This window comes from Juglans regia, chromosome 3, assembly GCF_001411555.2.
Source record: "Juglans regia cultivar Chandler chromosome 3, Walnut 2.0, whole genome shotgun sequence".
NCBI lineage: Eukaryota > Viridiplantae > Streptophyta > Magnoliopsida > Fagales > Juglandaceae > Juglans > Juglans regia.
The window spans coordinates 31,280,971-31,424,110 of record NC_049903.1 but is presented as its reverse complement, the minus strand read 5'-3'; the positions used below and the strand labels follow the sequence as shown (position 1 = coordinate 31,424,110).

Below are 143,140 nucleotides of genomic sequence, written 5' to 3'. Positions count from 1 at the left end.
TATCATTCTTCTATATATATTACATGTGATAATTATATTTCTTAATATGTTTTGTGATATTATCTGCCTCTATAGAAGATTTATATATTTTAGTAGAATTTGTTTTTCTTGTGCATTCTTTGCACGTTGAACTAGCGCTCGCGGACGCGCATGTGGTCTTTAAAGCCCTTGGATATTTTGTTATAAATCGACCCACGCCCCCACCCACTTTTACCGCACTAATTTTTTTTTTTTAAAGGAAGTTATAACTTTATTCAATCAAACTCTATATTAGCAATACAATTAGGAATTTCCTCTAGCTCAATAAGAACATCATCAATCTTAAAAACTTTCTTAGCAAGACAATGTGCTATCATATTAGTTGCCCTCTTAGTGTGTTGTACATACCAATACTCAAACCTGCTCAGAATCTTCTTCACGTTTGTGATGATCAAACCAGTTTGGCCCTAATTATCTCCTTTCCCCTTAAAATCATTCACAACCTTAAGAGCATCATCTTCAAGAACTAGCTTTTTCAAGCCAATATTTGATGCTAGTATTGCAGACTGAAGAGCAGCATATGCTTCTACCAAGTAAGGGTCAAGAAAGAGTGATCTTTCCATTCTCATTATGGCAATTAACTTACCCTCCCAGTCTCGGATGACAGTACCTATGCCAATTTTGCACTGTTGTTTGTCTACTACAGCATCCCAATTGATCTTATAATAACTGTTGGGGGGAGCTTCCGACTGGACCAAAGTTGCAGAGTCTGTCGATAGGATATCAGGGCTCTTATGGTGCAGCAGCCTTAATTCCTCCAATTTTTGTGTGGTCTGTTTCAATAGAGAGTTAGGACTAATGAATTCTTGCTGAAAGACAACCTCATTTCTTATCTTCCGAATTCTCCAAGCCACCACAGCCATCTCTGCCAATACCTCCTCATCTAATTCATCAAGCATTTTGGTCATAAGCTCTTTAAAAGTCTGTTGCCTAATGCTCCTCTTCTGCAACTAGATATAACATTAGTTCCATACATCTCTCATATATTCACATTCCCATAAAACGTGTTCAACACTATCTTCATGCTGAAAACAAATAGGACAGCCAGAGTATGCTACAACCTTATTTTTAAGCAAATTAGCATTTGTAGGCCCCATTATTACAAGCTTTCCACAAGAAAAGCTTCTTAGCATAGGAATTGGCAAATTCCACAATCTATTCCATCTTTCATTTTGTCCAGCAGGGTTAGAAGGTTGGCCCTAAGCCCTCTGTCTGATCTTGAGTTGTAAGTGGTCGTAAGCACTTCTCACAGAGAAGATGCCATTTGTTGTACACCTCCAAGAAATCCTGTCAGAACTGTTGCAAAGACTAATAGGAGTTTGAATAATAGTGGCAGCTTCTTTTTCAAGGAAAGTTTCATTGATTAGCTCCATCCTCCATGAACTTGTAACTGGATCAATAAGAGCATCCACAGTTGCCTCTGGTTCAAGATTTTTCACTGGACTTTGAACTTTAAAGCATGTTGGGCATGGCAGCCACTTGTCATGCCATATTTTAGTACTGCAATCATTCCCAATATGCCAAAATAAACCCTCCTCAATTAAAGGCCTAGCAACCATAATACTTCTCCAAATGAGAGAAGGGCTTCTGTTAAGACCAGCCTTTAAGAAATTGCCATTAGGAAAGTACTTTGTTGAGAAGACCTTTGCAGCTAGAGAAGGAGAGTTCTGAATCGACCTCCTTTCTTGCTTGGCTAGCATAGCCAAATTAAACTGCTCAAGATCTCTTAACCCAAGCCCACCACTTACTTTAACTTGTCTGAGCTTTCCCCAAGAATACCAATGAATCCTTTTTTTTTTTTCAGCTTTCTGACCCCACCAATATTGCTGCATTAATCTATTGAGCTCCATTAAAATATTTTTGGGAATCTTGAATATTCTCATGCTATATGTTGGGATGGCTTGGATAACGGCCTTGATGAGAACCTCTATTCCAGCTTGGGACAGGTATTGCATTTTTCAATTGCTAATTCTGCCTTGCACCCTATCAAGTATATTCTTGAATCCTTTTGATCTAGACCTACCAACCAAACCTAGCAAGCCTAAATACTTTTCATAAGGCTGTGTCGATTTGACCCCAGCAACTTGTATGATAAGATCATTTACTTCTGCCCTTATATTCTTGCTAAAGAAAATTGAGGTTTTGTCTTTGTTAAGCCTCTAACTAGATGCTTGCTCATATATTTCCAGCAAGTGCAATAATCTACTCCATTCCAAAGGGTTGGCCTTACAAAATAGTAGGTTGTCATCTGCAAAGAAAATGTGGCTAATGTGCATGCAATTGGATCCTAGCTAATGGCACCCCTGTGATGGCACCTGAAGCTTCAACATTTTGTATGAGATTGCTTAGTGATTCAGCACACAATATAAAGAGATAGGGAGAGAGGGGATCACCTTGTTTGATATCTCGAGAGGGAGTAAAAGAATTTTGAGGGATACCATTGATAATAATAGAGTATGAAACTGAAGACACACACCTCATGATAACCTTGATCCAACTGTGTGCAAACCCCATTTTTACCATGACAGCTTGCAAAAAGTCTCATTCAATCCTGTCATAGGCCTTGCTCATATCCAGCTTCAAAGTCATGTATCCTTCTTTACCTTTCAAATGACTATGCATAGTGTGCATTGCCTCAAAAGCCACAATAATGTTATCAGTGATTAATATGTCGGGTACAAATGCACTTTGTGTAGAGGATATAATCGTGGGAAGGAAAGTCTTCAATCTAGTGGCCAATACCTTAGTAAGGATCTTATATATGACATTGCAAAGACTTATGAGTCTGAATTCTGTGACTTTAGTAGGATATTTGACCTTAGGAATTAATGCAATGTGAGTGGCATTAAATTCATTTGGCTAAGAACTAGACTTAAATGCTTCTTGGACAGAAACGCAGACATCAGGTCCTACCACATTCCAATGATATTGGTAGAATGCAGCAGGAAAATCATCAGGACCTGAAGAACCTAGAGCATTCATTTGAAAAATAGCACTTTCCACTTCAGAGGCAAAAATGTTTTGTGTCAATGAGGAATTCATCTCATCAGTTACTATAGCCTTTAAATTCTAGATGTAATCCTCAATCTTATCAAGGTTAGAGGATGTAAAGAGAAGCTGAAAAAACTTTTGAAACGTGAAACTAACCTCATCTGGTGCATCAGTAACCTTCCCATCCTCATATGAAGTTTTCTTGATTGAGTTAGTTTTCCTCCTCTGATTAGCACACATATGGTAAAATCTAGTATTTTTGTTGCCATCCTTAAGCCATTGTTGTTGGCTCGTTGCTTCCATTTCATATCTTCCTCTTCAAGCAAACTGTCCACCTCCTTCTTGAGTTGATGGATGTGCTCACTACAACCCCCCTTATTAATCTCTTGCAACTATTTAATCTGAGCTAACTTTGTGTTAATAAGTCGTCTTTAGTTTTTAAAAGCAGCTTTGCTCTATATCAAGAGGTTCTCCCTGCACCTTTCCAAGCCTTTGGTAGTTTCTTGTATCCTAGGAAATTGGTTCAGTGTGTTGCCCCAGGCTTTCCTAATCATTTCACCACTCTTCTCGAGTACTCTAGCATGCTTCATATCTGAATGACCTTGTTTGCTTCCTTCTTATATCCTCCACACAGCCTGCAGTAAGTAGAATAGGAAAGTGATCTGAGCTCGGAGTTGCTAGTGAAGTAACACAGCTACCTGAAAACAAACTGAACCAAGCTAGGCTGCTTTTTCCTTAGTAAAATAACTCCCTTATCTTCTATTGCTCCAGGTGAAAAAGTCCACATGAAAAGAGATCGCACTGAGGCCACACTCCTTAGAGGCTTCCTTGAAATTCTCCATCAATCTATAAGGTCTCTCTATCACCCCCCTTGTTTTTCATATTGGTGTAATATCTCATTAAAATCACCAATGCATATCCAAGCAATGTCATCATGAGGCTTTAATCCTTTAAGGAGATCTTAGATGTTTGCTCTTTTTGAAGCTTCAGAGTATCCATAGAAACCAGTTAGAAGCAAATCCTGGCCAGATTCAGGTAGAGTCACATTTATAGAAATATGGTATCTCGTGTAAGTCTGCAATTCAACCTCTTGATTATCTTCCAAAAAAAAAGTAATGCCACCACTTAGCCCCTTACTGTCAACAATAAAACTGTGCTGAAAACCTATCTTGTTCCTTATAAACTCCACCCTATTTCTGTTACACTTTGTTTCAATAAGAAAAACAAAGTCTAGACTCTTAACACACCAAATGGTGTAGTTCACGAACTGTTCGAGGGTTCCCAAACCCTCGACAGTTTCAACTTAAACAAATCATTGTTGTTGGTGGGGCTGCAAAGCAGCCTCCACCTTAGAAATGTTTGTATTGCATTCATCAAAGCTAATTTGAATCTTTGGTTTTTTAGCATAGTAGGGTAGTAAAGGTCCTCTCAAAGATGTGCTAGAGTCCCTCTTTTTAGTCCCTTCACTTTCAACAAGGTGTTCAATAGGCCTTTTGTGAGACACCTCTCAGGCCTTCCTTTTCCAACTAGACTTCTTCTTAGGGAATACTTTTTTTGAATTAAACAAAAAGATGTTAGAGACAACACCACTAATATCAAAGTTCTCTTTTGATCCTACCAGGTGGTCCCCTCCACTATCCACGGTAGCAGTATCATCCTCATAATCCATGTCAACGCCTACTAGTTCACCTCCAAGAGTGGAGATTTCCTTTGGAGATATCAGCTAAGCTGGCACCTGACTTACCTTTTGAGTCGAGAGGCTTTCTTTGGAAACTACTTCTATATTGTACTCGTTTCCATTCATGGGGATAAGTTGATTACTAGCCTTGCATTTGGTAATCTCAGAGATACCAAAATTAATAGCATGATCTTCTACTTCCAAATCCACTATTTTTTTCCTATGATTGTGCCTCAAAAATCTCCTCAATATCTGACTTTCCTTTTCCATTCTCACCAACCTCCCCCACCATGGCATGGTGCTGATGTCTGAACTCTGGCTACTCTGATTCCGATCTATTACTATACTTCCTAGACTCATTCAAGCTGATTCTAGTTGGAGCTGCTTGCAACCAAGGCCCAAACTGAGCCAAGGAATCATCACCTTGTTTCTATAAAGGACATCCTCTCCCTTTGTGCTTCAGGACACCACACTTAGAGCAAAAATTTTGTAGCCTCTCGTATTTGAAAGCAATCCATGTCTGTTTACTCCCCACTTTGATCCATCTACCTCGAGCCAGAGGCTTAGTAACATCAACTTCAACCTTCACTCTAAGGCACCTGCCCCATCCCATCCCTTGTTGATCTACTTCGACATTTAGAAGTTTCCCTATAACAGAAGCAATCAATTCTCCATACTTTTTGTTCATGCCTACCAAAGGAACATTATGGTGCACCCAAAATGGTTCATGGGATAAAATGACAACGCTTGGGGGGAGGCTAGCATCAATCTCTTAAAGGGCCATCAAGGATCTGTCCAAGGTCCAAGGTCTAATTCCTTGTAGAACCCTTTCTTTGTCTGCAACTTTTTGAAACTCCATAATAAACTTATTGTCACCAGCGTTAGTAAAGTGAATCCACCCTTTCAATTTCTAGACTTGTGGCATCATTGATCTGAACGCCTCTTGTTAAAGTTTTTTTCTGTGATAATCATAGCCATGAGACAATTCTTCCCTCTTGTATCAACCTCTTTAATGGATCGGTTCATTAACAGAACAACATCTTCTTCATCCTCAGTCAGTTTCAGCCCTTCCCACAACGTAGAAAGGTCTTCCTCAGTCATGCATGCACTCCATAGACAAAGTCTGAGAGACGATATTCTTTGTCAAAACAGTGAAACCAGCCTTCAAAAGTCAAAACAGAGAAACCATCCTTCTTTTACCACACTACATTAACAGTACACATCCTTTTTAGCTTGATATATATCATGCACCACACAACCAACAAGCGAAACCCCAACATCCAGTACTTAATTCTTTCCTTCAATTGTCAAATGTCGCTTCGATCTTAATTCGCTTCTTAATTTCTCTTGACTTGAATGCCAAATCTTGCAATCTCATCCAAAATAACCACAAGATTATTATGACTACCAAGCTGCCAGATCAAACGCCACACAAATGTTGATCAATCCATAGTTTGCAAAAATAACTAGCTAGCTAGCTAGTAGCTAAGTTATAATATTGTTCTCTTGAGTTAACTATTCATTCAATTACTTTGATTATTTGTTTTGATAAGTCCACGTTTGTTAATGATTTGAATTTTTTTTAATAATTAAGATTTGAAGTTCAAGATTTTTGAGTGATTAAAAATAATGTTTGGATTTGATATTCCAAATCCAAGTCTAATCTTAATGTCCCAAACAAGAGATTTGGATTGTAAAGGATCAAATACAGATATTCTCTTCTAAATCCATCGACTAACTAGTGATTTTGAAGTGTTTTTGTCATTGAATTCTAAGATTCTTAGTTAATTCTCAGGATTTTGTTATTGTAGGATTTTACTGTAGTTGATTTCTTTTCTGCCTTAGAAAATGGAACGTATATAAACATTTGGGATAGAGAAAATTCACTTCATCCACAAATGGATCTCACTACAATAAATTCACAAATTTAAATCATTGATGTGGTGTGTGTGTGTATATATATATATATATATATCAAATATAAAGTACCTTTTATTATAAAGTAAATGATCTGACAACTTATACAATTTATAAATTTACTTTTATGAGATCTTCTAGGTGGCCGGATATATACACTTTCAAACAAATAAAATTAATTACTCGATTATAGAGAAACATGAGACATTTACTGCACAATTTAAGGCTAATTTGTTATTAACATGAAAAATGCAAAAACAAATCTTACAGTACACGTTAGATGAATCCACAAAGGTATAATGCACGATAAACGCCTCTAGGAAAAAAAATTAAAAATAGAAATAAAAAACTGGTCACTCGGTTACTTTTCTAATGATCTGTTCCTTTCATCTGCAACCATTTTTCCTCGAGATCATTCGCTTCACAATGGAATGACTTCTGCGGCTCGATATACTCCAAATAACGGCAAGCGAAGACACGGAAATAGATCAGGTTTAAAGTTGAGAGAGCGGCAACGGTGAAATAAAAGTACTCGAGCCTGTTCTTATTAAGATCATTACCACCTAACCATGGTAACTTTCCATTTATCCAAGCGACTTTGAGGAAGATATCAATGAGAATGGAATTCAGACAGCCTGCAATAGTGAAACTGAGATAAAAGATTGCCCCCCCAAGAGTCTTCATGTTATTTGGCCAATGTGCAGTAAGCAACTCCATCATGGCAATGGCACCAAAAGCTTCAATCAAACCAGACAAAACAAATTGAGGTAGAAGCAATGCAACTGTTATAGGTGACTCAAAGGACCCACGTTTCAAAGCTGAGTCACGACGCTCCATCTCGGTAAACCCAGCTACCAACATGCACAAAATTGACATCACAACTCCGATCACGATTCTTTGTTCCAATGTCAATCTTTTATCATTTTGGGTCATTTTCCGCATTAGAGGAAGGTAAACTTGCTCGTAAGTATAGATCCATATTGAGAGTGCAATCATGGATGTGAGGCTCATCCAGGCTGGTGGGATTTTGAGATGGGTTAAATATCCAATCGATCTGTTCATTTGAATTGCTTGAAGGACGCCAAATGATTTCATTTGTGTTGTAGCTACAGCGCAACCAATTCCTGTTAACCAAACTGGCAAGACACCAATCACACGTTTTAGTTGTTCTACTTCTTGCAAGCTACATAGTCTCCAACCGTTCTTGGGCTTGCCTAGGCTGTCCAATTCTCCTGGATCAGTAATTATGGCAGCCTTATCGAGAAACTTAAACATATTAGAATGGGCAAGCTTCATTCTTTGTGGCTCTAATCCAATCATTGGAGGATCATAGTAGGATTGCTTAGAGGCCGGCTGTCCTATGATAAGACCAGACTTTCTACATGCAGCTGTTATGACTTTGGCCATATCAACAAAGATGCTTCCTTGCGGCTCCATGCGTATGTAAGTATGGCAACCAAGCAGGAGACTGCATATAGAAAGGGCAAGGCAACAAGTTGGAATGGCAAATCCCAGAATCCAGTCCACATTAGTCTGAACGTAGACAACTCCGGTCAGAGCTACCATGAGGGCGACTGTACATAATAAGTACCACCAATTGCAGAAGCTCTCTAGTTGTGCTCTCCCTTTCTCTGTTGTGGGGTCGAATTGATCGGCACCAAAGGCAATGTTGCAGGGTCTAACGCCTCCAGATCCTAGGGCTATCAGTGCAAGACCCCCATAAAGGACGGCTAGCTGCCAACCCTGAGGCTGTGCGCAATTGGATTCCTCATTAATGCAGGAAGAGGGTCTTAACATAGGTATCCCTGCAGTTAAGGTCATGGTCCCCATGCCCTGTGAAAATGAAACGTATATTGTTCATATAATCTTTTAAGAAAACAAATTACTAATAAAAATAGTAAATAAATAAACTGAGCTTTCTTTGGTTTTGGGGACCTCGGAAATGGGAGTAAGAAAATAGATTTCGAACCTTGATCTGATTATAATTCCTTCCCATGAATAAGATTAATGGACCTAACCAGATAACAGATTTTGATGAACCTTATAGATGTATCATTAATTCAAAGTTGATATCACTTTACATGCATCCAAACAAATTATACCAAGTATTTCAAGTTCTTTCTAATGCAATGCATGGTTCCCTTCAATTAATCGATCTATCAACCCTATAATTTTCAGGATTTGGAAGATCATGAGAACTGATTTTTACCAGAAGCAATGCTGTCGTGCCAAAGAGAAGAGTGCCGAACCTTCCCAAAAAAGCATCGGAAACAAAAGCGCCTGCTAAGGGTAGAAAATTGGTGAGACCAGACCAAATGTTGAACACATAAGCCGACGTTGCATTGTCCATGTTGTATCTTGTGTTCAGATAAACCACTAAATTGGCTATCAAACCCATTGTAGCCAATTTTTCGAAGGTCTCAGTCCCTTCAAAATGGCAAAACACGAAATCATGACACGCAAATTAAACTCCCTAATTTCTAAGTCATATATATAAAAACTAAGAAATATATATATATATATATATATATATATATATCAATGAGAAAAAACAATATATTAAAATCATGAGCTCTGCATTCATGCATGCAGCGCGTTACCGAGAATATATCGAATAGCTTTCCATCCTCCAGGTGAACTTTTGTGGGGTCGAGGAAGAGATGGGAAATGGTTTTTCTCTGCAATGTAGGAATTGATCATCACAGTGCCCATCTCTCTGTCTCTCTACTCCAACTCCAACTCTCATGCACCTCTCTCTCTCTTTCTCTCTCTCTCTCTCTGTGTCTTGGTAATTTCTGCATGCGCTGCAAAGCTAATTTTCTCATAGCTTTTGGTTTAGACAAAAAAAAATGCAATTAGCAACAGCTCAGAGTTGAGCTGGATAACCTCTGGCTCTATGTCGACTCTTTACATGAATTGTGGAATGAAACGTTATTCTATTTCTAGATGAGAGATCAGTAATTATTTCCTTGAGTGCCGTTGGCATATATAGTAATTATTTCCCTAACACTAAGGATACGGTTTGGTTCGTGTAATATTATAGAACCTTAAAATGGGAATAATTATGAATATAGATTAACTTTTACATGGTTTAGTTGGACTACTTTTAAATAGTTTTTTTTTTTTTTTCGAGAACCTCCAAGGATGGTCGGACCACTGCTAGGACCATAACATATATGGCATTGGCTTTATTTTAGGTTTTTTGATAGATTTATGATCTTTCAGTTTTAAAAAAATATATATATAGGTGGCTTTTTGTTGTGGGAAAAAAACTAGATCAGCTTGGATATTTTAAGAATACCCATCCATGCACCTTGTTCTTTAAGGAATATGAATGATGGGCATGCATTCTCATTCCCTCAAGAATAAGTAGTACTACTCGTGGGAATGAAATCATGGTTTACATCTAAAAACCATGATCATGATCTGATCTGAATATGAATGGGCATTCTCTCATTCCCTTTCCAATTGATCAAGAAGTTTGTAGTACTACTTCAGAATTTGATCATAAATTTCATGGATAAAAAGATTATTAAGCATCAAATAATTTGAAGTACCCCCAACATATTAAGTGGGGTAGAATATCAAAACATCCAACATAAAATAAGAAACGCATACATGATGACTTATTGCACTCCACTCCATTTAGCCCAGTCCACAAATTGCATCCCCCCATATACATTGTTGGCAAATCGCACGCCAACTGTGAAAGCCATTGCTGCGGTTGGAACCTGCTTTGCAAAAGCTGATGCTTCTACCAAACGTTCCAGTCCATTGATGGTCTGATACCGGGTGTTCGAAGAAACTGCAAGAAATGCACCTGCAAGTTTGGGGAGAAAACTCGAACCAATTAGCATAACAGTGTGGATAGATGACAGCTAAACGTCAATTAGCTAAAAGGAAAAACTACAATAAAGTTATAAAGTTAGCAAAACATCAAAGAAGCATACTAAACAAAAGCATCGTATCGTATTATATTCCCAAAACTAACAAGGAACTAGTAAGAATGGTAAAATATGTACACCAGCTCATAGACACTAAAAATAACTTGTTTCACGATCATATTAAGGCAATGAGCTTGAAAGTTTATAGAAAATCTAAACAGTGAAGGCATACCCCAAAGAGCTGCAGTCTTCAGAAGTGGTGGCACAGGAATGTCCTCTTCTGAATTCTTCATACTCCTGACATATAGATCAAAATATTGTGAGCAATGACCCACTAGAAGAAAATGCAAACATATTTTGAATAAATTGACCTTCATTCATTAAATAAAATTTCTAATGCAGCTAATTCCTGTAAATATATTGCTCTTTAAGCACAATTTCAGCAAGGATCAACCCAAAACATTCTGCCAACAATTTGCAGGCAGCAAAATGCTGTAAGATATTCTTTATATTTTATTGATGACGAGAAATCTTGGAGACCATGCAGACGCAGCATATCTTTTTCCCGTAGGACTCTGGACCCGTGTAATAATTTTCATAGTACAGGACATTTTTTTAAATTTTCTATATATATATATATATGTATACTCTTTAATGCAAAAAGAAAAAATAGCTAAAAAGTGACTAAGAAAATGACATTCATTCAGACATGATTAATTACAGTAGAGTTATTCCTTCAAATTCATTTTAATTTACCCCAAAAATTCTCTATACAAAATTACCAACAGGTCTATACCACGGTCATAGAGTCACTTAACGTGATAAAACAAGATGAGCTTTTCAAATTCCCATTGTAGTTTTTCAAAGATTCCATTCACAATACACTCATAACAGTTTCCACTTCCTTCTAACTGGAAGACGGGATGATATGGCCTATCATGGATTACGTGCAGCCAAAGCATTGCATCAAACCATAATTTCCTGACTCCCAAAAGCCACATGGATGATATCAAAAGTAATGTACCATATGAAAAATCTGGAAAATGGCCAAAAGAACCTAAGGATTACAGAGATCGTCCTAACTAGGTGTAATCACATGTATACTTCCTATACTTGGTGCCTATTTTAATATCAATAAAGTATAAAATATCTTCTTACTTGTAAAAAAAAAAAGAATACAGAGATCGTCACCCTCCCCCCCAAAAAAACCCAAAAAAAAAGCAGAAATGACTAGTACTACAGATGCAATTAAAATGACTACATAAGACTCACTATTTACAGATGCTGAAAGAACAAAATAAAAAATTAGCATATAACAAGTATACTGTGTAGAGGCATACCGCTTGGCAGTCATGATTAAATTTCCAATGCCTTGGCCAACAATGCCACAAGCAAACCCAACTGATCCGTACATGAGACCCTGGAAAAAGTACTTGTAAACTGACAGTATGTGGATGAAATTCCACTATGATTCGAAACAGATAAATATAACTAACCTTATAAAAGTAGGTACCAATTCTCTGCTTCAAGGAAAATCTACGTCCTGGCCTTCCAGCTTCAAACACACTGCATAAAAACATTTCTTAAGAGGCTTATTGAAATCTTCCAATTGTATAGCCAAATGTGCAATTAAGTCAATAATATAAATACAATATCCTTTTTTGATCCGTTACAAGTATAAATACAATATCAAAGTGAAATATAAAGGATACGTCCAGATCAAGTAAGATAAACCCTTTCTTCATGAGGAAACCAATTGAGTACCATTCCTTGTATGAGCTATTCATCAAGAGAAAAAAAAAAAAAAAAAGTTACTGACATGGGCTAATAACCTGCTAGGAAGAGCTCCATAGGCATGCTGCATTCGTCCAAGAAACCCCTTAGGCAGAGCTGGTTTTCCAATACGAACATAAGGTGCCAACATACCAACCAAAGCAACAGTAACAACCAATCCAACCAAGAGATCTGCAACATACAACTCAAATTCTGACCAAAAGTCTTTGCCCCTCTTTTGAACTTCCGCAAACGTTACACAAACAGTATCAATGACCATCTGCATCACACTAAATTAATGATGATACATATATGAATATCTGGAAATGATAAAACCGCATCAACAATCTAAGCCATTACACAAATGGAGGCACTCACAAATGACCAATTGGGGCACTACAGAAAGTTGGTCATGACTTTGGGATGGGCCTTTGACCTGTAAAGAATGGAATGTTCGATGGATACTTGGCCACCTAACTTGCATACTAACTTCCTTACTGCATAAATGCCTTATTAACTGCTTTCCCAAATCTCTCTTTCAAACTTTGTATACCTATGCTTTTATACAATGCAAACACATGCTGTGTGTAGTTTATAGCATGACATCGACCACGTTAATGCAAGAGTTATCTATTTATATATCCCTGAAAAAAGTTGATAACTGACATATATTGTGCAATGATCCAAGGAAAAACTCAAAACACATACTTATACTCCAAAAGGTATGGTACGGTTGCAATTGGAGTCCCGGAATCACTATAACCCCACAAGAACTTCTCCTTACTGAGATATGTAGAATCTCCGGCCATTCACCACCCTTCTATGAGTTGGGATTACAATCTCCTCCACTCTAATCCCTGATGCCTCATCAGGTTATTTCATTTATTCTGATGTGACACAGCTCAAATCCCACATTTGTGACTGTAATTAGCTCTATTATCATGTTGTAACCATAGAATGAAAAGTTTCACACATCCGCACTTATATTCCAAAAGATTAATCAAGATTACAATTATAACACTTGAAATCAATATAAGCCATAGGAGATTCTCCAAGTCAGGTAATATGGGACCCCATTCTTCACCCTTCATGGGGTACTACAAACGGCTTAGTTTTTATCTTAACCATTCAGCTACACAAAGACTTGCATAAAATATATGTGCTTGGGTGTGTCAAAACGAGAACAAACCTCTGTTCCAACTTTAAAAAGAAAGGATGGATCAGCCAACATCCGATTCCGAAGTAAAGAGAAGGACTTCATTAGAAAGCCCAGAGGCCAGAATGACCCCTACAGTTCAAGTATCAAAATATCAGAAGCAAAAGAGGAAGACAAACTACAATGATGTACAAAAACTCAACAGCAAGATTAAACAGACACTTAATATAGAGTTGGTTGAACCTGCAAATCCAAATATCTAAGGAGAAGCAATTTGCGAATGCCAACGCTCTTCGCGGCCTCTAACATATCCGAAGGTAGAGTAGCCCTCCGTGCCTCCGTCTCCTTCATCACCTCCTCAAACTTCAGTAGAGGCCCAAACTCCTCCTCTTCTTTGTCATCTTCATTGCCATCACCACCGCCGCCATTACCTCCACCTCCTCCGCCATTGGAAGACCTCCCACTTCCACCACTTCCACCAAGCACATCCCCATCATTCACACCGCTAGAAGCTGTCGCTTCACACCCACTCTCTAAAACCACATCACCACCTTCTTTCGAGACGAATACACCGGATTGCGGTCTGCCACGTGGCTCTGAGATTTTCACCACCACTACAAACCTCTGGTTCCTCTGTCTACTCATATTGTTTCGAAGCAACACTGGCAAAGCCACCTCCTTTACGTTCCTGAATTCCAAACTCTGACCCCACGTCTTCCGTAGAACGACCTCATTTCGGGAACTCACGAACCTTGACACTCCGAAGCTCGGTGAATAACCCGCCATATCTCAGTCGGAACTAAAGTCAGAGAAAATTCGACAAATAATCCCGAAACAAGAAACTCTCAAATCGCAACTCAAGTACGCAGCACCAAACTGATTAAAATAAACAAGCTACAGGAATGGAAAATAAGCAGAAGTGAGGTACTGAAAAGGGCATGTGTGCCTTGTTTGGTTACAGAGAAAGCTGAGAGGAAAGAGGAGGCCTATGGTTGGTTGGGTAAGAAAAGAATGACGTCTCAGATTTTTGGCGTATCTTTAGAGACTCAGGCGGAGCCGCAGAGGGAAAATTATTACTCAGGTGCGTTTGGGTTGTGAGAAGCGTTGAGAATATTTGTGAATAGTAGTGAAAAAATAATAATAAAATATTAAATAATAGTAAAAAATAAATAAAAAGTAATGAATAGTAAAAAAGTAAGTAAAGAGTAATAATAAAATAAAAAATAATAGTGAGAGTACTTAGTCTATGCGAGAAGTGATGCATTAAGTATTATGTTATTGAAATAATTTCATATCATATGTTTTTAATGGTCGTTATATCCTATAAGATTTTGTAATAATTATTCCAAATGAAAAGGCGATTAAATGAGACCTTCAGTTCTTTTTTCTTTATATTTGATTAAAAATAATTGTTTGATCTAGTTTTATATATATATATATATATATATATATTTGCATAATTTAATTTATAAGATTTAAAATTTTAAAATTTATCTTTTAAATTAAATTATGTGATATAAATACTTTTGTTTACCTATCGATTTGATAATAAAATAACTCTTAATTTTAAAATTTTTAAAATAATTACTATTTTTAATTACTATTTTTGGACTTTAAATTCTAGTGAGTTGATAAAATATAAATTATTAAATAAAAAACTCATGTCCCATAGATTTATGCCCCATTTGTATGTTAAGTTGAAATGATCAGATAAATTTTTATGAATAATAATGAATTAAAATGATAGAATGAATTTTATGAGATTTTATAAATTTAGATATGTTTAAATGTTAATATAAATTTAGATATATTTATAAAAAATTAAAAAAAGATTATATATCTCGTATATAAAAAAATATTAAATTGAAAAAATTAAGAATCTTTTATGAAAAAATAAATAAATTAAAATAAATTTAATAATTTTTGAGTTAATATTAGATTGGCGTTTCAAATTTCAAACGGGTGAATTCTAAGATTGTGTTTGAATCATAAAATACTTTCAATTCATCTCAATTTATCATTATAATTTTTTCAAATTTTAACACAAAATATAATAAACAATTTAATTTTTTAAAATTTTAAAATAATAATAATATTAAAAAATAATATTTTAATAATATTTTATCATCTCAACTTAATTTACTTCAACATTTAAATTCATCCGTTTCGAACATTATTCTAAGATTATTCCTGACAATCATTTCGAACATCGTTGTCAGTCATTTCCCAAAGAACTAATTGTTTTGCTGACAAATTCAGCTTTTGTACTCTTTGGAACACAACTTTTCAGATGAGTACAAACTACAAAGGCATATGGAAAACAATGGTTGGTCCTGATGATATGTTTCAATAATGGGTTTGGATATTTTTTTTATTTAATGATGAGTACAAACAAACGCATTAAAAAAAGTGTTTTTAATAATATTATAAATTTATTTTTTATAAAAAAATATTTAAAAATATAAAAAAATATAAAGACCAAATGGCCCTTTGTCGGTAACTGTAGCTCCATCCAAGGTAATATATATATATACTAGCAGTAGGTAACGTCTAAGAGACGTTTCCCTAATTTTCTTTTTTATTATTTTTTTATCTAGCAATTGAAGAAGTATTTTTTAAAAAATATTTATGATGATTAAAAAAATATATGAAAAAAATGAAAAGAAAAATAAAAAAAATGAAATACACATTTAAGACATATTTTCGAGCTACTTTTTTGTTAATTGTAACAGTTCTCTTTAGTTAATTAAGAATATTATCATATTTTAATTATGTTAAAACTCTAATTATTTATATAATTATAATTTTTAAAAAATATTAAACAAAATTTCATCATTTATTTAATGATGAAATATTAATATTTTATAAATTAAATTTGATAATTTATTTATGATATGATATTTATATGTTAATTATCTATTTTAAATTAATTTAAATCAGCATTTAAATTTTTACCATTTGATCAAATTTATAGAGTTATGATGAAGGGTTAGATTTAAATCCTAAAAAATTTCATTTTCATCTCGCTTTCTCTTTCTCCCTCTCTCACCTTTTTTTTTTTTTTTACCTAGTGATTAAGGAATTGTTTTTTAATGATGTTGTAAATTTTTTATTTTTTTTAAATGTTTATGATGATTAAAAAAATACATGAAAAAAAATAAAAATAAAAAAATGAAATACACATTCAGAACATATTTTCATATTACTTTTTCGGTAGCAGTTCTTTTGTAATAATTTTTGTGATATTTTGTGGTGATTTTGTAAAGAGGATTGCTGTGAGGATGTAGAGATGGACGAAGAAGGGAATCATAAAATAAGAATACTGTTTATCATTGTTCATTACTGTTCATCTTACTATTCATCAGACGATATACACTTTGAAATATAAGGAGATATATATACGCACACATATATAAAAGGTTAATTGGAATCCTAGTATAGTAAGGTCGGCAATGAAAGAAGCGTCAGATCGGTCAGACGACAGTAATTAATTAGTTCATATTTTTTTATTTTTTTTATTTTTTTTCTGTTTTTGCTATTTATTTGATTCAGTGATTGCACTTATCTCTAGAATGGGCTTAGTTATTTTGAAATTAGTGGTACTTGTGTAAAATCCTGTATGGCGTAAGATTTTCTAATTAATAAAAAAAAACACGTTTGCCACATCTGTCAAATTGAAGAAAAAAATAAAGTGTAATTTCGAATATTAAAATAGTCTAATGTATAAGAATAAAATTATTATTTATTTATGTTCATCATTTATTATGAAATTTAAATTATATTAAAAATTCAAATTAATTAGATAGTTTTTTCTCTTAAAAATGTACAGTAAAATTTCATTATTTATTTAATGATGAAAATTTAGTATTTTATAAATTAAAGTTGATTTTTAGTGTATGATATAATAAACAGTAATAGGATATGCGAAAAAAACATGCGAAGAAAAAAAAAACTTCTTTATTGTTCATTTAAAACTCAAAAATCAATATTTTTTCTCACTTTTTCTTTCTTCCTCTCTCTCATTCTCTACGCTCGATTGCGGTATTACGTCGCACATTGACATTCACACGGACAAACCCAAAAAAAAAAAAAACTCTTTACTGTTCATTATTGTTCATCATACTGTTGATGAACATTAATAGGATATGCGAAAAAACATACGAAGAAAAAAAAAACTATTTTACTGTTTATTACTGTTTATAAACAGTACACATATAGACTTTTTAAATAATAGACAGATATTCAGCAATTACTACAGTATTAGACATTTTTTTTTCTTTCTTATTTTGAAGGGTGTGTGCAAGGTCTCGTTTCAAAGAGTTCTAATGTATTGAAATAGAGAATATCTTCAATTATGCAAATTAGGGCTAGCTTGATGGTGGAATACTCTATTATTATTTATTATTTTATTATTATTTATTATTATTTAATATTTTATTATTACTTTTTTATTACTATTAACAGAATATCTGATAACATCTTCCTACCCAAATGCAACATAAAGTAACATAAGATTACACATTTTCAGTCAGGGTCCCTCGATTTGATTCAAAATTGTACTACCCAACTCCACTTGCCGCCCCGCCCCACCGCACCATAGACACAACGAACTAGTTAGCTTTTATAGTTAGATTGATTAAAATATTTCAACCTTAAGTACAATTAATGTGAATCAATGTCATGGTTAAAAAAAGTTATCCGTGCTTGGCCACCAGGTTTGAATAGTGAGATGATAATTTTTAATTTTAGATGAAAATTTAAAATATTATTTTTTAATATTATTATTATTATTTTGAAATTTGAAAAAATTGAATTGAGATTTGAAAAAATTGAATTGTTTATTATATTTTGTGTGAGAATTTGAAAAAATTATAATGATGAGATGAGATGAAATGAGAATTTGACAAGTGGTCTCTAGTTATTTGTGGTTGAGACAAACGAAGCTTTGTGTCTGTTGTTAAATTAAACAAGTTTTAAATGTATTCTTATCAGTCATTATTTATTACCACACACTCCACATCCTATAAAGAAAAAAACTATTAGTATGAGGTGTGTGAGTGAATAGTAACTAATGCATATCATTCTTCTTTTCATATATAAGTGTCACTTTATCATATGGAGGTTCCTCCCACGAATATAGCAATTTAGCTATATCATATCAAGTTCAAAAATCTTTTTTTGTGTGTACTAAAATAAAGATTAATGAGAATCAACGTTGTTGTATCTTAAAAATAGACTAATCAAGAAGTCTAGTGTATATTTAAAATTGAAATCAATAGAATTCTATTATAAAGAAAGTGTCAATCATGATTATGTGTACCAGTACCGAAATTCTCGTTTTATAATAGGTTATTGTTATTTTCTTTATTTTGTAATTTACAATACAAAAGCATATATTCTATATATTCCCAAACATCATCAATTTTCAAAATATATACACAATCTAACCAACTCGTTCATATTTGATCACTTTAATAAAATAATGATATATCTAAAATAAACCATTCTATACAAAAATAAGAAGATTTCACAATTTTCATTTCTAAAGTTCTTATATGTAGTAATTAATCATATCTTCGTAACCATCATAGTTTTTTGACCATTACCCATATTCTCAATAATTGATGTTAGACTTGAAATGAGTAAACCAGAATCTAGAACTAGAGTCATTCCCAAATGAGGTCTTACTGTAAAATTGACATGCTCATATTTATCTAAACTACATACATTTTGTACAGGAAACCTTGTAATGATATTCATTGCAAGAAAAGCATTTTGATCACATTAATGCTTTGAGTTTGACACTCATAAACAATAACATAATTTAAATCATTATGGATGGATTTAAACCACTATGGATAAATTAATAGTGTCATTGAGACTCCTCATTTGGCAGTGAATCCCAACACACAAAATGTTCCCTTCAATTTTAAATTATGTAGATAAACTAATTGTATCATCAGAATTCTCTTTTAGGAGTAAATTCTGACATACAAATTGTTCCTTCCAACTTTATTTTGATGAATGAACTAGTAGTATCATCAAAACCCTCAATTGGGAGTAGGTCTTGACACAAATTGTTCATTCCATCATACCCATATTTGCTATGAAGTTTAATGGTTTTTCCATCTAAATTAAGAAAACTCTTGTACTTTTAGACAACCAATATTTTCTTTAATTTTGGTGCAAACCATTCACTCCATATGGGATAAACAATTATATATGTATGGCCAACCATACAATAAAAATCATAAAACCAATAATTGAGAATTTTATAACTAATAGCCATAATTCAAGTCCAAATAATTCATACATTTATATGGCTTAACATACAATAAAATTATAGAAAACAATAATTAAAAATTTTATAACATATAGTCATAATTCAAGTGCAAATAATTCATATATTTATATGGCCTACCATATAATAAAATTCATAAGAAACAATAATTAAGAATTTTATAACTAATAGCCATAATTCAACTTTAAATAAATCATACATTTATTAAATAATAAAGTACATGTTTTGAAATAGAAGAGAAAGAAAGAATTATTTTTTAGATTTGTTTTGAATAAATAATATTAATATAATAATCTGGCCGGTCCGAGTCTAGACCGAACTCGTCCAAGAACCCGAGCCGAAACCCGGTTCAATGTAATGGACAGACATGGGTTGGTCCCCTACCCTACTTCTTATTTCTTCTTCATCCCCAAGCAGCACCGCCCCATGTTTCTCTTTTTATCTTCCTTCGGTCTGGAGCAGCAATGGGCGTCGCCGTCAAGGAGAAGCCCTGGCCTTCTCCCACCGCCAACATCCACCTCCTTTTCTTAATTCTCTCCCTTTTTTTTTTCTCACAGATTGGGCCACCACCCAAAAGGCGTTCTACATGGCATCGACAACGGCTTTCCATCCCAGGGTACTAGCGACAGTACTCCAACCACCTTGCATTGTACCTTTCAAACCCCACTTACTACCACCTTCTCAATACTCTCTATAAAGACCATACGAAAAAGAAAGTGTCCATCATAATGTGTATCAACACCGAACTCTTGTTTTATAAAAGGTTCTTGTTTCTTTATTTTCTAATTTACAATGCAAAAGCATATATTACTTATATATATATATATTTATATATTTTTTTTTTTTCCCGAACATCATCAATTTTCAAAATATATACACAAACTCATGATCTAATGAAGCCAATCCCAAAAAGACGTATAGTCGTTTCATGCTGCTCACCAACCGGATGCTTTTTGCTGATTTTGCCTGGTAGGGTTTTGATGTCTACTTATTTCTTCTTGCAATCTAATCAACTGTTATAAGAATTTCCCCAAACTGCAAACTCCATTGCTATGAGTTATATGTTCTCAAGTCCCATTATTACAGACTCTAATTCTCCATGAAGAATGCATCTCTAAATTATATGCTAACATTAATTTTCTAAAGAAGTTCACAAACTGACCTTTTCTTTTTTATAACCATAATATAAGAGAATTGTGGATAGTTCAATATAGAGGTAATATCAAATCGATATAAAAGATAATTATATGATTATAATAAAATCCTTCTAGATAGAAGGAATAAAAGCAAAACATAAGATTAAAAATATTCAAATTTCTTGCAAGATACAGAGAGAGGGAGAGAGAGAGAGAGATACATACACCTTTATTTTATTAGAATGAGTTCAACATCACATATTACTCGTAAGAGAAATGAGGATAATTCAAAGAAGGTGATAATATCAATGTCAATATAAGAAATACTGACGTTATCAAATTATTCCTAAATAGAAAGGATAATAACAAATCTTAAGATTTGAACATGTTCAAATCTATTTTACTCTTGACAAGGGAAGCACTTAAACAAATCTCTAATCTCATAAAAAAAAAACAGGCCCTTGTCTAGAGAGATTTGGGAAATTTGAACTTGATGAGCATGCAAAGACCATATAGGAAATCGCCTTCTAAAATTATTTTGGGAGTGAAATGCGATCACAAAACAACACAACATGACAAAGTAAATAGATTAGATAAGAGAATTGCAGCTACTGTAATTACTGTTTTTCTGAAGACTTCACTCTTCATCTTCACATTCTAGTAGAACTTGGGCTACCGAATCCATTGTTGGTCTTTTGCTTCTATCTTCCTCCACACAGGAAATGCCAATTTGAACAATTGCTTCTGCCTGTTTCCTGCTAAACTGACCTTGCAATCTTGGATCCACTATATCATCTATCCAAGAGTCTTCTCCGCATCGAATTTTCCCTTTCACTGTGCTAATAAGCGTCGACAACTTCTCACCATCCTCCAACACCCAAGTTGAGAGCCGAATTCCCTTCACTATCTCTAAAATCACAACCCCATAACTATAAACATCAACTTTTGCTGTTATAGGAAGATTCGAAGCCCATTCCGGAGCCATGTATCCTTTTGTACCTCGGACTTGAGAGAGTTCTGAGCTGGGGCTTCCCCTTTGAGACAGTTTTGCTAGCCCAAAATCTGCAATCTTTGGTTCAAAGTCACTGCCTAGGAGTATATTTTCAGGCTTCACATCACAATGGATAACCCATTCTAGACATTCATGATGAAGATAGGCCAAACCCTTAGCTGTTCCTAATGCAACTTTAAACCTCTCTTTCCATCCAAGAAAATTAGAGGAGAATAAGTGCTTGTCCAATGACCCATTCTCTATGTACTCAAACACTATGAGTCTGTGCCTATGTTCTGAACAAAATCCCCACATTCTAACAAGGTTCATGTGATGGATTTTCCCAATAGTACTCAATTCTGCCCAAAACACGTCTTCCCCTTGAGACATATCTTTCAATCTCTTCACAGCCATAACCCTTTCATCCGCCAAAACACCCTTATATACAGCACCCGAGACTCCTCTCCCCTGCACTTCCTTGAACTTCTTGGTTGCTTTTTCGAGTTCAGCATAACTAAACTTCCTGAACTGACTTGCTATCACACGGTAACCATCTTCCAACGAAGCAGGCACACCATGTCCCCTAGAAAGGAAATACCAACCTAATACTATGAGGAGAACTTCAACTGCAGCAATTGTAGAAACAAACCAGTAAAGATAAACCCATCTCATCCTCTTTGAACTGTTGTTATACATTGAAACAGACCCTATCAAAATTTTAGATTCACGGCTCTTGCATATTGGACTGGCAACAGGAAGAATGTTGGGTTCTGCTGTTTCCAAATTTGCTGGCAATTTCAGATATATACTGCCCGGAAAGTCTGGGGACCTGTAGCCATTAAAAAGTGCACTTTTTGTGTAACAAAGCCCTTGCCCCGTTAACCTATAGTTAAATGCTTCACAACGGCAGTCCTCTAAGCAGAGTTTTCTGTAAGAGTTGATTGAAATTTGTTCACTATAATTGAGATCAAATCCATAGAAATCTACATGTGAAAGCTCCACAAATTTCACATTCTCAGCTTGGCTGCAGGCCTGATTGAACTTAGGCTTGCAACCTTTGTTCCTATTACTTTCATCAATGATATCATAGCCAGGAGCACAGGAGCACTTGGGTTGTGGGGTATAAACACAAATCCCATTTCTCCCACATATCCCATGCACGTTGCACTGCTCAGCGAGAGCTTCCCATGTAATCACCAACAATCCAGACAAATTGTCTAAGCTATATAGTCGAAGGTTTCCATCATAATCAATTGTCAGCCTCCTTTTAACCCCAAAACCCATGTCAGTAGCACTGAACTGCAACCGGTCACTGGATAAGAAACTACCCATTTCATCTAAAACAGCGGTTCTGCTACTATTATAATTTGTTCTTCCATTTTGAAACAGTGTGTAATCAGGATTAGGCCAATACAAGCTTGAAATATCAGGCCCATCATAAATCAACCTCAACACGTTATCGCTATCAAAATAGAAACTAAAATATCCAGAATAATAAGATCGTCTTCCTATAGTAGAAACCAATTTCTTGCTCTTTGTGAAGGGTTGGTTAGGAAGAAGAGTATCAGTAGGAAAATCAAAGCTTTGCCATAGGATTTTACCATTTGGATCTTTTACAGCAAGGTTCCCAGTATCCAAAAGCTCAGCTCTCCCAACACCAGCGGAGCTGGTGTTGATCTCCCACACCTTCGAGCCGTCGACATCGATAAGGACGAATGCACCGTCTCGCTGCAATGAAATTCTGGATCCTCTGCCATTGACGGGTCTTTCTCTGTTGGCCATCCAAACAACGGTTCTCTCCTTGGAATTGGTAAACCAAATAGAGAAGCAGTAAGCATTTTCTCCCACCTCATAGAAGCCACAGGTAAATGACTTGTCTGGGGAGGTCAGGAGGTCTGTTGCAGCCTCAACTGAGTAAGAAGACCCTCTTTGCAAAAATTCATGGGTTGCTACAGTTGCAAAAGAGAGGAAGAAAATGGAAATAAAAAAACTGAGGAAACTAGTAGAAGATGGAGAGGTCCGGTATCTCATTCTGCACAACTCAGTTCGAAGTGATATCATTTTGCTAGATAAAAAAGTTCAGTTCTTCTGGGGTAGCTGAAGAGGAAAAGTCAGCTGCGTGCGTGCGTACGATGATCGATGTTTTTCTTCCCCGAGCAACCAACGAGAGGACCATTGTGCCGTAAGATATTTATAATTTTAGAGTCGGTTGCGTATTCTATTTTAAAAAAATCTATGCAACCTCTTACTATTCAGAGAAGCTTCACACACTATATTTTTCTTTAATTTTTATTATCTTTTTCTTTCATCAAATATTTAATATCTTACAGCACAATGGTCCTCGTTGTTTTTAGAATTGATTGAGCTTGCAGTGTGTTTCTCAAGTAGTGAAAGAATGGTTAAATGCACCTAAAGTTATTGTATTGCCAGGCTTTGGTAGATTTGGTAGGTTGAACCTGAAAATGTGATCGGGCTATTTTTGAGGATAGTGTTTTTCATATTACTTTTGGTAATTTGGCAAAACTAACAGGGGTCTGAGATGAGCTTTGAAGCATCAGTTTGCTGTTGGTTTTTATCAATAAAAAGGTTAAGAAATTGGTTTTTATCAGCCCTGAATTTGGACTTGAGAAAAAGTTTTTTTTTTTAATAATAAATATATATTTTAAAAAAAGTGTGTGCGGAACTTGCACGTTTATCTTGCATTACCCTGTATGAAATCTTTGCCATCTTGTCGTTTTCAGCCTCATGTTGTTTTCATATACATATATGCATACGAGTAATGATACTCACACAATATATTTTACAATACTTTACACAACACATTTTAAAATAAGAGTATTTTTGTAAAATAATGTTACTTTTACAATATCTATAAAAGTAATATTATTTTACAAGATATTTTACAAAATGAGGGTATGTTACAAGCTTCCACAGCACGAAATACGATTGGGCTTCAAACTACTGGCTTTCATGAATGAGTTTTTCCCTATTTATACTTGAGTGCACCAATATGTATATGTAGTATATGAGCCACCCATGTAGAATCTTTAATTCATAAAGTGCAAAAGAAATTAGCCTCGTGGAAAGGTGCTTTACTCTCGAAGGGTGGTAAACTTGTGTTATTAAAACACGTGTTGTCTAATATTCTTCTACATCTTTTAACAATGCTAAATATACCTTGAAGTGTCATACACAAGTTAAATCAGATTTTTGTAGATTTCTTATGGGACAGTATGGATGGTAAGAAGAAAAATAAATGGGTGGCATGGGATAATGTTTGTAGACCTACGGAAGAAGGTGATCTCGGTATACAGAAATTGGAAGACATAAAGAAAGCTCTTCATATGAAATTTGTTTGGCAAGTTCTGTATGGTAACTCTCTTTGGGTTACTTTTTTCCGAGCCAAATATAAAGCTCAACATCACCCATTCCTCCTAAATCACGTTTCTTACGAATCACATTTTTTTAAGGCTCTAAAAGCATTGATGAAATCAGTGATTAGAGGCTTTGGACAGATCATTAACGAAGGCAAGATATCATTTTGGTTTGAAAATTGGCCATCTTTAGGATTCTTGCCAAACTCTCGGATTATACAAAACCCTCTCTAATAATAGCTGAGGTCTTTTTTAACATGGGAGGTAATTGGGAGAAAGTGCAGGAGCTAATGGAGAATTCCATCTACGAAGATCTAAAGTTATAACACATTCAACTCTCCTCAAATTCAGATATACCTATATTGAGAGCAGAGTATAATTGCAATTTTTCTACTTTTTCAATTTGGTAATATAATCATGAACCTAAGGAAAAAGCATCGTGGGCTAAATGGATTTGGCATAGGTTATTTCCAAGTAAAATTTCTACGTTTATGTGGAAAGATATGTATAATGGTTTGCCTTTTGACCAAAATATTATGAAGTTGTATATATCTATGGCCTCTAAATTTGAATGTTGTAAAGTGGCTGGTTGTGATTCATTAAGTCATTCGTTACTTTTGGGAGAGATTCAAGCTTTTGTTTGGAATTCTTTTGAGGCAGTGCTAGGTCTGAAACTTGGACCAAATCATACATGGGATGGTAAAATATAACAATAACTATCCAAGAATTAGGTGGTATCGCAAATCAATTTTGTGATTGGTATTCTTCTTTCCTTAATAAGTTGGTTCCTGTGGTTATGCAAATGTAAAATTCGCATGGAAGGGGTTGTTGAAATAGGGGAGCAAGTGTGCTATAAAGTCAAGAATTTTTTAGCACAACGTATCCACACAAAAACAAATAAGCCCTTCATGAAATGCTCAGATGGAGTGATCTTACAACAACTCAGATTAATGAATATGTCTATCTAGAAAAATATTATTCAGATTTTGAAGTGGATGCGCCCAACATAGGGTTTTGCTAAACTTAACGTAGATGAAAGTAGTCTAGGTAATCCAGGTAGACGCAGAGATGGAGGTATTCTTCGAGATGCGGATGGTCAAACGATATTTGCTTTTTGTCAGGTTCTATGGTATAAGCTCCAACAATATTGTTGAGATCATAGCTCTCTCAGATGGACTTAATTTATGTGCTCAGATGAATATAACTCACATAAAGGTTGAATCTGATTCTAAGCTTGTGGTTAATAGGTGAGAGAAAGGTGACAAGTTCCTTGGCAGAGTCAGAGATACTGGAACGAGGCAAGATTGATAGCTCTTTTGATGGTGGTGAAGGTATATCATTCTTTTAGGGAAACGAACCACGTTAGATTAACTAGACTAGGCACTAGAGGTAAGGAGTTTTTCTTTAATAATAAAAACAGCATTCCAAAAGAAATTATGGAAGTTATTCGAATGGATTACGCAGGTTTACAAGTAATTCCATGTCCATAACAAGACTTCTACATATTTGTTTATTTTGGTTTTTTCTTTCAGGTATGTACTTTGGTGTTGGTTTTGGTTTTATTAGTTTTTTTACTTAATATATTGTATAAGGCTTAGTGATTTTTCTTTATTTCTTACATTTCATTTTGATGTCTAGTTTTGGATTTTATGATTATATGTAACAACTAGGTGTCCGGTTGTAATCAGTGACCACAATATTTCTCCATTATAAGTGAGGATTATCAATATAATTGGGGTATCTTCCTCTTTTTTTTTAAAAAAAAACATTTTACAAAAATATCTCTCATTTTAAAACATAATTATGTAAAATGTTATGAAAATTATGAAATGTTATGAAAATTATCGTGTGTTTATCATTTTTCATTACATAATATACATATAAATAAAACAGTTAGTTTTTTAATGCAAAAGCGTGTATTGAGCTTCTAGCTTTAACCGTACGTATGATCTTCTAAATAAAGACTTCAACTTGTAAAAATGTAGAGAAAAATGTTATATATTCATAGATTTTAGTCATGTTTAAGATTTTGGGAGAGGATTGAGATGCTATTTGGATTGAATCAGTTTCATTAATTTGAGCTAATTTATAATAAAATATTAAGAATTCAAGTTAAAGTGAAACGTATCAGAATTGTTGAGTATTTTAATTAATTGAAGATAGATGATATACTTATAATTTTGTTTTTATAAAAATTTATTTGAATGTATGGGGAATATCATTATCAATGACTTCTTGGGGAATATTGCTCGATGTATAATATTTTCTGGTGTGAATTGGACATGTTTTTCTCTGAAAGAAGACGTTTCAAGGACTTACATGCGACCAATATGTATCTCAGAGCCTTTTTTATTATTTGAAAAAAAAAAAAACCAAAATTTGCCGCTATAAACCTGGATATATAAAAGAAAAATACTTTAATTACAAAAAAATTACACAAAAATAAACTCACAAACTACTGTAGCTTGATGCGGTACATATATTATAAAATTACTTTTATTATAAAGTAGATCTAACGAATATCATGAAACCACATCAGTTTGTTGATTTACTTTGTATAATTTCTTTATATTTCTAGCAGTTCTCGATATATATTAATGAATTTAGAAAATAAAAATAAAAATCATTTGGCCCAACCGAAGCTTATTCATTGTATACATATTCCCTTTCAACTAACTCTTAAGATGGCATGCTTCAGTTCTGACGACTAATGCACCAAAAAACAAATTGAACAGAATGCATATCCAATTTTAAAGGAATGCATATTTTATAAATTTTTTTTTTCTTTTTTTAAATAGCAAAAATGTAAATATTACAACAGCCTACACTAATACAGGTCAACCACTCCTGTCAACCTCCCAATTCCCCCGTCACACAAAGAATAACTGTACAAAGTACAAACAAATAATTTTACAGCGTATAACAACGTGAGAATCGTCAAGAAATGGTACTTAAAATCTTGCCTTGTTTCTAAGGGGGGCAGTGTTGATCGTCGCACTTGAGGAGAGCCATTCGCTGGGACCTTGAGTAACCATGCCTGTTATTAATGATATCAATATAAGTTTGGAGCCTATACCGGTCTGAGTTTGTGAGGGAGAATGGAGGATTGAGAATGAGGGACGGTGCTTCCACTAGAAGAAAGACTAACAAACGCACAGCTTTTGAGTACAATCCTGCTGCATTTTCCATATTGCCCATGAGCTCTTCAACCTGCCAAACATAAGAGAACAATCCTCAGTGGGTAGTTCCAGATTACTTCAACGCACTATCACTCCCCAAATTTCAAAATTTTCAAGGGAAGGGATCATTTTATGGTGTTTTCTTAAACAGTATTCAATATCCATACCATCTGCTATTCATAGTATATAGAGAGATAGAAGCTTCCCCAAGAAATTAGCTGAGATCGTTGTTTTGTAAAGCTTGATTATTTAGGTAAGAGCATATTTCTCAATGGATTTGAATCACCATGTCGATTCATACATTTCCTTTTGCATATAGGTCTCTGATTTTCTTCACAGCACCATACAAGGTCAGGGATAATTACGCTTTGCTTATTATATGTCATATTTGGTCGAGAAAGAAAGCATGAATCTCAAATGATAATCAGACAAGCGAATGTGGACACAATCGTAGTGATTGGTCATTTTTTCAGTAAAATCTGCCATCCTAAGACATGTCAACAGAGCATTCATTTCAAATTGCAAACATGATAGAGAATTTCATTTAAATTATTTTTGAACTACTCACTTAAGACACAGATGGCAAGTGTAGGGACTTTAGCTTGACAAACAACTGGTCATCCTACTCTGGAATTTAACCTTGCCTTGCCAACTAATTCGGTGAGTTGCTAAGGACTAAATGCAGAAAGAATAATTCTTCTCATCAGCCACTATTCACTACCCCACACCCTATGAAAAAAAAAAAAAAAAAAAAACTGTCAGGTGTGGGGGTGAATAGTGGCTGATGTATAACAAAACCCATGCAAGAATGTCAGCCATGGTCCAATTAGCTAGAGAGAGAAAATAAAATACTCACGCCTCCACTCCTCCCAAAAGCGAGAGCAGATTCAAATATTGTTTCCATTGCATCTGGCATCTCTGTATTACCTGAAATCATGATGAAAAAATTTAGTCTTCAGACCCTTACACACCATAGAACGAAACCACAAGCATAGCTCCCTATATTTGCAACATAGACAAACTAGAGATATAGAAGCACCCAGAGTCCCTCACATGGAAATAGACTCCGATAGCCAAAAAACCTACCCATGCCAAAGATGTGTATTTTTACTGCAATTACAGCCACTAACCCATAGAACCCTGATCCTAATTTATGAAGAAAATTTTGTTGGTACTATTTAATGTTAGCATGACATATACACATATAACACAATCTGTGTATGTATATATGACTTGCGAGTTTGCCTTCACAACACTCGGATCTAACAATTTCAAATTTGAAATTCAGAGTCGTCGAATACAATAGGTTTGAAAAACAAGCATTATAATTCAGTCATCAATTAAATGAAATTTATAAAAGGGTAAGAACAGAAGTGAAACGTATGATCTTATTACAAACATATGCACTAGTGTTGGCGGTAAAAGGAGAAAACAGAAGAGCACCATACACCAGTATCAAGTCATACCAGGTTCAATGACCTTAGCAAGTCCTTCAGCATGTTCAACTTCCAGGAGAAAGTCTCTCTCAATCTGAGAGGAGATATCCTCCAGCAATTGAGTGCTGCAAACATCAAGACGTACTTCTGTATCAGGACTACCATACTTCTTACTGGTGCTCCTATATCTCGGAGTTTCTTGACTTGGACTTCCTTCCATAGCTGAGGCAGCTTGTGTATGGCATATATGCAAGGCTTGCTTCCAAATTGCAAGAATTACAAGCTGAATGGAGAATGCCTCTAAATGCCTATCTGCCTCAATCTTTTGAAAAAACAAATCTTGTTATAATTTGATGTCACAGACAATTGTTTTTGTTTTTCTTTTTTTTTTTTCTTTTTTGGTCCTGAGCAGGACAGACAAGTTATAATTTGATGTTAATTGTGAGGCACGTCAGGAGTGTCAGACTAGCAGCATAAGGTACAAGCACAATGAGGGACCAGGATTAAATTTGTCCCATAACCAAATTATAATATTATGAGAATATAAACTATGCATTGACCATCAAATAATACTAAGCATGAAATATCTTCTGTTTCTTTTTTCTTTTTTTTTTATAGATATTCTGTTACAATCATGCAGCACAGTAAATTTGCAGCCAAGAATTTAAGATCCCCCATCATACATGTTGACTCACCCAGTGTCAGCTATCAAATCAATTTACCATCATGTATCTACTTGAAGCCTATTTTTTTTAATATTCCCATGGAGACTACATAAACACCACATGAATCAAGTGCTTGGCTGACCTAGTGAAACAATAAAAAAGAATCAACATCTACCAAAGAAATTGATTGAAAAAACCACTCAACCTTTCTTAGCAAACTTTCTAGTCTCCATATTTTTTTTTTGTTTTCCCCTTTCAGGCGTACACATCCTATGTACTTGGGCAACACTGCCCTAGATCATAAATCAAATTTTAACTTTTAAAAAAAAAAATGGACCACACAAGTTCCTGTTCCACCAAGAGACCATATATCTTTAACTCGGCGGCTGTGTAGACTGTAGAGAGTGAGAGAAAAAACCATTTATGGTTTATTACTTCATTTATCTACTAAATGCACTTTTGAGCTTCCCTACAGATTTGTAGAGACAATAATAAAGAAACTGGCCAGATTGCACAAATAGGCACACTATCACTTACCTTTTCATTCAATAATTCTTTAATGGCAGATGCACAATGCTGTAATGACTTAATCCTTGTTGTGCAGTGAGTTGATGGCTGCCCTAAAGCATCTCCTATTTCCATTGATCCTTGTGAGATCCCTGGAGCAGAGCTCTGACTTTCCAAGCTTCCAATTTGACCAATGTCACTAGTCTCTGCGCCAATGATTGGCATTGGGGCACTTACCATGGTGTTCGTTCTAACAGATGCTTGGGGAGAACTCCCTGACCTGTATATAGAATGGCCTGGCTTGGAAGCACAAGCTGAGGAAGATGACACATCCATTGGAGATCCAGATACAATAACATAATCTTGATCACTTAACTCTAGCGAATCCACGACTGCTGAAACCATGAAAATATGGGGAAAAAGGAAAAAAATCATGTCTTGCTAGACATGCTGAATCTAGAGAAACCATATACATTTTGGTAACTAAAAAAGATGAGAGGAAAAAAAAAAGGAACATTAGGATTCTTGGTACCTTTTGATTGAGTGTTCGGAGATCTTAGGTCTGTGGATGTCAGAGGATCAGTTATTCTGTTCAAGGGTCTACGGCTATCCAACCTAGAACTAGTAGATTCCAAATTATCTGTCACACTACCAAATCCGGAAGCCAGATTCACATTATTAGAATTGGCAGATGCTGCTTCCCTTCTACCACCTTTTGTATCAAGAGAAAATCCGTAAGTAGACTTCACTGAAGACCTTGTCCTTAAGAAGGATGGGCTCCCTTCAGGACCACTAGAATCATCATCTAGAAAGAAGGGCAGAGGATTGGTTATTCTGTTTGAGGGTCTACGGCTTTCCAAATTATCTGTGGCACTACCATATCCGGAAGTCAGATTCACATTTTTAGGGGGAGATGCTACTTCCCTTCTACCAAATGTTGTACCAAGAGAAAATCCATGAGTAGACTTCGGTGAAGACCTCCTCCTTAAGAAGGATGGGCTCCCTTCAGGACCACCAGAATCATCATCTAGAAAGAAAGGCAGACAATCCTCTTGACTATTTTCCTCCCTATTTCTCACAGGATCACAGTCAGACACAGGAAATTCGTCCACTACTCTTGAAGACCTCCTACTCCTGCATGCCAGAGGATTTATTATTTAGAAAACTGAAAATACAAATAGACAAAACCATGAAGACTAAAACTGCTTCGTTTACCCCAGTGATGCAGCTGGTTGTTTCTGAGAAAGATATGGGTGGTTAAAAAACTCTTCAAATGTTAATCTTTCAACTGTAAATACAACAGAATAAAATTAGAAAATTCAAAATAAAAGGCAAAATCTCTCATATTAGAATGCATAATACGTTGTGAGATAAGACCAAATTTTAGTATAGCTCTCATATACCATTCCTTGCCAGATACCCCAAAAACAACAACAGTTCTATATACTGTTCCCCAGCTCAATAGTCTCAAGCAACCAATGCTATGCATTAGGAACTTTTAGAGTGGAGTACATTTATGAATCTAAATGTAAAAAAACCACCAAAAATTAGCATTCCCATGCACCATGTGGTCTGCGATTGCAGGAATACGGTGAACATCTATTCCTCAACTTTTTCTAACCAATTAAATCAAAGTAATTTAAACTATATGAGTCTCAAATATCAAGGCAGATCTGTGGGCCCAAGTACATTGATATAAAGGAGGAGATATATTTGTTGGTAAATCATGAAAAGCTTGTTGAAATCAAAGTAAAGGAATCATGGCATGACTACGTTTCTTATAATATTTGGTTCATCAAAATTGGCAATTGCTAGAACTTGATTGACATTTTGAGGATTTTGAAGCAAACAATTTTAATTCGACAATAAGTTCTGAGAATAAATAAAAACCACACAAGTGAGTTGGTAATTCACTCACACACATCAATGCCATTTGACAATATATAAATATTGAAAAACATATACTGAGACTTTAGTAACTGATTATAGCCCGTTTCCTGTTTGGTACAATTGGGTATCTCATACATATGCATCATGAGATATACCTGGATTACGGCGCAGCAATTTCTGGCACAAATCTTTGCAGTCAGAACTCAAATCTATATCTGGAGGGAATTGTAATTCATTTGATTTCATAATGTTCTGGAGCAACTGCACAAAACAAGGTATTACAATAACTTTGGTTAAGATAGATTTTAAATAGTGAAGACTAGTTTGACAACTTGCGGTTACTGCCAAAAAAAATAAAACAAACACACACACACACACAACTATAACGACCTAAGGAAGGCCCAAGCTACTTTTGGGTTCATATTCCAAAAGGACTAGTCAATGTTCCAACTGAGATCACTTGGAATCATTGTAAAGGGCTTGAACTTCTCCCACCTAAGTAATGTGGGATCCCATTCACTACCTTCCTATATACAATCCGAAATATTTTTTTTATCAGTAAATAAGAATTTTATTAAAATAGGCAAAGCCAAGTACACAGAACATATACAAAAGCAACACCTATGCATGAGTGTCTAGATACAAGGAAATCATGTATGCTCATTCCATTAAAGTCTATACAATCAACCAATGGAATAATGTATTAAGAAAAAAAGTTCTAATCTCATCCATTGTTCGTTCACGGTCCTCAAAACTCTGATCATTCCTCTCCATCCATATGCACCACCATAAACAGATCGGTATCCTCTTCCACATAGCTGCAATTTGAGAGTTACCCCGGATGCCTTGGCAACTAGCAAAAAAGTCAACGACCCTTCGTGGCATCACCCAATGGAGCCTCACTCTAGCAAAGATATCATTCCACAAGCTTATGGCTACACCACAATGCAATAATAGATGATCCACCGACTCCCCAATACAATCCAATCTTTTCCCCTTTTTTATCGTGAAACAAAATTTTATTGATCATAAGAATCTCCTCCCTTTAAATTCCAGAGGTCTTTGTCAGACCATTCCATCATAGGTGACACAACTCAAATCTCACACTTTAGTTGGGAATCTTCAGATTGACGCTAATACCATTTATAACAACCTAAGAAAGGCCCAAACCATATCTAGAGTTATGCTCCAAACAAATAATCAAGGTTCTAATTGGAGTCCTTTGGAATCATTATAAAGGGCTAAAACTCCCCCCCCCCAAACCCAAAAAACAATAATAGGGAAGCTCATTCACCACGTTCCTTTTTTATATTGGCACCAGGTGTCTGGGAATAATGTCCCGACTAATCACGAGGGTGATGCCACCTAGTGGGATTCAAACCTTCCCATACGCAATCTAGGATATTACAACAATTTTAGGAAAGGTAAACACCATGCAAAACCAGATTAGGTAGAAGGTGCTCAAACCTGTATTTGATTGTTTCCAGTAAATGGAGTTTTTCCAGTAACAAGTTGAAATAAGATCGCACCAACACTCCAGAGATCTGCCTGCTTAGTCAGTTCAAATTTAAAAGGAAGAAACCTGAAATAATTCACAAATACCTGACCAATGAAAAAGAGCAAAAGTCACCTTTGCATCATACTTTTGAAGTTGCATTATCTCTGGTGCCATGTAAAGTGGAGAACCACACAATGTTTCTGCAAGGCCTCTAGGTTGCAAAGATCTGCAAAAGGAAATCAGAAATGCCTGAACATTGAAAAGTCTAAGAGAGAGGATCTAGGATGAACCGCCCCGGAAAAATTCCAAGGGTCAAATTTCCAAAGACTTTATACATTATGAAACGTTTGACAACCAAGTGTCGGTGAAAGTGTCAGGCACACTTAAGCACAAGCGCCACCTATAGCCTAGGTACAAAGTGCAAGCATGCACCGAATTGAAAGTAAAGAACACGTTTTAAGAAAATAATGTATAATAACAAAATATTCATAAAATACAATAAAAAATGTTTAAATAAGATAGTAATATGTTTAGCCTATTGACTCAATTGTTATTTTGCAACTAATTAAATAAAACTTAGGCATAACATCTTATATAATTCTTTTGTGCTTTAAAAAATATACACAAGCATGATATTTGATAGCAATCAAATTAAAAGACAAGATTAAATCAAGGTATACCCAGAAGGCAACGATCAAAAACAACAAAAGAATTGTAGGCATTGACTTTTATGCTAACATACGTAATAAAATTAATCCTATAAGCATAGGACTACCATTTTTTTTTTTCTATTGGCACCAGGTGTCTAGGACAAAGTCCTGACTAATCTTGAGGGTGCACAAGCCCTCAGCAAGGAGTTTTCCACAAGTGCACCTTAGGTAATTCAAGGGAAAACTCTCTCATTCCAAGGACCACAAGAATGTGAATGCGGAGTTTTGAACCTAGGACATCTAGTTTATATGGCTCACTCCACTACGCCGCCCATTGGGGTTGCATACGGCTATCATTGTTATCACAAGATGTGTAATCCTCATCATCTTCCTCATCTAAAATAATGATCCATACAAATAATACTAGTTAAAACTGACATTTTCTATAATTCATTCAAAAAACTACCAAAGTGCATTTTAGGCTCAATAAAAAGCACACTTAATGCACGCTTTTGGTAAGCTAAGTGCTTCGGCCTTCTGTGCTTAAGCACACTTTTACCAATACTATGACAGTCACAACTTCCCCATGTCATTTCTTGTCAACATGCATACCCCAAGATGAAGCAAAGGGTATAAAGGTATCAATAGTGCACTTAGCCTTTTAAGGAAAACAAAACAACACAATTTGGATCCCCTATAAACAAGGGGTGGAGAGGGAAGATCACAAGTTCAATCCCAAACAGGTGCGTGGGTTCTAGTTATCTAAAAAAATGTTTAAAATCACATCTAATTAGACTCACCATAAACAAGAGAGCCCATGAAAGCACTAAAAAGCAAAGGCACAAAAAGATAGGGGATTTTAAGCGCATTATCAAAGACATGATTTGATTTTACCTTGCAAATCCAAAATCTGCAATCTTCAAAACTGAATTGTTGTCACTAGTGGAGAGGAGGAGATTCTGTTCAAAAAATGATACATGTTACAAATGGATTAAAACGTTGAGAAAACCTTTCAGCAGCGACAATATTACAACATATCAAACAATTCCTTTCAGTTATGTTGCTCAGGAATTTAATTACAACAAAAAGCCAAAAACACAAACTATGTCATGGGCTTGCTTCCTGCCTTATAGAAATGACTACAATATAGATCGCCACATGTGCATCAGAATCGTAACTTAAACAGAAAATCAACCAGACCTGTGGCTTTAAATCCCGATGTATAAGACTATTTTCACGTAGAATTTGTAGACCAGCCACTGTAAAATACAAAACCTTCCAACATCAATACATTGCTGACTTTTCTTTTAGGTAATACACTGCTAATTAATTGAGAATACCTGAAAAAAATGAAGAGTTGGCCAGGCAAAGCTCAATACGTACCTAGTTGCAGCATGAATTGCTTTGCAGTGGCTTCTGGGACTCTTCCCTGGCGTTGTATGTAAATGGAAAGGTCACCCCCTCTGCAGTACTCAAGTACAAGGTGTATCTTCCCAGGAACCTATTGAAGCAACATCAGGTAAAAATTTAGTTAAAAAGGAAAACTCGCACTTTCCTCACAAATTAGTTTTGGGAAAATTCACTCCTAGGTTCTAGATAGAAACACACCCTCAAATAGAATATCTTTGACTTGCTGAAATTGCAAAAAAAAAAAAAAGTCCAAATCGCACTAAGTGAATACTCTATAATCTATAGATGGACTCAATTAAAGGCAAGAGGCATTATTGTAACTAAGTGGACTATTACTCAGTTCAACCCAGTAAGGCCAAGTGATTTGAACTTCAAATGGTGATTGCAACTTCCTAAATAATCCTTTGTTTTCCCAGCGGTCCTGAATTTTTTTCCTTGAAGTTCTACCCTCAGTTTGATTGATGAAAAAAGCAAATACTGAAAGAAACAAGTTCAAATAAGAGCCCTTGTTTTGCTTTCCCATAATTAATTCGCAAGTTGAATAAGCTCAAAGGTTGCATTACCCTCTGATCAAGTAAAATCAGCCTTCTCATTCTCAAGTATAAACATCGAAAATCTATTTTCAAGATTTTGACGTTTTGGCCTCGTATTTCCTAAATTTCTCAGCAACTACGCAAAACCTCAGGCTATAGTGCTGTCTAATTCATTCATTTTAGCTTTCTACCCATTGCCGTGATAACCTAGACACACAAGGAGAAAATATAGAACAAAACAAACTTGAAAGTTAGACCAGGAACTCTTTTCCTGGAAAACCCCAGTGGCAATTTCACCAAAGGTCCAACGACTATCTTCTCACACCAACTATAAAAAAAAAAAAAAATCCTACATACATTCTTCACAGAAATTTAAAGAAACAAAGGTTCAAGTAAACAATACGACTCAGTTTACTGTTTCGTATGAATGAGGAAAATTGAAGAGCAAGAAACTTTAAGAAAAAAAGGTTCTTCAACTTTCCTCCATTTTCTCCGCTACCAAACACGCAGTTTTAAAGCAACTAAGAAAAATAAAATCAAGCTATAAAATAAATAAAGTTTTACACAAACCTCAATAATATCGTGGAGGCGAATAATATTAGGGTGGTTAATCCGCTTGAGGATGAAAATCTCGGACATGAGACTCTCTTGTAATTTCTTGTTGAGCCGGCCCGTAGCTATCTCCTTGATCGCCACCTCGGTTCCATGTACTCGGTGCCTCGCGTGCCAAACCACGGAGAAGGACCCAGACCCGATTTGCCGGCCCACCAGGTACTCCCCGACGACCCTAACCCTACTAGCCTGAGCCATTCTCGAAGCTGAAAAACCCTAGACTCCGAACCCGAGACCAGCTCCGCAAGTCGACGTCTCAGACGGATTCACCGAACTCTGGAAACGGATCTTCCGCGATTCGACCCGAATATTTAGGCTTTGCTTTTTCTGGACGAATCGATGAATGAGGAGAGGCGTACAGCAGAGGAGAAGAGAGGATGAGAGAGACAGATTAATGCAATGCGTGTGTCCGTTAGATATTAATTATTTGGATTAAATTAATTAGGTTTTAATTTTTCTGGTTAGGATTTCAATTAGGAAGCCTAATTGAGATCAGTGTTGATGATTAGATCAGAGTCTTTTGAGTACGGAAATACAATAAGGAGTTTTGAAACTCGAATTTAGCGGAGCTACAAGGTAACAGGCCGAAGGGAAATAATGTTAGCCTGTGGTTGATTCTATGGTAGTAGCCAGACTTCTGCTTCTGATTTGTTTGCTTTCTATCTTCTTGGTTAGGTAATCATCGGGTCGGGTGGGGGCCATGTTCAATAATGTTGTCATTGGCCTGAATGACGAAGATACTCTTTTACCGAGATACAAAGTATATCTTTGGGTTAATTACGTTTTGTTTTGTCGAATTTTTATTTAATTTATAATATACGTTCAAAATTAATAATTATATCAAAATAGACTTGTTTATTGTCAAAACTTCTCAATTCCCTCCTTCCATCTACCAGCATCATCAAATTTAACAAAAATTTACTGCACATACTACTCATATACATAAAATTCACTGTAAAAATATAATTTTTATTTAATTTATTATCATTGACTATATAAAATATAAAATAATATATGATATCAATTAATAATAAATTATAAATCATTAATCATATATAAAATGTATGATATTATTAATAAGAGAAAAGATATTTACAACTATAAATTGTACAATTATCGAGTAATCGCTTTGAAAAAAGAGACACAAATTCTTTGGAAACAAAGACGATCTTCACATCTTCCAACCCACGGTATAAATAGCAAGCTCCAGGTACGAGAAAGTTCTCTAATCCCTAGACTCTTTCATTTATTTACAAACTTCTAAGAATACTTACTAACTTTGACATCGGAGACCCCCCCGACTTCAAGGCTGCCCTCTCCTAGTTATCATCTCTCATATCTTTTGCATACCCATTTCAGGAGACCTAAGTTGTCGGAACCTGGTCTAAAGGTATGCGAAACACGACGTTAACAATTAGAATATATTTTTTAATATTATTATTGTTTTGAAATTTGAAAAAGTTGAATTGTTTATTATATTTTGTGTGAAAATTTGAGAAAATTATAATGATGAGATGATATGAGATGATTTTTGTATCAAAACTAGCCCTATTGTCTGTGCATGCATCTTTTTGGGTTTAGAATTTTCCATTTTAAGAAAAAGGAGTTGAAGTGTATAGCTAGTTGTTAAATTTCCTCATTTTACCCTTGGTCATTATTTTCAAAATCTTGTTCTCTTCTTAGAACAATCTACTCATGAGTCTTGATGTGCACATGAATGCTAATCGGGAATAGAACTAATGGGCGATGCTTGGCTACAATTTCGAATTCGGTATTATATGTTTGCTTTAGTTTTTGTTATTTTTTATGTTAAAACGGGTTTTCTTTACCCATGGACAATAAGTTTTGATGTATTGGGTATATCTATATTTATAGAAGTTTTAATTTTCATACTTATCCTAATTGTTGGTTCAGTTTATGCATGGCGAAAAAGAGCATTGGAATGGTCTTAGCTCTTGAATATTCAGACAATAAAAATAAATAAAGTAAAAAAAAACATTGTAACAATTATGAATTACATTGAGTTTCCCTTACTTGATCAAACAGCCCAAAATTCAGTTATTTCAACTACATCAAATGATCTTTCATGCTCGTGCATCTAGCATTTTACATCTACTCATTTCCTCTTTTCTATTCTATTATTTACTATCTTGATTATCGTAACAATAGTCATTGGTCTTATCTCGTTACCTATGAAAATTTGAAGCACCTCCCTCTCCCTATGTATGCTAACATGTCATGAAAACACAAAAAAAAAAAAAAAAAGTTGGAACGACTATGAAATAGCACATCTCTCTACAGGAAACTTTAAAGAATTTACATACCACATTTTTTTATAAAAATATATTATATATGTTATATTATTTAAAAGAATTTTTATTAATATTAAACTCTTGGTAATTAAAAATAAATATATCTATTCATTGGAAAATAAATATTACATTCCTTAATGGAATGAAATAACGCTTAGACACTTGTGGATAAAAGTCTTGGTTATCTATATAAAAGTCTGTAATTCTCCATTAGTCAAACATGAAAAATTAGATAGATTGAAAACTTATATCCAACATTCTATGTATAGAAAAACTATGAAGATTCACGATCAATAAATAATTGGTTTTATGAATACTTGATCAACAATGGCTAAAAGTAAGCATTCTAACGAACTTGAGAAATTGAAACATGAAATTATTGAAAGTGTTTATTTTGTTACTCAAAGGAATGGGCAATGGAAAAAAAGGGCAAAAATGTCAATATTAAAAAATAAAAGAATGAAGGAAAAATGTTATTCAAACATATAATGATACATGCTTATTCTACAAGAAAAATGGGCACAAGAAGATGGATTGCATAAAATCTAAATCATGATTTGAGAAGAAAGGTAATCTCAATTCTTCTGTGTGCTATGAGTCTAACTTTGTAGACTCTCATCACAATACATGGTGGATAGATTCTGGTATCTCAATTCATATTTTCAATATCATATAAATGTTTCTCAACCTAAGGAAACCGATGGAAGTGAACAAGGCAGGCTTGTACTCAAGAAATGAGATGCTTTCGCACTTCGAGACTGTATGAACTTTTAGATTCATTTTAAATAATGGTTATATTTTGGACCTTGAAAACACATTTTATGTAGCTTCATTTTATAGAAACCTAGCTCTGATGTCACTAATGTAAGATTTGGGAGAAAATAAGAAAAATGAAAGAATCATTAAAACACTTACCTCTGACCATCATAGGTCAAGTATTCGTAGAACTAATTATTTATTGATTGTGAACCCTCATAGTTTTTTAATATTGAGTGTTGGATAGAGATTTTCAGCCTATCTAAAATTTTACATTGATATTGTGATTGATGGAGAATCACATGTTTTTATATAGCTAGGTCAATATCCTTATTCACAAGTTTCTAATGCTGCATTTGGGTGTTGAAATGAGTTAAGTTGAGTTGTGAATAGTAGTATTTTGTGAATCTCATTGAGATGTGTTTAACTTTTTAAGGTTAAGATGGGTTTAACTTTTTAGGTTGAAATGTATGAAGTAAGTTGAAATGAGTTTAATTTTTTATGATAAATTGAAAAAGTAATGGATCCTATCAATGATTGGTTTGAGATGAGTTGAAATGAATTAAGTTTGATTCAACAACCAAACATAGCCATAGTGTTATTTCCTTCCTTCAAGTAACATAATCGTTCATTAATTCTAACGTTTCTCAATGAGCAGTTATCTTTCTTTTTAATTACCCATAATTTAATACTAAAAAAAACTCTTTTAAGATAACATAATATATATAATATATTTACAAAAAGTGTGGCACGTAAGCCAAGTCTCCTATAAGGAGGCGTGCTCTTCATTATCTCACTTGATTTATGTAACAATTATTTAAAATCATTTGGGTAACTAAAACCAAATATGACCACAATTAAAACAACTTAAACCATAACCTTTAAAGGAAGATATAATATATGAATCATGCGAGTTATATTATTATACTAACATTTTCTTTTATGTATTACAATGTATTAGTCTCTGTAAATAAATTTCATATGTGATATATCTCTTTATGAATGACTTACTATAAGTCATTATGTGTCCATGCGTCATAGATTATGAGCAAATACTTTATGTGCATAAATAAAAAATGTTGTTCTTGACAACAAGTACTATGTACAATAACCAAATCAAATATAAAAAGAATTTATTAATCTCATGCTCTCTACATGTTTCAAAAATATTTTACTAAGAGCCATTTTGTCATGGGATCTGTAATCATAAAAGATGCACTTGTATGCTCAATGGAGACTTATTGTTCCTTAAATCTCCCTCTATGTTTCAGAATGAATGAACGTACACCCAATGCGATACATATATTAAAAAGTGATAAATTCAGTTGAAGTTAACGTCCGAAAAATGCTTTGAAAAAGAAAGAAGTAGAAAACATTTTATATGTATATGTTGTTGGTAGTTTAATGCATGCACAAGTTTCTATAAGATGTGATATTGCATAAACTGTGGGAATCCAATGCTGGGAAGATAACAAAGTAACCCTGGAATAAAACATTGGATGGCTAATAAAAAGTTATGGGATATTTACAAGGAATCAAGAATCATATGCTTACTTATAAATATGTTGATTGTCTAGAAATAGTTGGATATTCACATTCAAATTTTGTGGGTTGTCAAGACTCTACAAAGTCCACTTCAAGATATGTCTTCATGTTAGCATGAGGTGTCATATCGTCGAAACGCAATAAACATACAATTATTGTGTTATCTAATATGGAGACAGAAGTTATGGTATGCTTTGAAGCAACTTCACACAAGATATGGTTGAATAGTTTTATCACAATGCTTCAAGTTGTGGATTCAATATCTAAGCCTTTAAGAATTTATTGTGATAATTTAACAACAATTTCTTTTTTAAAAATAAAAAAAGTGAGAGAAAAAAATAAGCATATTGACATAAAGTATATTGTGGTTAGAGAAAGAATTAAAGATCAAGAAGTCTCCATAGAGCATACAACTACATCATTTATGATTGCGAATTTCATGACAAAAGAGCTCTCAATAAAAATGTTTTTGAAACATGTAGAGGGCATGGATTAATGAACTCATTTTACGTTTGACTTGATTATTGTATATAGTAATTGTTGTTGTCAAGAACAACATTTCTTATCTGTGCACATAAAGTTTTTATTCCTAATCTATGACGTATGAACTGGCTTATAGGAAATCATTCATAAAGAGATATATCAAATATAAAATTTATTTAGAAAGACTAGTACATTTGAATACAAAAAAGGAAATGTTAATATAATAACATAACTACCATGATTCATGTATTCTATATTTCTTATAATGGTTATGGTTTGAATAGTTTTAATTGTGGCCATATACGATTTTAGTTATCCAGATGATTTTAAATGATTATCATGTAAGCTAAATGAGAGAATGTTGCTTTTTGTAAATATATTATATATTATATTATTTTAAAAGAGTTTTTATTAGTATTAAAATCTAGGTAATTAAAAATAAAAATAGGTGCCCATTGAATAACGTTAGAATTAATGAATAGTTACATTCCTTGATGGAAGGAAATAACGCTTAGAAACTTGTGGATAAAGGGTTTTGGCCTATCTATATAAAAACCTGTAATTCTTCATCAGTCACAACATCAACATAAAAAATTAGGTAGGCTGAAAACCTCTATCCAACACTTTCAATATAGAAAAACTATGAGGGTTCACAGTCAATAAATAACTGGTTCTACGAATACTTGATCAACAATGGCTAAATGTAAGTGTTCTAATGATTATTCTATTATTTGATTTTTCTCCAAAATCTTATCGACTAAACAAACACACCGAAGCGACCTTGACTCTATGTACAAAATAGATTACATTCAATGTTATTCATTATACGTATGCTCTCTTTTCTCTTGATCAGAATAGCGAACACCTCACATTTTTATGTTCAAAGACTATAACTCAAGCAACAAACGCTAATAACCTAAAAGAAGACTTTTGTATAGTGTTGGAACCTTTGCTTTTTATATCTATATGAGGTAATCTTGACCAAAGAAAATGTGTTTTTCGTATTGAGAGAGACAAAGAATAAGCAGAGAGTGGGAATACAAATAATAACTCTTTCTTATTTCTCTGCTTCATGAATAGATGGAAGAGCTCCACATGGCCTATATCCAAATTCCAGGCCTCACCTCCCTTCTTCTCTCATTCTTCCCCTACAAGGTTTATGTGCAATTTTCTTTAAATTTTTCGTAATTTTTGGCTTTTTTAGAGGGTTGATAAATGAAATAGTGCCTTTGAGCCTTTACAAAACTACACATGTCTCATCACAATCATCATCGGTTGTCAATATATCTACACCTATTGCCTGCACTCCATTTTTAATTGATGCGTAAAGTTCACATGATATCGTCGATCCTCTCTTCACCACACCATGCCAATATCTATATGCGTCCACCTTCGCGTTCCTCAATTGCTCCCTATTCCAACAGGCCATCATCCTCCTACTTGCTTTGGAGCATGAGCCTCATGCATTAGTAAAACCTTGCAATCTCTCTTAAAGCCTCCAAAAGTTTTGTCATTACATTATTTAACATCTCACTACTATGTAATTGAATTCCATAAAATTAGGAGGATTAGGAAAATGAGCTCTTCAATATTTTTTCAATATAACCTATAACAAGGCATCATTTCTTACAAAATAATCATCTTTTTAACAAACAAAACAATGAACTCCATAACTTTCTAAATTGTTGAGTCAACAATCTTAGTGCAACCGTTCTTTTTTATACTCGATCTACTGACATTGCAAGAGATCAAATATTTTCCAGCAATTTTAAGATCGTTGTAAAAAAAAAAAAAAAATACCGCAAATAGGGACATTTTGCGGCGATTTCCAAGTCGCCGCCGAATTATACGTCGAAGATGGAAAATGCTGATGAATAATTTAATGTTTATTTTTTTGGGCGATTTTTGTCATCGCAACAAAAGTTTTTTACTGTATTTCCGTCGAATTTTAAAATCTTCTTTGAAGGTACTTTTTGCAGCGAATATTGTTGCTATAAAAGTCATATTTGGCCATTAACGCATATTAGCGGCGAATCAAAAGCACCGGAAAAAAATGTGAAATTTAAAAGCACGCGTTTTCCCTCGTTCCTTTAATTCTCTCAAGCCGTCTCCTCCCCCCCTCTCATCTCTCCTAATCCCTCTTCTCCCCCAATCCCCACTCTTCATGCTTCCAAGCAGCAGCCATTGCACGCCGCCATTAACCCACAGTCACCGTCTACCTCCACTGTCGCCGGCCAACCCAACCAAGCCCCTCCCTCGCTGCTTCTCTCTCTCCCACAGATCTCCCCCTCTCTTCTCTCTCGAATTCCTTTCTCCCTTCAATTGCAGTGCCGCCGCACCACCTCCAGATTCTGGCATGGCTACTCCCCCAACGGTCCCCAGTCCCTCCACCGAAGACAGCACTGGTTGGAGCTGGGGCTCGGATCCTGTTTTATCTAACCCTTTTGTATAATGTGCTTCGTAACAAGATGGAGACCGAGTTCAGATGGTGGGACGAAGTTGATCAGGTGTTTTTTTTAATTGAACTATTTTTTTAGTATTAAATAATTACTATTTTAATGGTTAGGGTTGCATTTCTTCTGTGTTTTGTCGATGAAAAGCTTAGGAAATGCAAAGAAATTAGGGCTATTGAGTTGCTTATAAAGCTTAGGAAAAGTAAGGAAGTTGATCAAGTATTATTTTTTTTTTTATTACTTTTTGGATTTATGATGCTGTTTCTTTTTCTTTCTATACTATGATTGATTGCTTGTTGGGATAGTCTGGCAAAAGAAACGTAGAATTGAAAAATTATATTGTTCTGGCCTTGGCCTCCAAATGCCTCACCCTGCTTTTTCTGCAATCTCAAACAAGAGTTATACCTTGTTTTGAAGAAGGTTTTGAAAAGTTATTTTTTGAACATTCTGGTCTGAGAAAATAAACTTTACTTTTGAATGGAGTCCAAGAAACTCATGGTTTAGCATATGCCAAATTCTGAAATTGTAAATTAAATGATATCCAGCTAATGATTTTAGTATTAAGTACTTATTTCTAGTTTCCTCAATAACTAAAAGGTTGGTTCTTCTGAAGTTGGTGACTGAGAGATGGCGTTAGGATAAAAGAAATTGAAGTTTCAGAGTTTTGATGGCTCTTGCTTAGGGCCTCTAGAAAATTAAGAATATAAGAGGAGGGAAACCCCATTACAAAATAACCCATGGCATAAAATAAACTGCTTTGAAACCTATGTTATGCGTGTAAGTATACAGATTCTTTTTCTTCTTTTGTACTCTTTTTTTACCCCAACCAACTTTAATGTATTGGTATATAACTTTGCTATGACTGACACTCATGCTTTCTTTTCACTTCCTTGGGACTTGAGTTCTGGTTATTTTGTATTGTGCAAGTGGCCAAAGTTGATTCATTCTTACGTGGAATGGAACTTCTAGTTCTAGTGATTGCTGCTAGCTGTTGTTGAGACTTGATCATAATCTGATCAATTACTCCTATTGTTTCAATATATGAGGATCAACTTTATTGATATCTTAGTAGGAATGTAGTTCATCTTTTAGAATTGAGCAGGCTGCATCTATATGTTTAATTATTTTAAGAATTGAGCATGGCACAAAAATTCAATGTACTTTTGAATATATGGTTATAAAACCCCTTCTTCTCAAATTGATTGGAAGCACATATGTCAAAGTTTAGTTGCAGTTGAAAATGCATGATATGAAATTTATTTTATTTTTAGTTATTAGCGCTTACAAGTCCATATTTTCATTGATTAAAGCTATCTTTTTGTGAACCTAGTCAACCTAGCCTGATGACTTTTGAAGCAAGTTAACTCATGCAACTTTACTAGAGGAAACAACATCATGATTATTCTTTACTGATTAATCATCTAGAAATGTAGAAATAAATTGCTTGCCAGATGTCACTGCGCAATTGCAATCAAAATCTTGTTTTTTTGTTTTGCATGCTTGTACAGTATTTAAATTATGTTTGTATCAAAGTGAAAATCAATAGGACAGAAGGAAGAAAGGGTAAAAGATGTGTCAGTAACATGATAATATATGTTGCACATAACTTACTATGCTAGCTTCATATTGGGAGAATGACTTATAGATATATTTTAGTTTTTTTAAAATGATAACTGATGTCTTACAGTTTGGACAAGAAACAGACTTTGTCCTAGTTTCATGCACATGATTAGGAATAAAACCTAAGTTCTTAAAGCTAAGAGGGTTAGTTCATTCTTTTCTTTTGCTACTTTAATTTTTATCTTTGTTCACATGATTTCTTCAGGTTGGAGAATAGTCATTGATTTTTAGATTATTTGTAAGTCTTGTTTTGTGCTTCCCACTTGTGCAATTATTTTTTTGAGCAAAAACATATAATTTGGATGCGTATTATGCACAAGTGTTTTTTTGAGCAAGAACATATAATTTGGATGTGTATTATATTTTTTCTGTATTCTAGTTTGTGTAGTTTTTCTAATTTTTTAAAACACATTTTTTGATGAGTAAAATTCGCCTGAAATAATTTTTTTTGTCGCATAAACATATTTGCTGCGATATTAGATTGCTACAAAAAGTCTTTTTCGGCGAAACTTACCCACTAGGAATATGTAATGGCGACGATAATTCAAAATCGGTGGAAAAAATATTGGCTATTTGCTGCATTTTTTTAACCTTTTGTCATGAACTATATCGTCGCAATTGATTTTTCTCAACAATTTTAATGGTAAACGGAAAGGACATTTTCGTTATTTTTTAGACAGTTGTAACGGAAAAAAATCACTGAAAATAGTAGTTTTTACAACAATTTTTTCTAATCGCTGAAATTGATAAAAAAAAAGGCTCTTTTATTACATCAAACATGCAGCGATTTAAAAATCGCAGCTAATGATCAGATGCAACGATTATTAAAGGTATTTGCGACGATTTTGAATGCTAAAAAATGCATGATTTCTTGTAGAGAAAACTTGAGGCTGAACTATTAGTTTGGCTCTACTTTCAAATTTCTCACCTTTTTTTATGTACCCTCTAATCTTTTAATCGTAATAGAATGTTATAAAAAAAAATAAAGAAAATATTTTTTGATCAGTAAGATAAGCTTTTTTTTTTTTATATATAGTCTATTAAAAAATAAAATAAAATAAAATAAACATCTTTTGTAATTATTTATGGCGGGTTTTCTAACTTGGTTTGGCATTTATTTTAAACTGAAACTTAAGGTTAAAAACCCTAGTTGTACTTGTGTTTAAAGCTATACTAAAGCACCGTCAATCTGTTTCCACCTGATCAAATGCATTAAAAGTAAAAAATGATGATGTGAAATAATTTATAAAAATTCATTTAAATTAAAGAGTAGATTATAAATTCATATATTCTAAGATATTTCCTAAGAATTATACAAGATCAAGTGTCCTCATATACACAATTCATTGGTGGCAAATCCACCGTCCCCTCGCCCATTTATAGTTTTCAAAATTGAGATCTCTGTAAATATATAGTTTGGTTCATTTCTTTGAGTTATTGAGTAATATGAGAATTACTACCAATTGGGAGTCTTTATAAGTTGGACAAGAGAGAGGCTATCCAAGGGATTGGAATTTGAAGCTAGGGACCGAGAGAGGAGAGACATAATACTAATAACACAACTTTTTATAAAAAACTATTAATAAAATGGGATTGTGAAATAGTGATGCATTTAATAACTTTACTCTTTATTATTATTTTCTTAATATTATAAAACTTTTTCCACTAAAGTAGTGGGTGAATTAAGTTACTTGAAGCATGGTCCATTTCTATAAAATATTAAAAATATGGAGTCCACTATTAAAAAATAAATTTTTTTATGTGAATTTTAGAGTTATGCAATTCTTTTAAAGGACTAGAAGAGATTTATAGACTTTAAGACCTTGTTTGTTTTTGTAGATGAAATCATTGCGATGAGATGATTTGAGATAAAAGTTAAAAATTAAATAAAATATTGTTAGAATATATTTTTTTAATATTATTATTGTTTTGATATTTGAAAAAATTGAATTGTTTATTTTATTTTTTTGTATAAATTTGAGAAAAGTTATAATAATTAGATGAGATGAGATGAGATGTGTTGTGAAAACAAACGAGACCTAAAACTGTAAAAATTAGGAGTGTAAATTTAAACTGGAAAATCGGTCCAGATCGGACTGGTTGGTTTGGTTTTGAACCGGTCCAGTCCAGAACTGGTTCCTATATTATGAAAACCGGCCGGATCCGGTTCGGTTTCGGTTCCGTAGTTTCCGGGACTGAACGGGACCGGTTGGAAAATATATATATAAATTAATTTTATATATTATACAAAATATTTATATATATAAGTTTTATACATAATATATATTTATATATTATACAAAATATTTATATATATAAGTTTTATATATAATATATATTTATATATTAAATTTTTATATATAATATATATAATTATATATCATATATGAAATAATTTCATATTATAATTTACAAATTATAACACAAAATATTAATCTTAAATATGAATATTTGTAATTTGTTTGATCATATGTTATTAATATAATTATATATAAGATAATGTTATTATAATTTATAAAATAAAAGTTTAATTTTAAAGATGAAAATTTAATTGATCATATGCTTTAGACATAATATATATATATTAAATTATTAATAATATTTTATCATAAGAAATAACATTTTAATATATATTTTTTACATTTAAAAAAAATCGAAAAAGGGGACCGAATCGAACCGAAAGTACCGGTTTAGGTGGGTAACTGGAACGTAATTAGTTTTAAAAAATACAAAACTGATACATATCGATTTCTAAATTTTCTCTAAAATCGGACCAGACCGGATCAGACCGAACCGGTTACACCCCTAATAAAAAATCATGAATACAAATCGTGTAGGGAGAAAAGTTAGGTGTATTAGAAATATAGTTTGAATTTCATAAAACTAAATAAACAAAGCATAATCGTCTGGGTGGTGTAGTTGGTTATCACGCTAGTCTCACACACTAGAGGTCCCCGGTTCGAACCCGGGCTCAGACATTTTCCGAGCGTTTTGTTACTGATTCCTTTTTCTTGAAAAAAATATAGGTTGGCTAAAAACCTCTCAAAGTCATTTCCTTGTTTCCTTCCTTCGAAGCTTCCTCGCTTTCCGTCTCGTCTCCAAATTATTGCCATCATACTACATACGACCATCCTCCAACTACGGTTCCCTCTCTCAGTCTAGTGTCTACCATTTTTGCGTAGTTCTCTCTTCTCTTGTCCCCTGTATTCAGTAAGGTTTTCTTTCTAGGGCTCCGCTGCAGAATTCTGAGACACCCATGGATTGGGGAAACGTAACAGCGGAGGATCTCATCGACGCCCTCCGCGAGGTCGACTGGTCCTCGCCACCGCGCCCTCTCTCCGAATTCTTCTCCAGATTCACCGTCCCCAGATCTTACGCCAAATGGAATAGCCGCCTCAAATGCAATCTCTACTAGTACGATACGATTCCTTTTGACTCTTATCAAATTTTTAGCGCAATTATACCCTTGGTTTATTATCTTATTCTTTCTTGCCTGAGCTACCGCGTTGTACTGCTTTATTTTGCGAGTTTTCGTTGTGAATTTTATGGGTTTGCATCGTAACCTTCGATTTCTATGGTTCCTGAGGAATCGATGAGAAGGATATTGGTAAACGTATAAATATTCCTGCTTGTGCCCCAAGTGTTGGTTTCCGAAAATGAGCATCTAACTGAATTTGGGGGAACAGTCGTATAACGCTCTGTAAAGGTTGTTATTTCCATTTCTAGTTACAGTGCAAATGACATACATCATGAAGGAAGTTTGAGCTGGAGATTGCTTCATTTTTGTAAATCTTATGATTATACAAGTGTGTGATTTTACATGAGCTATACAATTCAAACCCCTATATTTTTGTGTCATTTGGTATGTGGAAAGTGAACAAGGAACTCAACCATGCTTTGTAGGTAATCAGTCTCAGTTTGGGGTGGAGGGTTTCAGCTTTGTTAGATTGCAAGTGATGTAATCGTGCATATTTATTTTACTAAATTTCTATCTTCAAATGAAATGTGTTTGCAGCTATCGAACCAACTACTTCATTTTGATCATAGTCATCCTTGGTGAGTAAACATAAGGACTTCAATATCTCCGTTCTTTTGTTATAAATATGTGAAACGTGTTTTTATATCTGCCTAATGAATTGTAGGATTGGGTTTTCTTCGGAGGCCTGTTGCTCTTGTAGCTGCTTTTATGACGGCACTTAGCATTGCTTTTCTGAATGACAGGTAAGCCATTGTATACAAGCTTGTGTGTCTGTGTTGTGCTTCTGCTATGTATTTATCAATGAGGTTTGCATAGGTGATATTTTTTTAATTTTTTTTATCGTTAAGAATGCCTTGGAGAGTCCTTTTTTCCCTCTCTTGAGGTGTTATAAAGTTTTTTTTTTTTTTTTTGTACTATCTTAGTTTGGTATTTTATCTTATGATTACCCTAGTTTATTGGAGGTGATAATTGTCAGGCACACATGCTCACCCACTTTTGAATAGGAGCTTAAAATTCTACTTGAGTTTTTGCACATATATAATTGGAACGTTGTGCATGGTTCAATAGTGGTGTAGTGCTAGTGGTGATCTTGGGAGGAACCCAGACAGTTGGTGCATGGCCTTATTGACCTCTGTTCATATTAGGAACACATTTTTGCCACTCTGATTTCTCAAAAGAAGACGTGTGTATAAAGAAAAAATGGGCTGGGATTTTCACAAAGCAATTAGCAAATATTGATTTTGGTAGACTTACTAGTTATTTACTCCTTTGTTTTATAAGAAGTTCTGATTTATTTATGAAACCAAGTAAGAAATCATCCTGACGTATTTTCTGTGCTACGAATCCAGTGGGAGTTTTCTGATGTATATACTATTGGAGAAAGGGGTCTTGACAAAGATTTGAAAATATCTTAATAAGAAGTAATTGATGTCCATTAGTTCAAGCTTTTTATCCATGTATGCCAAAAAAATGTGATCAAATCTAATCTATATTTCCTACTGTTGTTTTCTGCAGTCCTACCCCCTACTCTCTCTCTCTCTTGTTAATTCTAAATCTGTGACCTGTGAAAATGAAGGGATGAGGAAGGGCATGCTGTTTTTTCTTCTTTAAATTGGTGTCAATGAGAGTAAAAACAAAAGGGCCATTTTATGAAGCAAAAATATTGATGCTAGGATTTTTTTTCTCTCTTTATACAGCAGTACTGATATGTGATTGTGTAATACTTTATCAGTTACAATTACGTTATTTTCCCATTTATGTTCACTAAGGATTATTTCTACAGCTTTGCAGGTACTTTTAGTGAGAAGGTAACAAGATCAGTAAGGCAGTTCTCCCCACACTTGGCTGCAAAGATGAGGCCTCCTCTTACGTACGTGTGTATGCTTATTATGTGCCTGCAAGTTGTTTGGTAACATTGCTTTAATAATTCTTTTGTTCTTGCCAGGCCTGTTCTTCGTGGACGTCCATCAGCTAAAAGAGCAGTATATATTTGTGGTCGGCCTCGTTGGGTGCTTCTTTCAATATTCTCTACTGGTATTTGAATTATGAGCATCATTATTTTTTCCTGCATGTGTTGAGAGCAGTATTAATGTTTAATCAAATACTAATAAAATTAAATGTCTACTCAAATTGGCTTTTCTCTATGACTTGTATTAGTTCTTTAAACATTTACTCATTGTTTTTTTCCTTTTTTGACAGTGAGTTTCATCCTTTGGTTTGTTTCTTGTGGTCTCTTAACCGTCTTATGGGCTATTGCCATTGGACTGCTTGGTATGTTGCATGCTATAATAGATCTCACTTCTTTTGTCCTTAGTGTTTTCTATATGTTGTAGTTAACTCTCTCTCTCTCTCTCTCTCTCAGCCGCCATCTCACATGCAAGTTTTCGAACACCTAATTTGAAAGCTCGTTTGAACACATTCCGTGAGGAATTTCGGGCAGTTTGGCGCAATTATAGTGATCTGTAACTTGGATAGAGTTTGCAGGATGTGAGTAAACTTTCCCTAAGCTTTATTAATTGTTCGATTCTTAACAGTTACTGAGTTTATCCTGTTTAACATTCAATATCTGGATTTAATTGGAATTCATTGTCTACAAGTTATTGAGGAATTGATGTGTGGCTTAAAAGGTGCTGGGGCCTATATTTTCTGAGATAAATCTGCACGTGAAAAAGTGAAACCTGGGTTTAATTGTTGCATTACTATTTTTTTTATATCTATGATATTGAAAATTTTGATCTTGCTATCATGCTAATTTAAGGCATTCATTTGCCTCTCTTGTGGAGAGTAAGGCTTACAATTTAGGTACTATCAGATGCATTCTTTGATTAATTTTTTGCTGCTTACAGTTTAGAAAATATTCGGTGTTTGGCGCTTATATGAACAGGCATGTCACCTATTATGGAATTAATATCAGATTAGGAAAAGTTAAAAAAGACAGTATTTGCCGATTGAATTAATTTGATTAAACAAACAATTTCTGCTCTGTTTCAGTTCCTCGCTATGCTTAAAAACATGTAGGATACCTCTGAGGTGTGAAATTGAATGGAATTATTCCCTTTTAGATACGTTTTTGCAGCTGATTTTATGTGATGTTAACTATCTGGGTCTTATGATATTGCGTTTATTTTGCAATTACCAAGTCGGAGCATTGAGTTTTATATTTATCATTTATCCTTGTCATTAGTTTGACACAATATTGGTGGTGTGGTGGAGCGAATACAATCCCAATGTAATTTTATGCTTGTGATTCCTTTTTCCCTTACTCTATACTATTCTTCATTACATTCCAATCTTGTACTAATTAAATTGGTCATTATGGCTTTTTGGCATGGATCTATACAATTATTTATCGCGTTCCAATCTTGTACTGATTAAATTAATCATGAGTAAACTTTCTTTTTGGCATTAGTGTTTTTGTTGGGCATCTATATTTAGAATCCCGAGTTTTCACCCTTTGCTTTTCTTTTCAGTGAATTGTTCCTGATGCTCATACCGGTCGTCATTTTCAATTTGGGATCAGCTTATGCTACTTCTGGTATAAATAATTTCTCTTGGCTGCTACTGGAATCTTAGGTGAAAGCTGCTAATCTATGCAGATCACCCGCTTGTAAATTGTCAGGAATTCGTATTTCTGTAAAGCAAACTGTTTTCATTTGTTACTCGTATGTAGAATAAACCATGGAGCATTTATATGCGGTAAGCACAAATGTTGCTGGGATATCGGGGCACACCTTAAATGCCAACCCCAGTTTGTGACAGGATTCGATATTGCTTAGTAGAAATTTGTCATCCAGTTGCCTGTATGGATGGTAGTATCTTTTTTCCCCTTTTAAGTTTTCCTTGTTCATTTTGTTAACTGATCAGGTGTGGTTGAATGAGGTGGTTTTATGTTTCGGTTATATGCATGTTTTCCGAAGTGTTAAAAAATTCCAGAAAATGCATGGATGGTATAATTGGAGCTTGTGCATGGTAAGAACAAAGTCAGGTGGGATTGAGATAGACATATTTCCTGGTCAAATGCATGTAGGGAGGTCTGTTTTACACAACCATGGCACGGCATGAGGAGTACTGGGGGCAGAAGGGTTTGTGAGGGAAGAAGAGGCAACTTGGGAACGGCTTACGGTTGGGAATCTAAGGAACCCTAGAGGTAAACTAATAGTGGGCTTTCGTGGGCCAACACGGTAGGAAAGGCAATGAGCATTGCAGTAGAAGCAGTCATGGCCTTAGTCTCGGAATCATGGGCCCGTTTATTTCATGTTTGCTTTTTACCTGATGTAATAAAATAGAACAGAGGGCATTTTAGTATTTTTTCTTTACTAGTATTTGTAGTCTGTCTCTGTCTAGTTATCGAAGAAGGCTTTGTTTTTACAGAAATTACAGTGAAATCATACAATTTATCATCATGTACATTCCTTTCATTTTCCATTTACATTCAACCTGTTACAAAAGTCGAAGCCTTTCGTCGATGTGCAAGACAGAAGGGATTATCCTTGGCGCTGCCAGCTCTCAGATGATGAAAAAGCAAAGCAAAGAATGTTGAAAAGAAATGGCTTCCGTGTCGCCTTTAAACTCACTTGGTGACTCTTTAAGGTGGGGTTTTCTTTTACTTCCAGAGCGGGAACCCCCGCATTCCTTCTATAGAGAATTCGACACAACTTGGAGGTGAAGCCATTAATTTCCTTGTCAGGTCAGAATCAAAGTTTCCTTTTTCCTTTTGCATTGTGTACTGGCTCATGACATCGATGATGCAACCCTTGTTTCTTTTAATTATTATGCTTTTCATGATGACTTGTCTCTTACACCATTACACGCCAACGTCATTTGGATCGCCAGCTGCACTGCGTTAGCTTTAAGTTCCAACCCAACCACTCAATTTCTTTCGTGGTTGACGATACTCTGACCTCAATTAAATCCTGTCCACGTCCTCGTATTTTTTCACCTCAAGCATTTGGCTATAATAGCAAGGCTACCTTAAATATGCTTTGTTTAAAATATCAGTTTAAAACTAGTAAGCAACGAGGAACAGAGGGTTACAAGGGGTCAAAGGTAAGCTCGATTTCCGGCATTGGACTTGAAAAAGTCAATCCCATGTCTGTCTGCCGAAAGGGGCGGGGACTAGAGCAAGCAATCCTTTGATCGTGCTATCACACGGTATTATTAATTTTTCTCTTTGCATAACAGTGATGAATGGATTGGTGGGTTCCAATATGACATGGAATAAAATCAAATGTCAGCTTTTGCATGCGAATGCATCTTTATTTCCTATGATGTACATCTTTGATAAAGAGCGTCCCTTTCTTTTTCTCTCTCTTTCTGAGCATAAACAGGGGGGGGGGGTTTGGGATGCGGGTCACGTTGCGCATAAAAGAGTAGCATTCCCTATAACAAAAAATAAAGCATTGCTTTAGAGTTGCTTTCTCAAGTGAGGTTCTTTTTATTTCTTTTAGTTTTCTGGTAAAGGAAATGATGATAAAATCTTGAAAAGATGAACAGTTGGGACATTTCCGTATACTGTTACTGTTGAATTCACAGGCTGGCCCATGTTATTTCGGCCTCGTTCAAGCTCAGCCCATGTGCATCACTAATTATATCTCAAATCCTTCTCTCCAGGATCAGCATCATTCTGTGTGTCTCTAAACAGAAGATACCACGATTTATTCGACGGGCAGTCAGCATCAGCCCTGTAATGAGCAGAAGAAGCAAGAAAGCAAGCTTGTTGCTTCCTTGAGATGATCGTTCGATGAGAAATCAAACAGATCTAGAAAGGTTCACAAATTGGAGCAAAAGAGCTTTGAATTAAACATGGGTCATCATTACCTGAACTGGGCGCAAGCTTTGGCGTCGGCATGGGGGTTCATGTTGCTGGTGGGTCTCATGTGTTGTTGCCTCAGCACCACACCTCGCCAACACGGCAGTATAAGCAGCAGCAATGACAGTTGCAGTTGTGATGGTGGCCATGTGTGTGTTTGATATATATTTGATTAATTAATCTTCTTTCAGTCCCTTCCTTCTAGGTAAATTTTTGGTTTTCAACTCTTTTTTTTATTATTATTTGTCCATTCATTTTTACTTTCTGGTTAGGAGGTTGGTGAATGATATTGAAGGCTGTTTGCTGTATAGAAAAAATAGGTTTGATACTAATTTATCTGTCTTTCCTTGAACTTTACTGCGTATTTTCTCTTCGTTTTCTATGATCAATGCATTACAAATAGGAACAGAAGAAAAGAAAACCCGCACGTCTACCTTTCTCAGCTGGGGTGGTTTTGATCAGAGAATATTCTTTTTTCTTTGTTGGCAAAAATGAATAGAAAAAGAAGGGATTAAAGTTGGGTATTTTTCAGTATCAATCCAACATACCGATAAGGAAAGAAGAATTACCGATAAAGTTAGCCCATTTGCCAAGATTATGCACGTAACAACTTGTTCTGGGGTGTACTTTTTCGATCCAATATTGATATATATATATATATATATATATATTTATATATGCTTCAGACGACAGATGAAATTAAAGTACTCAGGCCTGCAGAGAGTTAGTTCCTATTTTGAATTTACATGGTTCTTGCACTAATTCATGTCACCGCGTGTAATTTGAAACATAAGCAAATCATGAACGTGAAAACGATCGACATTCTTGCTTGAACAGTAAGGATGATTGATAAGGAAGATTAGTTCATGTTCGGATTCTAACTTGATGATTTGATAGATATCAAGTAAAATGGAAGATTAGTATTAATATTTGTAACATGACCACTAGCAAAGACCCTACTGCATGTGCAGTAACATAAAGATCAGGCATAATAAGCAGCACTATTAGGCCCCATGATTCGGAAATTGTTTCATCTCATCTTATCATTATAAATAATTTTTTAAATTTTTACGTAAAATATAATAAACAATTCAATTTTTTTTAAATTCCAAAATAATAATAATATTAAAAAATAATATTTTAATGATATTTTTTTAACTTTTAATTTTCATCTAAAACCATATTATCTTATCTCTGAATCTAAACCAATTATTATGAAAAGTCTGAAGCAGGCTTGATATTGGTCAAATTTCATTCCATTCTTTTATTCTAAGAAGAAGACAATATTAATTCCTTTGTTTCCCAGAAGTTAAAATAACTAGAAACGCATGCTGCATGCATACGGAACATGATCTACGTGCATATATATTCATTCGGCTCTTTTTTCCTATATATAGTCTAAGTTAATGTCCACTAAGTTCCCGGACTGGCCACCTTGTAACAATGACAGCTTGAGACGGCCGCCGGTAAACCCACACGCGTTCCACTGATCTGTATTGTTCATAAGCAAACCGTGAAATCCGGTCATCACCTTGATTAAGGGCCGGGGTTGCTAATTAAGTGGGCCGCCGGGAGAATTATCAGATTTTAAAAGTACGTTAATGTAAGCAAAGATGAACGTAAGCAATAATTTCTTGATCCACAATCTTCATCCATCAAATAAAAGATTATGAGTGCAAAAACAGTTACCATATAAAGGGCTTAGGAACGAACAATTTAAAAATATAAAACCTCGCCGTTGCCGGGGATCGAACCCGGGTCACCCGCGTGACAGGCGGGAATACTTAAGGTACATTTTCTTTAGAGTTTTAAGTAACCCTTAAACTTATAATTTGCTATGAGCATGGTTTTGGACTAGAATAAAATCAGACTCATTTTAATAAAAAAATAATTATTTAAAAAAAAAATAGCTGGTCATAAATAAACAGTTTTCTTGTAGTAGTGATTCTAAATAAACAGATCGATGCTTCTAAATATTGATCTCTCATGTACGATTTCCGGCTGCCATGCATCGATCTCTGGTTAGTATGACCGATCATTTCCGATCGAGATGCATCCTGGCAGTTTCAGTTTGCAGACATAAAAAACTGGAAAATGGAAAGATATATAACCCCGGCCCAAGATATAACAGATCATTATATATGGAATTAATCGATCGATCGATGAAATATTCGCATGAGTATCTGATCTCAGTATCTGAAAAGATGAAGTTCATGCAGATTAAGTAGATGGAGCCTGATCATTTCACGTGCGGATTAAGCTTCTTCTGGCTCAATTATTATATCCATATTAATTAATTGTTCAAGATTTACGGCCTTAAATATTAACGGCAGTACCACTCAATTTCATATATATCTATTTCTGATCGAAAACTTAAAAGAAGGTAATTGAACATGATCAGGATCTGGGAATCGGCGATCATTAATATTGACGGCAACCTTTAATTAGGAGGACTTCGATATATATTTGGATTTTCAGTACTTGCGGCCGTAGTTTAACAAGCAATAAAGGAAATATCTAGGAAAAATATAAAGAGAGAATTAATTAAGGAACAAAGAACCAAAAAAAAAAAAAATTTGTTACTCTTTAATAATATTGTTTATATGTTCGTACGTATATAGGATATGTAGATTAGGGGGTAAAAATTCATATAAACTCAGAAAAGAAAAACGCTCAAAAAGTGTTCCTTTTCCCTTGGATTTACTAATTAGAACTAGGGTTATCATCACGTTTATTTTGCATAATTCTATAAAACATACTTATCTATGATTCATAATTCAAATTGTACATGATGTTTTCAGATCATGAAATGCATTAATAGGCCTGAAAGACGTGAATTAAGATCATATTTATATGCTTTAAGGTACTTAATTCAATCATATATAAAGCATGCATGGTTTAAGATCATGAACTGGATAAGATGAACTTTTCCCATTTTGTACTCAAAGGTCGCATGAACTTATCATATTGTATAGTTGAAGTTACGTACTAGTTAAAATTGAAATATATAGGTACCAGCTTAGTTTATTGAATTCTTGATTTCTTGCGACTCAAATGATCATCTCTGCAAGTAATCGTCAGTACCCGAAATTGACCTTGCTATTCGTCGTTGATTTCTTCGATTGCCGCCTTTTGAGAAACAAGATTTTACGCGTTTAAATGTAATTGGAGTTCCCTTTAGTTCTTGAATTGTAATTTCTATACACATGATATATAGGGAATTTATAATTATTGACTTTAGTTGGGGATCATATGTAGCTGATCCGATCCCCGTACCCCATGCTAGCAGACCTAACTAGCCCCACGTTGGCTTTATTGCATTCACCTATCATTCTTACCAAATTCTCTCAAGTCACACCTACTATTCTCACATACGTTAAGTACTGTATAATGCATGATGTCTCATTGTCCATGACCAGTAAATATTGGACCATTTTTATGCCAAGGCATACAAGTTAGAATTGACTGAGTTTTTCAATTGTTGACAATTAACTTGGTCTAATATGAACAAGTACGCGCGACATATCCAAGAAAGCACAAACGAGATCAAGTTGAAGAATGTTTATGATCTGGTGATGACTTTTTCAAGGTCGTGAATCGTGATCCCTTACACGTACTACGCATTATATTGTTGGAATTTGGAATCATGAGCCTATAAATACCTTACAATTCTTGTTAAAATGATATCAAGATCGCAAAATCCTAATTTCAAAGGCTCTTAAGATCTCTCTCTCTCTCTCTCTCTCTCTCTCTCTGTGACTCTCTCTCGCTCGAGCTCACTGATATCTGTACCTTATTCTCCATGGCAACAACAAATGTAGCCTTGCAGCCTTCAACTTTTGGAAAACTGATCACCGTTCTCAGCATTGATGGTGGTGGAATTAGAGGAGTTATCCCAGGAACTATCCTTAGCTTTTTAGAATCTGAGCTGCAGGTCGAATATATTACTCTAGCAAAATGCATGCATGCATGTTAATATGAGTTAGAGCATATTCCACGTTCAGAATATCACGCATTCCATTTTTATTTTTAGTCGACTCAATGATGCTGATCCATTCCATACACCATATATTAATTATATATGCATGCACAGTACGCAAGCGGAAACACCCATACATTAATTAGTATAGAAACACAAAAACATATGTACATTATTTAGATTTATATCTTAATTTGTTTGGTTATGGTGCAGAAACTGGACGGTGAAGATGCAAGAATCGCAGATTACTTTGATGTGATTGCAGGAACAAGCACAGGCGGTCTTGTGACTGCCATGCTGACAAGCCCAAATGAAAAGAACCGACCCTTGTTTGCCGCCAAGGATATTAAGGACTTCTACCTAAACCAATGCCCTAAAATATTCCCACAAAACAGGTGAACTCTATTTATTTATTTTTATTGTATTCAATTGATCCACAACTCGTTTTACAGTCATTAACATGAACTCGATCATGATATATTTGAATTCCAGTTGTCCATGGTTCCCTCATATTACAAAGATTATGAAAGCTTTATCCGGACCAAAATACGATGGCAAGTATCTACACAGCCTTGTCAAGGAAAAACTTGGAAGCACAAGGTTGCACCAGACATTGACCAATATTGTCATCCCAACATTTGACATCAAGCGGCTCCAGCCAACTGTCTTCTCCAGCTACGAGGTACGTAGAACTACTATATATTTAAAATCACGTACGTTTCCATATTGTCCATTCACGAGCGAAATGAGGATTACGATGTTCTTGATGGCCATTAATGAGTTAGCTCTAGAAAGTTGTAACCTTCAATTTAATGGAGCTCAGTTCTAATTATAACTTCCAATTTTAATCTGATTAATTTTCCATGCACCAGGTGAAGAGAAACCCAAGCTCAGATGCCTTACTCTCGGACATATGCATCGCAACCTCAGCAGCACCAACTTATCTTCCCGCTCATTACTTTCAAACCAAAGACCCCGCAGGAAAAGTTCGAGACTTTAACCTAGTAGACGGTGGCGTTGCTGCAAATAATCCGGTACGTACGTATACATATATATCATATGATATCATATATCGGCCTACACATGCAAAGAAATCTAAATTCCCATTTCCTTTTTCTTTAGAAGATTAACTTACTATTTGTGCATTAAATAATATTCTAGGCTTTGCTTGCCATCGGTGAAGTAATAAAGGAGGTCACTAAAGGAAATACAGACTTCCTTCCCATGCAACCGATGGACTACGGAAAGTTTCTGGTAATATCATTAGGAACTGGATCTTCAAAAGTTGAAAATAAATTTAATGCGCATGAGGCAGCTAAGTGGGGCATTTTGAGCTGGCTAACCAATGGTGGTTCCACACCTATTGTCGATATATTTACACAAGCAAGTGCGGATATGGTCGACTTGCACCTTTCTGTTGTTTTCAAAGCCCTTCAGTCAGAGCAAAGCTATCTACGGATTCAGGTATATATTTTTATTATTATTATTCATGGCCGCCAATATTTCTCCATAAACGTACGGATACATGCATGCATGCCAATATATATAATGAATATATGAATTAATTCAAAAGCCTTTTTATCAATTCAACCTTTCTAATTCATGCATTTACAGGACGACAAGTTGACTGGGGATATCTCTTCTGTGGACATAGCCACAAAGAAGAATTTGGATGATCTTGTGAAAGTTGGTGAAGAATTGCTAAAAGAGCCAGTTTCTAGGGTGAATTTGGAAACTGGACTTTTCGAGCGTTCTGGCCATGAAACTAATGAAGAAGCTCTCAGAAGGTACGTATCTAGCTATATATAACTCTATATAATTAATTAATTAAACTTTGACAATTGCTTAATTATTTTGATGAATTCTATTAATTATAAGTTAATTATCAAGTTTATAATTAAATCGATGCAGTTAGTCAAATGGAATATTTATCAAACTCGTTTATTTCTTGCAGGTTTGCGAAAATACTATCCCAAGAGAGGCAGCTTCGCCATGCTAAGTCCCCCAATGGACACGCCGCAAATTCCAAATGATGTTACACTAATTTAAGCGATCAAAGAAATTGTTTGTGTCATGAATATATAGATATTTGTTTAATTCTTTTGTAATTGGAAGTTGTGAAAAAATTATTGTAAGGTTGAGGTGGAAGCACATAATAATCCACCATTTGACCCAGTCATTCCAAATTATATGTAATTTAATTTTCTGTAATTTTTTCTTCGATTTTTTATGGTGTGATCAATAAAAATAAGGCAATTACCTGCCAACTATAATTTTTACATGAGCATTTTCTCTCAATCAAATTGCAACTAATTTCTTGGAACTATTCTTCTTGCATGAAACTATATATATATATATATATATATATATATAAAATATATTGTATCATGAGTTCGATTTCCTTAATTCCTTAGTTTCACTGCCCATCAGTATTTCTGCATCTTTGCCTCAGATATTTCACCCACACAAATGCCATGCAGATATCTTATATGCAGATTCACTGTCCTCTAGCTAGGGATCGGATGGCCAGTATATATAGATAGATAGATAGATAGATAGTACTTTTTACAGAAAATTAATATAATTTAATTTTTCTGATTGGTCTTTTCCAGGAAAATTAAATAAATAATGAAGTATGAGTTTTTATTTTATTTTTTTCTGATTTATTTTGTTTGGATTTTCTAATGATAGCTTGACTTGTCTTTTCAGGAAAATAAATAAATAAATAAAGAAGTGTGAGTTATTATCTTTTTTTTACATGTAACCAGTTGATGATCATGATTCTCATAATATAAAAAATGTTATAATTCATTCCATCAGTTTATAAATATAAAATTAAGAATTTTGATAAAATAAGTTTTGAGTGTTAAATTAGACGTACAGAATATCAATATTCATTCAATTTGATAAAGAAAGCAGTTGAATATGAAAATATTTTCTTAATTATTAAATACAACAAAATATTTACTAAGTGGTCTTAATTAATATATAAGATAATGCACGTCGACCCATTCCTATATAAGTTTTATTTATTCAAGTATTAATTATTAAATACAACAAAATCTTGTTCCTCACATTGCTTGTATGCATGCATATCAAAATATGGTGTACAACCTTTTTTTTTTCCATGCACCTGTCAACTTAAAATAAATCATTTAATTTAGTTTTTATATTATTTAGTGAAAATACATGTAATACGTCACCATCCCAAGTTGTTTCAAGAAAAAGCAACAATATGGCCTCATTTGATTACACAGATCATGAAATAAGATGATATGAGAAATATGTGAATAATAGTGAGATAATTTATGAATAATAGTAAAATAATATGTGAATAGTAATAAAATAGTTTGAGTTAAGTTGTTTTATGGGATTTTGGAGAATGTGAGAGAAAAATTTGAATAAAAATATTATAAAATTAAAATATTGTTATAATATATTTTTAATATTAATTTTGTTTTGAAATTTGAGAAAGTTGAATTATTTTTTGTATTTTGTTTAGAAGTTTGGAAAAGTTCATGCAATGATTAGATAAAAAGTTAAAAATTTCAAAATTTGAAATTAAAAAGTATTTATATTTACATTATATTTAGATATTGAGATAAGTTGAAACTATTTGTAAAACCAAACTAAGCAATATATGCAATTTCATATATTTCTTGCTGATATTTTGATGTCCAAGTTTATGAATATACGAAAGTGCGCGCCGAGTAGATCGCTGATCACCTTATATATATAAGGGAAAAGCTTCTATGCCCTGCACGTTTAATCGTTTTAATTGATCGTTGGTCAAAATTTTATTATTATTTTTTTATTTTTATCTAATGGTTAAGTAAGTAATTTTAAATGTATTGATATTTTTTGTTTTTAAAAATATTAAAAAATGTGAAAAGAATAAAAAAAAAAAAATAGAAGTCTTACCCTATATAGGATGGGCGGCATATATATAATTAGAAGTCTCGTTGCAAGTACGTGATGCTTGGATTCGACGTAAGTTGAACGCTCGATCGCTTTCATCAACTGCATGCAATTAAAGACTTATATAATATTATATAATATATATAGCTCTGACTAAGCCAATGTTTGACTGTATTGATTCTGATTGTGTGACTGAGGACCCGGCGCCACATCCAGGTCAGATTTCTACACTTCGGTCGATATTGCGTATGTAACTAAGACAGGTACTGATCTTTTATTAATATTTAATTTTCGAGAGGCCCACAAACTTTAATTAGGTTTGGACAAAGGAAAATATTATGCCGAACATATCGAAATTCTTTACCCATTTTTTTATTTAATTATTAAGTAAGTATTTTTAAATAAATATATGATTTTTTTAATTTTAAAAAAAATATTTAAATAGTTTAAAAAAATAGTAAAAAAAAAGATAAAAAATAAAAAAAAGATTTTAAGTGCTCGGTAAAGAATTTCGGTTAAAATCTTTTGTGAACGTAGCAACGTCCTTGGAGAAAATAGAGAAGATGCAAGGTTAAAAGAGTATTGTACGTACGTGTTTAATAGTATTTTATTGGACTTCAAGGGTGGGCGGTGGGCTACCACATTCGGTCCATCCGGCCCCTCACTTGGGCCGATCTAAGGCACCCATCTGCACAAGGCCAGTGTGCAGGTGAAGCTAGCTCCGCTCATCTTTGGAAGCCGAGGGTTGGGGCTAGGCTAAGTCCAAACCCGGCTCAAATATAACTCTCCAAAACGACGTCGTTTTACCACGTATTTTATTTTCAAAACAGCCTTTTCCAACCCCCTCGTGTACCTCTTTTCTCTTTCCTCTCTCAGTCTCCATTCCTCAGGTCCTCTGTTATACCCCGTGGTCACCATTGCTGTCACCCCTAGCTCCATCTAGTCGCCATTTCTCACATTCTCTCTCTACCTCTTGTCGTCGCCCAAAGTATCTCTATTAGCTCGCCCTGACATTTGAATGGGGACACCCACCCTTGGTGGCGACACACACCCCCCCCCCCCTCGGGGGGGCTGGTGGCCAACCTTTTGGATAGCACCCCTATTCATGATGACGTACGTATGAATATAGCTACGAACTAGCTGAATAATTAATTAATTGATCAAGTTAGTTCTCCCCTCAATTGCTATAGGTGCTAGGATTTTAGTGTGTATAATAGATTAGTAGACTTTGGTTGAAAATTCAGATCACCGAAAGACTAAAACCACACGGGAAATTAATTTTAAGCTGTCTAATTCTGATGTACGGAAATTACAAAGTCGCATGCCTATATATGTATGTGGAAAGCCAAATTAACATTGAAATGGCAACAATATTCTAGCTAGACAGTTAATTAATTAAAGATTAATAATGAAATGTACATGAAATATCAAATGTACCAGCCTCGTTATATAAAAATAAAATATTTAATTATACAAATATTGTACTATGAGATGGTTATAAATCCATAAGTTACCTAAACTTTTTTGAATTAAAGAGGAGTAGTACCTCTAAACTCTAAAGTATACCGTACCTCTTCTTCAATTCACGGCCTTGCTTTATATATAAAACATATATATATATATATATATATATATTTATATAATAGAATGGAAAATTTCATGACTAAAATGCTATTTTAACGATGAGAATTTCAACTAGTTGCTAATTATGGTGAAAAAGTCATGCACCTACATTTTTAATTATTAGAAAATCATATAAAATTTATTTATTTATTTATTAATTTATTGCGATATTTGTGATCTTCAAAACATGACATGTTTTTGTTCAATATTAGATCAGACGTACGAAAATGAAATGTGTTGACATTTTTTTTAAGAAAAAGTATCTTACTGAGCAACGTCATGTCATCACTAGCTAATAGCTTAATTAAAACCAGTAAGAAAATTATCGTTCGTATTAAGCGATGGCACCTACACAAGAAGTTTCGTCACAAATTATGAGTTTTTATTTCTTACAAGTCTAAGTCATGATGTGGCATTAATTATATTAGAAGGAAAAAGTCCATTCTAATGCCCTTCAAATGAAGCAATCTGATTTTAGTTGGCTTGAATTAAATGAACCTTAATTGACACATAAATTCAGCCAGATTTAGCTTAATTATATATAAATAGCTAGGCTCGTAATTTACTACAAGAAATATAGTCTTTTGTCATGATTTTTTTCTCCCAAGATATAAACTCGTGGCAAATAATTACCTAATCACACAAAACCTGTTTGTGGGAAAAAAAAGACCTTTTACTATGTCGTATCATCGACAACTACATTAACTTTGTGGGATAAAACTTTTTGCGGCAAGAAAATGGTACTTTGGATAAAACTTTTTGCGGCAAGAAAATGGTACTTTGAGGCGACTTTTTCCCGTCGCAAATAGTATTGCCAAAAATAATAGATTGGTCGTGGGTAATTAGTATTTGTAACGGGTATTTATCTTTTTGCGCGCGATTTTATCTCATTGCAAATAAACTTACCTGAATTTTTCCATTATTCGAGATGATTTGTTGTTGCTGCGATAAAAACCTACCGCAAAAACTCATATATGCTTATTTCCCACAAGTTCTTTTTCCAAGACATAAGTTGGTGAAAAATACTTACATGATGATACAAATAGCGTCCGTGGAAAAAAAATAACATTTTACCACAAAATCACGTTCGACAATTGAAAAATTGTGAAGAAAAGTCACTTTTTGCGGCGACTTGGTGTCGCCGCAAAAATTATGCTTTATCAATACTTGAAATCAAAGCCTGGGAAAATAAACTACTTTTTGCGGCAACTTAATGTCGCCACAAATAAGTTTTTTTTTTTGAAATTCTCTAGGCTATAGTTAGTTTTAATCTCCACCATTGGATTACTTAGATCCCTATCCCCTCCCAGCTTATTTGCTCTCTTCTCTCTCCCCCCTCCCTCCGAACACCGTATCCCCCCGCCCCCGCCCCCCCAAAAAAAAATCGAGAACTCTCTCTCACTCTCACAATCCCCACTGCAGATGCAGCGCCACCACCACGTGATGCCACTCGTCCCTCTCTCAGATCTCTCTCCCTTCCATTATCTTCCTTATCTCTCTCTCTAGACTAGGGCTCCGTCGCAGCCACCTCCATGGCACGACACCATGATCGCCCACAGCTCCTTCGCATCCCTCTCTCACTTTTTCCTACGCCGATCAACCCATTATCAGCCCTAAAATGTGTGGATGAAAAGGATACTTGGTAGTCATCTGGGTAGATCAAAAGTAGTTGAAGTACCAAACAGGTCAATGAAGCTATGTGTTTAATTTGGAGCCAAGTTGTATCTACATAATGGCATACTTAGTCGCATATGGAGCCAAGTTGTATCTGCATATGCATACTGATGACCCTCTAGTCATTCACACTCAACAAACATTAATCATGTATTTCCATGACCTTAATTGAACACTGGTTCATGTTGGAATGTTGTAACATTTTGATATGAAATTCTGTTATATGGTTGTGAGTGTTTATTGCAGTATGTTATATAACAGATTTAATTTGATACCTAGGTAAGTACATAATTTGAGTGTTTGCATAGATTATTGTTGTCTTCAATGAAAATGCAAAACTTGATTGCATTGTATAAGAATGCCTACAAAAGTATTCATTGGCTAACAATTTGTGAGAAATGCCACAAATCAAGACTAATGTTTATGTACGATATTAGTAGGAAAAAAATAACTTTTCCCTACAAGCTAGTGTTTGTAGGTAAAACATGGTTACTAAACTTTTCCCACAAACTATTTCCTACAAGATCCCATCATAGGGAAAAGTATGATCAATACTTGTGTTGACGATACAAGCTAGTGGAAAGTGTTTTTCCCACTACCTAATCTAGTGCGTAATACTAATACCCACGAGAAGCTCATGTCGTAATAGAACATATTCCCCGAGCATAAACGAAAATAGATGTCTTTTTGCGGCAAATTTTATCGGCTCTTGCCACAAGAAGTGTCTTGGAAAAAGATAGGTATTGGCCATGATTTAAACCTTTCGTGGACTACAATACATTTTCCGGTGAGTTTTATCCCATGAACTTCCCACAACAAAATTTTGTGGGAATATAATTTTTTTCACAAAAAGTCAGCTTTTTGCCACAAAACTCATTCATGGAAAATTGCCACAAAACTCATTAACCAAATTAACGTGATAAGTTTGATTTGACGCATCTCAAGTACTCATTCAAGCTCTTTGCATGAGTTGTATGCTACATATAATATTCAAAGTCAAAGGTACTACTTCTCTTGATCAATTGATAGATCATGTCATGATTGATTGATCAGTATGTGCATATATATATATATATATATTTATATTTATATACACACATAGCTTGCATGTAATGGTGAATCTAGGAATATTTTTTTAAGGGTAAGTACTACTATATATAATAAATAATTATTTTCGTATATCTTAATTTTCATAATGTATAAAAATTTAAAACAAAGAATGAAAGTTTAAAAATGTGTATACTATTTAATTAAATGAGTTATATATAATAACATCATGTATAGATCATTAGATGGATGTTGAATAGTCTAAATCGTTGACTTTAAGTTCCCTCCTTATATGTAGGGTGAGTTTGAATTTTTTTCTCTTGGCTTAAGAGCATTGGCAATGTCCTAGCCATTGCCAAGTCTAAAGTTTGGCTACAATTTCAAATTTTGGCTATAGCATTAACCTTTGGCTAGATGAATTCACATTAGATTAGTCATCTTAAAGTCAAAATAATAATATAATATTATATATTTTAATGATATTTTAAAATTTTTATTTTTATTTTACAAATACACGTCAAGGGGCTGGGTAATGAGTTGGTCTTTGGAGTCATTGGGCTTAGTGGCTTCATTTGATTCATTGGGCTGATCCTCAAACACTCCTGTGTCATGCTTCCCTGGTTGAAAAAGACTTGCCCTCAAGTCTTACTTTCCCCTTCTTCATCATAATAGGGCAAAACATCAGAAATATTGAAAGTTGTTGAAACACCATAGTCACCTAGGAGCTCAATCTTGTTGCATTATCTTCAATGCATTGAAGCACCTTGAAAGGCCATCAGCTCTAGGCCTAAGCTTAGCATGACGTCCACCTAGAAAACGTTCCTTCTGAAGATGAATCCACACCAAATCACTTCTTTAAAAGCTGCTAGTTTTTTATGCTTGTTGCCTTGCTTGTTGTACTCTTCAGTTTGCTTGAGAATACGATCTCGAACCTGTTCATGCAACTTCTTAATGAACTTCACCCTCTCTTTTGCATCTCCACTAAACTGCTAGGTAGTAGGGAGTGGTGCCAAATGTAGAGGACTAATGGGATTTTGTCCATAGACAACGTAAAATGGACTATGACCAATAGTTTGACTTCTGGATCGATTGTATGCAAACTCGGCTTGTGCTAACAAGAGATCCCATTGTCTAATATTTTTTCCCACAAAACTTCTCAACAAAATTTTCAAGCTTCGATTGACAACTTCTGTTTGACCATTTGTTTGGGGATGACAAGTAGAACTAAATTGAAAATTAGTTCTAAGTTTTCGCTAAAGAGTACGCCAGAAATGACTCATGAACTTAGTATCTCGATCTGAAGTGATTGTCTTAGGAATACCATGAAGCTTGACAATCTCTCAAAAGTAAAGATCAGCCACATGAGAAGCATCAAGTGTCTTATTACAAGGAACAAAATGTGCCATTTTGGAGTGTAGTGATCAACAACCACCATAATAGAATCTTTGTTCCTTTGAGTCTTTGGCAAACCCACAATAAAATTCATACTCACGTCTTCCCATAGAGACTTAGGGCAGGTTTGGAGAATGGGATGAGACACAAAATTCTCATCTCATAAATCTCATCATTACATGTTTTTCAAATCTCCATACAAAATATAATAAACAATTTAATTTTTTCAAATCTCAATTCAACTTTTTCAAATCTCAATACAATAATAATACTAAAACATAATATTTTAAACACTAAAACAAAATATAAAATTCTTATTTCACCCCCCAAACCTACCCTTAAGAATTGGAAATGGAGTGTGCAACCCTGTATTTTGCCAACGTCAGGTATGGGGTTCCGTAGCTCTTTGGGCCTGGGCCGTAACCCCCCCCCCCCCGGTTCACAAGATTTATTGAGAATTATAAGTAACATTAGATACTCGATAACGATTGTGAGGATCTGGTGCAGCACTTTATGTACATCTTTCTCTCCCAACTCCAAATCCTATGATTCTGATAACAACTTTAAAAGATTTGAATATTTTAAGGTAACTCCATGCATGCAGTTTGAATATTCAATAAAAATTTTAAGAAATCCAAATATTTTATGGTAAATATATCTTAAAATTTTTATACTTTTAAGAAAAAATCTATTTATTATCCATTTTCTCATCATCATTTCATCATCCCATGACATGAGATTAGATGATAGGTTCACAAGTAAAATATAACAAATAATCTCTAATCATCTAATGCTACATCATGAACGATTATAAGAATTGAGATGATGACTTGATGAGTAGCATTAAAGCCAGTAAGTTATTTGGATTTTAATCCGGCCCTTATCACGATTTATCATATATGTGTAACACGCACAAATACTAATAAAACATTGAAATTACAAACTCAGAAGTACCGTACTTTAATTCAAAGTTAATAATGGTTAAAACTTAATTAAGGAACCGATATGTTTTTTTTCCTTTTCAATGAAAAGTCCAAAGCTTTTCATGATCCGGATTAAACATATATATAAATATAAATATATATATATATATATATATATATATATATATATATAAGACAAGTCAACGCACTGCATATATAATTGCAAGACCAACATTTTTTGTTTGGAAGATCACAAGCATAGATGTTTTAATTTATACACATTGCTTTCCTCATAGTTATTTAAATGGTGGTCATGATCACTAGTGAAGTTAATTTAATGGAGATCAATTAAGTAGATGATCATCTTCTTAATTAATTCATGAACATGTCCATTAATTGCATTACACGTATCTTACTAATTTATAATCAATCATCATATTGAAAAAATATATATTCTCGATCTACGCGGCCAGCATCTTCTAATATTTGACCAAGAAAATTAATTATTTCTTCGTATAATCTATGCGGATGATCTTACCCTGTATCACGGAAACTACGTACACCAGATCATTAATGCAGCACAAACTTGACATTATCCTAAAGCAGATATCTAAGCTATATATAGCAAGCTGACATAGAGCATGCAATTTGTGCCTGTATATATAATAGTCGTTGTTTTCATTTTTATCTGCCATTGCCTGTAAATTAGTCGCTGTAAAGGAGTAAGAAGAAAGAAAACAAATATCCAGCAGCGCCCGCTATCCCCAGATCAAGAGGTGACTACTATTCAAGCACCCAAGATTATCAAGGTGGGGCTGCCAAAGGCAGTCATGTTGGAGGCTCAAGAGATGGTGGCCTGGTTTTTATATATGACCGATAATGGTGCTACTGTCGCAGCTGCAGCAACTTTTTCCGCCACGGCTGCGGTTTCAGTTGATGGTGGTGGTGGAGGTTGTGGCGGTGGCGGTTGAGTTGGTGCTGTGTCGCAGGCAACATTGGTGGTGGTTGACGGGCATGATCATGATCAACTCATTGATATTCATATTCATATTCTCTGTTGCAAGTTTGCAACAAGAACGACTGCTGCCACTGGTTAAATAAACAGTGATTCTAAATAAACAGATCGATGCTTCTAAATATTGATCTCTCATGTACGATTTCCGGCTGCCATGCATCGATCTCTGGTTAGTATGACCATTTCCGATCGAGAGATGCATCCTGCGCAGTTTCAGTTTGCAGACATAAAAAACTGGAAAATGGAAAGATATATAACCCCGGCCCAAGATATAACAGATCATTATATATGGAATTAATCGATCGATCGATGAAATATTCGCATGAGTATCTGATCTCAGTATCTGAAAAGATGAAGTTCATGCAGATTAAGTAGATGGAGCCTGATCATTTCACGTGCGGATTAAGCTTCTTCTGGCTCAATTATTATATCCATATTAATTAATTGTTCAAGATTTACGGCCTTAAATATTAACGGCAGTACCACTCAATTTCATATATATCTATTTCTGATCGAAAACTTAAAAGAAGGTAATTGAACATGATCAGGATCTGGGAATCGGCGATCATTAATATTGACGGCAACCTTTAATTAGGAGGACTTCGATATATATTTGGATTTTCAGTACTTGCGGCCGTAGTTTAACAAGCAATAAAGGAAATATCTAGGAAAAATATAAAGAGAGAATTAATTAAGGAACAAAGAACCAAAAAAAAAAAAAAATTGTTACTCTTTAATAATATTGTTTATATGTTCGTACGTATATAGGATATGTAGATTAGAAAAGAAAAACGCTCAAAAAGTGTTCCTTTTCCCTTGGATTTATTAATTAGAACTAGGGTTATCATCACGTTTATTTTGCATAATTAATCTATAAAACATACTTATCTATGATTCATAATTCAAATTGTACATGATGTTTTCAGATCATGAAATGCATTAATAGGCCTGAAAGACGTGAATTAAGATCATATTTATATGCTTTAAGGTGCCTAATTCAATCATATTTAAAGCATGCATGTTTTAAGATCATGAACTGGATAAGATGAACTTTTCCCTTGTTGTACTCAAAGGTCGCATGAACTTATCATATTGTATAGTTGAAGTTACGTACTAGTTAAAATTGAAATATATAGGTACCAGCTTAGTTTATTGAATTCTTGATTTCTTGCGACTCAAATGATCATCTCTGCAAGTAATCGTCAGTACCCGAAATTGACCTTGCTATTCGTCGTTGATTTCTTCGATCGCCGCCTTTTGAGAAACAAGATTTTACGCGTTTAAATGTAATTGGAGTTCCCTTTAGTTCTTGAATTGTAATTTCTATACACATGATATATAGGGAATTTATAATTATTGACTTTAGTTGGGGATCATATGTAGCTGATCCGATCCCCGTACCCCATGCTAGCAGACCTAACTAGCCCCACGTTGGCTTTATTGCATTCACCTATCATTCTTACCAAATTCTCTCAAGTCACACCTACTATTCTCACATACGTTAAGTACTGTATAATGCATGATGTCTCATTGTCCATGACCAGTAAATATTGGACCATTTTTATGCCAAGGCATACAAGTTAGAATTGTCTGAGTTTTTCAATTGTTGACAATTAACTTGGTCCATGCAGACTCATGAATTGTGACTTTTTCAAAGTCGTGAATCGTGATCCCTTACACGTACTACGCATTATATTGTTGGAATTTGGAATCATGAGCCTATAAATACCTTACAATTCTTGTTAAAATGATATCAAGATCGCAAAATCCTAATTTCAAAGGCTCTTAAGATCTCTCTCTCTCTCTCTGTGACTCTCTCTCGCTCGAGCTCACTGATATCTGTACCTTATTCTCCATGGCAACAACAAATGTAGCCTTGCAGCCTTCAACTTTTGGAAAACTGATCACCGTTCTCAGCATTGATGGTGGTGGAATTAGAGGAGTTATCCCAGGAACTATCCTTAGCTTTTTAGAATCTGAGCTGCAGGTCGAATATATTACTCTAGCAAAATGCATGCATGCATGTTAATATGAGTTAGAGCATATTCCACGTTCAGAATATCACGCATTCCATTTTTATTTTTAGTCGACTCAATGATGCTGATCCATTCCATACACCATATATTAATTATATATGCATGCACAGTACGCAAGCGGAAACACCCATACATTAATTAGTATAGAAACACAAAAACATATGTACATTATTTAGATTTATATCTTAATTTGTTTGGTTATGGTGCAGAAACTGGACGGTGAAGATGCAAGAATCGCAGATTACTTTGATGTGATTGCAGGAACAAGCACAGGCGGTCTTGTGACTGCCATGCTGACAAGCCCAAATGAAAAGAACCGACCCTTGTTTGCCGCCAAGGATGTTAAGGATTTCTACCTAAATCAATGCCCTAAAATATTCCCACAAAACAGGTGAACTCTATTTATTTATTTTTATTGTATTCAATTGATCCACAACTCGTTTTACAGTCATTAACATGAACTCGATCATGATATATTTGAATTTCAGTTGTCCATGGTTTCCTCATATTACAAAGATAATGAAAGCTTTATCCGGACCAAAATACGATGGCAAGTATCTACACAGCCTTGTCAAGGAAAAACTTGGAAGCACAAGGTTGCACCAGACATTGACCAATATTGTCATCCCAACATTTGACATCAAGAGGCTCCAGCCAACTGTCTTCTCCAGCTACGAGGTACGTAGAACTACTATATATTTAAAATCACGTACGTTTCCATTCACGAGCGAAATGTGGGATTACGATGTTCTTGATGACCATTAATGAGTTAGCTCTAGAAAGTTATAACCTTCAATTTAATGGAGCTCAGTTCTAATTACAACTTCCAATTTTAATCTGATTAATTTTCCATGCACCAGGTGAAGAGAAACCCAAGCTCAGATGCCTTACTCTCGGACATATGCATCGCAACCTCAGCAGCACCAACTTATCTTCCCGCTCATTACTTTCAAACCAAAGACCCCGCAGGAAAAGTTCGAGACTTTAACCTAGTAGACGGTGGCGTTGCTGCAAATAATCCGGTACGTACGTACGTATATATATCATATGATATCATATATCGGCCTACACATGCAAACAAATCTAAATTCCCATTTCCTTTTTCTTTAGAAGATTAACTTACTATTTGTGCATTAAATAATATTCTAGGCTTTGCTTGCCATCGGTGAAGTAATAAAGGAGGTCACTAAAGGAAATACAGACTTCCTTCCCATGCAACCGATGGACTACGGAAAGTTTCTGGTAATATCATTAGGAACTGGATCTTCAAAAGTTGAAAATAAATTTAATGCGCATGAGGCAGCTAAGTGGGGCATTTTGAGCTGGCTAACCAATGGTGGTTCCACACCTATTGTCGATATATTTACACAAGCAAGTGCGGATATGGTCGACTTGCACCTTTCTGTTGTTTTCAAAGCCCTTCAGTCAGAGCAAAGCTATCTACGGATTCAGGTATATATTTTTATTATTATTATTCATGGCCGCCAATATTTCTCCATAAACGTACGGATACATGCATGCATGCCAATATATATAATGAATATATGAATTAATTCAAAAGCCTTTTTATCAATTCAACCTTTCTAATTCATGCATTTACAGGACGACAAGTTGACTGGGGATATCTCTTCTGTGGACATAGCCACAAAGAAGAATTTGGATGATCTTGTGAAAGTTGGTGAAGAATTGCTAAAAGAGCCAGTTTCTAGGGTGAATTTGGAAACTGGACTTTTCGAGCGTTCTGGCCATGAAACTAATGAAGAAGCTCTCAGAAGGTACGTATCTAGCTATATATAACTCTATATAATTAATTAATTAAACTTTGACAATTGCTTAATTATTTTGATGAATTCTATTAATTATAAGTTAATTATCAAGTTTATAATTAAATCGATGCAGTTAGTCAAATGGAATATTTATCAAACTCGTTTATTTCTTGCAGGTTTGCGAAAATACTATCCCAAGAGAGGCAGCTTCGCCATGCTAAGTCCCCCAATGGACACGCCGCAAATTCCAAATGATGTTACACTAATTTAAGCGATCAAAGAAATTGTTTGTGTCATGAATATATAGATATTTGTTTAATTCTTTTGTAATTGGAAGTTGTGAAAAAATTATTGTAAGGTTGAGGTGGAAGCACATAATAATCCACCATTTGACCCAGTCATTCCAAATTATATGTAATTTAATTTTCTGTAATTTTTTCTTCGATTTTTTATGGTGTGATCAATAAAAATAAGGCAATTACCTGCCAACTATAATTTTTACATGAGCATTTTCTCTCAATCAAATTGCAACTAATTTCTTGGAACTATTCTTCTTGCATGAAACTATATATATATATATATATATATATATATAAATATATTGTATCATGAGTTCGATTTCCTTAATTCCTTAGTTTCACTGCCCATCAGTATTTCTGCATCTTTGCCTCAGATATTTCACCCACACAAATGCCATGCAGATATCTTATATGCAGATTCACTGTCCTCTAGCTAGGGATCGGATGGCCAGTATATATAGATAGATAGATAGATAGATAGTACTTTTTACAGAAAATTAATATAATTTAATTTTTCTGATTGGTCTTTTCCAGGAAAATTAAATAAATAATGAAGTATGAGTTTTTATTTTATTTTTTTCTGATTTATTTTTTTTGGATTTTCTAATGATAGCTTGACTTGTCTTTTCAGGAAAATAAATAAATAAATAAAGAAGTGTGAGTTATTATCTTTTTTTTACATGTAACCAGTTGATGATCATGATTCTCATAATATAAAAAATGTTATAATTCATTCCATCAGTTTATAAATATAAAATTAAGAATTTTGATAAAATAAGTTTTGAGTGTTAAATTAGACGTACAGAATATCAATATTCATTCAATTTGATAAAGAAAGCAGTTGAATATGAAAATATTTTCTTAATTATTAAATACAACAAAATATTTACTAAGTGGTCTTAATTAATATATAAGATAAAGCACGTCGACCCATTCCTATATAAGTTTTATTTATTCAAGTATTAATTATTAAATACAACAAAATCTTGTTCCTCACATTGCTTGTATGCATGCATATCAAAATATGGTGTACAACCTTTTTTTTTTCCATGCACCTGTCAACTTAAAATAAATCATTTAATTTAGTTTTTATATTATTTAGTGAAAATACATGTAATACGTCACCATCCCAAGTTGTTTCAAGAAAAAGCAACGATATGGCCTCATTTGATTACACAGATCATGAAATAAGATGATATAAAAATTTGATTACATAGAATATCATGAAATAAGATGATATGAGAGATATGTGAATAGTAGTGAGATAATTTATGAATAACAGTAAAATAATATGTGAATAGTAGTAAAATAGTTTGAGTTAAATTATTTTATGGGATTTTAGAGAATGTGAGAGAAAAAGTTGAATAAAAATATTATAAAATTAAAATATTGTTATAATATATTTTTAATATTAATTTTGTTTTGGAATTTGAGAAAGTTGAATTGTTTTTTGTATTTTGTTTAGAAGTTTGAAAAAGTTCATGCAATGATTAGATAAAAAGTTTAAAATTTCAAAATTTGAAATTAAAAAGTATTTGTATTTATATTATATTTAGATATTGAGATAAGTTGAGACTATTTGTAAAACCAAATTAGGCAATATATGCAATTTCATATATTCCCGCTGATATTTTGATGTCCAAGCTTATGAATATACGAAAACGCGCGCCAAGTAGATCACTGATCACCTTTTATATATAAGGAAAAAGCTTCTATGCCCTGCACGTTTGATCATTTTAATTCATCGTTGGTCAAAATTTTATTATTATTTTATTATTTTTATCTCATGGTTAAGTAAGTGATTTTAAATGTATTGATATTTTTTTATTTTTAAAAATATTAAAAAATGTGAAAAGAATTAAAAAAAAATTAGAAGTCTTACCCTATATAGGATGGGCGGCACAATAGCCTTACCCTATATAGAATTAGAAGTCTCGTTGCAAGTACGTGATGCTTGGGTAAGTTGAACGCTCGATCGCTTTCATCAACTGCATGCAATTAAAGACTTATATAATATTATATAATATATATAGCTCTGACTAAGCCAATGTTTGACTGTATTGATTCCTGATTGTGTGACTGAGGACCCCCGGCGCCACATCCAGGTCAGATTTCTATACTTCGGTCGATATTGCGTGTGTAACTAAGACAGGTACTGATCTTTTATTAATATTTAATTTTCGAGAGGCCCACAAACTTTAATTAGGTTTGGACAAAGGAAAATATTATGCCGAACATATCGAAATTCTTTACCGATTTTTTTTTATTTAATTATTATGTAAGTATTTTTTAAATAAATATGTGATTTTTTTAATTTTAAAAAAATATTTAAATAGTTTAAAAAAATAGTAAAAAAAAAAGGTTTTAAGTGTTCGGTAAAGAATTTCGATAAAAATCTTTTGTAGATGTAGCAACGTCCTTGGAAAAAACAGAGAAGATGCAAGGTTACAAAAGTGTTGTACGTACGTGTTTAATAGTATTTTATTGGACTTCAAGGGTGGGCGGCGGGCTACCGCATTCGGTTCGTCCATCCCCTCACTTGGGCCGATCTAGGGCACCCATCCGCACAAGGCCAGCGGTCAGGTGAAGCCAGCTCTGCTCATCTTTGGAAGCCGAGGGTTGGGGCCAGGCTAAGTCCAAACCCGGCTCAAATATAACTCTCCAAAACGACGTCATTTTACCACGTATTTTATTTTCAAAACAACCTTTCCCAACCCCCTCGCGTAACTCTTTTCTCTTTCCTCTCTTTATGAGAGTACTTGAGGTACTCTCACTACTATTCTTTATTTTATTATTACTTTTTACATACTTTTCTAATATTCATTACTTTTTACCTACTTTTTACTACTATTCAATATTTTATTATTACTTTTTCATTACTTTTTTACTACTATTCACAAACATTCTCAACATTTCTCAACACTTCTCACTACCCAAACGTACCCACTCCTCAGGTCCTCTATTATACTTCGTGGTCACCATCGCTGTCACCCCCAGCTCCATCTAGTTAGTTCTCCCCTGATCAATTGCATTAGGTACTGCTAGGATTTTAGTCATGTGTATAATAGATTACTAGACTTTGGTTGAAAATTCAGATCACCGAAAGACTAAAACCACACGGGAAATTAAATTTAAGCTGTCTAATTCTGATGTACGGAAATTACAAAGTCGCATGCCTATATATGTATGTGGAAAGCCATGCAAAATTTACATTGAAATGGCAACAATATTCTAGCTAGACAGCTAATTAATTAATTAAAGAATAATGAAAATGTACATGAAATATCAAATTAATGTACCAGCCTCGTTATATAATAAAAATAAAATATTTAATTATACAAATATTGTACTATATATGAGATGGTTATAAATTCATAAGTTATCTAAACTTTTTTGAATTAAAGAGGATCGGAGTAGTACCTCTAAAGTATACCTCTTCTTCAATTCACGGCCTTGCTTTATACATAAAACATATATAATAGAAGGGAAAAATATCATGACTAAAATGCTATTTTAACGATGAGAATTTCAAAACATGACATGTTTTGTTCAATATTAGATCAAACGTACGAAAATGAAATGTATTGACATTTTTTTTATTCAATTTTTTTTAAGAAAAATTATCTTACGGAGCAACGTCATGTCATCACTAGCTAATAGTTTAATTAAAACCAGTGAGAAAATTATATATCGTTCGTATTAAGCGATGGCACCTACACCACAAATTATGAGTTTTTATTTCTTTCAAGTCTAAGTCATGATGTGACATTAATTATATTAGAAGGGAAAAGTCCATTCTAATGCCCCTTCAAATGAAGCGATCTGATTTTAGTTGGCTTGAATTAAATGAACCTTAATTGACACATAAACTCAACCAGATTCAGCTTAATTATATATAAATTAGGCTAGTAATTAACCAAATTTACATGATAAGCTAGTTTGATTTGACGCATCTCAAGTACTCATTCAAGCTCTTTGAATGAGTTGTATGCTACATATAATCTTAAAATTAGTCAAAGGTACTTCTTCTCTTGATCGATTGATAGATGTCATGATCGATCCATCGTCATATATATATATGACTTCAAACTCTATTTTGGTTAGTCGACCAGCCCGGAACTGCTTTTTCAACAGTTCTCTTCTTAAGTACTCGTAAAAACGCGAAGCACAGGTTTGTATCCAATTTATTACATCAATGTCCATTGTTATTAATTTTACCTATCTAGCTACACTGTGTCTATCTTGAAAAAAAATATTTACGATAATAAATTGTACGATCGTTACGTAATTATTTAAAAAAATAAAAATAAAATATGAAATCTATATGAAAAAAATTAATTTTTTAATAATATATCTTATTTTTTTTAAAAAAATTACACGACATTTATATACTTCACAATTATATATAGAATTACTCGTCTATTTTAATAAAATTTGTGTTGGTATTTCTCACTTCCACCTTTTGTATTCTTAATTTTATTTTAATACAATCCTAAAAAAATCCATCAACGTACGCATGCATGAGACTTTTTAATTGTGCTTGATTTTTTTTTTTTTTTTTTGAGAAAATCTAAATTCAGGACATAGTATAAACCAGGCCGCCTTTGCACCTTCCAATGAAAGCTAACACATTCTCGATCGAGAGGTGATCTTATAGTTTATTCATTGGATGGGGCTTGAGCCTCGACCGAGCTAGGTGATCAGCATTCTATCAAGCCGAAAATGGAAACGTACTACTAGACATGGCCGCTATTATAAATTGATCATCATAAGTTACCTAAACTTTTTTGAATTAAAGAGGAGTAGTATAACCTCTAAACTCTAAAGTATACCTCTTCTTCAATTCACGGCCTTGCTTTATATATAAAACATATATAATAGAAGGGAAAAACTTCATGACTAAAATGCTATTTTAACGATGAGAATTTCAACTAGTTGCTAATTATGGTGAAAAACCCATGCACCTACCTTTTTAATTATTAGAAAATCATATAAAATTTATTTATTTATTTATTAATTTATTGCGATATTTGTGATCTTCAAAACATGACATGTTTTTGTTCAATATTAGATCAGACGTACGAAAATGAAATGTGTTGACATTTTTTTTAAGAAAAAGTATCTTACTGAGCAACGTCATGTCATCACTAGCTAATAGCTTAATTAAAACCAGTAAGAAAATTATCGTTCGTATTAAGCGATGGCACCTACACAAGAAGTTTCGTCACAAATTATGAGTTTTTATTTCTTACAAGTCTAAGTCATGATGTGGCATTAATTATATTAGAAGGAAAAAGTCCATTCTAATGCCCTTCAAATGAAGCAATCTGATTTTAGTTGGCTTGAATTAAATGAACCTTAATTGACACATAAATTCAGCCAGATTTAGCTTAATTATATATAAATAGCTAGGCTCGTAATTTACTACAAGAAATATAGTCTTTTGTCATGATTTTTTTCTCCCAAGATATAAACTCGTGGCAAATAATTACCTAATCACACAAAACCTGTTTGTGGGAAAAAAAAGACCTTTTACTATGTCGTATCATCGACAACTACATTAACTTTGTGGGATAAAACTTTTTGCGGCAAGAAAATGGTACTTTGGATAAAACTTTTTGCGGCAAGAAAATGGTACTTTGAGGCGACTTTTTCCCGTCGCAAATAGTATTGCCAAAAATAATAGATTGGTCGTGGGTAATTAGTATTTGTAACGGGTATTTATCTTTTTGCGCGCGATTTTATCTCATTGCAAATAAACTTACCTGAATTTTTCCATTATTCGAGATGATTTGTTGTTGCTGCGATAAAAACCTACCGCAAAAACTCATATATGCTTATTTCCCACAAGTTCTTTTTCCAAGACATAAGTTGGTGAAAAATACTTACATGATGATACAAATAGCGTCCGTGGAAAAAAAATAACATTTTACCACAAAATCACGTTCGACAATTGAAAAATTGTGAAGAAAAGTCACTTTTTGCGGCGACTTGGTGTCGCCGCAAAAATTATGCTTTATCAATACTTGAAATCAAAGCCTGGGAAAATAAACTACTTTTTGCGGCAACTTAATGTCGCCACAAATAAGTTTTTTTTTTTGAAATTCTCTAGGCTATAGTTAGTTTTAATCTCCACCATTGGATTACTTAGATCCCTATCCCCTCCCAGCTTATTTGCTCTCTTCTCTCTCCCCCCTCCCTCCGAACACCGTATCCCCCCGCCCCCGCCCCCCCAAAAAAAAATCGAGAACTCTCTCTCACTCTCACAATCCCCACTGCAGATGCAGCGCCACCACCACGTGATGCCACTCGTCCCTCTCTCAGATCTCTCTCCCTTCCATTATCTTCCTTATCTCTCTCTCTAGACTAGGGCTCCGTCGTTGCCACCTCCATGGCACGACACCATTATCAACCCATTATCAGCCCTAAAATGTGTGGATGAAAAGGATACTTGGTAGTCATCTGGGTAGATCAAAAGTAGTTGAAGTACCAAACAGGTCAATGAAGCTATGTGTTTAATTTGGAGCCAAGTTGTATCTACATAATGGCATACTTAGTCGCATATGGAGCCAAGTTGTATCTGCATATGCATACTGATGACCCTCTAGTCATTCACACTCAACAAACATTAATCATGTATTTCCATGACCTTAATTGAACACTGGTTCATGTTGGAATGTTGTAACATTTTGATATGAAATTCTGTTATATGGTTGTGAGTGTTTATTGCAGTATGTTATATAACAGATTTAATTTGATACCTAGGTAAGTACATAATTTGAGTGTTTGCATAGATTATTGTTGTCTTCAATGAAAATGCAAAACTTGATTGCATTGTATAAGAATGCCTACAAAAGTATTCATTGGCTAACAATTTGTGAGAAATGCCACAAATCAAGACTAATGTTTATGTACGATATTAGTAGGAAAAAAATAACTTTTCCCTACAAGCTAGTGTTTGTAGGTAAAACATGGTTACTAAACTTTTCCCACAAACTATTTCCTACAAGATCCCATCATAGGGAAAAGTATGATCAATACTTGTGTTGACGATACAAGCTAGTGGAAAGTGTTTTTCCCACTACCTAATCTAGTGCGTAATACTAATACCCACGAGAAGCTCATGTCGTAATAGAACATATTCCCCGAGCATAAACGAAAATGGATGTCTTTTTGTGAAAAATTTTATCGGCTCTTGCCACGAGAAGTGTCATGGGAAAAGATAGGTATTGGCCACGATTTAAACCTTTCGTGGGCTATAATACTTTTTCCGGTGAGTTTTATCCCATGAACTTGCCACAACAAAATTTTGTGAGAATATAATTTTTTCCACAAAAAGTCAACTTTTTGCCACAAAACTCATTCATGGAAAATTGCCACAAAACTCATTAACCAAATTAACATGATAAGTTTGATTTGACGCATCTCAAGTACTCATTCAAGCTCTTTGCATGAGTTGTATGCTACATATAATATTCAAAGTCAAAGGTACTACTTCTCTTGATCAATTGATAGATCTTGCCATGATTGATTGATCAGTATGTGCATATATATACATATACATACATATATATATATATATTTATATACACACATAGCTTGCATGTAATGAAAAAAAAAAAAAATAGCTTGCATGTAATGGTGAATCTAGGAATATTTTTTAAGGGTAAGTACTACTATATATAATAAATAATCATCTTCGTATGTCTTAATTTTCATAATGTATAAAAATTTAAAACAAATAATGAAAGTTTAAAAATGTGTATATTATTTAATTTAATGAGTTATATATAATAACATAATGTATAGATCATGAGATGGATGTTGAATAGTCTAAATCGTTGACTTTAAGTTCCATCGTTATATGTAGGGTGAGTTTGAATTTTTTTTTCTCTTGGCTTAAGAGCATTGGCATTAATGTCCTAGCTATTGCCAAGTCTAAAGTTTGGCTACAATTTCAAATTTTGGCTATAGCATTAAACTTTGGCTAGATGAATCCACATTAGATTAGTCATCTTAAAGTCAAAATAATAATATAATATTATATATTTTAATGATATTTTACAATTTTTATTTTTATTTTACAAATACACGTCAAGGGGCTGGGTAATGAGTTGGTCTTTGGAGTCATTGGGCTTAGTGGCTTCATTGGATTCATTGGGCTGATCCTCAAACACTCTTGTGTCATGCTTCCCTGGTTGAAAAAGACTTGCCCTCAAGTCTTACTTTCCACTTATTCATCATAATAGGGCAAAACATCAGAAACATTGAAAGTTGTTGAAACACCATAGTCACCTAGGAGTTCAATCTTGTTGCATTATCTTCAATGTGTTGATGCACCTTGAAAGGGCCATCAGCTCTAGGCCTAAGCTTAGCATGACGTCCACCTGAAAAACGTTCATTCCGAAGATGAATCCACACCAAATCACTTCTTTAAAAGCTGCTAGTTTTTTATGCTTGTTGCCCTTGTTGTATTCTTCAATTTGCTTGAGAATACGATCTCGAACCTATTCATGCAACTTCTTAATGAACTTCACCCTCTCTTCTGCATCTCCACAAAACTGCCAGGTAGTAGGGAGTGGTGCCAAATGTAGAGGACTAATGAGATTTTGTCCATAGACAACGTAAAATGGACTATGACCAGTAGTTTGACTTCTGGATCGATTGTATGCAAACTCGGCTTGTGCTAACAAGAGATCCCATTGTCTAATATTTTTTCCCACAAAACTTCTCAACAAATTTTTCAAGCTTCGATTGACAACTTCTGTTTGACCATCTACTTGGAGATGACAAGTAGAATTAAATTGAAAATTAGTTCCAAGTTTTCGCTAAAGAGTACGCCAGAAGTGACTCATGAACTTAGTATCTCAGTATCTCGATCTGAAGTGATTGCCTTAGGAATACCATGAAGCTTGACAATCTCTCGAAAGTAAAGATCAGCCACATGAGAAGCATCAAGTGTCTTATTACAAGGAACAAAATGCACCATTTTGGAGTGTAGTGATCAACAATCACCATAACAGAATCTTTGTTCCTTTGAGTCTTTGGCAAACCCACAATAAAATCCATACTCACGTCTTCCCATGGAGACTTAGGAATTGGAAGTGGAGTGTACAACCCTGTATTTTGCCAACGTCAGCTCTTTGGGCTTGGGCCTTACTGAGATCTCTCTCTCCCCTCCCCCCCCCCGCGCAGGTCACAAGATTTATTGAGGATTATAAGTACATTAGATACTCGATAACGATTGTGAGGATCTGGTGCAGCACTTCATGTACATCTTTCTCTCCCAACTCCAAATCCTATAATTTTGATAACAACTTTAAAAGATTTGAATATTTTAAGGTAACTCCATGCATGCAGTTTGAATATTCAATAAGAATTTTAAGAAATCCAAATATTTTATGGTAAATATATCTTAAAATTTTTATATTTTTAAGAAAAAATCTATTTATCATCTATTTTCTTATCATCCTTTCATCATTCCATGATATGAGATTAGATGATAGGTTTACAAGTGAAATATAACAAAGAATCTCTAATCATCTAATTCTACATCATGAATGATTATAAGAATTGAGATGATGACTTGATGAGTAGCATTAAAGCTAGTAAGTTATTTGGATTTTAATCCGGCCCTTATCACGATTTATCATATATGTGTAACACGCACAAACACTAATAAAACATTGAAATTACAAAATCAGAACCGTACTTTAATTCAAAGTTAATAATGGTTAAAACTTAATTAAGGAACCGATATGTTTTTTTTCTTTTTCAATGAAAAGTCCAAAGCTTTTCATGATCCGGATTAAACATATATATATATATATATATATATATATATATATAAGACAAGTCAACGCACTGCATATATAATTGCAAAACCAACATTTTTTGTTTGGAAGATCACAAGCATAGATGTTTTAATTTATACACATTGCTTTCCTCATTGTTATTTAAATGGTGGTCATGATCACTAGTGAAGTTAATTTAATGGAGATCAATTAAGTAGACGATCATCTTCTTAATTAATTCATGAACATGTCCATTAATTGCATTGCACGTATCTTACTAATTTATAATCAATCATCATATTGAAAAAATATATATTCTCGATCTACGCGGCCAGCATCTTCTAATATTTGACCAAGAAAATTAATTATTTCTTCGTATAATCTATGCGGATGATCTTACCCTGTATCACGGAAACTACGTACACCAGATCATTAATGCAGCACAAACTTGACATTATCCTAAAGCAGATATCTAAGCTATATATAGCAAGCTGACATAGAGCATGCAATTTGTGCCTGTATATATAATAGTCGTTGTTTTCATTTTTATCTGCCATTGCCTGTAAATTAGTCGTTGGAAAAGGAACATATATACAACTAATCTGTACGCCAGTTACACTTAATTTCATCGTATATTATATATATGGGCTGTCTATGGAATCGATCAAGGAGTAAGAAGAAAGAAAACAAATATCCAGCAGCGCCCGCTATCCCCAGATCAAGAGGTGACTACTATTCAAGCACCCAAGATTATCAAGGTGTTGGAGGCTCAAGAGATGGTGGCCTGGTTTTTATATATGACCGATAATGGTGCTGCTGTCGCAGCTGCAGCAACTTTTTCCACCAAGGCTGCGGTTTCAGTTGATGGTGGTGGTGGTGGGGGTGGAGGTTGTGGCGGTGGCGGTGGTGGTTGAGTTGGTGCTGTGTCGCAGGCAATATTGGTGGTGGTTGACGGGCATGATCATGATCAACTCATTGATATTCATATTCATATTCTCTGTTGCAAGTTTGCAACAAGAACGACTGCTGCCCCTGGCATGTATATAGAACATGCATGATACATGCAGTTTCCACCGTTTCATGTATTTTCCGTTGAGTAGTTGGAACTTGGAAAATAATATTGTTAATTTATCCATGCAGCAAGGACTTGCGAAATCTTCTTATGTAGTACTAGTATTACATGATTTTGTAACATAATTTTGGATTAATTACAAAATTATGGATTTTCAAGTTTTTACAATTTGAGACATTAGTTTTTTATTTTTGTAAAATTGGTACCTTATAAACTTTTAAAAAAATCGCAATTAATTAGGTACTTCTATCAATTTTCCATTAGAAAACTTAAGGTATATATAATATGGTTAACACATGACATTAGTATGCCAAATGTCAATCTCAAATATATATATATATATATATATTTATAATTATAATTTGTTCCCCAACAAGTTGGGTTTACACATTGGAATGTAAATTCAACAACTCTCAAACTTGGTCATACAGAGCAAAAGCCAAAATAAACTAAGCTAAAGGGGCAAGTATAGATGATCACTTCACCCGATTGGTTGTACCATTAATATAACTAATACATTTCCAAATACAAAACATATGCAAAATCCTGATAGAATACCATATTTTTACTTCTCACGGAGTCTCGGTAATTTGCACAAGAATTAAGTAAATATGTTATGCAATTCCAGTAATTAAACCATGAAAACTAAGCACGCCGTAGTGCTTGATGGTCTAATAGATGTCAAAATTGAATGAGGTGACTATCAAGAATGGCTGTATAGACATTTTGGGTGACTTCTTCATGTACCAAAGCTTCGGTCTCCAGCATCCCCGAGTCCAGGAATTATGAACCTGGAAAAGCCCGATCAAATATAGGAGTAAGTGCCTGTTTAGGATTGTAGCAGATAATAGAGCAATGAATTTCATTGTAGAGCTTTGTTCAAAAGTTGTTCTTTTAAAAAAAATGGTTTACTGTTTGATAAACATGCACCTAAAGTGTTTTTAAAGTTAAACAAGGTGATTTTTTTTTTTTTTAAAAAAAAAAGTGGGATTTCAGCTTTTTTTTAGGTGCATAAAGCATTTTTTTTTTATTTATTATAAAAGAGCTTTTAGACTGTTAAATACTTTTTATTTAGCATCTAAAGTCAACCAAACTGGCACTAAAACAAGCATAATAAGTCCAATCGTCATAGACCTGAGCTAACTACTAAACATTAATATTAAAAAATAAAAGAGAATGTGCTTACCCTTTGTCATTGACTGTGGGATCAATTATTCCAGTGTATACATGAAGCCTGGAAAATCAGAAGACCAGAAAACTTGAGGAATGCTAATTTCATTTTTAGTAGTGAAATCTGATTTTAGTGTTATTACCCAGGGAAATTCTCACTGAGCTTTTGAAGAGCTGGAGGGGCCGCCACAGCAGATATCTGCGTCATATCACTTTTTTCAGCAGTGTACTAACCAATGAATGCAACAACAATTATTCTTTCTTTTCTTTTTGTGTGCGTGCGCGTTTTTCATGTGGATGGGTGGTGAGTATATTTTGAGCAGAGAGACAGAGACAGAGACAGAGCCACTGTACACATCTGCCGCCATTTTATATCACCATTAACAGGATAAATATTCATAAAACATCCTGGGAATTCGTACAAAGCAAGTATTTTTTTTTATGACGGGAAACAACTCCACAGCAGAGCCCTTAGGACTCACCCATGAACCTAAACCCCAGAGAGACTTAGCAATCCCGGGAAATTGAACTTGTGACATGGGGCCATGCACACAGGTTCGCCCTTACCACTTGGGCTATCCACCGGTGGGTATATACAAAGCAAGTATTATAACAATGTAGTGATATAATAATTCCATAGCAAAATTGACAAGACAACGCCAGCACAGCTTTGTCTACGAGATTCTTTTTCTTATTTGAATTTTGGGATAAAACCACTGCTACTACACACACATCTCCGTTTGGTAATTAGCTAAAATATAAACCTCAACAGATAAACAGAGTATAGTCAACGAACGAAAGCCTTCATCTCAATTTATTTGGATGGGGCTTATAGAAACAGAAACATGGAGGATATCTAACAAGAATGTTTACCACTTTAATTTGATTGTTATCAATCCCCCGTTCCTTTAAGAGGTTGAGGGCTGCCACTATCGTGCCACCTGATATTAATTATCAAGAAAATAATGACAAGAAAAATCAATCTCACTATAAGAAGGGCAGATGTTGCACATCTGCAACATTTTGAACTGGTGATACAATAAAACATGATCATGACTCAGTAGTAAACCATCATAGAGAATTTAAAGAGTTCGATCAATAGAGTTTGATCCAAAAAAATCAGACCCTAAGGTTGAACCTCCAACCAAATGGAAAAATAACAGAAGAAATAAAGATAAAACTCGATCAAATAATGTTGAGAACCATTTTATGAGGTGAGAGAAAAAATAAACTAAAATATCCAGAACACAAAACAAGGAGCTCCAGCCATTAGTATCATACCTGTTGCCAGCATGGGATCAACTACAAATACCCGAGACCCTTCAGGAAATTTGTCAGGTAGCCTATGAAAGTGACAGTACAAAGTGTAAGAAAAGTTGCTCCAATGCTAACATACATTCTATGCTCCCCCCCGCCCTTCTTTTCTCTCTTCCACCAAAAAGAAAATAATAGAAAAAAGAAAAAAGGAAAGAGCTTAATAAGTATGCCAAGGCAGAAATGACTCAGAGAAACAAGGAAAAAATTATGAAACAAAAGCAAAGCTATAAACAAGAAAGGGAATTAAAAAAAAAAAGAGCTCTGTCACTCAAAAGATCTCAAATAGAAGCAATTCCTTGTGCACTTGGTCTGAGCATTCAGAGGAAGGGGGGAAATACATTTCTCATTTCCACGAGAGGGATTCCTTACTTGTTCAGATATATTGAGGGTTGAAGTGTCTCCTCATCTCTGCTTATCCCTTTATTTGCAAAACAGAAAGAAAACCACCAAAGCAATCAATCACATTGAAAACCTAAAGAGACATGGCCTTAAAGAACAATTGATAAGTATGGTTGACTTAAGTCGGTAAAGGGGAGTGACAATGCCTATTCTTATTTTAATATTAATAAAATTCTACCTATCAAAACAAAAAGGAGAGCATTATCATGGCTATTAGCAGAATACTCAAATGGCACTAAGCTTAACAAAGTTTCTAAAAACACTCATACATGAAACTTGGCTACATAGATGAACCTTTCCTTACCCAGATGGTATGTTTTTGTTGCTGGCAAGATTGCAGATGCATGTTCTGCAAGAGCTAGACCAGCTCTTAGGATTGGTACTACCTACAGAAGTAAATGAAGGTCTTGGTTAATGAGGATTTAGATCTCCTAGAGTTCCTGCCCGAACTCTAGGGCCTAGAGTGGGAGAGAGATAGACACAAAATGGGACCCACAACATTTATTGAGCATTTAAAGCTTCCCAAGAAATTCATTTGGGCAATCATAATGTTGTGGGACCCATCTTGTGTATCTATTTCTCTCACACTCTAGGCCCTAGAGTTCAAGCAGAAACTCTAGGGGATCCAAAACTTACTATGACACCAAAAGCAACCAAAATAGGGAAAGACATGCACACCTACACAATGGAAATTACCATCATAAACTCACCGCCACTGGCTCCCTTGGATCTATAAACTCAACTGAAGCAACACCCATTGGTGACTGTATCTCCCCATTGACAGTAGGCTAATAGCAGCAGAACCATAAAAATGTCAGATTAAAATATCACAGCGAAAACACACAGGACACAAATACAAACATATAAACATATATATAGTTTTTTTGATAAGTAAAATGAAACATATATACACACATATATAATTTGCCTCTAAAATAGCATAGACATTGCTATATTTCCCGCAACTGAATCTTAAAAAGCAACCGTAGAGAACCTCGTATGGATAGAAAATATTTTTAGCTAAAAAATGTACAAAAAATCTAAATTAATTTTTTTGATAAGTAAACTAAGAAAGTGTTATTATCTTTCTCGTCAATAATATAATAATTACTAATGAAAATCCAAGTAAAGGGCATAAGCAGGGAATGATATGATTTGTGGAAAAAAATCATATGGCATATCTGTGTGCATTCATGCGTGTGTATAGTTAAGCCATTCCTATTCTACAAGCAGCTCCGTATTCTTTAACAGTCGGTAACAAATCTGTGTGTGTGTGTGTGTGTGAGATAGAGAGAGAGAGAGAGGGGGGGGGGGGGGGGAGAGAGAGAAATACCATAATAACAACAATAATGAAACACAGCTACAACATATTTTAATGGCACTAGACTCTGAAATAGCATCTTGGGCATCCTTGTTATCACATATTCTCTGGGGCTATCATCATTCATAAATAAATACCAACACTTGGGTTTGTATGGATTATAAAACAGGAATACCAACATATGATTTAAAACTAAATTCATATCACAAAAACGTTTAGAAAGGAAAAGGCAAAGTAGAAAGCACTAGGAATATCATTATAGACAATTTGCAGGCACGACATATCTACTAACCAACCAATCCCTTGAAGCTTCATACATAAGTAGCCTCCCCAACTCAGCCATTGCATTCCCTACAACATTTTAAGTTCAAAATGCAACAATAAATCATTTAAAAAATATAATGAAAATTAATCCCATCAGGGTGTAGCCTAGAAGTAGGGGTGTAACGGGTCCGATTTTGTACATTTTTTAGAATCGAACCGGTATAAACTGGTTTTGAAAATTTAAGAACCGATACCAGATCGATTCACTATTGAAACCGAAACTTTAAATTTTTCCGGTTTTGGTCCGATTTGGTCCGTTTCTATTTTACGGATTATCTATGTTAGTAATGACATGATGTATACATATACTAAATTATTAGTCTATTTATACTATAATATAAGTACATTATTTTATAATAATTAATACATACTAGTATAATATTGAATTTAACTATAGTCTAGATAAGTTTGAGACTTTTTATATGAGTATATATGATCAATTGTGTAAAGATGTATTTATAAAAAGAATATATATATTATAATTTATTATGCAAAAAATGTATATATATATACAGATATAAAAAATTAGTTTATATTAATAGCTTAATATTAATGTTTATGTTTAATATTAAAATTTTATGTTATATTAATTTTATATTATAGGATTCAAACTTATATGTTATATTAAAAAGGGAAAACACTATAGACACAAAGGAATCTCACAAAGAAATTCCACACACTAACGTGGCACATTATCAATGTGCCACGTTTTTTTTTTTCCTCTCCTTCTCCCATCTCTTCCCCGTGCCTCTCCCCTCTCTTTTTTTTTTTCTCCTTTTCTTTTCTCCCCCTTCCCCGCCCGGGCCCCTCTCCCCACTTTTTTCTCTCTCTCTCTCTCTCTCTCTCTCACTTCACCCTGTGCCCAGTACCCCGCTCCACTTTCATTTTCTATTTTTTTTTCTAACTTTCCTTGCCCCTACGCCCCAGTACCCCTCCCCTCACTTTCCTTTCCCGGAGCCCCCCAGATAGCCAGAGGACATCGCTGACAACCCTCTACTGCCAGGTATGAATCTCTGTTTGATTGTTGACAAAATGAAAGGAGTTGAAAGGAAATGGAAGGAATTGCCAGGTATGAATCTCTCTTTGTTTGGCTGTTAAGAAAATAAAAGAAAATGAAAGGAAAATAATGAATTTGCAACTTGTTCTCTGTTTGGTTGTTGAGAAACTGAAAGAAATTGCAAAGAAAGATCATTGAAAGGGAGGGGGAAGGGAGAAACGGTGGGAAAAAAACTGTTTGTACCGTCGACGAGGAATGGGAGCGGAGAGACGACGTTAGTGGTTTGCTGGGACTGGCTCCGATGAACGACGTCGGCTATTTGCTAGGGACGGGAACGCTGGTTTGCAATAGTGGAAAGGGAGGGGGAGTGGGGCGCGGGGGAGGGAGAGAAAAATTTCAATGGATGTGAAAGTGACATGTTAGTTTGTGGGATCCCTTCATGTCTCTAGCAGTCCTCATTAAAAATTATAAGATTAATTTTATGTTATATCACATGTTATATTAATTTTATATTATAAGATTAATAGAATTGAATAATAAGATTAGAATATCATGTTATATTAATTAACAATTTAGCATATAATAAATATGATATAATATAAAAAAATTATATATATATATACTAGTTCGGTTCAGTTCAAACCTGTTTCAAAATATGAAAACAAGTATTGCACGTTCTTAAGAACCGGTACTGTGCCAGACCTCTTACAAACCGGACCGAACCCACCAGTTTGGTCTGGTCCGATTCAACCGGTTTTCCGGTTTTTTTTTTTCACCCCTACCTAGTAGTCAAAGAGTGTGGTTGAGATGAGCTGTAGATTCAGACATCTTGGGTTGCACTCAGCACTAGGAGTTTACGTAGATTACCTGATACACGGTTCTGCCGGTGGGATTTTGTACCTATGGTTTACTCCTAGGGTGGGTCTAAAGGGCATTGCCTTGGTGAGGTTCCATGTCATAGAAATACAGAAAATAAATGTGTATGAACAATAACGACATTTTGTCCTAACAGCGAAAATCCGAGTCCTCAATCATGTTCTAATTATACTAGAGTCTATTATTTGAAATAATGAAAATAAAGGGACATTATTTTAAGTGCTTTTCAGGGTAATAAATGTCTGCGACCAATGATAACATTTTATCCTAAACAAAAGCCAAATGCTCAGTCTGTCCTAATTATCCTAGAGTCCATTATTAGCTGTTAGATGCAGTACATGATTTGTAGGTATCGTTGACCATATGACCACAATCTTTGGCAGCTCCAAAAGAAATAATGGCCTAAAATAATGCATACACTTCTGTACAACCTATAAGAATCAGAAATTTGTGCAGTAAAGGATAAGATTATTACTAAAATAGAAAAGCAGCATTCTTCAGTAGCTTCTTATGTTTCACCGAGAGAAACAATAGCGGGAGCGCGTCAGCCACAATAACATAAAAAAGTACTATACTTCCAAAACTTGTTTTTTATTTCATCGGTAAATAAGGATTCTATTGATGAGAACTAGGCACAGCCTAGGTACAAAGGACATATACAAGACCAACACCTAAGCATGATTGACTAGGATACAAAGAATTCATAGATATTCAGACTATTGAAGTCTAATAATCGACCCATGGAATAAATTGTGAAAAAAGAAAACTCCAAGCCGTCCATTGACCGCTTAGCAGTTCTCATAAATAAAATCCTTATTTATAAGCATAATACAAAACTAATTAGCAGTTCGTATGGAAATCAAATTCAACGTCCTAATTTTTTAGCGCAATGATCATCAATTAATCTTTACAGACACAAATCACGCATTTGAACAACCACTTACTAAATACGGGAGAAGGAGTTTGTTCATTCCTTAGAACTGAAACCCAATGCTTTATCAATGGGTGGGGAGGCACGAAGACCTGAAATTCGGACATTTCATTTGCCTAGCAGTCAGTCAAGCTAGCTCAACAATGAGAAATCTGACCAATCAATCTCAAATAATGGTGTGTCATTTTCCATGAATAAATAATTTAAAAAAAAAAAAAACTCATTTTGGAGGCTAGCACATTGTTCGGCAGCATTTTCAAAGATAACGTTGAAATACTTCCAAATAGCTAATTAAGAACTAAATAAGATGTTAATTTCTTATCCTTTATAATATAGTTTCCATGGGCAGACAAGTAAAGGAGAACTGACCAGCATTCGGTCCTGTGAGATGGATTTCTCCTCGGTAGCCATGTCAGCCCTCACAGTAACAAAGCTACGGCGCCGGGCACTGGAGTAAGAGATCTGCGGGAATAAGAGGCATATATGCTTTATTACATCGAGTAAAGACAAGGGTTTTAGAGAATCGATTCTTTATATCAAAAGCAAAAGCAGGTGAGAGAGAGTATTGTACCGTTACCAGTTTAAGATTGGAAGAAGAAGAAGAAGAGAGAATTAGGTTAATATCGTGGAGAGGAGCGCGAGGGTTTTGGGGGCGACAAGTGGACGCAAAACACGGCGCACCGGACGGGCACCGGAGCGTAAAATTATTGCCGCACGAAGCCATGGCTTCCAATATTTTTTATTTCGATTGTTTTTGAAAGGCAAACGAAAGCAACTTATTAGGAGCTGGATTTGGGATGTTTGGATGATTCTGTCGGGTGGGGGAACTGCTGGCGGCTTCGCCCATGTGCTTCCATACGTCATTTTAAAAGATAATGCTAGTTGCACATCAAATATAAATTTTCAATATGTATATTAATATAAATAATTTTTTTAAGTATTTTTTTAAAATTATTAATCATTAAAAAATAAAATATAAATATAAATAATTAATAATCACTTTCTTAACTATTAAAAAAAATTAAAATAAATTAAAATAAAAATACATGACTGGGCATATTTGGGAGTCATACTATCATTTTCTCATTCAACGACTGTGTAGTTCGATGCCCCTTCATATCCTCTACGTTTTTTGAATTAGGTCTCGTTTATTTTTATAAATCATCTTATCTTATCTCATCCAATCATTACAATTTTTTCAAATTTTTAAACAAAATATAAAAAATAATTCAATTTTTTCAAGTCCTAAAACAAAACTTATATTAAAAAATTATATTTTAACAATATTTTATTTAATTTTCATCTCATCTCATCTGTATAACCAAACGAGATCTTATTCTTTATAAAAATATAATTAGGACATTGCTCTTCGGTCATTTGAGTCTATCGTTCATAAGGCTGAATAGCGAGCTGCTGTGTCTGGCTTGCCCGCCATCTTCCCATCCGGCCCCTACCTGGGTCGGCTGGGTCCACCCGCTTGCATGACTTTGGGTGCTAGGGGCCTCGTCTGCTCAGCCAATTTTTTTAAAACAATGTCGTTTTCTCTTAAGTTTTCTTTTTGTTTTTAAATAAAACCACGTCGTTTTTAATTCATGTTTTGTTTTAAAAACACCCCCTTCCCCCTCTCTCTTAGTCTCCTTTCCTCTGTTTCACCCCACGGTCGCCATCGCCCTTAGTCCTATCTGATCGTCATCTGTCACAATATCTCTCTCCCTATCGATGTCGCCCCCAGTCCCATGTCTCTCTCTCTCTCTCTCTCTCTCTCTCTCTAAGCTTGTCGCGATGCCATGAGCAATGGGCGAGCAGCCCTAGGGGCCAATCCGCCCCCAAGACATCCAAATGGCACCCACCCAGGGGGCAAAGCTGGGGCCTGGGGGTCCAACTCTCCCACCTCCATCCCGGACTAGTGGGTAGGGGTGTGGTTCTAACCGCTCAAATGGTCCGCTTGATGTGGCAATATCACTTGGCATTGCATATCATATTAAAAAAAAAACATAACTTAAAACTTTCTATTTTAGAGAGAATTTGTTATCATGATGTCAAGTATATGTAAAATGATTCACTAACTATAAACGATTATCAAATCCTCTAATAAACCCCCAAAATGTACCATTCAGTTCATTACCAAACAATAACGATGCCAGAAGTCTCGATCAACCTCTCTTGTTTCCAAAATCATAATTTTACTTGTATTTTATTGTGCCAAAGAAATATCACAGCTTACCTTTGAGGGGCCTTGTTTTATAGTCATTTATATTAATAAAAAAAATGAAAAATAGATTTGAATAGAAAATGCCTCTCAATAGAGAAAAAAACAAGTGTTACGCTCATTTTTTATTTTATTTTATTTTGTCTTTTAATATGACGGTGCCACGTGGTACTGCCAGGTTAAGCAGTCCATCTAAGGGGAAAACTCAAATGGCCGAGTAGCATTTCCCATATACATGATCATTATTCTTTTTTTGTAAGAATATTTTTTCTATCATCATTGATGTTGAGATTCATCTTGATGCATTGGATCTTTGAAATACTACTAGGTTAGCAAACCGAACACCCCAGTAAGATCACACAAAATGAATGATTTTTCTTTGACATTATCTCCATGATGTCAAATATGAATATCTAATAGTAAATGCTTCATAATTCTATAAATAATTTGAAAGAGATATACAGAACCAAAAGATTGCAATCTTCTCAAAAGCTTATCATGATTGAGCGCATAAAAAATTGTAGGATTTTTAAGACTATTAGTGAGTATAATTTTTCAAACTTTAAATTCAGCTCATTATAGAAATACCATAAAATCATGAAAGGATTTCATGAATCAAGCGATCGATTAGGTTTTAGTTTTTTAGTGTAATCAGATTATGATCCGTTACGGGGATGAATTTCCTTTTTAATTTATTTAAGGCTCTTAAGAGTATATTTTGGTGAAATGAATTGCATTATTAGACTCATATGAATATTTAGAATTTTATGGTGTAATAAAAAATTTCAAATTTTTTGGGTGAATAGTAGACCAACCAGATAGCGCCACATGGCACCTAGTCCAAGCAGTCATCAAACTGGCACGTAGGGTTTCCAAATCAACCTAGGATCACTGGAAAATATTTTTGGACACATGGCACCATCACAAACCTTTATTTGAAACTCACTTTACACTTATCAAGATGAGTACAAATGTGTAAGGAGGATGGAGTGACAACCAAGCAAGTCAACATACCTTCTTACACATAACGCTATTCCACCTACTCAAATACATTTCGGCTAGCCATAAAAAAGGGTTTCAACTGTAATGAAACTCCAAATTTTGTGGAGGTCGAAACTCCAAATCATTTAGGGTAACCGAAACCCCAAATTTTACCCAACCCTAAATGCTACTTGGTTTGACTATTATGTTTCCTTCTTGGTTTAAACCACTTCTACAAGCTTTCATCCACTCAAGTACAATCTCTTACACCCTCATCCACTCCCTTATACCATAGTACACTCATTTGACCAAATCAATTGGAAATGGACTTGAAGCCCTAAGTGAAACCCTAACTATACCCTAAATGGATGCCATTTGGTTAGGTTGTTTTTATTCCAGCTGAACCCCTTTGGTTCCCCTAGCTTCTCATACAAGATTTTCTCCATTGAATGACCACTCCATGGCCTGAAAGTGTACCATTGGTTCAGCCAAAATAGTGTACTTTATGGCAAGTCAAACACTCAAGCTTTCTCCTCCTAAAAGTCACCATTCTGCCAGCACACATCTAGTCCCTTCAAGTAGATTGTTTCTCCATCTTTACAAGCCACTTTCACATCAAATGACATGCATTCCATTCACTCCAACTCAGCCCCTCTATAGCCCACACCATCCTCTCTTTGTCCCTCACACTTTGCACTTTTCATCCTCCTTCCTAGAGAGCTAATCAGGAGCGCTTAAAGAGAAAAATCTAATGTTTTGCTTCCTTGGTTTTCAACTCTGTAAATTTCTATTCCTAACTCAAATATCTTGTATTTTTATTAAGTTCTGAGTCTTGTATTATTGGTAGAGTGTTGGTTAATTTTTATTGAAAGTTTGAAGGTTGGATGTCGGTACTTTGGTGATGAAGGTGCTCGGCTTAGGGTTTGTTGATAAGCCTTGAGAGTTTGTGTTGTTTTGTTGAAAATTTTTGAAAATTTTAGTGCTAGGGTGTATTGTTATATTTTTATGCAAGATCATGGTTTGATTTATAGTAGCATATAAGGTTTTAATAAAATAGATTTGCATAATCCAATAAGTGTTAGAACCGAAACCTTTCAACATGAGATTGTTTGGTTTAGTTTGTCATTTTAGCGTTAGGAACTTAAATCTTATGATTTGTTAAACTAGTGTTCTTAAAACTTTTATTTATGGTTTAAGTTGGATTTTTAAACTTTATGACTAAGGTTTCGTTGGAATCTTGATTAACATGCAAATAATATGTTTTTATGCATAGTTTGGAGGATCTTGAGTTAATGGTTTCTTGGAAGTTGTTATTTGCTAAGATATGTTGAATATGATACTTAGGTCATGCTAGAACTTGTATGTGAGGTACATGGATGTGTTATTTCAAGAATGTATGCATCTAAAGCAAGGTTTTAGTCTTTTTGTTCAAAGCCAATGCAATACTATGTTCCGAGTTCCATGTTTTGTGTGCAAGCCGGATTTTGTTTGGTGTATAAGTTGAGTTTTGTTACTTAGTCATTCATGTTATCAACCAAGATTGAGTGACTAACATGTTAGAGGTTAATATTTGTGAACTTCTAGAGTCTTTAGTGTTAAAATGCAAGAGAAAGACCAAAGACACTAAGATTAGGCTCGGTTTGACCTAATCTCGATGTTTTGTGTGATTCTTGGAAATAAAAAAAATTATGGTTTTTAATAATTCATGAGTAATGCAAAACAAATAATTGAGATCGTTTCAAAATTTCTTTTCATAACAAAACATGCATATTTTCTAAAAATCAACCTCAGCCCATTTTATTTTTATGCAAAGTCTGGTATAGGAATCTCGCTTACCTAAACTTCTTAGCTTTCAAAATTTTCCCACAACAGTGTTGAACGAATATTAACCGTTTCCTATAAATTAGTTACATAACTTCCATAAATTTCCAATCCACATATTTCAATATCTAAACCTGAATTGCTTTTAAAAAAAAGTCGTCCTACTTTAATTCCTCAGAATTCAAAATTCTTATAATTCTAAAATATCATCATTTCTCCAATCCATTAATATCCACTTAATTTACTTAATCTTAATTTCTACTCAATCATCAATCATGACAGAAAACCAAACCCAATCCACTTAAAAAAATTGCGACCAGTACGTACCCAAGCCCAACTTAAAAATACTTATCAAAATTTTAAAGGTAAAGCCCATCCCAAGTCAAATAACTATTCTGCCAAGGCTTACTATTAAGGGCAATAACATAAAATCATTTAAAAGAAATCTTCAATGCTTTACGAAAATCACCTCACAAAGGGCTTAATGGCATTTTTCGTAAATACTAGGTTTGATATAGGTTATTTTTCAAAGACTCAAAGCATATACTAGTTTCTGGAAAAACAAAAAAACTAAACAAGATGAAGAGAAGAAGAAGTGATAGAAGTAACTCTCTCTAGTTTGTTATCTCTCTCTAGGAAATATTCTCACCCTTCTCACTAAACTTTCTCAAACTTCATATTAATCGAAAGGGGTTGGAGCTTCGGCTCCTCCCCCTCTCTCTTCTTTCCTTCCCCCTCCCTTCTCTTCTGTCCATTTTATTTTCTGTGTAGTATTTTTTTTGTTTTGTTTTTGTTTTTTTAGGCCAAATAAGTGAGGATTGCCGTTCAAGTCTTTCCAGCCGTCGCCCATCTACATGCGCCCCACTGGGATGATGCCCAGCCACCGATATTCAAGACCACCAAATATGGCGTCCATCGAAGTGGAACGTAGCCCGCACGCGTGGGATAAAGTTAGGAGCTCGTAGGCGTGTGGCCATCACGCGCCACCGTGGAGACCTCTGCTGACGCCATGCTCAACTTCTTTGGACTCCCTGACTCCGGGGCTTTCAAGATTGGCCGTCGGCTTTTCTCCCTGAGTGACTAGTGCCCTGCACGCCTCTGCCGACAAATCGTGCACTGTTCATCCGCTTTTGATTTTATGTTTTTTTGTTGTTCCTTTCCACCAGTGTTTTTGTTGTCTTGTTGACCCAAGTGAGGTGTTGATCCATTGGATCAGACATAATTTGGGGCAAAAGCTATTCGAGAGTGATGGGCGATGCTATGGCTTGTGACCGTAAGGCCAGTGCTCGCATGTAGGTGCTGCCTATGCAGTGGAGGCTGTTTTTGTCCGTGCGTGAGCTGGGTGCTCGTGCCGTCAGGGTTCGAGATGCCGATACTTGCGGTAGGCGTGACGTTTGGGGTCACACTTATGCTTGTAGTTCAGTAGTTGATAGTTGTTAATATGTTTTATTTGTAGTTTTTTGTTTTTTCTTTAGTTTTTAATACAATAGAAATAGGCTATTGGATTTAGTGTCCATAGCAGTGTCCTATTTTCTTCCTCTCAAGAAAGATAGAAGGGGCCTTTAAGTTTTGTTTTACAGAGCTCTTTCTCTTTTACGAGAGAATTTGTTATGAAGTTAAGACAATATCTGCCACAAAGAAATTTATGCGTGGGGAAGCTCCAGTGCTGATGCATAGTTTGATTTATAGTCTGGATTTTTCTATGTATTGATAAGTCACAGTTATAACTTCAGTTCATTAATGAAATGAGTATGTTTCCTTAAAAAAAACTAAACAAGATGAAGAGAATAAATCAAAAGAAAACAAACCAAACGTTGGGATGCAGAGTTTATCTAGAGGCAGATGCGATGATCGTGGGTGGAGCAGGGTCTGAGGGCGGTTGAAGGTGTGAGCTCGACAGTTGGAGAGAGAGAGAGAGAGAGAGTGATCACGGTGTGGGTAAGGAGGTGTTACCGAGAGGGAGAGAGAGAGCCATGGATTGAGGTGGTGGCCATGCAGTACGAGGGTGATGTGGTGGTGGAAGTTGGCGACGAGTGGTCGCACCGAATGAGATGGGCACTGAGCTATTGTTGCTCTGTTTTCGGGAGCTAAAACAAGGGCTTTCCGTGAGGTTGGTTTCGCAGCACTCAATGGAGATAGAAATTCCTCTATTTTGGGTGTATGGAAACAGAGGTACATTGGTTGGTCTTAGTGGGTTGCGGCGTGGATGACTTCAATGGTCGGTTCCCTCCATGAGATGGCCTTGACTCCATTAGCTTGGGTCTTCCATGGAGTTGGCTTGTGGTGACTTTACAAGTGACTACTGATGCAACCATGGTACACACGGAGGAAGGGTGTCAATGACTTGGCACCACGCGGTGGTGAATACAGTGGTGTAAAGGCTGGACGGTGGAAGTTGTCTCATGGTGGTGAATGGTTGCGACGGTGGTTTCTGCACCAAGTGGGAAACTGTTGTGCGTGACTTAACTATGGTGGTTTCCGTGGAGCTGCGCAGTGGATGAGCAATGGATGGTTCTCATGGCTGGCTACAGTTATGGAAGAGGCCAACGTTTCTGCTTCACATGGGGCTGGGTAGCGTCATGCGATTTCCTGGACAAGTGGAGACATGCATGCTGGGTGTTGGACGTGGAAGGCATGGAGATACTACTGAACGTGGGCTTTGAGGTGGTGGCCTGGCGGCTTAGTGTCGTGTGTTTGTTTTCACCGAATAAAAAAATACAGTTGGTGGCAAGTTTGCTTGAAGGAAATTTACGTAGAAGGTGTGGCGTGATTTACATTCATGGGTCTAAAATATATAAGACATTGGTTTAAGAAATTTTTATCACAAAGGGAAGTCTAAAATTTTAACTCTAGTGTGCTTGAAATTAGACACGTTAATGGGCTTGAACTCCGTAAATAAATTGGGGCACAATCCTCGTGTCTAAAATAAATCTCTCATCCAACAATATCTTTGACATTTAGAAAAATTTTATTGGACGGAGTTCTATTTATTTCGGCCCATAAAAATATTTTTTATCCGACCCAAAAAATATTTAAAGAAATTATTAAAATAGCAAGCCTATTAAAAAAATTTGATATCTTCTATAATACAATTTGGATCCGCAATCAATATATATAAAAAAATAATACTAAAAAATTAACTAGGCTCTTCATATGTATAAATTAAAAAAAAAAAAGCAAAAATTTTTTAAAACGGTTTATTGCTGGACTCAAGTATTATACGATCGCCCACCCTTATTGTCTCTACCTCTTTTTCGCATATTGAGCATAAAAGTATAGAAGTTAGATGGAATAACCTAGAAGAGACATGGTGAAGTTAAATTAAGAATTGGGCTGTTGAAGAATATGGGTACTCGAGTAATTGCAAGAGACGCAAAAAGGTGAATTGGTAGCCTCTACGATACTGTAGAGGACATTGTGCTTATGTAGAGATTTGGGATAAGGCAAGCTGAGTTTGAAGGTGACTCTCTTGTAGTCATCCAAGCCAGCTCGAAGTGTGGAGACAAATTGCAACAATTATGACCGGTCAGCTGACCGAAGTGTCAAGCTGCATCAGTTCATTAAGACTATAATAAATTGGAAGGTAAAACGCTTGAAGAGAGAAGCAAACAAGGTTGCCCATGTATTGAAAAAAGTGAAGTAATACAACCATAAAGAGATCTCATAAAAATAAGTTTACAAATTTATGTAATTTCATATGATATGTTATAGTTAGATCTGCTATACAATAAAAATAATTTTATAATTTACCGTATCGTACTAAGTTACGTCAGTTTGTAAATTTACTTTTGTTGAATCTCTTTGTAGCTAAAACAATTCCTCTCAGAGAAAATGGTTTTGCATCAAGATGCAATGGTAATTCAGATGAAAGAATTCTTGGTTGTCATACTTGAGACTATCATGTTTGAGAAGAGCTTGTATTGTTGAAAGACAAAAAGAATATAGTTTATATTCCTACACAGAGATTTGGTCACGAAGTGGAAACTCATTTGAAACATTTCTTCAAAATCTAAAACCACTCTGGGTGTAAGACACCACCTCAAATCCACTATAGAAACTTTAATTGTTATAACCAATTTAGAGACACTCACAAAACTTTTATAGTTCCTAAACTTGGCTTGCAATACCACGAGTGACCCACTCGATCTCTAAAGGCATGTAGTGTCAAAACTCCGATCTTTCTATAGCATCCTACGAGAACCTCTCGATCTCTGCAGCAACAACAACTCAAACCTTTTGGCTAATGACCACATCCACTCCAATGGACTCAACTATGTTTTTATCTTGAGTTTGATTTGGTGGATGTATATTTTTCAAGAGATTCAACTATGAATTTGGGGGAGAGTTTCCTCTTGGAATGAGACTCTATTTTTGCTCTATTTCTCCACACCAAGGGCAGAATGAAATGTTTCCTTTTATACCTTAAGAAAAATTAGGTTTTCTAAACATTGGTTCGAGAGGAGTGTCTAGCTTAAGTCGAGCGAGCGTTGCACTTCTGAAGTCGCTTGAGCGCCAGGCCGAGTGAGGCTTGACCGAACTCTCTGGATGTCCATAGCTCGAGCATTGTGTTGAGCGTCATGTTGAGCGAACTCTCTGGATCTCTTTAGCTCAAGCAATGTGTCGAGTCATGTCGCGTGAACTCTCTGGATTGAGTTTAGCTCGAGCGGTGTGTTAAGCCATGTCGAGCGAACTCTCTGACTTGAATGTCACTTGAGCGATGTGTTGAGCCATGTTGAACAAACTTTTGTTTGTGTTCTGCTCGAGCCGTGTTGATCTCACTTAACCCCCTTTTCACTTTGACACACTTCAACACTTGTTACAAATAATTTCATAAAGGTTTTCACAAAAATATACCAACATACTTATTTTTGCATTAACAATTTTATCTCGTTTATAACATTATCACTCCACAAATATAGGCTCATGATGATTTGTTAGAACCCACCCATCTATAAAAAGTGGGTTATTTTTTCTTTGGAAATAAAATATAAATATAAAAAGTGGGTTATGTGCTAATTCTAAAACCCAAAAAATATGAAGAGAACTGTGACTATCATTATAGACAAATACAAAATACCATCCATATTATCTATTGAATTTGAACCGAATCTTTATTTACAATTTATTTTTTCTATCTTATTTATCTTTTTTATTTCATATTTTAGCCTATTGATCGATTTATGCCTAGCCTATTTTTTTTTTTTTTTTTACCTATAGCCTTTATTTTCATATTTTTCATAGACAAAGGCTGCATATTTTCACATCTAAAATTTACATATACAACATATATTACTGTCAAGAGTATTTTACTTATTCTTTAGATATCCAATTCAATTAATAAAAAAAGTGCTACAGATGTAAAAAGATAATATAAAATAAACTCATAAATTGATGTGATTTCATGAAATTATATATATTTATTTTATAATAAAAATAATTTTACAATCTGACGTATCACATCAAATTATATCAGTTTGTGAATTTATTTTTATATAATCCTTTTATAACTAAAGTCTTTTTCAAATATGAATATTAAAATTAAATACTTGTGACTTGATTGACATAACTCTCAACTTTTAAAATAGAAGAATGGAATTCGAAACCATCCTCCCCAACTCAAAATAAATAAAAAAAAAATTGAATATCGAGACTCACCTGCACATAGGCCCACCCATCTATAAAAGTGTTTGGTGCATCGATAATTTTTTTTTACAAATCCACAAAACTTTTTATATAATTAAATTTACAAATCAATTTTAAGATAAAATAATAGATTCGGAAAAAAAGATTAACTGATTATAATGCTTGTTTGTTGTGAACGTATGAGTTTTAAATTTTTTCAGATAGTTCATGATTTTTTTCTTAAAAAATTTTACTCATTATTTTCACATTATTACATATAATTTTTTTTATTATTAAATTTGTAGTATATGAATGATAAGTAAAAAAAAAATCATTAATTTTGAAAGAATAAAATTAAAAAAATTAAAAAATTAAAAAAATTAAAAATAAGTGTAATATGTGTCGATATTATTTTTTCTTTAATTTTGACCCAAACAGACGTCACGTGAATCTAAGATACGAATCGTGCGAAAAAGGAGTTCGTCCCCAAGTCAACTCCTTCACGGCTTCTAGTTTTCGTATATTAAGCAATCACTGCGAAAAAGCCAAGGCCCATCGCGCATCTCTTGGTGCATGGTAGCGCTATTCTTTAAGTCGCCCGCCGCATTCTTACTCGACCCAGCGCCATGGATCCTACCCGAGCTTTTGTCAAGAACGTGAAGCGTATGATAGTCAAGGTTACGTGTAACGAGATACAGTCTTCCGATTATCTGCAGAACTTCGGCTGCTTTTCGTTTCTTTTTTGTTCATTTGTTTCTTTTCGTTTATTTGGGGTCGTGCTGCAGCAGACATTGCGTTTGCTTTGCAAACCCTAGCGCGCGTCTGTTAGGGTTCTTTGGTTAAATATAATCTTTGCATATATAGGAGGCGCAGATCAAAACGACAACTTGAGCTCAGTCTATGACCTAGCTAGAGAGTGATTTTAATATATTTTCTCTCTTTTTTGGGGGGTCAAACCTTGTTCGATGTAAACCCACAACATCGAGACTTGATAGATGGAATTCATGCTAGTGACAGTAATGATCAACCAAATCAAAATTAAAAATCAATTCTTTTTGAAATAAAAGATTGGTTTTGCAGTACCTTGAATTCCTGTTTGTGCTCCTTCATTCTTCTTCTTATTCTGTAAATACTAATGATAATGAATGAAGATGCAAGGCTTTCATGTGGACATTGCTTATACTGTGGGCTGCTTCTGTGAGTTGGAGATGAAGTGCACTTATACATAGTGCAACTAAAATGAAAAAATAGACCACAGAAGGTTCTAATTGTGATTGCCAGCGCAAGTTTCATGCACCAGACTCGCACTTAGAACAAGATTTGAAGCGCTTTTGTGTTTTATACGTGTTGTATAAAAAACAAATTAACCCCATGAAATAATTCAAGTATTGTACGTGTGCGAAGATGGAATACGATTTCTGAATTTGGCTGGCTACCTCCTTGCTCGATTGGTTCATGATTGGATGTATATGAATATTTTCATGCATGGTGGAAATGAGGGTTAAAGACGTTAAGTGAGCAGCAAATAGTACAGAAACTGAATGTTAAGTAGGTTACAAATATTTCTATATATGTGCCTGTGGCAATAAATACCTTCTCCTGATCTGACATTCATAAACATCACGTGTTGCATATCCTGAAGTATTTTCTTGCTCTAGTATGGTAGAACTTTCCATTACAATTTTTTAATTTTCCAAGTTTTTACATTGATATATATAGTTAACTAGTATGGTATGTATGCGAATGAAATTTGCTAATTACAGTAGTTGTTTTGTCTGCATTAAAGGTCGGAACGGCTGTGGTTACTCGACCAGATGGAAGACTGGCACTAGGCAGGCTTGGAGCTCTCTGTGAGCAGGTATGTTGGGCTTCGTATGAATGCTCTTTCAGAATTGTGAGAACGGATTTTTCAGAGGCTATGCTGTGAATGACAGAGAAGAAAAAATAATTGAAGAGGGAAAAAAAGAAAAAAGAAGGCAGTTTCATTGGTGTTCTCATGGCAAGCTATTCCAGGACTTCTGGGGAAAAAAACTATGTACTAATTAAAAGATCCCATAAGAATTGTAGTTTATCATGTGGCTGACGAAGTTCCCTCTTCCCAAATTCCTGCAGCTTAAAGAATTAAACTCTCGAGGCTATGAGGTTATTTTGGTTTCTTCAGGAGCGGTTGGTCTTGGACGCCAAAGGCTTAGATACAGAAAAGTAGCCAACAGCAGGTCCTTATTATATTCTTCCCGTTGCTTTTTTAACGTGCACACACATACACACTGACAAATACATGTACAAGCACACTGTAAATGCTATCAACCTTTGCTTATACAAAATCAAACTTCGAGCATGCTAGAAGTTATTCTTGAATACATTGTGACCTGAAATTTGAATGCGAGACCAGTTACTGCTACTCAAACAAATTAGTAAAAAACAAGAAATATTATCTTTATAACTTTTGATTACGGAGATATTTACCCCGCGCGATGATATTGAGAGAGAGCATGCATGGTAGATTTCATGTACCTGTTCTACCAGTAAACATTAAAATTTCTGTTTGAGGTGGCGTTAGAGACCCCGAGAAAACGAGTGCCTTGCCTGAAGAGAATCCATTAATGTTTTGCAGCTTTGCTGATCTACAATATCCACAAGATGAATTTGATGGAAAGGCTTGCGCAGCAGTCGGGCAGAGTAGTCTCATGGCTCTGTATGATACAATGTTCAGCCAGGTATCTATCTCATATTGGATTTACTTTAGAAAATGTGTCCAGTACTTTTTATATTTACATCTTCACACATGCATTAGCAGGTCAGGAAGTTATAAATTGCATTCGTGCACTTTGTCCTATACCCTCCGCGCTCGATCTGAAATGCGTCCATCTATTTCAGTAACTTGTACTAATATGTGTTTCTTCTGTGTGCAGCTTGATGTGACCTCTTCTCAACTTCTTGTGACTGATGTTGTTTTTAGGGATGAAGGTTTTAGAAAGCAACTTTGTGATACTGTGAACTCACTATTAGATTTGAGGGTTATTCCTATTTTCAATGAGAATGATGCAGTTAGCACTAAGAAAGCACCATACCAGGTATATATGCAGCTCCTTATATTTGTATTTAAGTTTGCATTTGAAATTCCACTTTGTTCTGCAAGTTTTTCATGATCTTTTTTCATTCCTTTTTTTTTTCCCTTTGCCTTCGGTAAGGAATATATATTTGTAAGAAAATTTATTGTGCGACTTATTTGTTGTTTCTGCTATTTGTGATCGAGAATCAAGCTAGCGCTGCAAAATCTTTCCCCCTTGTTCTTTTCGGTTCCAACTAGAGTCAGTTTCTAAACAAGGCTAAGAAACATGTCACTAATGCCTGTTTTGGTTCCAATTAAACAGGCTCCAGTAGTCACATTCTAAACCGAATTGGCCATATGGTGTTTGACCTATATATAACAAATCTTTGGGAGGACATGATTTGAATGTCGGCAATTTGTTATCAATATACATATGATTTTAATAACTTGGCAACCCGGCCCCTGAGGTCTCCCATTTGTATGCTAAAAACACATTCATGAACATTCTAGTTGCCAAACTTAGTGAAAGCAAACCAACCGCAATAATGCTCCCAAATGCTCATGCCCTTGATGAGCTATCTTCGTGATCATCTATACCCTTGATTGCTTCTGTTTGATATTATATTTCACAATAATTAATATATGTTACCATTATAATATGCCTTTTATTCTAAGTGTAACCATCATTGCAGGATTCTTCTGGTATATTTTGGGATAATGACGGTTTGGCAAGTCTATTGGCTTCAGAACTAAATGCTGACCTTCTTGTTCTGTTGAGTGATGTAGAGGGCCTCTATAGTTGTCCTCCGAGTGACCCAAAATCAAAGATAATCCATACATATATCAAGAAGAAACATCAAGGGGAAATCACATTTGGAGACAAGTCCAGGTTGGGAAGAGGAGGTATGACTGCTAAAGTTGAAGCAGCTATCTGTGCAGCTGATGCTGGTATCCCTGTTGTTATTACAAGGTAATTCTATCATTTCACAGCTGAAAGTTCCATCTGTTTATAAAACTGTTTGGACCGCCAGCTGCTACCATGTTGTCATGAATTTTGTTATTTATTTTTATTCCTTTTCTTTGCTTTGTTTCCTACATATGGAACTGGGCTTGGAAAACTGATGATAGAAGCCGAAAGACCATCAGTTCATCGAGTTTTCGCTAATAATGCAAGATACCACGATCAATTAACTAATCTTCTGGTTGCCTTAAAATGTTCTGTGCTGTTCTTGGTTACTCAAAATTGACTTCGAATTTTTTTTGCAGTGGTTATGCCACAGACAACATCATTAAAGTACTTCAAGGAGAGCATCTTGGTACTCTTTTCCATAAAGATGCACAATTATGGACTTCGGCCAAAGAAGCTGGTGCGCGTGCTATGGCGGTTGCGGCCCGGGAATGTTCTAGACGGCTTCAGGTAGTAACAACATGTTTTCTTCAAAGTTGCAAAGCCTGGGGGTGGCTTATGTCACTATAAATTCTCTCAATTATATCTAATGTACTTGCGAGCTTTCCGGATACTTCAATCTGTTGTATAGCATGAATGTCGTTGTTATATTCACAGCTTCAGCATTTTTTATGGATTGCTTAACTGCAGGCCACACAACCTCAAGAAAGGAGGAAAATATTGCTGGACATAGCGGATGCCCTGGAGGCGAATGAAAGTGTGATTATGGCTGAGAATGAAGCTGATGTTGCTGCTGCACAGGAGGCTAGATACGAGAAATCACTAATATCTCGTTTATCCTTGAAGCCCGGGAAGGCAAGTCCTTGTTCTGTTTGAACTTTTTCCTTTCGTGTAATTGTGGAATGATATTCTGTTTAGTTTTTGAGTCTGTCTCATTTGGTCTTTATATTGTTCAGATCTCCAGTCTTGCAAAATCTGTTCGCAAACTTGCAGAGATGGAAGAACCCATTGCTCGTGTTTTAAGTAGAACAGAGGTCAGGACTCCTAGAGTTTTGTTCCGAAAAGAACCAAAGCCTGATAAGTGTTATAGTACTCGTTGAAAGTTTTGTGAATCCAATAATATTTCTCCCATTTATGATAACAGAATAGAAAATTTGCATTGTATTAGAGTATGAATTCATTGGTAATCACTTACATGGGCACTTAATTCTGATGACTGATTTTGCATCCAGCTTTCAGACGGGCTCATCCTAGAGAAAACGACAAGTCCTCTGGGTGTCCTCCTGATTGTTTTTGAGTCTCGACCTGATGCTCTGGTACAGGTGAAAATCAGGATCCCTACTTATTAAACCCCCCAGCATCTATTTTAGTTTCCAAGGATGTTGAAGATGATGACACTCTATATCAATACTTTTTTTATCTGAATGATTCATTTTGTTTTATTGTTATTATCAATTTATCACTCGGTTGAGCTGGTGAGCAGGGAAGACTGATCTAACACTTATTATACATTAACTGGTTGAGCTTCAAGCTCATGGCTTAAATGGTTTTGTTGTGTTTCTGTGGTAATATCTTGATGGATACCATTTTTTGTGCTCTGTAATTTAATAGATAGCTTCACTAGCAATTCGAAGTGGGAATGGTCTACTGCTTAAAGGAGGGAAAGAAGCCAAGCGATCAAATGCGGCATTGTACAAGGTTTGGCTCTAGAAGTTTAGGCAATTTCTTCCTGGTTACTTTGAGTGTAGCATTACTTCTTTTCCTCGTATTTGTTTCAGTTATAGTTTTACAATTTCCTTTTCCTTTTCTTTACTTCTATAGGTCATTACTTCAGCAATCCCAGATACTGTTGGTGACAAACTTATTGGACTTGTGACTTCCAGAGAGGAGATTCCTGATCTGCTCAAGGTGTGTACTGACATTGATTACTGCTATGGTTCTTTAAAAAAAAAAAAAAAACGACTGTTTTTAACTTATTTTATTTTGTGACAGCTGGATGATGTGATAGACCTTGTGATCCCCAGAGGCAGTAATAAGCTTGTTTCTCAGATTAAGAGTTCAACAAAAATTCCTGTTCTTGGTCATGCTGGTAAGAGGAATGGAATGACAAACTTTTAATTCACTAAAATGGAGCTTCAAATAAAGTTGCTATTTTTACCATGCAGATGGAGTTTGTCATGTTTATGTTGATAAGTCAGCTAATATAGATATGGCAAAACACATTCTGCGTGATGCAAAAATGGATTATCCTGCAGCCTGTAATGCAATGGTAGTTTCAGTTTTTCAGTTTGCTCTCCTTGTTCCCCGTTTGTCTGTTGTAGCAGTTCTCCTTTGTACTAAAGAATAATCTTCACAACATTTTTGAATTGTCAGTCTCTTGGATTTATGTATTGTGAAATTCTCAGGAAACACTTCTTGTACACAAAGATTTTCTGATTAATGGTGGGATCAATGAACTTCTCCTTGAACTTCAATCTGAAGGTATGAAGTTGTCTGCCTAGAGATCAACTATTCAAAAACTGTGTTCATGTAAAAAACCTCTATTTGTTACCCTGTCATGGTGTTTGAAAAATTTCCATAAAATACTTCTATTTAACTAATTTTTTTTTTTTTTAAATTTCTAAATAGCATCAACAAACCAAGATTCGTGTAGTTGGACCTGGGTTAGTGCGTTGCATGAGGTTTTATTATGTATTATAACTTTGGTTATCAAAACAAACTAACATGAGGTTGGACAATGTCAAACATGATTTTATAAATTCTACTGGACCAACCTGTCAAACCACTATAGCTGTTGAATGTTCTTAACTCCATCCATGTTCAGATCCCCCCAACTGTTTCCATCAAGGGATACTCCCCAAAAGTGTAAGCAGCCCTTTGAACAAAGGACTCTCACAGTTCTGATGACCAAATTTATGAACGGGCCAAAGTTTTATATCTTGTCACAGTAGTGATTAATTATAACACTTCATTTACTGCCAGCACCCGAAATTTCCACCACAACTCCTGGAAATATTATTGTTATTGTCCCCGTGATGCACTAACTCCTAAAGATACTGCTTGAAAAATTCAGCATTTATGGAATTTAAGGGATTCTGCACTAATGCAAGTTCACTTTTGCAGATGTTACTCTATATGGTGGACCAAAAGCCAGCACTTTGTTGAATATTGTAGAGGCAAATTCATTGCATCATGAATACAGCTCCATGGCTTGCACAATTGAAATCGTAGATGATGTGTTTTCTGCCATTGACCACATAAATGAAAACGGGAGGTATGTTGGAAACCTTTGGATTTCATTTTCTAATGGTTTCTGTTTGTATATAATGAAAGTAATAATAAGTGAGTCTCTGACTCTAATTCTCTTCTCTACCTCGACTTTGTTGTAGTGCTCATACTGATTGTATCATCACAGAAGACAGTGAAGTTGCTGAAACTTTCCTACGTCAAGTTGACAGGTAGGCTTTCTTTTTGCACAAAATTAGTATCATTTCTTTTTAGGAAGAGGACGGAACTCCAATTTTATTGATAGTCCTCACTTTTGACGGAGAAAAACCATGGTTACAAGCAGATACCTGGGTGTTACAATTTGGTAAATAAGCATAACTTAGGTAACCTAGAGCCGAAAATTCCAACCAAAATACAAATTACCCATAAAATCAGAAACAAGGACCAAAACCAGGATCAAAACCTGCAAGAAAAATAAAACAAATCAACAAAGAACCAAATGCACGTAAAAAGGCCAAAGGAAAACCAGACATCCTAATCACAACGCATATAAGGAAGACCAATTATGTCCATCCTAAGAAGACCTCTTAACAGGCTAGGGAGATTATCACAGTCAGCAGACCACTACATATCTAAGCCCACAGCACCCCTCAGTAAGAAAATCAGCCACAACATTCCATTCACGATAGATGTGGCTTACACGATAATTTATGCAGTCGAGATAGGAAAATAATTCATCCCAGTGCTCCTCCAAATACCAAATATTACACTCACCTTTGATAGTAGCATATACCACTGGCCTTCTGTCAGCAATTTTCCTATGGATGACTATCATTGCAGGCCATACTCTAGAACCGTATACACAAAGCAATTACACAAAAAAAATCCTTCAAACTGATGTAATTTATCTGATCTGTTAAATCTACTTTATAATAAAAATAATTTTACAATCTGACGAATCACATTAAGTCATGTCAGTGTGTAAGATTGCTTTTGTGTGCTAGAGTATTTCCCTAGTTTTTATTCTCACCAATCATCTCTACAAACGACAGTCACCAAGGACTCCAAATTCACCAATCATCCCTGCTCACACAGTTCTTATTCACCAAACCCCCATTCTTACCACCTTACATCTCTGACTATTCTCCAGAAATTCACCATCCAGTTCATAAAAGTATGTATACTGCAAATAGCAGGACACCATTGCTATTTTCACCCTTTAGCTCTCATCTGAGCCTCCAGCTCGAAGCTTACATGTTTAGTGCACCTAGAATCTTTCTAGTGTCTCCGATCTCTGAAACATGAGAAAAAGGCACCCTTTCTTCCAATTCAATATTTGAATTTGCTAATTTTCCTCTTGGTTCGACCTAATCTTCAAAAGCTATTTTCAGTACTGGGTAGCCGTACCGTATGATCAATTGGATTAGAGAAATAATAGTTATAGTTATAAGTGTGCAAACGTCGTGTAATTATTTAAAAATAATAATAAATACGAGATTTACATAAAAAATTAATAATTTTTTAATAATAAATTACACTCTTTTTCAAAACGACTCAATCCACGTATGTGATTAAGGGTGAGCGGAAACTACTTTTGTGGAGATGATGCATCCAATAAATACATTGTTACAATCTAGTTCTTCTAAGAGATAGCTGTTATGATATTTTCCCATTTTTGGTACTCTAAAGGGGAATTGATACCTTCACACAAAAAAAAAGTGAATCGATATACTAAAGTCGTACTCCTCTAAGAATTGTGCCTCATGAAATAATGTTTTTCCTACATGTTGCTTTCCTTTATGTTCTTCTTATCACCAATCTGTCTACATCAACAGTGCTGCAGTCTTTCATAATGCAAGCACACGATTCTGTGATGGTGCACGCTTTGGACTTGGCGCAGAGGTATCTGATGTTTCAACCGTTCTTGTGTTCAGGGCCAATGTGCTCGACTTTTCATACCCCCCTTTAAAGCTGTTTTTGGTTCTATATAATTGCTGAACAGGTCGGTATAAGTACGAGCCGGATTCATGCTCGAGGTCCTGTGGGAGTAGAAGGACTATTAACAGTACGATGGTATGAGAATTCTGCATTCAAAGACTATTATTGACTGACATGAGTAACTATTTTCATGATATGATCAGACATCAAATCAACAAGATAGAAAGTTCTTTATGCGGTTAGCTTTGATTAATCATTAATCCTCTATCACAAACAGGATTTTGAGAGGACGTGGTCAGGTGGTGGATGGTGATAAAGGTGTTAGTTATACACACAAGGTTCTGCATCATTCCTAGTAATTCAGAAACAGATCTGTCCAAGGCTGGAAGTTGCGGTTCATCGGCTGCTCATGAGATCCTATGTTTTATATTAAGATAAAAGAATTTCCTTTTTCACCTTTTCCAGACCCATTCCACTGGTATCATTCTTGGCTCCTGTAGGGACCTTTTTTGAATGGATTTTTTTTTTTTACCTTGTACGATTACGAAGGATATTGTGACTTTCAGTTTTGGTTGAAGCAAAGAGTCAAATTTGCATTTTTATTTTTTTATTTTATTTTTTTAATATTTTTTTTAACATATTTAAATATTTTTAAAAATATAAAAAGTATACATCAATACACTAAACGATCATAATGAAAGAACAAACCCAGACGACATTCTAATATTTTCTTAAAGCAAATGTGCTTGTTATTTTAATACAGCGGAAGTTACCATTTCTTTTACACTACATTGCCACATAATTTGCAAGAGCCGATTTTAATCATAGAACAGCTGTTTGATTCAGCCATTAACATTTCACTACCAAATACCGAACTCGACCAACCTACGCAGATGCAATTTTTCAACATGAATAGTAAAATGTGTCTAACAGGTGTATAAGTTTCTGAAAAACTCACTCTATAACATTTCAGAGGATTAAATTCAATTGACCTGAGATTGTTGCTCAGAATTTATAGGTAATCTTTCCTCAGCTAAACAAGCTACGAATACAACAGACGAAATCTGAAAAAGTGGGGTCTACTACCCTCCCAAAACCAAAACATTTTTAGCAGGATTTTCAATGAATTCACTTCTCAATAAAATCCTTGATGTTCTTTAGCCACATAAGGTACTCTTTGGTTTCTTTGTTGCCCATATACTCGTGCAAGAAGTTGGTTGTGCTGGGTTTGATCCCTCGAATCTCAAGATATTTGTGGAAAGCCTTCTGCAAGTTCTCATCCAGATCACTGGGGGCAACCATGAAGAATATCGGATAATGAGTAAATGATTATGGAAAGCTCATACGAGATTAAAAAAAAAAATGGTTGTCGGTTATGACAAGCTTACTTAAAATCAGGTCCTTCATAGGCAAGCTCATCTTCAGAACCTTCTGGTTGCTTAACCGTCAAGCTATCAATGCAAATCTCATCAGGTAAAGCGGTGACACCAAACTCCAGAGACAATCCATTTCCTTTGGTTATAATCACGACCAAAGGAATGCTAGAATCAACACTAGCTTCTGCATCATTGCCATCCTCCTCCTCCTCCTCCCCGACTCCAGGTTGAGGGATGTCAACTTGAACCTTAATGATTTCATCTCCGTAGTTTCTTGTAAGCAATATAGTTCTTTCTCCAGGTGTGTCTTCAATCTTAAAGGGGAAATTATCTGGGACCTCTTCCACCTGTTTAGTTAATATTGACAAGAAAAATGCTTGGACATCAGCAGATTATCAACACCATATGCAGATCATAACTCTTGAATAAATATATCCCAAGGAATCAGACAAGGAAATCGTATGCAACCTTACCCTCCCCCTTAAAAAAAAAAATCTACCAATAGCATAAAAGGATCAAAGTATGCTTCCTCTTGCATGTAACTTTTACAGCTAGATATGGGCATATGAATTTATCTGTCGTGCAATTTTAACTGCAGTCCTAATTTCTGGGCACTGTAATGATGCAAGTAAGGGGTGCAGCTGTGCTATACCAGCTGCACCCCTCCCAAAACAGAGTTCGAGTAGTAAGAAAAACCCAGCTTCAAATTTGCAAAAACAGACCAGGAACTTCAAAAAGAGATTCAGAATAACCGCAGAACACAAGTCTCAAAAGTATGTTGGGAACCGTGCATACATGCCAATAAAGCCAACATACGTTCAGAACTTCAAATACCCAAATATATCAATACAAATAACCTCCACCGAACCAAAAATTCGAAAGGAAGCATGAAATAGAATGGTTAGAATTTTGAAAACCCAGAAAATACATAGGTTTCAATTTGCGCCTAGTTCCTACACCCAAAAAAAAAACACAAGTTTTAAGGTGATTAACGATTCAAAAGTAAACAAAATACCCCACTCAACTGAGAAAATACGCAAATGCTTGGCTCGTTACTTGATAACTTTTTATATGGAGGATAAACTAACAAAATGATTTGCTTATCCACCATTTTCTCAGCAATACCCGATGGAGAAGGCATTTGAAGCATTCAAGCTATAACTCTCTAGCACCTATTAGGTTCCCAAAACAAAATTTTGCTTCCGAAAATGAGAGTTTGGAAATTTAAGTAGGAAAATAACCAAAAAAGTATTTTAATTTATTAAATAAAAAATCTAGAGTAAAATATTATTCACAACCAAAAATGCCCTTTTAACCTTTATAGATAACAGCAAAAAGAGAGAACGATTCTCATACCTACCCAACAAGGGGAATAATTATAGAAAAAACGAGACTAAACAAAAGAATTAGCCAAAGTAAGGGAAGAAACTAAAAGAAAACTGACGTTTTCGTGAGCTTCTTCCTGGGCGCATTCGATCTCGGAGTGGAGGACACTAATAAGGCTCTCATCGTTGATAGGTTTCGTAGAAGTGGTGGTGGAGAAGCGCAGATACGGGACGAAGCTTCGCCGGCAGAGCGCGCTGGCCAGTTCGCCCTTTCTGGCTGAGAGAATGGTGGAGATTACGCCATGGAAGGGCCTAGGTGATCCGAAGGATCTGATGGCGAGAGGAAGTACGGAAGAGGAAGTTCTGCGGAGCATGGAATACAAAGCCATTTGATTGTTGTTCAAAGCTTGACGGGGAATTTGGGTTTAGGGTTTTGGCAATAAGAGGGTTTTAGGCTTTTTGTTTGCGTCTCCTCTAGGGTTTATACTTTATAGTTGTACAAAGCCACATATACGCTTTTTATTTTAAAATATTTTTCAAATGCCTTCCAGAAGGTTTCCTTTCTTCGGGCTTTTCCAATTGGGCCTCATTTGGTCCTCTGCCTACGCAAACCGGCTTGGGCCGTTCACAATGACTGACGACATTTTGTTTCGGTTAATATTAACTTCGGATGAGTTTAGATCCCAAACTCATCTCAACTCATCATTATAATTTTTTTAAATTCTAATACAAAATATAATAAGTAATTTAATTTTTTAAAATTTTAAAATAATAATAATATTAAAAAATAATATTCTAATAATATTTTATCATCTCAACTCAACTCACTTTAACATCCAAACACACCCTTAGCCTATTATACCACGGTTCTTCAGTTTAGGACAATGAATGCTAGAATCACCGAGAAAGGTGACACCTGTATTGTATTGTAATGTAACGATAGTGCAATTGTATTTTAAAATAGTTTTTAGATCTCTTTAAATATTTTGAAAAAAAAAATTCATAAATGTATTAAAAAATACTTCCTTAACTATTAAATAAATAAAAAATCTATAAATTCTCTCGATAGCTCCTCTAGGTGATAGAAGCATTTTCCCTTCATCTTAATACATATTGTTTTCATTATGTATCATATTTTAAATAGATTTTTATTTTAATAGTTAATTTATGAAGTCACTTAAAATATATCATATCAGCTTTTATTTTGAAAAATAATGATCACATGTATTAAACATTGGCATAGATTGATGTGATATCATATCAAATAAACAGTAACAAATCTTATTTTTAAAATTAAAATATGCGACATCAATTTTCATTTATTCATCGCCATTGCCACGGCATGTCTTTTCCTTTTCTTTTTAATGTAGGTACAATGACGTGGAAAAGTCATTTCCAAGAAAAGAACTAAGATTTGCCTATAAACATACTAGACAAATTTTATATTTATAAAGTAATTTTATAATTTATAAATTGACGTGATTTGATATTTCATATCACATCTACGTTATAATTAAATGAGATGTATAATTTAATATAACAAATCAGTCAACATAAGTCTATAAATTTATTATTATAAAATCTTTTATAAACCAAACATTCATCGATATGGAATAACGAAAAATTACAATTACATTAGGGTTTGACCTTGTAGGGGATTGGTATCTAAGGTTTAAAAGTTAAAAATTGATCATACTGGTAACTTTCATGTATGAAATTGATCCATTTATCCACCTTAACGAAGAAAATATACTTGTTCACTCTACAACTAATTTCACATCATGTATGTCAAATTATTAGCCTCTAGAACACTTTCATTGGATTAGTTAAAGTTAAAGTACATTTTTTATGAATGCAAGATGAATTTAGCATTTAGTTATTACATTCACATAAGTTTCTACATTGGAATAACCATTTTTTTATTATATGACAATAAAATAATATAAGATGAATTTAACTTTGACTATTCACATCAAATCTCCAAATTGGATTATCCATTTATTCATTATATAGTAATTAATAATTAATAATTTTTTTATTTTTTTATTTTTTTAATTATGAATTTATTTTATTTTATCATATTTTACTATTCATAATATTATATATTAATTAGTAATTGTATTCTAATTATATTTTTTCAATTGTCATTTAAAATAGAGAGATAAATAATTGATATTAAAAGGAGAGAGAAAGAAATAATATAAAAGAGATTTGATGAATGAATAGTGTGTTCTAAATTTGGAAATTAGTTTGGATATTACTGTAGCTATATTCCATTGGAATATAGCTAATTCAATGTGAGCAATTTACCGACTTAATAGCTAAATTCTCATTAGATTTAGCTTTCAGCTAATCCAATGAGAATGCTCAGTTGGATAGTGAAAAATGTACTTTTTCCTACATTTATAACAAGTGGTTATGACTATTTACTTGGATATAGATTTGGGTATCTAGTTATATTCAGACTTGAATTTGAGTTTGTAATGCGGATTGGATATCCAGATTATGATTTGGGTTAGTATCTAGATGAATCCGAGTTTTGAAATCCATAAATTTGAATACCCGAGTCCAAATTTTACAAAAAATTATTATTTTTTAAAAGCCTCTATTTTACTAAAATATTGTCAAGAAAAAAATAGTATTAAAAAAATAATTAAGGAAATGAAATAAATCTCAAAAAATCAAACAAGAACATTGAACAATGAACATTGTCCATTGTCTATAACAATAAAAACATATTAAAATGAAAACTAAATTTTATGTAAAAAAAAAAAAAACTAAAAGTAGAAACAACTAATCACATTTTTAACTAAGTGTTAAAAAATATCACTTTTTTAATTGGGCCCACTTTTTAACAAAATGCTTGCATAAAACTTCTGCATTTGAGACTTTACAAGTAAAACAAAAAATAAATCCAATATTCATGACCTAATTGTTGGTTTTAGGTTAATTATACAGCAGTCAAACTTATACGCAGGAATAAGGGCTTTTATGTGACTCTTATATTTTCCTTCCCCAATTCTGCAATGTCTTTGCGCACTTATAAGGAATTGACAAAGATTCTTTCTATTTTTGTTCAATGATTTTTTATTGAATTTTAGCAAGCATGTCTTTTTGCACTGAGATCCACAAGAAATCTTTCATTTTCTTTGTTAAAATCCCAATTTACAATAAATAGTATTACTACTATGCCGTCTCGGTTACACCGCTCATTTTGTTCCGTTGATGTGGCATGCCACGTGACTTATTAAAAAAATAAAAAATAAAAATCTAAATTTCCTATCCCTAGCTTTTATGTTTATATTTATAATAAAACCCTTGAGTCTCACTATATTTTTCTTCCCTATTCGCCCTGCACTCCATTTTCACCGCATAGGGTAAACAGGGTACAATGGTTGTACTACAACCCAACTTTGGTTTCCTCCAATATTTCAACAAAACATTCATTGACAATACTTGATACAAGGGCTAGAATTTTAAACAATTAAAAGAGAACCGAATTTTCAATGGCATGAGAATAATTTCTACATTTGTTAGGAGGGATGGAGACGTTCATATTGTTTGGCATATATATGGGTAATGGATTCCATATTCTCCTATCCTCTCTATCTCTCTTCTATCTCTGTCTTTCCAAAATTCCTTCCCAACAAATACAGTACCATCAAAGATCAAAGAGAGTATTGTGTTTGTGCTTATATATTACAACTCATAAAATCAATAGCATCAAACAATCATGAGTCAATTTGCATTGAAACTGCATGTTCACACATGCCTTGCCGATAAATGGTTGAGTCATGAGAATGGTAAGATTGAACTCATTTACAACTTTGAACTTCGTGTCTAAGTAACATTTTCTCAAGCGATTCACACCTTCTATGATTGCATTCTTTGCAACAAGATTTTTATTTCATAGCAAATATATATTGCATTCTTTGCAATGAATTTGTAAAGCCCCGTACCCTGAAGGGGTTGGAGAATTACTATCTATTACTTACAAATCTGTCTTTCCAAGCATCTAAAAATTCTAAAGATTTCATAAATAGTACACAATCTCATATTTTCCAAATAATCAAAATACAAATTCTATAAGTCATTATTACAAAATAACATAAATCAAAGGGGGTCCACAATCTCCTAGTAATCTCAACGAAATAAAACGATACATCTTTAAGTCTCAATAGGTCCAAACAACATAAAGTACTTCAAATACTCAAGTTAAATCCTTCTACTAACAATGATATTCTTAGGTACTCGACCTTCTATCCATATCTAGTCAAGTTCCAATTTTTATTCCTGCCCCCAGTTGGGTCATCTATGTTATCTGAAAAATAATCAAGATAAAGAGTGAGTTATCCACAACTCAGTAAGCAGATAACATATACTAGTATGTAAACATGAGCTATTTTTAGAAAGTTTAGTATGCAGGGGCAAAATATTTCATTTTCATGTACACATCTCCAAAACGTATTATCAAAAAAAAAATCAAAGTGACTTTTCAATATTTTCATATTCATATACCATTTTCATATTCAAATATCATTTTCATATTCAAAACTGCTTTGGCATAACATAACTGCACATCTTTATCTTATTATATCGTATCGTATCGTATAATGTCATATCCATATACAATGTTTAACTCCCATGGTAGGGTTGTGCTATCCCCGGTAGCCAAACCGGGTAGTATCATATTGTGAAACTTCTCTTTTTTCAATCTCGGAGCCTCGAGTATGCACACATAAAAGATCACTTTGTTTCCAAAGTGGGTGCACTCATATTATATCATATCATGTTGGTACCAACCATATCACGTGAACCAGTTTCATCATATCAGAACCATATTCAGAGTCATAATCAAAATAGATAAGTATGCCAAAGGTTTTTCATATCTATATCATATCAAATCACGTGCCGAACACAATTATATCATTTTAAGATGATCAAAAACAGATCCAAAAACATTTCATATCACATGTATAAAAATCTCAATTTTCATATTCGCTCTTTTGCACATTTCATAAACATGTCAAATATTGCTCATGTCTACACTATTCATGTCAAAAGCATTTCTTTTCTCTTTCGTACATATCTCATGAGTGAATACAAAACATATACTGAGGTTGTTTTCCACCTTTTCCCTTTTAAAACAACATGCACATTTTTTTTTTCTTTTACAACCCAACCTCAGTTCATTTCTTTTTATGCAAATATAGCATAGGAATCCCACTTACCTGGACTTCTTAACTTTCCCAAAAATTTCCTCAACAATACCGAACAATTATTAATTGTCACCTATAAGGTAATCACGTAATTTCCGTAAATTTCAATTGAACATGTATTTCAATATTTAATCCTAAACTTCTCAAATAACTTATTTTAATTCCTCAAGACTTAAAATTCTCATGACCTCAAAATGTATCATCACTTTCTAAAATCATCAATGTCCCTTTAATAACTTCGGCTAAAACATTAAATTCTAACTTATTTACGATTGAGATCTTATCATCTTACTATAATTTATAAAACCAAATAACATAACTATATTGAAATCATCATAAGTAGAAAATCATACTTTTGTTTAAATAAAAAATATTCCTTTAAAAGGATTCAAAATAAAATTTTGCACTTACCGATCACTTCAAAGATTCATCAGTATTTACATAATAAATATTCCGTTAAAATATCAATCTCTTACAAAAACGACTTAAAAATATAAATCCATACGTCTACGTCCAAATAAAAACATACTCTGCAACCCACGTAATATACTCATGGTTTCAAACCCAAAGTACATAATATAAACTCATTAAACTAAACACCTGAAACAATAAATTTGGAGGCATACCATAAGGGGTAAAAAGGTAATAGTACTTCCTACTATTTGGTTAACGTAAGTTATATATATATATATATATATATATATATATACACCTTATAATGAACTACTAGGGAACAGAAAGAAAAAAAAAATCAACATTAGAGCGGCAGCACTTACGGAGAGATGGGGGCACGACGGCGTGGAGTTGGCAGTTGAATACGGTGGATGGGGAGTGGCGTCTGGTCACTGGCTGAGAGAGAAAGAGAGAGCGACGAGTGAGAGGAGAATGAGGGAGAGACCGAGAGAGAAGAGAAACTAACCAAAAATGACGTGAGCTTACCGGGGGACTTTAGGCGGCTTGCGGCGGACAGGGGTGACAGGAAGTCTTCGCCGGCAGTTTCTGTGGGGTCACAACATGGTGGAGCTCTCGGTGGAGGGTGATTGCAGCGGCTTAAGATGGCTGAACGTTGCTATGTTTTCGAATATCTAAAACAGAGGATTTCGAGGCTTGCAATAGAGGCTATGGGGGGGTTGGGCGGCCGCTTCGTGTGGCTGGGCACGGTGGTGAGGTCTGGACTGAGGTTCACAGTAGAGAGTGGATGCTCAAAAGAGTATGGATGGTTGAGGGCGTAAGAGAGGGCAATGGCAATGCTTAACATATATAGACTATAAGTAGGAAATAGATCAAACCTAAATAAAAGGGAATGAGGGACGTGCATGAAAATGGAAAAATGGCGTGAACCCGTGCGACGTGGATTCTGGAAATGTTTGCCGCGGGCCTGGGCCTGGCAGTGGACTGGGTCTTACAGAATTTGTATTTAACATTACCGAAAATTCTTCCATGTACAAAGTTAAATGAGTTGTAATGATTGCTTGGTTGTGTCTATGCACACTATTGTTAGACCTTGACCTTTTATGGTCCAATACGGCTAAATTTGCAATTTCAATTCTACTTGGATTTTGCAGTCAAGCTTTTCCACACAATCCTAACTAGTTTTCCAGAGTTGAGGATGAACAAACTACCTACCTTGCAAAGCAAAACCCTGCCTGTTTGAACAAGCTTACTTTGCACAACTAGCTTAAGCATTTCTACCTCTATCGCTGTGACCAGTATCTAACGGTGTCAGCTTAAGTTTTCATTTGTAAAATTTTATATGTTATGATACAAAACAGTACTATATAAAAAGAAAGAAACTTTATGTAATTGAAGCATGAGCCTTCTATGTTTCGTATTGTAATGTAGTCTACTGTGTATTATCTTCATCTAGTTCCATCTCTTTTTTCTAGACACGACCTTAACTCTGTTCATCTATTTAGCAAGTAATATTTGCTCCCAATCCGAACACATCATACATTGTGATAGTTAAGCTTTAAGATACAAATTCGTCCAAAGATAGTTAAGAGCATCTGAGAGTGGCAAGTTCAAATTACTTGATATCAAGCAGAAACAAGAGAAAGGAACAGCAATTGACTGCTCAGATTTCGCCATCCCAGAATTGCTCAATAGTCCTGTACGCACCAAAAGTCGCATGGATGAATGAGGTGCCTTTAACCAGTCTTGCCTGCACAATTTTAAAAAGAAGACACTAATGAAGATTGTGAGTCCGATATCATCACAAACACTATCATCCTATCATCAACATAATACAGTCATTGCACCTCATCCACAATCCTCCAACAGAACACGGTAAAAGTATCATAGATAGAACTCACATGCCATAAATGACAGACGATACATATTAGTAGGAAGTATTCACTGTGCCTGTGGCTCAGTGCTGGTAACAGCTATATACTAATTCACCATGTAAAAACCAAGTGTGTCAAGTAATTAGAGAAGTATAATTTATAAAGATGATATTTAAATGATTACTTGCCTGCTCAATTTCAGAGAATTTGGCAAACAAGTCTCCAGGAATAGACCAGTCGAAGACATCAAAGTTCTCCTTAATCCTTGCTTCATTTACACTCTTTGGAAGCACGCTATGACCCATTTGCAGGCCCCAACGAAGGGCTACTTGCGCAGGAGTTTTGCCTAGTTTCTCTGCAACCATTAGTACAACTGGATTCTTGAGGACGTCACTCTTGAGCCACGTGGTGCCAGGAGAACCTAATGGTGAATATCCCTAGAAAACATATCGCAGTTTTGATGTAAGTTTACACAAACACGAGTAGAAAAGCTATCAAAACACTCAAATTATAAATAAAAAAACAAAATCATTCAAATAAAAGAAAGTCAAGATTTGTTTTAGAAGTGCAAATAAAAGAAAGTCAAGATTTGCCTCCTTACTGATAAGTGAACTCCCTTAGATTCACAAAATGTGCGTAGCTTGGTCTGCTGCCATGACGGATGACATTCCACCTGGACAACAGCAGGAGGAACACGTGCTACCTGGAGCAAATCTCCCACTTTCTTTGAAGAAAAATTGCTGACTCCAATAGCTCTTGCCTTGCCAGAATCATAGAGTGCTTCCATTGCTTTCCACGTGCTAGGTATGTCTGGTTGGACAAGGTTTTCTGGCTTAAAGCCAACTGACTCCTTCTTCATCCGGACAGGCCAATGGATCTTAAAAAATTGAGCAGCCTCATTTAATCACAGTTGAATGATGTCCTCAACAACACATTTTCAAAAAGAAAATGATATAAATTTAAAATTACTATCATCTCAAACTGTAATTTCCAAATGTGTAGAAGCAAAATAGCCAGACTCCAGGCATTACATGTTTTGGCCGTAATCTTTAACGTAAGCCAATATGTGCTGGAACTAAAATAGAAATAAAACCCTCTTCTATTTCGCCTTCAATTAGGTACTGCTATTTTTCTATCAATTAGACCAAAGGCAGTACAGGGTGGATCAATGTAGAAACTCTTGTAACAAGTTTCTAGAGATTTAAATTGAATATAAGCTTGGATCAGCAGTACATACAAGGTACAAATCAACATAATCAAGCTGCAAGTCTCGCAGGGTCCTAGTCAAGGCCTTCGGAACATCTTCAGGTGCATGATCAGTACACCTGTGGGTATCTCAGTTATAGTAAGTAAAAAAGCATACTAGATAAGATCCAAGACAGTTCATAGGACATTAACCAATCAGCAGTATCAATTTAGCATTAAGGGTATACTTTTTTGATTAGTAGCCTTATGGGGATACTCAATATTAAACTAAACAAACCAGAGTTTAGAAGTAATCCACAAATCTTCACGCTTCACCACACCATCTTCAAACAGCTTCTTCAGAACAAAACCAATCTGCAAGAAATAAGAAGTAGACTTTGGATCACGTACAATCCTGCAAAAGCTTGAGGAATTTCAAGTAATTTGAAGTAAGACTCATAATACCATAACTAATTATTGCAAAATGAGTTAGAAAACAATTAAGTCTGAAGTATGAATGTGACCGTATTTAGCACAGCCACCCCCCACCCCACCATGTGAATTACCATAGAACTAATCATTCGTACATCCACCGCTCACCCCAAAAACGCCTAGGCTTTTCTAATGGAGAAGCAGGAAAAAGAAAACTAAAAGTTGGTGACACTAGCAGAGCTAATATTCCCGAAAGATATTCAGCAAAGCTAACATCAGCAGGAGAGAAATAAGTGAGGCTATACGGTAATGGAAACTAAACAATCAAAAATTAGATAACAAATGCGAATCAAACTGGAGGAAGATCTAAAGAATCGTGGGTATCAGATAACCTAAAGAAATTTGAGTCATAGTACTTTGGATACAGTGAGATAATATTTACAGCTCAAAAAGTGACACCGACTTTTGAGAAAATATTTACCTCCTTCTCATTGCCATAGATCTGAGCACAATCAATATGGCGGTATCCAACCTGCAGCAGAAAAGTTGGTTCGTAGAAAGCTAGTTACGAACAAATCAAATAATTACTCGCACAAAAACTCAGCAAGAGATGACTGAACTTCTTGTTAAGAAAATGCACGAAACGTTTGATCCTACAATTCCAAGAAAAAAAATAAAAAAGATGTTCCAAGCAGGGACGCACAAGACCTCTCTCCGCAAGTCTTAAGGCATTTCAGCAGAAGAAAAATTCAAGAAGATATTGCACATTTGAGAAGTACACATGTAAAATGTGCAATATGTGTACTTCTCAACTTTCTATGGTGTTAGAGATGTTCAATTAAAACCGGAAATGCTTCATTTCACCAGTTATAAAACACCACCCTATCCATTACTTCAACAGCACAAAAATCCATCAGAGTGCCCATAAAATTCTTCACCATCAGCATGATCATGGCGTGCGGCCACTAGTTTATTTCAACAATGCAAAAGAAATCCCAAAAAACAGCGACGAATAAAGAAGGAACATAAGAAGACCTTGACGCCGGTAGCGACGGCTTGACCGACGAGGCCAGGGTCAGCTTGCCAAGTCCCAAGCGCTACCGAGGGAATCTTAGCTCCGGTGTTCAGTTGGAAGGATCGAATTCCGTCCGCCATTTCCACGCTGAGAAGAAGCGGTAGGAGTAAGAATCAGAGACGGATTGAGTGCTAAAAGTAGTAGAGTGGGGGTAAAAGCGAAGAGCCATCTTAGATATAGGAAAGGAAAATAGAGAAATTCTATTTGCAGTCCTACTGGACTGTATGTGCAGACCTTTTATTAAATGAGAAAAATCATCATTTCAAGAGGGATAGTTTTGTAATTTTTAAAAAAATTAAAAATAAAATTATCTAGGCTTACATTGCAGTCCCCAAATAAGGACTATATCTAGCATTGCTCAGGAAAATATTACTACGTAACTTCGAATTTCTCTCTCAATAAAATATCTCCGGACTTTATTTTATTTTTAATATTTTTTTAATTAAAAAAAATAAATATTAATATATTGATATATTTTTTTAAAAAATACATTTAAAAATATTAAAAAAAAAAAAAACCAATTTACACTGATCACACGACCACCCTTACATAAAAGACAGACGTGGCCGGCAGCGCAGATACGTATATGCCACGTGTAATGATATCTGTTGCCCTGAACTTTATTATCATCAAACGCTAACAGGCATTGTGATGTTGACAAGTGCTGTTTTCTTTTTAGCACTAAAAAATCATTTCATATGGCTACAATTAGCCCGTCGGTTCAGCTTTTGGATCGCTCCTTGTTATTTGGGAAAAACGTAGTCTCTGCCATTCAAGTTTGTCTATTTCGTATGTCCTTATTATAATTTGTATTTTTTTTCCTTTTAAATACTTTGTAAATAACTTTAAACATTTTTAAAAAATAGATAAGCAGTCAATAATTTCTTCCATTGGAATAGTGGTTTCCGAGTTTTGAGAGTTGAGATCTCTCAAAAAAAGAGAAACTTCCCACCGGTCTGCCTATTTCTCCCCAAATAACAGTCTTCCAATGAAAAAATGCCACGAATACATCTTATTTTATCTCCAATATGACCGCACCACAGACCAACTTTACGGGAAAAAAAGTATCCCCACCAAGAAAGGATAATGATGTCCTTACCTTTTGTGCCCACCAAACTCGATGCAGTTCCCCTATGCGCCCGAGCTCTTTCCTCCGCACCCAAACGCCACCGTCAAAGGTGACAAAACTAGACGGGCCATTGTCATCGACGAACGATGATACGACAAAGCCAAAGATTTGGAGCACCGAGGCTGCTAATGGTTGTTTCATGGAACAACAACAAGAACAAAAACTACGAAAAAAAAAAAAAGTTTTTTTTGGATTAGGAATTACATAGCCTTGTTCCATCTAGGTCAAATCTCAAATGACTAAAATTCCACTTATTTAGCTCTAAATCCAAGAGCCTTGCCTACCAAAGGTCTAAGGTCTGAACATTGAAATTGTTTTTTGAGTCTAGGTCAGTAAGATTTTGTGTCACAAAATCAACCAAATGAGTAAAACGGGTTTGGTCCCAAGTGGTTGATTTCTTGCATCGGAGGAATTAGAAAAACTAATCAAATGACAAATGGGTTTGGTCCTAAATGATGTATTTATGAACAAAATTTGGGTAATTCATGAGACTAGGGACATGAAGGAACCAGAATCCAATTTTTATTTTAATTATTTGTTTTGAGGAATTAGACGAATCGGTCAAGTGGGGGGTTGCGAAGGCATTGATTGAATTGAACGTGTAAAGAGGTGGGGGCATTGAGGAGTTCTCTTCTTCACCTTCCCATAGACAGGAGTGGCTTTTGGGTGCGGATGAGAGCTCGGAGACGGGACGTGTTCCTCAAGAGTGCAAAAGAAAGAGAGAGCTTGATGGAACGAAGAACAAATATGATAAATGAAATCTTGAAATTATCAAGTGTGATAATCTTATGTTCATTTGTGTAGAATTGCTGATGTGGCGGCCTTTGATTGGGTGTTGTTAAACGCCTAATATCAGTTTGACCGTTCCGAAGAGGAACTACTCAAAAAATGCTTGAAAGTCAAATCCCTCTCAAATATACCATATAGAAAAGTTGGTATTTGTATCAAAACGAGAATCAAATAATTGCAAAACTCATTTGTACAAAATACAATGGAGTTAAGGGGGCATCTATTATGATGGCCCCTTTCTGCATCCAAAGAGTCTCTCTCCCAAATTGATCCATCTTCTATCGGGAATATCATCTTTTTGTTTATTAATTTTTGACATCCATGATTCATTATAAAATTAGAGAAAATAAGACAAAAATCTTTGTCAGCCGAGCAAGCCAGATCCACACAAAGCTCTAACTATAATGGTTGAATGGAATCTCCATTTGACCACAGAGAGAGATAGAGAGATCTCAGAGCCAAAGACACCCATCACTTCAATCATCAAGAAAAGTGAACCCAGAGCCAAAAACTGAATTATGGTCACCACCAAAACAAAAAAATTTAAAAGAATGGAGAATTTAAAAGTAGAATAGGGTAAATGATACTGGGATGCTGAAGCCTTGCATCATTCTCTTTCAATTTCAACCTCTATTTTTAGACAGATAACATGGTGAAAGCAACAAGAAGATTGAATCCCTTTCCATTAAAGTAAAGGAGATCCGCCTGGTTTGTTTTCATATTACTCACATCTCATCTCATCATCACAATTTTTATAAAGTAAACAATTCAAATTTCAAAATAAAAATAATATTAAAAAATATATTCTAACAATATTTTATTCAACTTTTAACTTTAAACTTAACTCATCTAATCTCATCTGTAAAAACAAACGAGACCTCATTAGTAAAAAAAATCAAACCGAAAAACCATTAAAAAGGGAAAAAATTATGTACAAGTATAGAACTTGCTCTTCTTCTTCCTCCTTGGACACCATGAAAAGCCTAAACTAGTGATTTTGTCCAAACCCAAGAACGATCTCGTATGAGAAGGGCGCTTAGGGTTGGCATTGAAGGAGGGAATGGAGGGGGAACTAAACTTGGAAGATTTGCTTCTCTTCTACACGTACTGTTTCAACTCAATACCAAACGCACCATTTTATTGAACACAGTGGAATTCGCCACGCCTTCGCCACTCGCGTCTGTGTTTAGATTTTTTCAAAAGTTAAACTCATCTCAATGAGACCCTCAAAATACTACTATTTACAACTCAATTAAACTCATCTCAACATTCAAACACAGTCTATATGTCTCCACTTATATATATTTTAATTTTGTTTTCTTAATGGTTATGAAAATGACTATTAGTGAATTTGTATTTATTTTTTTTTATTTTTGCTTAGCAGTTAAAGATGTTTACAAAATACTTAAAAGAAAAAAAAATCATTTACATTGGTGTGCATATTTGAAGTGCACATTTGGTGTGTACTCTATCATTGTCCTCCTATTAGTCTTATCATAGACTCAAATTTAGTCCATAAATCTCACTCCGTTACATTTTAGTCCTCATCAAATGCTTTCCCGAACAACCCATCCCTTTTTCTCTCAATCCCACCATACATTTAGTTAGAGGTGCTACCCGCTCCCTGCACCCCGTCCCTGCATATGTGGGGGGTAGTGTTTACACTCCCAACCGGGGCGAATGCCAGGGGTAGGGTCAGACATCTCATCCGCCCTGCCTCCAACCCAGTCCATAGGTATCCATGGCCCAGTGAGTCTAAAAATAAAATTGTAAAATAAAATTTGTAAATATAATCATAATTTAGCTAGACTGGTGTTCACAATATTATATTGAATTGGCCTCCTAGGCCAACATTTATATAAGAGGTCAATGAAATACAAAATTGTATTGAAAGTTGAATTGAGATAAAAATTGAAAGTTTAATAAAATATTTTTAAAATATTATTTTTTAATATAATTATTTTTTTAGGATTTAAAAATTTTGAATTGTTTATTGTATTTTGTGTGAAAACTTAGAAAAATTATAATGATTAGATGAAATGAAATGAGTTAAAAGCATTTTTGTATCCAAACCTCCCTCTACTAGAGGCAATGCTGGAGTCCCACATTACAAATATTTCAATTTTAAATATTCAAAATTTTCATCTAATTATTACCTGATCATTACAACTTTATCAAATTTTTAAATAAAACACAAAAAATATTTCAACTTTTTCAAATCTCAAAACAAAAATTATATTAAAAATATATATTTTAATACTATTTTAACTTTATAGTATTTTTATTTAACTTTTTCTCTCGAATTTTTCAAATTTTAATAAAGCATCTTAACTTAAACCATTTTAATATTATTCACATAATTCTTATCTCATTCTGCATGCATCTCCTAAATTAATCTTTTGGTCCTTCTAGATTGAATTGACCATTTGTTGCTCTTAGTTTGTAACATTAATGTTTGTAGTCATCAAGGCCTACGGTCTTAAGGCAATTTTCACCAAGTATAGGAGTGTAATCAGTCCAGTTTGGTTTGGGGAAGGTCACAGACTGAAAATTTTGACCCATCATTTTTGTCAGATTGGACTGTTAGCCATTGGTCTAGTCGATCCATTTGGTCCGATTCAGTCCACGAAATTTTTTTATAGAAAAATTAATACAAAAAATTAATTCAATTAGTAAAATTAATATTAATTGATCTCTTTAATATTTTATATATGGTTAATGAATATTAAATAATTTTATTGTATATATGGTCAATAATAATCCCTTAGATGAAAATTATATAACTAACTTATACAACTATTATATTAAATAATATATCATATATATATAAATATATAAATATATATATTGTATGTCTCGGTCTGGTCTGGTCTGGTTTGGTCTGGTTTGGTCCAAAAACATACACCCTAAGACCGACCAATAAGACTGTCGATTCGGTCCGATCCAGATCGAACCATTCGGCCTAGTCAATTTTTTCAATCCAGACTAATAGCCTTGCACCCCTAACTAAGTATATGATAAATTTTGTAAGCATTTGTTAGAAGTTGCAAGCCTTACGTCATTTTATAAATGTGGGTATTTTTAATAGAACTTTTGTAACTTTTTTTTTAGTTATTGCACGTGTGTAATTCGAAATGTATTTAACGGTTAAGATTGAAGATTACATTGAATTAATTATTGGTCAATATTAGGTCATGTTTTGATATAAAAATCGTTTCATCTCATCTCATTATTATAATTTCTCAAATTTCCATACAAAATATAATAAATAATTTAATTTTTTCAAATTACAAAATAATAATAATATTAAAAAATAATATTCTTCTAAAGAGATTTTTCACACTTCACAAAGTCCACTGGGCCTTATTAGCCTAAGGGTCACCAGGACCATAGAGCAAGGTGTCTACCAGGAAAAAGGAGTTGAGTGACCAAAAGGACAAGTTAACCTGACATCACACAGCCGCGTTCTAAACCTTGGAACTTGCATGGGACACAGTGGAAAATGCAGAAGACCCTCGGTCGAGTACTGAACCATTCAGGAAATCCAGATCGAACTATTCGGCCCAGTAGAATAAATTTTTTTCAATCCGAATTGTTAATGGCGCCATTACCGAGCTACACACCACATTTATGGTGCCGTCGTAAAGTCACGCCGCATTAAATTACTTTGACAGTAGAAATAGTAGGAGGGGCACGAACTCCATGGAGACAAACACGATTTGCACATCTCCCAAAAGAATATACTAACTTTGGTATGAGAGACTCCTTGGCCCCAAGGTCGCCTTCTCCTAGTTGTCTTCCACTTTTGTATTTTGCAAGCCCAATTCTGAAGACCTGAGTTGTCGGAACCTGGTCCAAAGGAGTGTGAAACATGACGTTAATAATTCTAATAATATTATATTCAACTTTCAATTTTAATCTCAACTTATCTCATATCAACTCACTATACAAACTGTACCTTAAAATTGCATCAATTTTTGTGATTCAACATTATTAGAGTATTCACAACCGGTAAGAGCATCCTCAATGGATTAGTTAAAAGTTAAATCTATTGAGTATTTAACTATTAGAGAACAAAATATGATCATAATAGATTAGTTAAATTTCAAATAATTGGATTTTAGCTACAGTGACTTTCAAAATATTTTTCAAATTTGAAGGTTAATGTAGATATACCAAATACATATTTTATCAATTATTTCTCTTTCCTCTTTCTTATCTACTTCATCTGAAACAATATTAATTTAATTAAAATATGATTACTAATTCACATATAATAGGTAGAATGATAACATATAATAAAATTAAATAAATTAATAATTAATTTTTTTTTTAAAATTAATATTATTTTATTACTATATAATAAATAAATGAATAATCTAATATGAAATTTGATATGAATGGAATAGCTAAAGTCAAATTTATCTCATATTATTTTATTATTATATAATGAAAAATAACTATTTTAATGTGAAGATTGAAATAATCAAAATCAAACTTATCTCATATTAACTAAAAATATTTTTTAATTTTAACTAATCCATTTGGTCTTCTATAAGGCCTAATTTACCGAGTTGGTACAGTGCTAGCAATGCTAGCACAATTCACTCAATAAAAAAATTTATTATTATAATAATTAATTTTTTTTATTAAAATAAAATAAAATCATCATAAACCTAGTCCCCAAAATTTCTCTTTGCCTTTTTTTCCCCCCCTAAACAAGTAAATATATTTTATTAAAAGAGATGATACAAGAGAAGGGGTGAGATTCCCCAGCAAACATCCCAAAACAATAACAACAATGCAAAGTGGTGGATAAAAAAAGAAAAAAAAGAGTTTTTACAACCAATTTATTGGTCGTCACCCATGTCATACTAAGAGGACGCTGTCTTAAAAGACGGAAATAAGCTGTTCGTAAAAAATTGCAAACAATGGAACCACCGTCGGTAGCGGTGGAACCTCTGCTGAAAGCGGTGAGAGTGGCGGGTGCATTGTTGCTTGTTGTCTTGAGATGATTTTTAGAGAGATCCTCAGTCCTTTCTTCAAGATCACGGTTTAGGACAAACGATAACATAGAAAAAAACCTAACATCGAATGGAATAATCTGCCGATCATCTATATTCCTACTGCCACGCTCCTGTTGCTTTTACTTCATTTTCACGGAAAGGGCTTTTATGCCATTATGTTTTGTTCATGAGAAAACTGAATATTTCATTGTGGTATTTTAATGAAAATAACATTCTAATTTGAATTGAAGAATAATGGGCACAAAAAAATTGGGAAAACTTTTAACAACGGAACATTGTGATGTAGGGCTAAGTTTTGTCAATTGATTTCAAGAATTTTCGGTATATATAATACAAATTGCTAGCTGATAATGTTTATCAACTCTACTTCCATCATCAGTCATTAAGGAGTATAATGTGAAAGAAAGAATGACCTTTAAAAAAACTTATGAAGAAATTTAGAATGAAGAAAAATGAACTTACTTATATTGAATGAAAACTTATGACAGTTGGAAAAATGTGTTTTTTCAAGAATATGACCGTTAGATATAAGGACAAAATTTGAATAATATTTTAATAAAAATAATAAAATTGAATAGATAATATAAAGAGTGGGATGTAGTCCTGTAAAATTAATAGCTAAATCAGGAAAAAAAAAAAAAATACAAGTCTTAGTTTTTTTTAATTGAATTTTATTATCATTACCATTTCTTTTCTTTTAAATGTCCAATCGAGCGAAGACATTTTCATTTTCTTTCCCTTGATTTTTGGAGCAATTCTTATACGGTACTAACAATTTGAAGTCAAATCCCTCGAAATATCAAAAGAAAAAGAAAAACAGAACACATAACATGACAAACTAATTTAACTTTGCCCTCATTTTCCAATGAACCTGCAGCAGTTATCTCGCTCATGCTCATATTTCACCATCCCATAATTCCTCAACAGTCCTGTACGGACCAAAAGTCTCATGGACCAAGTAGGAGTTCCCTGTCATCAATCTTTCCTGCACGATAAACATCGCGAACATATAATCGTCATTATACCATATTCATTGGACCTCATACACAATCCTTCAGAGACCCAGTAAAAGCATCATAGAGGGAATTAGCATTATTATAATGATGAAAAATGCTAATATGTCGTCAATGTTTGCTTTCTTATTTTGATTCTTCATGTATTAATCATTTTTTTTATCGATAAACAAGTTTTTATTAATCAAAAGAGTCCACAAGAGCCTAAGTATATGGAACTTGTGTAAGAGCAACGCCTAAGCGTATGATTGCAGCAAAACTTAAAGGACCAATTCACTTGATAACATATTAGCAGGAAATAGCGACTGTATATGCTGGTAAAAGCTATATATAGAATTGGCAATGAAAAAAAAAATGGTGCAGTAAGTTCTGAAGTATAATTTAGAAAGACAATGTCTAACTGAATACATGCCTGCTCAATTTCGGACAATTTGGCGAGCAAGACTTCAGGTATAGACCAGTTGAAGATATCAAAGTTGTCCTTAATCCTTCCTTCATGTGTACTCTTTGGAAGCACACTATGACCCATTTGCAGGCCCCAACGAAGGGCTACTTGTGCAGGAGTTTTGCCTACTTTTTCTGCAACCATACCTAGAATTGGATTCTTAAGAACGTCACTCTTGACCCACGAACTGCCAGGAGAGCCTAATGGCGAATTTCCCTAGATAAAAAAAAACATCACAATGTTACCATTTTCAACAATCTTAAAACCTTCAATTATAGAAATAAAAAATATTTAACTCTTCACAAAAGATTTGCCTCCTCACAAATAGATAAATCATCTTAAAATACTGAATATACGTGCGTACGCACAAATAAAAGAATTTCAAAATTTGTGTATAAACTCACAGATAAGTGAACTCCCTTGGATTTACAAAATGCATGTAATCCTGCCTGCTGCCATGAAGGGTGGCACTCCACTTGGTTAACAGCAGGAGGCACCCGTGCTACCTCCAACAGATGGCCAAGCTTCTTTGAAGAGAAATTGCTGACACCAATAGCTCGAGCCTTTCCAGAAACATAGAGTGCTTCCATTGCTTTCCACGTGCTAGGTATATCTGGTTGAATGAGGTTTTCTGGTTTAATGCCAATTGACCCCTTCTTCATCCGGACTGGCCAATGGATCTTAAAAAGTTGAGCAGCCTCATTTAGTCACAGTTAAATAATGTCCTCAATACCGCATCATCGAGAAGAAAATGATGTCAATACTAATATCTCAAAGTGTAATTTTCTGAGAAGAATAGAAGCAGGCTCAAGGCATTCCATGACTTGGTCATAAGTACTATGCGTGGAATTTTTTTATTTTTATATTTAAAAAAAAAAACCCTTCTATTCCACCTTCAATAGGTAGTTCTAGGAAGCCTTTCTAAAAGTTAGAAGACTGCAGGGTGTGTATCAAAGCAAAAACTAGTGTACCAAGTAATTTGTAGATATCCAAATCGCTCATAAGTTTTAATCAGTGATACATACAAGGTACAAGTCAAGATAATCAAGTTGCAAGTTTCGCAAAGTAGTATCCAAAGCCTCTGAAACATCTTCAGGTGCATGATCAGTGCTCCTGTGGATTAACTCATTTTTAGATGTAAAGAAAACGTACTAGATAAGATCAAAGACCCTGTTAGTAACTCATATAAGGAACAGAGCATTATCATTTTAAATGGAAACTTTTTACTCTCTAAAACAAACCAGAGTTTAGAGGTAATCCACAAATCCTCACGCTTCACCACATCATCTTCAAATAGTTTCTTCAGAATGAGACCAATCTACAATAAATGAGTAGTTGAAATCAGATAGTATCTTCATGTACAATTCTTGCAAAAGCTTAAGCAATTTCAATTAGCAATAAAACAAGACTTAGAACATCATGCATCACTAATTATTTCGTGCGTATTAGAAAATAATTAAGTAAAGAGAAAATGGATGTGTCAGCACTTAGCCCCATACCCCAGCATGCGCACTATGACAAACTAACTGGGAATACTAATGAAGGCGTCCTTCCATGTCATCGTTCATATACCCAAATAGAAATCCCCAAAAAAATGCCTAGGGTATTCGAATCTGTAAGTAAATTCCATCTATGAAAGATATATTGTCCACAAGCTTGAATCAAACTGGTTGACTAATATGCGACTCATGCTGTAGGAAGATCTAAAGCATCAAGTGCATGTATCTGATACCTAAAAGCAATTCTATAGCTTAGAAGTTGGTCGTAGTGAGACGATACTAAAGGCTCAAGGCGAGTGACACCAAGTTTTCAGAAAATATTTTACCTCCTTTTCATTGCCATAGAGTTGAGCGCAATCAATATGGCGGTATCCAACCTGCAGCACAAGTAAACATGTTGGCTTGTAGCTAGAGAGCTAATTAAGCTATTCATTACTTTTCACACCACAAAAATTAATCATGACGTCCATAAAAACTCCAAAACCTAAAAACGGCGTATGCGACAGATAAAAAAGGAAACGAAGAAGACCTTGATGGCAGTGGCCAAGGCTTCACCGAGGAGGCTGGGGTCGACCTGCCCCGTCCCTAGTCCCAAAGAAGGGATCTTAGCTCCCGTGTTCAACTCGAAGAACCGAATTTCCTGTGCCATAGACAAGAGGCTTGTAACCATAACTATGAGACGAGATAGCTCTAAAGAGCTAGAGATAAGGCTCCTATTATAAAAGGTGACAACCATTTATAACCTTACACTTGTCAAGTGGAGGAAAAATTATAGTCTATGCTCGAGTAAGTGTATTGAGGTGGAATGCTGCCAGGTTTTCTTATTTGCTTGTAATATGCTATAAAAGGGATCCATGTGATCCATCCATTTGTGATTAGAAAGTGAGAGATACATACAGGAGAACAAGGGAGAAAGAACCAAAGAGAAAAGAATATTTTCTTGGAGAAAATAGAATCTGTGAGAGAGAGTTCTTAGCCTTGTACACAAATCTGTATGGTTCAAACGTGATCAATAAAATTACAAAAGCTTCTAGCTGTTCCTGCCGTGGATGCAGATCATTAGGATCGAACCACGTAAACATTTTGTGTTCTTTACTAGTTTTCTTTACTGCATTTTAAAGTCTTTGGATTTCTTGGCACAATCTTGGCAGAGCAATTCTGCATTTGTTTCATTTCTTCAAGGCAGAATCACAACAAGTGGTATCAGAGCCAGGTTCGATGGGGACAACCAAGTTTGATGTCGAGAAGTTCACAGGGAAGAATGACTTTGAACTTTGGAGAATCAAGATGAGAGCATTATTGGTTCAACAAGGCCTTCAAGATGCACTTCTTGGTGAAAAGAACTTGAGTTCTTTATCCATAAAACAAAAATCTGAAGTCTTGCAGAAGGCCCACAGCATGATTATCCTTTCACTTGGTGATAAAGTTCTGAGGGAAGTTGCCAAAGAGGAGACAGCAGCAGGAGTTTGGTTAAAGCTCGAGAATCTATACATGACTAAGTCTTTGGCAAACAGACTTCACAAAAAGACTAGGCTTTACACTTTCAAGATGTCTCCAGGTATGTCTATGGAAGAACATTTGGATGAATTCACTAAGATCATATTGGATCTTGCAAACATAGACATTAATATCGAAGATGAGGACCAAGCAATTCTATTACTAAGTTCTTTAGATTCTTCCTATGCAAACCTCAAGGAAACCATGATGTATGGTAGAGATAGTTTGTCATTAGAAGAGGTCCAATCTGTGCTGCACTCAAGAGAATTGCAAAACAAAACTAATGATAAAACTGAATCTGGAGAAGGGTTGAGTGTAAGGGGAAGACCAGGAAAAAGAAATTACAAAGGGAAGGATATCAAGACAAGATCAAAGTCAAGAGGAAAACCATTGAAATGCTTCAACTGTCACAAGGAAGGACACTTTAAAAGGGACTGTCCTGAGAAGAAACAAAATGGTGGAAACAAGCCTAAAGAGGAGGGAAATGCAGCTGTTGTTTTGGATGGATATGAAAGTGCTGAAGTCTTGAATGTGTCAGAAGTTGATTCAAGGGAGGAATGGATTCTAGACTCAAGGTGCTCATTTCATATGTGTCCCACTAAATCCTAGTTTGAGACCTTCTCAGAAAGTGAGGGAGGACATGTAATCCTTGGGAATAATAAATCTTGTAAAATTCTTGGAATTGGGACAGTGAGATTGAAGATGCATGATGGTATGGAAAGGTTACTCAGGGAAGTAAGATACATACCTGAGTTAAAGAGAAATTTAATTTCTCTAGGGATGCTAGATCAATTTGGATATTCCTTTACATCAGAATCAGGAACTTTAAAGGTTGCAAAGGGATCTCTTACTGTGATGAAATGGGTAATAAAAAATGGGCTCTATACACTGATTGGCAAGACAGTAACTGGTGAAGCATCTTCAGTTCAAAATCAAATGGAAAACAAGGTTCTGTTATGGCACAGAAGACTGGGGCATGTCAGCCAACAAGGTCTACAAGAACTGAAGAAACAAGGCCTATTGAGAGAAGAGAAACTTGGGGAATTACCTTTTTGTGAGGACTGCATTTTTGGAAAGTCAACAAGGGTCAGCTTCAAGGCAGCAACTCATAAAACCAAGCAAACTCTGGATTACATGCACTCGGATCTATGGGGACCTGCAAAAGTAAATTCACATGGTGGTGCAAGGTATTTCCTGACCATTATAGATGATTACTCAAGAAAAGTATGGCTATACACTCTAAAATGTAAGAGTGAAACATTTGCTAAGTTCAAAGAATAGAAAACTTTAGTAGAAAATCAGGTGGGCAGAAAAGTTAAATGTTTAAGGACAGATAATGGTTTAGAATATCTGTCAAATGAATTTAATATGTTCTGTAAAAGAGAGGGCATGGTCAGGCATAAAACAGTAAAAGAAACACCACAACAAAATGGCTTGGCTGAAAGGATGAATAGAACAATCTTGGAAAGGGTAAGGTGCATGCTTGCAATATCAGGTTTACCAAAGATTTTTTGGGCTGAGGCTTTTTTGGGCTGAGGCTGCTGTTACAGCAGTGCACCTAATAAACAGATGCCCATCTTCAGCTTTGAATTTCAAAACTCCACAAGAGATATGGTCTGGGAAACCCTCAGGGTATGAACACTTTAAGGATCTTTGGATGTGTTGCATATGCACACACCAAAACAGACAAGTTGGAACCTCGAGCACTTAAGTGCATCTTTATTGGGTATCCAGAGGGGGTTAAGGGCTATAAGCTGTGGGTTGATGAACCTGGGAGGCAGAAGTGCATTATAAGTAGAGATGTGACTTTCAATGAAGGACAAATGGCTAGACAGAAAAACAAACAGGAATGTCAACCTACTACAACAGAAATGCATTTTGAGGTGGAGAAATCAGAAGATACTATCTGTCATCAAGAATCTCAGGGTGGAAAAACTGAGGACACTAAGACAGAAATTAGAACTCAGGGTGGAGGAGATACCTATAGACTAGCAAGAGACAGAGAAAGAAGAATTATAAGGCCTCCTCAAAGATATGGACAAGCTGAATTAACAGCATTTGCCCTCACTGTAGCAGAAGAAATTATTGAGCAAGAACCAAGATCTTTTCAGGAAGCCATGTCTAGTACAGAGGCTGATAAATGGACTCTTGCCATGCAAGAAGAAATGGAATCTCTAAACAAAAATAAAACTTGGGAAATGGTTCAAAAGCCTGAAAATCAAAAGCTGATTGGATCAAAATGGATTTATAAAAGAAAAGAGGGCATACCAGGGGTTGAATTACCTAGATACAAAGCTAGGCTAGTAGCTAAGGGGTTCACACAAAGAGAGGGAGTGGATTACAATGAAATCTTCTCTCCCGTGGTAAAACACAGCTCAATAAGACTGATGCTCTCTTTTGTAGCCTATAAAGATATGCATTTGGAACTGCTGGATGTTAAAACAGCTTTCTTACATGGTGAATTAGAAGAAGTCATATACATGCAGCCACCAGAAGGGTTCATAACAGAAACCACAAAGAATCAAGTATGCTTACTCAAGAAATCACTTTATGGACTTAAACAGTCCCCAAGACAATGGTATAAAAGGTTTGATTCATACATGATTCAAAGTGGATTCATTAGAAGCAACTATGACAGCTGTGTATATTACAAGCAACATGAAGGAAATCCAATATATCTACTTCTATATGTGGATGACATGTTCCTTGCTTGTAAGGACAAAAACCAGATTGATAAAGTCAAATGCATATTGAAATCTGAATTCGAAATGAAGGATTTGGGCCCAGCAAAGAGGATTTTGGGAATGGAGATAGTTAGGGAAAGGAAAAAAAGACTTCTCTACCTATCTCAAAAATCCTACATTTCAAAAGTTCTTAACAGGTTTGGAATGGATCAAGTAAAACCAGTCAACACTCCTATTGGACAGCATACTAAGCTTTCAGTTACTCAGATACCAGAAACAGATGAGGACAAAGAATTTATGAAGAAAATTCCTTATGCTAGCATGGTGAGAAGTCTCATGTATGCCATGGTATGCACTAGACCTGATGTAACTTATGCTGTCAGTTTGGTTAGCAGGTTTATGAGCAATCCAGGAAAACCACATTGGCATGCTACTAAATGTGTTTTTCAATACTTATCTGGTACAAGATGTTTGGGACTGAAGTTTGGAGAAAACAAGCAAGTGGGTTCTGAATTACAAGGCTTTGTTGATTCAGATTATGCAGGGAACCTAGACACAAGGAAATCATTAACTGGTTTTGTGTTCATGATTTTTGGAGGAGCTGTAAATTGGAAGGCAAACTTACAGCCAGTGGTAGCCTTATCTACAATTGAGGCAGAATATATTGCCATGACCGAGGCAATAAAAGAGTCTATATGGTTAAAAGGGATATCACATGAATTAGGCGTGACTAATGGCAGTGTCACAGTTTACTGTGATAATCAGAGCTCAATACATCTAGCCAAGAACAATGTCTATCATGAGAGATCCAAACATATAGACATTAGATTACATTTTGTGAGAGACATAATATCTGCTGGAGAGATTGGAGTGGAAAAGATCCCTACTGAAGACAATCCTTCTGACATGATGACTAAGTCTCTACCTACAATCAAGTTTAGACACTGTCTAAGCTTGATTCACATGGAAAATTACTAAGTACCCGTTAAGGGGAACATGCAGGAACAACTAGAAGGAGAAAGCACCTTGCAAGGTTTAAATGCTTGTCAAGGTGGAGAATTGTTATAAAAGGTGACAACCATTTATAACCTTACACTTGTCAAGTGGAGGAAAAATTATAGTCTATGCTCGAGTAAGTGTACTGAGGTGGAATGCTGCCAGGTTTTCTTATTTGCTTGTAATATGCTATAAAAGGGATCCATGTGATCCATCCATTTGTGATTAGAAAGTGAGAGATACATACAGGAGAACAAGGGAGAAAGAACCAAAGAGAAAAGAATATTTTCTTGGAGAAAATAGAATCTGTGAGAGAGAGTTCTTAGCCTTGTACACAAATCTGTATGGTTCAAACGTGATCAATAAAATTACAAAAGCTTCTAGCTGTTCCTGCCGTGGATGTAGATCATTAGGATCGAACCACGTAAACATTTTGTGTTCTTTACTAGTTTTCTTTACTGCATTTTAAAGTCTTTGGATTTCTTGGCACAATCTTGGCAGAGTAATTCTGCATTTGTTTCATTTCTTCAAGGCAGAATCACAACAGCTCCCAATTGGATATAATCATCTTGAGCAAAATAACTCCTATAAAACATGAAGTATCTTCTCCGGTTAATAAGGGATCATAAAAGATAAGCACACGAGACTGGTGATCAGAGTTAGTTGTCATCACGCCACATCCTTCTATACATAACTTGATAGAGGTAACAAATATTTTCATCTTCATTTTATATACACTCATTGGAGTTTACACAGGGCGACCAACGTCGTCTCTTCACTACTGCAGGTCATCCATATAGTGGGTGGTGTGAAACACGTTCTTTATAATGACACCGTCTGTGGGATTTTCACATACCTCAATGTGATTTTTACATACCAACCGCCACGCGATCACAAGTCGATCGGGATCCAGGAACAAGCATGACGGAGGTGGAAGTAAGGTTAGCAGAAATGGAAGAGAGGCTGAAACAAGTAATGGTGGTCGTTGAACAACTGCACTAAGAGAATGAGGAATTAAAGCAACAGAGGGATAATCCCTTAGCGTAGAACAGGCAGCCTAAAGGAGATGCACATAGCGCGGAGGGAGTAAATAGTGAAGAAATAGAAAAGAAAAAAAAATGCATGATGAGCTACATAGTTTGGTGGATAAATCGAGGAGATGACGAAAAGGATGGGGTGGTTCCTCTTTCGTGGAGCAGCTCCTCACACGAACGGACCTCCCTTACAATGAGGAAGTCATGGTGGTTCCTCTACTGTCTAAATTTAAGGTACTGCAGATCGATCTATACGATGGATCTAAAGATTTTGTTGATCACCTTGAGAATTTCGAAGCGCACAAGACTCCACGGCTTTCTCGGGGAGGTGGCTTGCCACGCCTTCTCATTGACGCTGAAAGGAGTAGCACGGAAGTGGTTCGGGACCCTTCGCTCTGGATCAATTACCAATTTTGAGGAGCT

General features: G+C 34.7%; 13 protein-coding genes and 1 non-coding gene across 17 annotated transcripts; 5 read left to right on the top strand and 9 right to left on the bottom strand.

Moving 5' to 3' along the window:
• Positions 1-1,238: 1,238 nt before the first annotated feature.
• On the bottom strand, positions 1,239-1,994 carry LOC108981921 (uncharacterized mitochondrial protein AtMg00310-like). The gene has a single exon (XM_018953172.1). It carries the CDS (start codon positions 1,992-1,994, stop codon positions 1,239-1,241), a length of 756 nt encoding a protein of 251 aa, XP_018808717.1.
• Positions 1,995-6,817: 4,823 nt separating this feature from the next.
• Positions 6,818-9,651, bottom strand: LOC109006087 (protein NRT1/ PTR FAMILY 2.8-like). The gene is made up of 3 exons (XM_035688727.1): positions 9,226-9,651; positions 8,835-9,052; positions 6,818-8,458 (listed from the first exon to the last, which is right to left on the bottom strand). The coding sequence occupies exons 1-3, from the start codon at positions 9,335-9,337 to the stop codon at positions 6,995-6,997; spliced, it is 1,794 nt and encodes a 597-aa protein (XP_035544620.1). The 5' UTR covers positions 9,338-9,651; the 3' UTR covers positions 6,818-6,994.
• A 434-nt stretch (positions 9,652-10,085) lies between these two features.
• LOC109006091 (protein RETICULATA, chloroplastic-like) lies at positions 10,086-14,471 on the bottom strand. The gene is made up of 7 exons (XM_018985258.2): positions 13,682-14,471; positions 13,472-13,570; positions 12,342-12,562; positions 12,006-12,075; positions 11,850-11,929; positions 10,742-10,806; positions 10,086-10,445 (listed from the first exon to the last, which is right to left on the bottom strand). The coding sequence occupies exons 1-7, from the start codon at positions 14,222-14,224 to the stop codon at positions 10,252-10,254; spliced, it is 1,272 nt and encodes a 423-aa protein (XP_018840803.1). The 5' UTR covers positions 14,225-14,471; the 3' UTR covers positions 10,086-10,251.
• Positions 14,472-21,170: 6,699 nt separating this feature from the next.
• On the bottom strand, positions 21,171-24,014 carry LOC109006092 (putative receptor protein kinase ZmPK1). The gene has a single exon (XM_035688726.1). It carries the CDS (start codon positions 23,925-23,927, stop codon positions 21,513-21,515), a length of 2,415 nt encoding a protein of 804 aa, XP_035544619.1. The 5' UTR covers positions 23,928-24,014; the 3' UTR covers positions 21,171-21,512.
• A 3,972-nt stretch (positions 24,015-27,986) lies between these two features.
• LOC109006093 (serine/threonine-protein kinase ATG1c-like) lies at positions 27,987-38,031 on the bottom strand. 3 transcript variants are annotated; one of them, XR_001998582.2, is made up of 14 exons: positions 37,579-38,031; positions 36,449-36,566; positions 36,266-36,324; positions 35,960-36,024; positions 34,548-34,641; positions 34,385-34,465; positions 33,073-33,178; positions 32,243-32,315; positions 31,560-32,161; positions 31,058-31,422; positions 29,886-30,177; positions 29,276-29,346; positions 28,988-29,148; positions 28,338-28,450 (listed from the first exon to the last, which is right to left on the bottom strand). XR_001998582.2 is itself a non-coding variant. In XM_018985260.2 (13 exons), exons 1-13 carry the CDS (start codon positions 37,816-37,818, stop codon positions 28,211-28,213), a joined length of 2,406 nt encoding a protein of 801 aa, XP_018840805.1. In that variant the 5' UTR covers positions 37,819-38,029; the 3' UTR covers positions 27,987-28,210. The 3 variants fall into 3 exon arrangements, 2 of the variants coding, with proteins under 2 accessions (XP_018840805.1, XP_018840806.1); XM_018985260.2 differs by lacking the exon at positions 28,988-29,148 and having other exon boundaries at positions 27,987-28,450; positions 37,579-38,029; XM_018985261.2 differs by lacking the exon at positions 28,988-29,148 and having other exon boundaries at positions 27,987-28,450; positions 31,058-31,419; positions 37,579-38,029.
• An 11,662-nt stretch (positions 38,032-49,693) lies between these two features.
• On the top strand, positions 49,694-49,767 carry TRNAV-CAC. Its single transcript has one exon. It is a non-coding gene; the product is annotated as a tRNA-Val (tRNA).
• Positions 49,768-49,820: 53 nt separating this feature from the next.
• On the top strand, positions 49,821-54,123 carry LOC109006094 (PRA1 family protein A1-like). Its single transcript, XM_018985263.2, has 9 exons — positions 49,821-49,932; positions 50,018-50,203; positions 50,805-50,845; positions 50,932-51,010; positions 52,051-52,137; positions 52,213-52,301; positions 52,467-52,538; positions 52,630-52,754; positions 53,738-54,123. Exons 2-8 carry the CDS (start codon positions 50,046-50,048, stop codon positions 52,731-52,733), a joined length of 630 nt encoding a protein of 209 aa, XP_018840808.1. The 5' UTR covers positions 49,821-49,932; positions 50,018-50,045; the 3' UTR covers positions 52,734-52,754; positions 53,738-54,123.
• A 5,491-nt stretch (positions 54,124-59,614) lies between these two features.
• Positions 59,615-62,336, top strand: LOC109017729 (patatin-like protein 2). Its single transcript, XM_035688439.1, has 7 exons — positions 59,615-60,010; positions 60,269-60,450; positions 60,548-60,737; positions 60,928-61,089; positions 61,217-61,519; positions 61,670-61,842; positions 62,010-62,336. Exons 1-7 carry the CDS (start codon positions 59,879-59,881, stop codon positions 62,086-62,088), a joined length of 1,221 nt encoding a protein of 406 aa, XP_035544332.1. The 5' UTR covers positions 59,615-59,878; the 3' UTR covers positions 62,089-62,336.
• Positions 62,337-73,399: 11,063 nt separating this feature from the next.
• Positions 73,400-75,952, top strand: LOC108979911 (patatin-like protein 2). Its single transcript, XM_035688176.1, has 7 exons — positions 73,400-73,634; positions 73,893-74,074; positions 74,172-74,361; positions 74,544-74,705; positions 74,833-75,135; positions 75,286-75,458; positions 75,626-75,952. The coding sequence occupies exons 1-7, from the start codon at positions 73,503-73,505 to the stop codon at positions 75,702-75,704; spliced, it is 1,221 nt and encodes a 406-aa protein (XP_035544069.1). The 5' UTR covers positions 73,400-73,502; the 3' UTR covers positions 75,705-75,952.
• Positions 75,953-86,980: 11,028 nt separating this feature from the next.
• On the bottom strand, positions 86,981-94,816 carry LOC109020472 (uracil phosphoribosyltransferase). Of its 2 annotated transcripts, none has more exons than XM_019002933.2 (12): positions 94,521-94,816; positions 94,319-94,411; positions 93,963-94,041; positions 91,114-91,172; positions 90,211-90,288; positions 89,805-89,886; positions 89,471-89,519; positions 89,066-89,127; positions 88,658-88,725; positions 87,928-87,983; positions 87,801-87,848; positions 86,981-87,405 (listed from the first exon to the last, which is right to left on the bottom strand). In XM_019002933.2, the coding sequence occupies exons 1-12, from the start codon at positions 94,671-94,673 to the stop codon at positions 87,354-87,356; spliced, it is 879 nt and encodes a 292-aa protein (XP_018858478.2). In that variant the 5' UTR covers positions 94,674-94,816; the 3' UTR covers positions 86,981-87,353. The 2 variants fall into 2 exon arrangements, with proteins under 2 accessions (XP_018858478.2, XP_018858479.2); XM_019002934.2 differs by having other exon boundaries at positions 94,527-94,781.
• Positions 94,817-105,136: 10,320 nt separating this feature from the next.
• On the top strand, positions 105,137-114,515 carry LOC109004862 (delta-1-pyrroline-5-carboxylate synthase-like). The gene is made up of 20 exons (XM_018983570.2): positions 105,137-105,259; positions 106,369-106,440; positions 106,695-106,798; positions 107,197-107,299; positions 107,495-107,656; positions 108,327-108,604; positions 108,901-109,051; positions 109,232-109,396; positions 109,498-109,575; positions 109,774-109,863; positions 110,153-110,239; positions 110,363-110,449; positions 110,534-110,630; positions 110,707-110,810; positions 110,947-111,022; positions 111,665-111,815; positions 111,931-111,999; positions 113,605-113,671; positions 113,772-113,842; positions 113,985-114,515. Exons 1-20 carry the CDS (start codon positions 105,209-105,211, stop codon positions 114,061-114,063), a joined length of 2,142 nt encoding a protein of 713 aa, XP_018839115.2. The 5' UTR covers positions 105,137-105,208; the 3' UTR covers positions 114,064-114,515.
• Positions 114,516-114,593: 78 nt separating this feature from the next.
• On the bottom strand, positions 114,594-116,906 carry LOC109004863 (uncharacterized protein At2g39795, mitochondrial-like). Its single transcript, XM_018983571.2, has 3 exons — positions 116,528-116,906; positions 115,096-115,430; positions 114,594-114,995 (listed from the first exon to the last, which is right to left on the bottom strand). The coding sequence occupies exons 1-3, from the start codon at positions 116,795-116,797 to the stop codon at positions 114,836-114,838; spliced, it is 765 nt and encodes a 254-aa protein (XP_018839116.1). The 5' UTR covers positions 116,798-116,906; the 3' UTR covers positions 114,594-114,835.
• A 3,506-nt stretch (positions 116,907-120,412) lies between these two features.
• LOC109004861 (NADPH-dependent aldo-keto reductase, chloroplastic-like) lies at positions 120,413-126,759 on the bottom strand. The gene is made up of 8 exons (XM_018983569.2): positions 126,565-126,759; positions 126,011-126,061; positions 125,396-125,472; positions 125,150-125,237; positions 124,514-124,789; positions 124,101-124,349; positions 123,658-123,788; positions 120,413-120,729 (listed from the first exon to the last, which is right to left on the bottom strand). The coding sequence occupies exons 1-7, from the start codon at positions 126,682-126,684 to the stop codon at positions 123,702-123,704; spliced, it is 948 nt and encodes a 315-aa protein (XP_018839114.1). The 5' UTR covers positions 126,685-126,759; the 3' UTR covers positions 120,413-120,729; positions 123,658-123,701.
• A 7,492-nt stretch (positions 126,760-134,251) lies between these two features.
• On the bottom strand, positions 134,252-137,296 carry LOC109010016 (NADPH-dependent aldo-keto reductase, chloroplastic-like). The gene is made up of 7 exons (XM_035688881.1): positions 137,036-137,296; positions 136,833-136,883; positions 136,249-136,325; positions 136,033-136,120; positions 135,412-135,687; positions 134,975-135,223; positions 134,252-134,534 (listed from the first exon to the last, which is right to left on the bottom strand). The coding sequence occupies exons 1-7, from the start codon at positions 137,240-137,242 to the stop codon at positions 134,445-134,447; spliced, it is 1,038 nt and encodes a 345-aa protein (XP_035544774.1). The 5' UTR covers positions 137,243-137,296; the 3' UTR covers positions 134,252-134,444.
• Between the last annotated feature and the right edge of the window lie 5,844 nt (positions 137,297-143,140).

Excerpts from the sequence above, each read along its gene's own strand:
- LOC108981921 (XM_018953172.1), bottom strand. The coding sequence starts at position 1,994 with ATGCAATACCTGTCCCAAGCTGGAATAGAGGTTCTCATCAAGGCCGTT.
- LOC109006087 (XM_035688727.1), bottom strand. The coding sequence starts at position 9,337 with ATGGGCACTGTGATGATCAATTCCTACATTGCAGAGAAAAACCATTTC. Across the intron at positions 9,053-9,225 it reads AGCTATTCGATATATTCTCG|GGACTGAGACCTTCGAAAAA; the intron begins GTAACGCGCTGC and ends GCCATTTTGAAG. Across the intron at positions 8,459-8,834 it reads GCACGACAGCATTGCTTCTG|GGCATGGGGACCATGACCTT; the intron begins GTAAAAATCAGT and ends TCATTTTCACAG.
- LOC109006091 (XM_018985258.2), bottom strand. The coding sequence starts at position 14,224 with ATGGCGGGTTATTCACCGAGCTTCGGAGTGTCAAGGTTCGTGAGTTCC. Across the intron at positions 12,563-13,471 it reads TTTTTAAAGTTGGAACAGAG|ATGGTCATTGATACTGTTTG; the intron begins GTTTGTTCTCGT and ends AGTGTGATGCAG. Across the intron at positions 12,076-12,341 it reads TATGGAGCTCTTCCTAGCAG|TGTGTTTGAAGCTGGAAGGC; the intron begins GTTATTAGCCCA and ends GTTTTTATGCAG.
- LOC109006092 (XM_035688726.1), bottom strand. The coding sequence starts at position 23,927 with ATGATATCACTTCGAACTGAGTTGTGCAGAATGAGATACCGGACCTCT.
- LOC109006093 (XM_018985260.2), bottom strand. The coding sequence starts at position 37,818 with ATGGCTCAGGCTAGTAGGGTTAGGGTCGTCGGGGAGTACCTGGTGGGC. Across the intron at positions 30,178-31,057 it reads AAGAATTATTGAATGAAAAG|ATTGAGGCAGATAGGCATTT; the intron begins GTAAGTGATAGT and ends TTTTTTCAAAAG. Across the intron at positions 29,347-29,885 it reads TGCTAAGGTCATTGAACCTG|GTAATACAGAGATGCCAGAT; the intron begins GTATGACTTGAT and ends TCATGATTTCAG.
- LOC109006094 (XM_018985263.2), top strand. The coding sequence starts at position 50,046 with ATGGATTGGGGAAACGTAACAGCGGAGGATCTCATCGACGCCCTCCGC. Across the intron at positions 50,204-50,804 it reads CTCAAATGCAATCTCTACTA|CTATCGAACCAACTACTTCA; the intron begins GTACGATACGAT and ends ATGTGTTTGCAG. Across the intron at positions 52,539-52,629 it reads TATTGCCATTGGACTGCTTG|CCGCCATCTCACATGCAAGT; the intron begins GTATGTTGCATG and ends TCTCTCTCTCAG.
- LOC109017729 (XM_035688439.1), top strand. The coding sequence starts at position 59,879 with ATGGCAACAACAAATGTAGCCTTGCAGCCTTCAACTTTTGGAAAACTG. Across the intron at positions 61,520-61,669 it reads AAAGCTATCTACGGATTCAG|GACGACAAGTTGACTGGGGA; the intron begins GTATATATTTTT and ends ATGCATTTACAG. Across the intron at positions 61,843-62,009 it reads AATGAAGAAGCTCTCAGAAG|GTTTGCGAAAATACTATCCC; the intron begins GTACGTATCTAG and ends TATTTCTTGCAG.
- LOC108979911 (XM_035688176.1), top strand. The coding sequence starts at position 73,503 with ATGGCAACAACAAATGTAGCCTTGCAGCCTTCAACTTTTGGAAAACTG. Across the intron at positions 75,136-75,285 it reads AAAGCTATCTACGGATTCAG|GACGACAAGTTGACTGGGGA; the intron begins GTATATATTTTT and ends ATGCATTTACAG. Across the intron at positions 75,459-75,625 it reads AATGAAGAAGCTCTCAGAAG|GTTTGCGAAAATACTATCCC; the intron begins GTACGTATCTAG and ends TATTTCTTGCAG.
- LOC109020472 (XM_019002933.2), bottom strand. The coding sequence starts at position 94,673 with ATGGCTTCGTGCGGCAATAATTTTACGCTCCGGTGCCCGTCCGGTGCG. Across the intron at positions 91,173-93,962 it reads AACTCCTTCTCCCGTATTTA|GGAATGCAATGGCTGAGTTG; the intron begins GTAAGTGGTTGT and ends AAAATGTTGTAG. Across the intron at positions 90,289-91,113 it reads AAGCTTCAAGGGATTGGTTG|CCTACTGTCAATGGGGAGAT; the intron begins GTTAGTAGATAT and ends TGCTGCTATTAG.
- LOC109004862 (XM_018983570.2), top strand. The coding sequence starts at position 105,209 with ATGGATCCTACCCGAGCTTTTGTCAAGAACGTGAAGCGTATGATAGTC. Across the intron at positions 106,799-107,196 it reads AGAAAAGTAGCCAACAGCAG|CTTTGCTGATCTACAATATC; the intron begins GTCCTTATTATA and ends AATGTTTTGCAG. Across the intron at positions 109,864-110,152 it reads GACCTGATGCTCTGGTACAG|ATAGCTTCACTAGCAATTCG; the intron begins GTGAAAATCAGG and ends GTAATTTAATAG.
- LOC109004863 (XM_018983571.2), bottom strand. The coding sequence starts at position 116,797 with ATGGCTTTGTATTCCATGCTCCGCAGAACTTCCTCTTCCGTACTTCCT. Across the intron at positions 115,431-116,527 it reads AGGAAGAAGCTCACGAAAAC|GTGGAAGAGGTCCCAGATAA; the intron begins GTCAGTTTTCTT and ends TTAACTAAACAG. Across the intron at positions 114,996-115,095 it reads TATGAAGGACCTGATTTTAA|TGATCTGGATGAGAACTTGC; the intron begins GTAAGCTTGTCA and ends GGTTGCCCCCAG.
- LOC109004861 (XM_018983569.2), bottom strand. The coding sequence starts at position 126,684 with ATGGCGGACGGAATTCGATCCTTCCAACTGAACACCGGAGCTAAGATT. Across the intron at positions 125,238-125,395 it reads TGGATTACTTCTAAACTCTG|GTGTACTGATCATGCACCTG; the intron begins GTTTGTTTAGTT and ends AGATACCCACAG. Across the intron at positions 124,790-125,149 it reads ATTATGTTGATTTGTACCTT|ATCCATTGGCCTGTCCGGAT; the intron begins GTATGTACTGCT and ends CAATTTTTTAAG.
- LOC109010016 (XM_035688881.1), bottom strand. The coding sequence starts at position 137,242 with ATGGTTGTCACCTTTTATAATAGGAGCCTTATCTCTAGCTCTTTAGAG. Across the intron at positions 136,326-136,832 it reads TCTATGGCAATGAAAAGGAG|ATTGGTCTCATTCTGAAGAA; the intron begins GTAAAATATTTT and ends CATTTATTGTAG. Across the intron at positions 136,121-136,248 it reads TGGATTACCTCTAAACTCTG|GAGCACTGATCATGCACCTG; the intron begins GTTTGTTTTAGA and ends GTTAATCCACAG.